Source organism: Dunckerocampus dactyliophorus, chromosome 7 (assembly GCF_027744805.1).
Source record: "Dunckerocampus dactyliophorus isolate RoL2022-P2 chromosome 7, RoL_Ddac_1.1, whole genome shotgun sequence".
NCBI lineage: Eukaryota > Metazoa > Chordata > Actinopteri > Syngnathiformes > Syngnathidae > Dunckerocampus > Dunckerocampus dactyliophorus.
Window position 1 is genome coordinate 12,440,715 of NC_072825.1, and position 144,179 is coordinate 12,584,893.

Consider the following 144,179-nt stretch of genomic DNA (forward strand, 5'->3'; position numbering starts at 1 on the left):
TTTACATACCCCTAGGGGTATGCATACCCCACTTTGGGAACCTAGGCCCTGCGCCATGGGGCTAAAGACAGTTGTGAGTGTCAGCAATTTGACAAAGAAGGTGAGAAACACTATTGAATACAAGCAAGGACTGCTGATGAAAGAAGACATCATGGAAGTTCCTCCCTCTTCATTCCTCACCGTCTTCGCCAACAAGAGCCTTCAGTAAAGGTAAAAACGATATTAAATGTTCATTTATCTATTTCATTCATCATTTATGTTTTTTTTAAATTTGTTTTCTGGCTGTAAAATTGTAATTCTCTATAAAAAAAATTTTTTTGCTGTAGAATGGATGAATTGGATTAACTAATGTTTCCTATGGGAAAAAAAATTGAAAATTTCGGTTTTTGTTGGACCTTTTGTTGGACATCCAACAGTTAATAACAAAAGCCGAGGTACCGCTGTATCTTGAAACTGTCACATTCCGTGCAGTGTTTTTTTTTAAAGTAAATAAAGGTCATCAAATCTCCCCAATGCAAAAGCTGAATTTAATTAGGTTAGTGCAGGTGGTCTGTCAGTTGTTTATTGCACACATCACTCACCCTTATGCAAAAACACGTAGTTTATATTACCCATAGTGACCTGGCAGCCTTGCTCTGTTAAGTACTGTAGAAGAGAGGATAGAATAGAGGCGCTCGTCACTCAGTCAGTCCAGCTACTTCATCATAAGGCCCAGTTTGGATCATTTGGTCGGTAATTGCTTCCCACAAGTGAGCCACTCCACATGAATGGAATTGCAGTAAAGCGTCAGCGGCCATGGTCAATGCCCCCCCGCTCCTTCCACACCCCAAGGTAATAGCCCCCCTCCTCAATTTTAGGCCTGCTTCCCTCTCACGGGCTGATTCTCCTGTTGAATGAGGGGATAAAAGTAGACAGAGAGCCACATAGAAAGGGGAGCGTGGGGGCGATGCAGGCAGTCCATAATTACCTGTAATGAGACTTTTGTCTTGGAGCATTGTGAGGGTGTTCTTGAAGTCATGCTGGAGGTGGTTTTCAGATGGAGGAAGAGCCACACGCACCTCAAGTCCTCTCGTTGGCCATCTCATCCATATGTGCAGTAATAAGTAATTACTGAAGTCTCATTGAAGTCCATGTGGACCATTCTGCCTCACTCTCTCAAGGCAGAGAGGCCATTCACCTATTACATGAAGTGACACTCCTCGAGATCCAACGTGTCATCTCAATCTTCCTCTTCAGTCTTGTCCCCCACAATCCGTCTATTTCCTCAGATTGAGAAAACAGCTGGCGCTCTTTGATGTGTGACTGGCCGAGCATTGGGTCACCTCCACTGCTGCGTCTGACGGTATCTACAGTGTTCTTGTTCTTCTCTCAACGCTGAAATCCAGTGTGGCGCGAGTGGAGCAGGTCATCCAGAAACTGGAATGTTGGCGGTTCGATCTTCACTCCCTCCACCAAGTCACTGTCGTTGTGTCCCTGGGCAAGACACTTCACCCACTTTGCCTCCAGTGTTGCCCACGCTGGTGTATGAATGTGAACGAGTGAGTACGTCTAAAAGCAATGAAATAACCCTATCATAACTGGAATATTAGCAATTGCGCACAACCATGTAAACACCAATAACCCTTTTGAAAAAACAGAATATGCTCATATTCCGTTTTTTAAAAACCCAAATATCACCCCTGGGTTACTCCTTTTCTAACCCGAAAGAATTGAATTGTTTTATGCATGTAAAACTACAATTGTCAAATTATAAAATCGTGTTTTGTGTTCACATTTTTGAGCATTAACAGCTGATACATCACAGATGGGTGATGTAACTTCCAGTTCCTGTTGCCATTTTGTTTAGCTAGCTAATAGGATGCTAACAAGGATGGATGTTTTGTGAAAGAAAAATAAAAAATTAAGAACACAGTTGGAATCACACAGTGTATTAATAACAGTCATTTTCAGTAGGGATTATTCTGCCTGTTGTGAGACAATTCAAATTTGTAATAAAAGTCTGATCCTTGTGTGTCTCACCAAACATTACAGCACCATTACTGACACCTAGTAACCAGTGTAGAATACTGCATCAGCGTCTTTGGATGCGTCTTTTGAATGCTTATATTTGTATTTCATTTAGTTGAAATTGCATAATTCAGGCAAAGAAATTGTAACATTATTTTAAATATGCATATGTTTTGACTAATAATAGGCCGTATTCAACCATAAAACAGAACGCTTTACAAATTTAAACTGCAATGTGGCAAGTCCCAGCTAACTTCTTTGGATTGGTTTTAGCCATTTTGCAGGGTGGGGTAAGTCACCGTTGATGCACTACACTGCCGATGGGGATCTCATACAGCTTCATGTCCAAAAATCAGAACTATCCCTTTTAAAAAATGTTGGAATCATACAGAAAATGCATCTACAATACAGTTTAAATGATATAAATTTATATTTATTTAATCTAATCTACAATCGTAGCCAAAAATATTGGCCAAAGATGCCAATGTTTTTAGCCATGACTGTATATTACTTTTTTATTTTTCATCATGACAGCGCCTCCGCCTCACCTGCGTCCCGTGACTACACATCACTGTCTGGGAACCTTTTTGATTTTATATCCTCTTCGTCACATCTTAGATCACATGTGTCAATGGGGGGGGGCGAAACACTGCAGGTTTTCTCTCCAACCAGTTACTGCAGCAGGTGATTTCATTGACTGGCTCCTCCCCTCAAATCGAAGGAGGTGTTGATCATTAAAATCACCTGCTTTAGTGACCGGCTGGAGAGAAAACCTGCAGTGTCTCGGCCCTCCATGGCTGGTAAATGGCTGGTAAATGGCTGGTAAATGGTCAGATGGTAAAAATTCCACTATAAAAACAAAAGTCCAACATATGTGACCCAGAAGATGTCATGTTCTTTTGAGTATGTGAGGTCGACTGACAATGTCCAGCGGAGGTGTGGTTTTATGCATACGCTTAACCGAGATCATCATTTGATACGCTGACACAAATTTGAGTGTGAAAACAAATGTGACTACACTAAAATGACCATCAAATGTCTTTTTAACATTTTTTGTCTGAACCAAAGTACCGGACTAGAAGTGTAAGCCTCATCAGTGTTAAATATTCTAGCATGGCTGTGCAAAGATGACATCAGTATGGAACAGAATCAAATGGAATTTTATTGTTGTTGCAGAAACAATGAAAAGCAGTTCCTCTGCTCTTTGTTCAGCAGCATTTTATGAAAACGTACATGCACACGAAACTCCACTACGGCAAACAAACAAAACAAAAACTTACCCTGAGCATAAAATATTTTCACATTTCACTTGGAATGTAAATATTAGAGAACGGGGCACATTATAAGGGAGGTTTTACTGTATTGTTTTTTCAATTGGTCTCATTTGTTTTCTTGTGTGGCCTTCTCTTGGAAAACACGGGAGAGCATTAGGTGGTTGAAATACTTTTCAGTTGAAAAAAATGAAGTGTTTTGATTTATTTATCCGCGTATTTGTTTTATTTTAGTTGCCCTTGAAAATTACAAATGGCGAAAGCACATGCTTAGACTCACACTTATAAGTGCACGCACACACACACACACACACACACACTCACTCGCACACAATAAACAGCTGTACGGGTTGGTCTTGTCACTAGTGCTCCTTGTTTTTCTTTTGATGGAGAGAAGTTGCATGGCACTGCGACGCTCAGTGTGTGCCATGTGGATCTGTTCTCAGTGTCCACTCGGCACTGGGACTAATTAGCATTCCTTTGTGCATGAATAAAAGACACCTATTCGGAGGACAGATTTTACCAGCTGCCATCCACGACTAGTCCTTATTAGAGCCCTGCTGTTCCTCTGAGAACGCCAGCACATGTTCAACACGTGCTGCTGCTCACACACAAACACACAGCCCACACTCATGCACACACTCAAGGACACGTGCGGCCCCACGGTCATAATCTATTCATACCCAAATGAAAACACACTAACACCATGCACAGAAAGAACTTTACAAGGAAACACTTGCACAGGCTCCAAACAGTGATTACCTGCTCCAATGCTAACAAGTATCAATACAAGGGCAAAAGCAACTGGGAAGTTCATGTGCGTTTGTTTAAGCAGGCTGGTAGGCATGTGCACACACTCAAGAGGAGCTAACATTGCTAACACATTGAATATATTTTCACAATGTTTGTAGTAGCTTCATTATGCAGCACATAATATTATCAGCAGTGTTTGCGTTTCATCGCAATTAATGATTGCTGCTCATTCAGGGATAAACAGAAGAACAAAACATGGAAATTAAAGGCCAATGGTGCCGGTGGTAATCGGAGCGCAGATCCCCAAACTGGATGATGAGCGGTTTCAACAGAGTACATGGTAGTCATCCCTCGCTCTCAATCTATTGCGTTTTTTCAAAAATGAATGAATTAATAAATGAGTGTTTTATCGAGCCGCACGGCGGTCTAGTGGTTAGCATGTTGGCCACACAGTCAGGAGATTGAGAAGATCTGGGTTCGACCCTACGTTTGGGCATCTCTGTGTGGAGTTTGCATGTTCTCCCCGTGCGTGCGTGGGTTTTCGCCGGGTAGTCCGGTTTCCTCCCACATTCCAAAAACATGCATGTTAGGTTAATTAAAGACTCTAAATTGTCCATAAATGTGTGAATGGTTGTTTGTCTATATGCAATTGGCTGGCAACCAGCCCAGGGTTTACCCTCCCTCTCACCCATAAGTCAGTGTCGTCGCATCACTGCAGAAACAAAACAAAATCAAAAACAGCAAAATTACAAAAATACAACAAAAGGCTCAATTAGAAAAAGCTGAAATGTTGAAACCAACAACTAATAACAACACAAAGCATATATTGTATGTATATATTATATATATATATATATATATACAAGACGCTGAAGCTGCAGTCTACTGTAGCCACTAGGTGTCACTTGATTTAATGTCCAGAGGACTCTAATAATGGTAAAAATCATATTTAGAACGTCATAAACAGGTTTCCCATGCTCTAACTGTGAAAATATTCTGTTTATTAATATTGAATCCGACAGTCTGGAGCCAATTAACGTTGATAAATGAGGGATGATTGTATAGTTTTTGGATGCCACTGATGTGAACAAGTTGCTTTTTCAATTAGCTATTTCATTTCAGCATGCTTATGATATGAAAAAGAGTATTGCATAGGGGTGTATAACAGGTGGTCCCCAAAATTTTGGACCCACGCACCGGCTCGTGTTCCACAAATCTCCGGCAAACCGTGTGTGTTTGTGTGTGTGTGTGTGTGTGTGTGTGAGGGTGTTCTTGCTTTATAGTGATCTAATTCATCTTATTTATTATTTATTGTGTAAAAGTAAGACAGGAACAACATCACACACAATGAATACAGACCCACCATCCACCAGTACAAGCCTGGGATTTATTTTTCAGAGAGAAGGTTATAACGTTGCTGTTTGGTGTGTGTGGCAACAAGCAGTGTGCTAGTATGAATCAACGTGAGGTTACGCACCGAACAAATGTGCACATTAGCACTCATTAACGTCAGCAAACCTTACCTTTTTGCATTCCCACATAGTATCAGCATTTGGGACCAAATATGAGGCAAAAGAAAAACAGGAAAAATACACAAATACATAAAGTACGTGTGCAGTGTGGGAGGAAGTTAGCACACGCACACGACTATGGTGCATTCAAGCACCGTTAAACAAAGTGGGTCAGGTTGACGCTGACAACAAACAACACAAACATGCAAATCTGCAGGACTGTTCATTCTTTTTTGAATAAAATAATGGCCCATATTTCCAAAATTCATAAGTATTTCCAAAAAATGTGATGTAGTTATTTCCAAATTATTTTTTTAAGTGTATTTTTTAAAATCATTGTGCCTGAAAGTTTCCTGGTTTGGCCCCGTCCACGGACCGGTACCGGTGGTTGGGAACCCCTGGTGTAAAAGATGGGATCATTTGCTGTTTGGAAGAAGAAAGAAAATGTTAATGTTGGGCATTAAGAAAAACAAGAACGTGGCCTTGACACGAATACCCAATTACAGCATGGTCAAATGATGCAGCACTGTCCACGAGGGCAGACAGATTAACACGCAACTCTCAATCTCAGACAGAATATATTTAAAACATTTCAGTCCTGTGTCCATGTGTCTGAAGTGGCTATTCAGGCCCATATAATGCGTTTCACTGCCAATAACGTCCCGCTATTGTTCATGTTCTCTTTTTCGTTCTTTTCACCAGTTCTTGCTTATCTATTTTGCATTAATTGCAACTCTCTTAATTGCTCATCTGTGAAATAGAGAGTTAGCATGGTGCACAACAAGTGGGCAGTAACAAAGGTACTTCAAAAATGTCGCACACAAGCTAGAGCTCTAGTCCATTTCAGGGAAGCAACAAAATACACTTTTTAGTGTTTAATTAAAAATGAGTTCACAATGAAAAGATATGCTAATTGTGTTTGTTATTAAACACTAAACATTCGGTTTAAACATGTTGCTCCCTAGAAACAGAACGCAGACTGGCATCACGAAGCATATATATAAACAATACATTTATTTTATTCACATGATGTTTACTTGGAGTCAGAATCTTTATTTTGTGTTCCACTATCAGTTTTACTGACACGAGCACCATGGTTACAAGGTACAGTATTTGACGCAGAGATTTTGCTTTTTTTACGTAAAGATTGAAAATTTTTCTTCCAAAAAAGTGACATGCAGGCCGTCCTTTCCTTACACATGTGGAACGTCTTAGCAGTTGATTCCAGTTTTTAAAGTAAAAAATATCAAAATACAAAATGCATTCTTTGATTTTTGATTTTGAAAGTTTAGAGTGTAACCGCTGTCGCAATAAGTACAAGAGAAATCTTGTTAAAAAAAATAAATACATGCAGCAGTGGCAAAGGCGCATATATAGAGGGTATTTGGTCGCAACTACTAGAGCTTGTGATAATTACTATAATGATGTCTCCAAGTCAAGGCATAGCCAGTGCCACGATTACACAGAAGCTAATTGGGGAAAAAAATCTGGGGACACATAAGGTTATCACAGCCGTCTCATTAATGCAAACTGAATAAGGAGAAAAGGCAGAAAGGCAGATATTGTATTACCCTTTTATTATAATACTTTATAGACTTCAGATCTTCTTATTATGCTTTTACAACTCTTAATGAACACCCATTGTCAGCTACCTAATAGCAACTTAATTATTTAATTGATTATAATGTTACTGCATCCCCTTATTCAAGTGCGTCTATAGAATTTGTGTGCCATAGTGGTTGTTTAAGAATACATCGACTATGAAATAGGCAATACCCTGGCTAAATATTGAGTTAAGCTATTTTTTTTTACTTGCTGAATTTGCTCTGGTTGGAGATGAGACAAAAGCCATTGTATTAGAAAAAATAATAAAAAAGAATAATTAAAAAATTATAAAAAAAAAAATACTGTACTGGTCATAGTTTTTATGTATGTAACACTTGATTAAATGATTAAATCCCCAGAAGAAACACAACATTTCACATGTTACATCTTGGGAATTCCAAGGATGCTTGTAACAACATAATTTTAATTTTAATTTTAATTTTAATTTTAATTTTAATTTTAATTTTAATTTTAATTTTAATTCAGAAAAACTATGATTAATTTGGGACAGAATGTTGAAAATGTATGAAAATAACGTCAATATTTTTTCTTAATCGATATCTCTTTAAGCAACTTATTATCGTTTGTCAGTTTATTGTGCCATTTCAGCTAAAAGATTAATCTAATAAAGATTTAAGTTATTTTTGAAAAATAATAATACTTTTCCCCATAAAACATTTCAACGCCTTGAAAACTATTGGCACAAGGAAAAGGAGAAAAGCAGAGAGAAGGTTTATTTGTGAAAAATGCAAAGCAGTTCCTTTGTGGATCATGCAAGTGGGCCATGAAGACAGGGTGGACATGAAATGAGTGTAGGCCACCTCTGATTTGCACAGATGTTTCCCCTCACATCCACAAGCGTGTGATCACAGTCACTGGTTTGTACTCGCCTGGCGCCCGCTTATGCAGCTTGCCTCACGGTCCCTCCGCATTACACACAGCACTATTTGACTGTGATGGGTCCTGAAAGCCAGAAGACATACGCAGCAGTAACAACATCAATGCGCTTCACCAGGTTTTCAAGTTAGGGACATGTCTTACTTTAATTACTACCTTTTTGTTATTTATTTTCTTTCAGAGAGACACATCCTCATAGTGCTTTGTGGAGTTTCGTGCTTTCCCCGAGTCCTCCCCCACTTGCCCCTTCTTGTCCTCCTTTCCAGTCTTTGGAGAAAAGATCGCAGTTTGGGAAAAAGGGACAGGATGAGGGTGGGGGATATGGTGGAGGCAGCAGTGATCTGCAAATCATTTATTTACATTTGGCATCTGCATAATGAGATGAGGAGCCAATGGCAGCCCCGGCTGGCTGGAGACAGGGTGGCATGCCTTCAGTTTTAATGGGCACATAGAAGAAAGTTCCAATCCTTCTTGACATTTCTCATAGCGAAATAAACGTGCTCCGGGTCAGAGTGTCTATTAGGAAGATAAGAGACGAACAAGTCAATTATACTTCAATGACTATATCGCCAGGGGACCTCATTAACATGATCAGGGAGGTCCATGCTGCAGTAGCCCTCTCCTGTGTCTAACTCCTGATTATGGAGGAATGACATAGCCTTTTCTTTTCATGATTTATGAAGAAAAAGATGACAAAAAGACAAAGACAAATATATTCAAAGATACACACATGCACACAGGAGCACATATCACCAGGGTGAAGTGTCTGGCCAACGAACTAGAAATTGTTGACACGTTCAAAAAAGTGAGAGGCGCACTCCATCAGGGGTTGTGGGGAGCTTCTATCTGCTGATAGGGTCACGGAAGTGGATGCTTTGGGAAAACATTTGTGGCAGGGGATGTTGCGAGCTGTCATGCACAGCCAGGGCGCATGGCCTTGGGTTGCAAGGGTGGCAGCGGTGCGTGTGTGTGTGCGTGGGGTGGGGGGGGGGGGGGGGTTAGCGAGCAGACGGGGGACAGGCAGAGGCATGGGTTAAAAAAAGCAGAGCCTGGGGTTTGGTGGGCCTAGTGGTGCATGTTTTTTTCCCCCCGTTTCCTCTTTGCGAACTCGTTTTCTCAGTAAGGATGCTGCAATCTGTTGACATTGATGGGATGAGTGGAGACAGGGCACAGGAGAACGGCTTGTCTTTTCTAGTGCTTGCATAGTGTGCATCATATCAAGCCGCTGCTTAGATAAGGCTCTAATTAATATGTCTTCATGCCTATCTGGATCAATGGGAATTGATCTTCAGTCATCTTATCAGTGACAAAACTGCAAGCTGCTCACAGAAGGGGAAAGATTCTTCCAACCATCCCTTAAATAGGGTAACACCGTGATTACTTCAGTCAGGAAATATGCATGCATCTAATACATTTTGAAAAACAATGTATAGATTATCAAACAAAAAAACTATGTAACGGTACTGTAATTTCTAGCTACAGTATCAGATAAAAAGGCTTTGACCTATGACAAATACAGAGGGGGAAATCATTATTTAAGCCCCTGCTGATTTAATAAATGTACCTCCTTACCACGACATGGCCAGTCCATAATTATTCAGCATTATTTGGCTGTATTGCTAGATTTATTTATTATATTATATCATTCATTACCAGAGGGAGACAGCACATCGATTATATACTAATTCTGAGCACACATGAAGCGCACAAATTAGTCCTGCACATGACTGATTGCTCATTTGAAAATGAAACAAATATAAGATAACTATGCAAGATTTCACCTTCTGGAGTAAGGATGATTCTGAGACAGGAAAAGAATCAGTGAAGTATTTCACAGGAGGAGCTTGTTCATGATCTCAAGGTGATACCACAGATCCTGCATTGCTCACAAGGTACGCCCGGTCAAGGAGGTTGAAGTTTGAAGGTTGAAGTTTGCCGATGAACACTTGAATGATTCAGAGCAGGCTTGGGAGAAGGTGACAATGGAACTGTTTGGCACCGACTCAACGCGACAAGAGAAATGCTGAATGTAACCCTAAAGAACAACATCCTCACTGTGAGATGTGAAGGTGGGAACAATCTGAGCTGTTTCTCACATGAAGACCTGAGAGGGATGAACAAGGCCATGTACTCTACGATCTTGGATGAGAATGGATTCCAGTCATCTCTCGCTTCATCGGGGCTTTAATATCGCTCCCTCGCTCTATCGCAGGTTCTTCAAAATGTCATTATTAAATGATGGCTGTTTTGTGGTTGACTATGGTCCATTATGGTGATTAAGGTGACTATGGGGTGTTTCATGTCTACGTGGCTCTAATAACGTTAAAAAACATATTTAGAAAGTCATAACAGGTTTTCCATGCTCTAACTATGAAAATATTTCATTTGTTAAGATTACCCTACTTTGCGGAAATTCACTTACCATGGTTGGGAATGGAACTAATTCGCGATAAACGAGGGACGACTGTACATGGAACAACAACGGCTTCAACAATGGCTTCTCCACCAGGTCACGTTTTGCTTGGGCATCAAATACTTATATTACAATTAAATGCAAAATAATTCACAACCTTTATTTAATTGTATTTTTTGTTGTTGATATACTTGCTCTTTCAGTTAAAACAAACCTACCAAAAATTAGGGACTGTTCATATATTTGCAGAGGACTAAAATGACAAAATCAGCAGATAATAAGAAAATAATTATCCCGCCGTTGTAGATCCTCAAATTGTTAGAGCGTATGAAGACATTTTGACCCCGCATGGCAACAGGAGACATTATAGGAAGTATTTGATTTGAATTCATGAGGTCTGATTGTATTATTACAATTGTATTCTTATTTATGCCTCATGTAAACATAGATATACTGTGTAGTGGAGGGAGGGAGAGCGTAACAGGCCTTTGTCTACAAGCACAGCACGCACACACAAAGACATCCCACTAGGAAGGGCTCAGGCCATGTACCTCAGCTTGCATACCTCCATTATTGCTCTCTGGAACATGAATAATTTGATTATTTGATGACAGCTTATTTCTTATATCTGTTTCGGCACCATATGTGTCTAATATGCTCTTCACCCTCTACATGAATGCCTTGCCTTGGGGTCTAAGAGAGGCCAGAGCCATTTTAAAACCTGGAGGGAACACTTCGTAGTGAAGTCGTAAAGGCATGCCACTCTGCAAAAGCGCAGCCGACTGAATTCAAGTGCATATTCAAGGAGAAATTCCAAGCCATGCCCTGCGCTTGTATTTCCTCTCCTGCTTGAGGCTAAAACCTATTTATTTTAACATCTTCACCGAAACAAAGAAGAAGCACACTTGTTATCATGATTGCTTCGTCTCCGAGTCCTTTTCCATAGGGAACTTACACACCCAAAGAATGCCTACCAGTTGAAATAATGTACAGTTCTCTCACTAATTTGCTGTAGTTGACCTGACTGGAAGACGGTGATGTCCGGTTGGTAGATCAGGCTAGAATGCCTGTAACAAAGTCGACAAATTAATGTAGCTCCTTTCTACATCTTACAATAAAACAATCTAGTCATTTTCTCTTTAGCCCCACTGAGAGAACAATGAGCAAATGTCCCGTCAGGGTATAAATGATAATATCTTATTGCTTTTGTTAAGACTGAGGCGCAACACAGCATGAAACACAACAACAAAACAACAGAAAGAATACTTAATTGAAAATAATTCATTATATATTATACAGAGTATATATGTTATCATATTTAAAAATAAATATATATAACAGTTTGCTATATTCCTTTTGCATTATATATTTTAGAGCTTTTATTGAGACAAGGTAAGACACAGCTATGTATATCAACAAAACAACAATAACACAGCAGACAAATATTGAATTAATATTTAACCCTTTGGAAAATACTCTGTGGTCTGACGAGACAGAAGTTGAACTTTTTGGAAAGTGTGTCCCATTACATCTGGTGGAAAAGTAACGCTGCATTTCAGAACAACAACATCATACCAACAGTAAAATATGGTGGTGGTAGTGTGATGCTCTGGGGCTGCTTTGCTGCTCCAGGACCTGGAAGACTTGCTGTGATAAATGGAACCATGAATTCTGCTGTCTATCAAAAAATCCTGAAGGAGAATGTCCGGCCATCTGTCCGTGACCTCAAGCGGAAACAAACTTGGGTTCTGCAGCAGGACAATGATCCAAAACACACCAGCAAGTCCACCCTCTGAATGGCTGAAGAAAAACAAAACGAAGACTTTGGAGTGGCCGAGTCAAAGTCCAGACCTGAATCCTATTGAGATGCTGTGGCATGACCTTAAAAAGACGGTTCATGCTGGAAAACCCTCCAATGTGGCTGAATTACAACAATTCTGCAAAGAATTCCTCCATAGCGCTATAAGAGACTCATTGCAAGTTATTGCAAATGCTTGATTGCAGTTGTTGCTTCTAATGGTGGCCCAACCAGTTATTAGGTTTCACTTTTTCACACAGGGCCATGTAGGTTTGGATTATTTTCCTCATTTAATAATAAAAAGTTTTATTTAAAAACTGCATTTTGTGTTCAGTTGTGTTGTCCTTAACTAATATTTACAATACATTTTGTGAGGATTTGTAATATTTAAGTGTGACAATCATGCGAAAAAATAAGAAATCTGGAATGGAGCAAACACTTTTTCACACCAGTGTATATTTGAGTGCTTTTATTGAGGCCGAGGTCCAACACAGCAATGAAAAACAATAAAACTGTGGAAAAAAATTTCGTTAAACATAACTGATTTAAAAAAACATGTCAGTCTTTGAAAAAATGCGTGCGCTATACTCCTTATACTCTATATATTTTAGTGCTTATATTGAGGCTAAGGTACAGCACAGCAATGAAAATCGACAAACCAGCAAGAAAACTGTGGAAAAATGTTTCATTAAAAAGAACCGATATTTAAATTGTTATTCTTTTGCAAAAATGTTTGCTATATTCCTCGTAAATTATATACTTTAATGCTTTTATGAACAACATGAATACATTAATGAACAACGACACTAAAACAATAACACAACAATAAAACAGTGAACAAAATTGTATTAAAAATGATTTTGCTGCATATACTGTCCGTTATCCTTTTTAAAAGTTTTGCTATGTTCCTTGACACAATGTTTGAGAACGTGTCAAGGACAATTGTCACCTATACACTTATCAACCAGCGTCCTGGATGTATTCTAATAATCAAATTCACCCAGCAGTTTCTACCGTATGTCTATTTCTACATTGTGTTCATACATGTGAACACGTCTGTATGTGTTATTTGTTTGTTCCCTGAGGCTTTAGGAGCCACTGCTTATGATTGCATGTGTGGGTCACAAAGGTCAGAGCATTGAGTCCTTGCTCCCACTCTAATGAGGGCTGTGCAGGATGCATCCATCATGCGTCCCACTCGTTCACAACTCACAAAAAAGAACCTGATTGCGTACCACTAGAAACGGCCAGGTTGTATGGCTATTAAGGGTCCTGTCAGAAGAATACATACCTCTGGCGAAACGAATGTTGACAGGTTTCATTGAATGTATACGTAAGTCCACAGGAGCCGCCAGGCAGCATTATGACCATGATCTCTTGGCTTATTGATGAATGTTTATGCTCTGTACACTGCCTGCTATCTGTTCACCTTCCTCTATACAGCATAACCTTCAAACTCGAATGCGTTGCAAGCCGTACATTCTGGAGGTCATCCAAAATGTCTAATTCCTGCGTGTGTTTTGCTTTTTGTTTGGCTATTCCGGAAATGGAATGTGAGTAATGGCATTAAAAATAACGGCATTACTAACGCACGGGACAGGGGCTGCAAATATTTTTTTTCAGATTTTTTTCTTTGATAATCACATAAGAAATGATGATCGGCTAAAGATAGAGCACAATTCCATGGAAAACAGCGACAGAGTTTCAGGAAGGTGGGTGCTGTCGTTACAAACCTCAGTAATCGGCTAAACCAAGAATGCTAACACACAAGTTTTACAATTATAGTTTTACATGCAGTAAACAATTCTACACATAAATGATGAATGAAAGGGATCAATTAACATCTAAGGTTACGTTTACCTTCACTGGAGATGTGATTCTTGATGTGACTGTTCCCAAAGACATTATTATTATTATTTCTTGAATTCAATAGTGTTTCTCACCTCAATAACCCGAAATGGAGCGAAAGAAAGTTTCGAGTGCTAGCATTTTGACAAAGGTGAAAAACACCATTGAATTGAATTGAATTGAATAATATAAACCAAAATAAGAACCTTAAAATCGATCCTGAAACACACAGGAAGCCAATGAAGTGATTTTAAAAACGGTAGCCGCCTTCTGGCCGCCTTCTGGTCTTGGTCAGGACACGTGCCGCTGAATTTTGCAGTAGTTGTAAGAATGAAATATTCTTTTTAGGAAGACCAGAAAGCAGGGCATTGCAGTAATCTATGCGACTAGTGAGTGCATTAGCATCTCCGTGTTGCTCCGAGAGAGAAAAGGGTGGGCTCTGGCTATATTTTAAAGATGATAGAAACCAATTTTTGCTACATGGAGCAAAGCTCGGGTGAGAATCGAAGATAACACCCAACTTTTTAATGATGGTGATGATGTTATTGTCAATGCCTGTAATTTAGATTCGTGTTTCCCTCTCAGGGCCTCAGGACCAATGATTAAAGTTTTGTTCCTGGTTAAGCCGTAAAACATCCTCTGCCAGGGCCTAAAATTGATCCATGGGGGACATTTCATGGGTCTTTGAGGCGCTTGTATCCATACTTACAAGGAACTTTCTATCTGCGAGATCGGATGTGAACCAGTAAGTCTATTTAAAAGAATTGGATGATCTACTGTATCGAAAGCTGCGCTTAGAGCCAGTAGCACCAATACAACTTTTGTGAATCACAACTACACCTGAGCTAATTCACGATCTTTGAAAGGGCTGTCTCCGTACTGCGGTTCACGCTAGATCACATGTGTCAAACTCGTGTCCTGGAGGGCCGAGACGCTGCAGGTTTTCTCTCCAACCAGTTTCTTCAGCAGGTGATTCAATTGATGAGCTCCTTCCCTCAAACTGAAGGTGTTGATCATTAAAATCACCTGCTTTAGTGGCCGGCTGGAAAGAAAACCTGCAGTGTCTTGGCCCTCCATGGCACGAGTTTGACACCCCTGCGCTAAATAGTGAAACTGTGCAACTGAAAACCATTAATTATGGAAAAAAATGACTTTGTGGTTGTTTTTTGTGATCATTGCGATTATTGCAGTTTTGACCGTGTTGTTGTATTTTTTCCTTTGTTCACAGAATATTTCATAATGAACCGTTAGCTTGATTTTTTTTCTCCATTTCCTCTCCGCAACCCTATAATTTCTTTAAAGTTTTTTTATTTCCTCATCGTAGCTTCTTTGTTTGTGTTGGAGCAACAGTGTCGAGGCAGGATGCAAGTTTAGCTTTTCAGCAATAAAATCACCGGGTGCAGGTAAAACAGTGGGAGGATATTCATTAAAAACCAATCACTTCAGAGGTTAGATAGCATTTCCTCACAGTTCGCACCGAGGAGCGGTGATATTAAAAAACACAAGCCGACAAGTCGACAACAGAGGAGACACTAGTGGACAGGACATCGATAATGACCAAATCCAGAGTGTATCCAATCCATAAAATTGTCATTTCCACATGACAGGTTGGACTTCTGACAGTTTTGGTTTTCCTTTGTTTTTACATTGTTTCCTGTTTGGTGCTCTTAATTTGGTTTCCTGCTGGTAAGGGCTGGCAGAAGCACCTGTTGGTAATTGTCTGCGGTTAGTTTAGTTTAGACTCTCCGCTAGTCGCCTCCTTATTGTTTGCTGTTGTGTGGATTTGCTGCATACCTTTCCTAACAGCTTGCTTACTGCTCACATTCTGGTGAGCATTTAGCTGAGCTCTATCACCGACCTTTGCATTTCTGCATTTTTTTGTAATTTGTGACTCACGTGTTTGTGTGGACTTCCCTCTTCCCTCTTTTGGCCTGAATTAAAAGACTTTATTGATTGCACCTGCACAATGTCCTTGAATCCTGGGGTGGCGCCACATGCTATAATAGCAGGACATGACAAAAATGTAGTAAATTTCAAAATCCCCTTGAAACAGGGTTTAAAGGATTAGCTGTGTGTAAATTAAAATGGCTGGTTAAAATGATCGTATTATAACCCATGTGAATGATTGATTAAAAAAACAAACCTCAGTTAAAAACAGTGAAGTTTGTGGTCTAACATCCAGCCGCTCGCAATCTTGAACGTGATCCTGAGTACTACAAGTTATCATTTGTGTTACTGAGGTAGCCGTTTTTTTATGTATGTTTACTTAGAGTTTTGTTCTTCCATTGTTAATTTACTGAACGCTGCTCTGTACTTTGTCACGCATCTGTCCCATTAAGGCGGTTGTGTTAAAAAGCATACCTTTCGTTCACTGCTTTTGCCATCTGACCCGTTGCCAGATGCTCTTGTTACACCCGTAGTATGCCACCTGCTTTTACTCTTCCCCAAATGTTTAGTATTGCTTCTTTCATTGCAGCTTCTGGAAGCTGTTCTTGCTTTTGTACACTTCTGAAATTTAAATATTTGTAAACTGTTTGCCTCTCGTGGAGTGTTTTCCAAAATTTATTGAGACAATTTTTTTTTTACGCCAGTCATGCCATGACTTATTGTGTTGTATGAATGGCAGTATGGCAAATGGTTAATTCATTCACTCATTTGTAAGTTATTTTTATGTTACATTACATTACATTACATTATATTATATTTAGGGATCTCCGTAGGGATGTCCGATATTGGCTATTTGCCGATATCCAATATTGCCGATATTGTCCAACTCTCAATTTCCAATACCGATATGTTTAATATCACATACAGGCATGGAAAAAATGATTAGACCACCCTTGTTTCTTCAGTTTATTGATCCATTTTAATGCCTGGTACATTTGTTTGGACAAATATAATGATGATAACAAAAGTAGCTGATAAGAGTTTAATTTAAGAGCTGATATCTAGCAACTTCCATGGTTTTCTTGATAATAAACAAAATCACTTAAGTTCTTACATGAATAACTATAGCATTGTACTGCCAAAAAAATGAACTTTTGTGAGCTATTTTTGTTGTCATTGTTATATTTGTCCAAACAAAGGTACCTTTAGTTGTGTCAGGCATTAAAATGAACAAGAAAGTGAAGAAACATATCTGCTGTGATACTAACGGATACAGCATCAGCAATAAGCTTGTCAACATGGCTGTGAACACATCGCACAACAGTGTAAAACATCAGAGAAATACTTGCGATTAGGCTTAGGCTGTGACATTTGTTTTACATTTAAATTTTTTTGATCATCAAAAAGTCCAGGGAAAAAAAATAAAGTATCATAATTTTCGTGTATGCCGCGCACTCTTAGTGCAGCAGCATGCTGTATTCGTTTCCCGGCCACACTACAAAGTGCATGTCCACAGTAATTCCTGGCCAAAATTAACCAACAGATTTTAATGAAATTTAATTGGTAGATCGATATTAAAGTGAATTTATATCCTACATACCATTTATCCTGAAGCTCCGATCCATGAGTTTGAAAGGCTTAAAGTCAGACTTAACATTCGAAGCCGTAGTATGAGTCGATGTGGTCCAACACTTCGTGTAAATCCGATACGAAGTTGAAGAGGACAAAGTAATCTACCCAACAAAGGTATATACGAATGAAAATACACCCGATATCATATAAAAAAAGCAACATTTTCATGGACGTCCCCACGGACGCACATACGGTGTCAGATTTTATCGTCGCTTACTTCCGGGAATTGTTACGTTCCTACTGGTGAGGATAGGCGGTTTGATGAGGTCGTCATTTGCGCGCCGGATAATACGGGAGCCCAAATATTATATTATATTATATTATATTATATTATATTGTATTGTATTGTATTGTATTGTATTGTATTGTATTGTATTGTATTGTATTGTATTTGTATTTGTACTTTATTTATCCCACAGCGGGGAAATTCACTTGTTACAGCAGCAAGCAAGATACGCAAGTAAAGAATACAGTGTAAAGAATACATATTGACTGCAACATGGTTCAGGTGGTGCAGGTGTTGTAGAGCCTGACAGCGGTCGGTATGAAGGACCTGCGGAACCTCTCCTTCTTACACCGTGGGTGTAACAGTCTGCTGCTGAAGGAGCTGCTAAGGGAACCCACAGTGTCATGTAGCGGGTGAGAGGTGTATTGTATTGTATTGTATTGTATTATATTATATTATATTATATTATATTATATTATATATTATATTATTTGTAATAATAAAATATGATAATATATAATATATATTTAGATATGTTAATTATTAACAGGTTACGTTCATCCTGTTACTGTGCATCTCTGGCATTGATAGATGAACAGTAAATGAATAATTTTTGGACCGATTAAGTGAACCTGAATAACTTCGGAATAACGCGGCATACCTGATGATCTCGCCTGATGAAATTTCAGTTATTTCCCTGACAACTGGGAAATTGTAGCCTTGGTAAATCTCTTTTCCTCTTTTCAGTATTTCTTTATCTGTCTTCAGACAAAGTGCCCCACTGCTTCAAGGTTTGTTCCAAAACACACATTTCCAGGGGAAGAAACAAAAATACAAGGGCACTTTCAAAAGCCTTTTGAACGCAGACAAAAAAAAAAATGCAATGAACCTGAGAGAACCTGTGCCTTGCAGTTGAGATCCACCAGGCGTAGCTTGTGGACGTGTCTTATTTGGTTTATTTTTCATATCTTTTTTCATTAAGGCTTGCTTGCTATGAGTCGATATGTTTCTTCATTACTTGGCTTGTGAGATCTCGACATGGCGGCACAACAAACGCATAAACAAACAAATAAATGAATGTGCAAACCACTGAAATCACCAGCAGCAATTTTAGACACAACATTTCATTTGAGTTGTTGAGTGATCGCGTGTGATTACACGATATTGCTTATTAGTGCGAGGAAGTGAGGCATATAACGTCACTCCCTTCAGTAACCTCGGAGCCATACGAAAGCTGTTATGTCTGGAACAGAGAACAGCACGAGTGCCACAATGCGTTCTCACGGCAGGTTGTTTTGCACTGCTGCTCAGGCGTCTACTTACAAACTGCTGAGGATTTTGACACTGAGGAACGTGTTGTTGAGGACAAAAAAACAAAACAAAAGCAAAACTCTTTTTTGATAGTTCATTTCTATACCGTGTGTGGTCTCTCCAGAATGACAAAATCGGAATCTTTCATTTATAGCATTTTGTTTATTGTGTATCATTTGTTATAAGTTATTTTAATTTCAAATAAATTGAAACGACCCTACTTTAAAGTGGAGTGTATTTCTCACAAGTACAGTCACTATTTAGCTTTTACTCTGTATATTTTTTCATCATATTTTCACAGCTGTTTTTTATCCTTACTTTATTATTCTACGTTTTACTTTGTGTTCTGTGCTGCTATCATTACTGTCCAGTACACTGCATATGGCGTCGCTGCTACTGGAAGCTTCATTTCCCTGAGGGAGCACACCCCAGGGATCAATCAAGTTCTGCCTAAGGTAATCAGTGTTTGCCATACCTTCATTTATTTGTGGCGACCCACCACAAACAGGTTTGGCTCTACATGTCCGCCCTTGCTGATAAACACGTTACAATGGGACTGTGTTTGTCAACACACCTGATACAAACCTTACACATGCCAGAGAATAAGAACATACAGTTGTCCCTCGCCACATGCAGCTTCACTCTTATCACGGTTTTTCGAAAATGTATTCATAAATGATACTGTTTTGTGGTTGAATTTGGCCTTTTAGGTTAAAAAAAAATGCATATTTAAGCATATTTATGTAGTTTTTGCCTAAATTAAGCATTTTCAAGTATAAAAATGGCTAAATGAACAACAATACAAATTTAAAGCATTCAAAAGACACACACAATGAAATGTAGTATTCTACACTGGTCACTAGGTGTCACTGGTAAATGTTCTCCATCGATTTTCTATACCGCTTCTCCTCATTAGGGTCGCGGGGGCATGCTGGAGCGACAGGCAGGGTACACCCTGGACTGGTCGCCAGCCAATCGCAGGGCACATATAGACAAACAACCATTCACACTCACTCACTCACCTATGGACAATTTAGAGTCGCCAATTAACCTAACATGCATGTTTTTGGAATGTGGGAGGAAACCGGAGCAACCGGAGAAAACCCATGTATGGGGAGAACATGCAAACTCCACACAGAAATGCTCAAGGGAGAATCGAAACCAAATCTTCCCGATCTCCAGACTGCTAATTTGTGGCCAACATGCTAACCACTAGACCACCGTGCGGCTGGTAAATGTTCTGTGAGACACAAAATCACCAGACTTCACAACCGGAACAAAATGCAGGCTTTTATTGCAGGTTTGAAATATCTCACAACAGGCACAATAATAACAATGATGATAATAATAATAATGATAATAATAACAATATTGATAATAACAATAATAACACAGGATACTGCTGTGGCCGTAATCCAGCTAAAACTCAATTCTGAACCCAACATCACTTCCTGTCCACATGTACGGAACACGTTTATTGCAACACACATGAGCACAAGTCTTATTTGGGTGAAAGGGGGTAACAAGGGGTATACCGAGGGTGGCGTCTCTTTGAGGGGCATGACGCCCAGACTACAGAAAGTTGAAGTGATAGCCATATAAAAATATACTGCAAACACACTGAATAAACAGGGGAAACAGTGTTGAGTTCTTTCTTTATGTCTGTTGTGCATAAAACGCGATCTGATGTCAATTTCAGCCCATTTGTGCATCACCATTTTGTTACATGTCATCACAAAATGTGCATGTCACAAAGACGTGTAAAGAAAGAATACAAAATGGCGTCGATAATACAAAATTCAGCTGCTGTGACAACACCTCATTATGCACCAAAGGCATTTTGCTGCATCCAAAACATGTACTTTGACAAAACTTAGCGTAGTCCGCACACAAGGTAGCTAAAAGTGAATCGAGGAAGACTACGTATATGCAAGTGAGCTGAGGTCTGCATTGACACGCAATGTGAACTTCAGAGTATTTGCATTGAATTTCACAGTATTTATTTCTCCGTTTTTCTGTCAACAATTCATATAATAACAAAAGTGACACTGATTCCAAATCACAAATATGGCGCGGTGTCCATGATACGTGTTACGATCCAATACACTTTGGGGAACTACTGTTTTACATCATGTTTCCGCGGAAAGTGAAGTGTGGTACTCTTGTGCTAACTAACCATGCTTTTAAGAAGACGGTGTTTAGTCTCGCACGGCGTTTGAAGCCACCATCATGTCACAACCTGGTCAGCCCAACAGCACCCAAAATATGAAGCTGTGAAAAAAAAAATCACAGAAAAAGGCCTCACCAAAGCCTCAGAGCGTACAATAGTGCACAATATCAGGTTTTTTTTATGCGTATGCAGAGACAAATTTAAAACTGTGAGGCACTTGTTAATCATACTGAAGCACATGTAAAAATGGCAAAATTGTTTGGCTTTGACTTAAAACTCATTTATTCACTCATACAAAGTGCAAATCAAGCATTTATTTAAAAAAGTTAATATAAAAATAAGGATTTTTTTTTATTTATGTTATAATTGAGATTAGTAAACAGTGCCCTGCTGCCATGAAACATTATTGTTTTATTTTGAAAAACTCACACCGTGATGTTGCAAGGAACGACTGTACATGTAGATGCTTAGCTACCACACCTAAATATTATTTGGCCAGAGGGCAAAAGCAAGCCACGGTGTCAAAAAGCTCATTTTGAGACGAGAGTCCCTTTAGAATTCTCACATTTCACTGTGCTGCCTAATTGACCATAATTGCCAAATGAACTGGTCAATAATTTATGTTTAATTATTCTTTTTTTTTTTTTCCTAATAGCATCCCATCACTTGCTTCCATATTGTCTGACATAGAGAGTGGGTCCGTTAGGGATGTCATGTTCAATAAAGTGTGCAAGGATTGGATCCAATTAATTTCATCATCTGAACTCTCCAAGAAAAAAGGAAGAAAAAAAAATCTAAGAAGGGCATTTCCTCTGGATGTAATTGAATCTGATTATATCAGCTTTAATTTGAGAAATGCTGCCCGCAGGCTGTACGTTTGTCTTGAAAGTAAATGTCCTAAATAACTGATCATGCTCTGATGCGCTTACCTGTGAATGTTTGGCATGTAATAAATCAAGTCCTTGCTAAATATACACGACCTTTAAACACTTTCAATACCCTGATGGTGAAATATGAGAGACTGCACCAGTTTGTCTCATGTAACGGATGAAATTAAAGCTTAGTTTTTACACGCCTGCAATGCAAGGATTTAGCGAATGCAGTCATGCTTTTATGTTAAGAAAAAATCCACAGTTCCAGGCTGTTTAAGGCTTGTTTTCAGAGAGCTCGTCACTTGTTTCTCTGGCAAGACTCGGCTTTGGTTTTGTTAGATCTTGTGCTGACTTGTGCTACCATTTTGTTGTTACCATTATTCTTGGTGGATGAAAACCCACTGATTTTTTGTATACACCAAAACACATTTAACAGTCAAAACAGGAATAAAAATGTAGAATTCTACATTTTCGTTAAGAGCATCCATCATTTTCACACTGTGCCATTTTTCTTCGAATAGATACTATTCCAAAAAGCACTGCAAGTTTGGCATCATTTTAAAGTGGACTTGTTCATGACAACCTGCTTCTGTGACACTGCAACAACAGCGTCATTGAAGTGGTCTTAGTAAACCGTGTTTGAATGATGTACATAGGGGAGGAGATTGTTTAGGCAGCTTATGTCATAAGGGACATCCCAAAACAATGCTCAGATATTAATTATGATGATCATGTAAAAAAGACTCACTGGTTTAAAGAACACACCCTCAACTTTCCCTGCCTGTGCCTCTCAGTCTCTCTGACGGTCTAATAGCTCTTCTCATGGTTGGGTGGCCTACAAAGATCTCTGCACTGTACTGTGGACCTTCGGCTCACATCACCCATTACTTGTCCAGACTCTTAAAATTGTAACCTTATGATCCTCCGGGCCAAACTCAATAGGACACCAGAGTCTCAACCCGCCCAACCAGTTCAGTGGATTAGAGCTACTCCGATCCGATTATATTCCTAGCCATCACAGAGGCTCTTCAAACCAACTAAATGCAAATTTGGTGCGGCACCTCAGGCCCAAGACCTGCCCGAATTTACCCGTAGCCTGGAGCCACATGCCCTGACTGACCAGCCTTGATGCCCTCCAACCACAAAAAGTACAACAGCAGAGTGGGAGAGCGAGACTGACCGACCCAGAAAGACCAGCATGGTCAGACACATGAGGGTCACATGATGATTGCCCCGCATTTCCTGCCAGTGGAGAGCCCAAGTAAAAGAACATGTGGAGGGCATCGCAGCACAGAGTAAGTGGTTTGTCTTTGCTAAAGTGGGGCGTGTCAACAGGAGCAGAGGACTTTTACAAGAACACTCCATCACAATAGACACATACTGTAGACCAGTGATTCCCAACCACCGTGCTGTGGCACAACAGCGTACTATGACACATCATCAGGTGTGCCAATTTCACTTAATTGGTCCGAAAATTACGATTTGAGTCATCTCCAAATACTCTCCTTCTATTTCAGATCAACATTTGTAATAAGAGTTGTAATTATTATATTAGATTACGCTCCAAAACCTTCACGATATGCCTCACACACTTCTCTAAGTATAAAATGTAGTGCGACTCACCACTAATGATGATGACAGATGAACATATGGAATTAGAGTCACGGTGTAGAACAGGGGTCACCAACGTGGTGCAAAGAAATGCATTCTGAAATACAAAATGTGAGTTGTGGACACCCGCATTTTGTTCATGTTCTGGTAAAACAAGCATATTCGCTTTGTTTGGGTTTAAAATAAGCTCTGAAAATAAATGTTACAAAAATGAGTCGCTCTTGGCCATTTTCATTTTGTAAAAGTAGCTCTCACAAAGGAAAAACGTTGGTGACCCCTGGTGTGGAAGCTCTATGCAAGTCTCACCTTTGCGTCTCACAGCGTCTTGCATGCGTTGAAAATGCGCCAAAACGCTTGCAGAAAAAACATTATCGGTGAAGCTAAAGACATAAATCTAAAAATGACCTGTATTATCACATATTTATAAATTGTCATTATTATGGGATGTGTTTTCTGTGTAAAAGAAAAAAAAAAACTGTTTTCGACCAAAAATCCACAAATTTGCAGGGCCATGAGTGCTGATGTATGAATTTGCGTCAGGTATTATAGTAACTAACCTCCACTTACTAACTAGGTAAGATCAGGTTGATTCATCAGTCTTCACATTTCACGTGACACAGTACAGGACGAAGGAATGACCTCACTAAGTTATGCATTTAGTAAGAAAAGAACTCAAAAAGTGTAAGGAAGCATCACCCTCTTCACCGCGCCATTGTCCGAATTAGAAAAAACATTTGATGAACAGAGATTCTATTTTTTGTTCTGTTGAACGATTTAATTTCGACATTACAAAAATGTGTTCCAGGAGTTAACAAGCAGGGCCAGCAAAGCCTCCTCTGCTGTCCGATCACTATCAGAAGCACTGAAACATTATTATTATATATTATTGATGGTTTGTATAACTGTGACGTGATAATGGTGGTATCAAGAGGTGGATTGAGTCCGTTAAATTCCCACTGAAGGCCCAGGTACCAAATGCACGGCCTGTCGCTGTTAACAAGCGCATAATGGTCTTAGACTTTTGTCAGAAATAAAGCCCTTGTTGATGAATTCCATGTAAAATCGAGTAAAGAAGATATCCTTCTTGGAAATGCAACATTGCAACAAATGCTTCATTTCAATCCTTTATAGGCGGAATGTCTTACTTGACAAGTTTGTAGGTTTAGTTGAAGGAAATGTCCTGATCTATCCAAACATACCTGCATTGTCATTTAAATTGAATCCTATATTCACAAATATATTGCAAAACTCGCTTCAAGAACGTAGCACAAGGGATTAGATCTGTAACATCAAAGACGAGTATAATGGGATATAGAAATTGACTGGAAACTAGTGAATTTGCGGTGGGCGCCCCATGGACTAAAACTTGCGTGTTGACACGTCTTTCATTTAATTGGATTACTGTTACTTAGCCCATACACATTGAAGCATGACAAACACGCCGCTTCTTCTTTTTAGATTTGCGCCATCCATCTCATTGTATTAATGCTCCTGGTGGGTGGAAGTGATGGATAGATGTAGACTGAGTGACCTATAGAAAAAAAAAAATGACCACAGTTGTCATTACAGGGCTCACGTAGAATGAGAATGTTGAAGACAACTAGTTTATCTGTGATTTCAGTGCCTCCAGGCATGTATGCTACACTGTATGCACGCCACATTGAAATCAGTCTGGATGAGGGTTGTATGCATTAGTGAGTTAACGCAGTTTCAAAACGTACTCATATACTGTAACAACTGAGTAATACGTCCCAAAATGTATTGTGAAGGATATCGATAAGTGTGGTTGTGTGACACCCACCATAGAAAAAGGAAGCAAAATTGTGTTTGAAGTCATACTTGACCTAGTTGCCACTTGCATTTGAACACGCTCACCTTTCACAGATGAAGGTTTTCTCTAAAAGTGCACTTCTCTCCTCGTTGTCTTTGTCATTTGGAGACAGTGTGTGATGTTAGACTGTGTTTTCAATTAGGTTGGGCGCTGTTTACAGGTATTGTGCAGGGGGTTGTTGGGCCAGCATGGGCTGGCCTCCAGGCCATTGTGCCGGCTCACAAAAGATAATGAGCTGTAAGCAGACAGCAAAGCCGAGGACACTTATACGCACACTGACGCAAAATCAGACACGGTATGATTTTCCTATGACAGGGTGTCACGACATCCATTGGTCTGCTTTTTCTGCCATACATCTATGCTCCTGCCTTTCCATGTTATTAACCCTTTTCTGTCATTCCCGATCCTGTGCACCCCCCACGTCCCGCAGCGGTGTCGGTCAAGTTATTGAAAATTAGGGATCGGTTTTGGTCTGTATATCGTTTCGTAAAAGGAAATTCTTTTAGTACTCAATGCATATAAAATATAATACCCAATCTTTTCCTGCAGTTACATCTCAGCTCTGCGGTGACTACAGGGGATCGCCACATGCTCGCAGACTTTTGGTTAAAAAAAATGAATTTTTACATTTTTACATACATATATTTTCTCCCAAAATAAGCCGCTATTTCTGCAAAAGACGTGTCTCATTCACCCAAAGTCGGTAATAATTTCTAAATACATTATAATGAAACCTAAAATGTATAGCATGTAGCAATAGCTATATATGCTATAGCAACAACGTGCAAGATGGTGGCACCCTGTGTGTGTTGCGCCAGCAGCAGTCGCTTCTACAGTCAACTTTTTAAAAGTCCAGCAGTGTGGATGATGTTGACACAGTTCGGAGAAACGCTTTCTCCGACAGCTATCGACCCAATCGACGTGCGGAGTGCCGAGCTGCTTCAGAGGGAGACGGAGGCCACCTCACAACAGATGGAAGCGCTGCTGTAGCGCTAGCCTGACGATCACGCTAAAGGCTAGACCACGACTCAGGTTCCATCTGTTCTTTCGGTCTTACATTATCATTCATTAGCGGTGAGTACCTAAACATGTTACCATTTAAAATACATTTAATAATTGTGTGAGGCACGTTTAGGGCTTAAACCTGGATTGTACTTTCATGCATTTAGCTTGCTAGCTTACTTTGTCTAAAATGAACACTGGCGATTGAGGAGAGACAGGGAGGGTACTGGAGAGGAAACTAATCTTATAACAGTTTATTGCAAATGTTGATCCTTAATTGGAGGAGAACGTCAACATCAAGCAAGCAGGAGGGTTTGAAGCGGGAGGAGCGAGCTGTGTGTAAAAAAAAAACTAAACAAATTTTTATGGGTACTGTATATCAATGACTTGTCTGTTGCAATTCGCGTGTGGTCTGGGATGGGAACAACATTGCATAATTTCATGAATATAATAATAAAATAGTGCTTTCTAAAAATGCACTGGCTAATGCACAACGCCTGGGCAATTACAAAGCACCCGACCCTTTGTTTAAATTGCCTCAGGAGGTGGAGGAGGCATCCAGTAATTGAAAAGTCATTGGTTTAGTTCCAACGCAGATCAAGAGACCAAGGTGAAGAAGTCCTTACAGCTCAACATTGCCGTTCTTGTGCATGTATTTTCGAAGTGACGAACACACAGTCATACTCGGCATCACCACACAATAATCACCAAGAATGAACTGGCAGCATTGCTTGACTGCAATCGGGTGGCCCCGCCCCCAGGAACCGACGAGAGCGCAGAACCGCGGCAGAAAGACTGGCACAGGTGTGGCAAAACAGGATGTTTAATCTTCTAAAGTCATTCTAGGCAAAACTGTCAGCCAAGCAGACAGAACTGAAGTGTTCAAAATGGGAGCAAAAACAGTCTTTGTGCGGAATCATGTAATAAACAGCTGGACAAACTGAGTTGACGCTTAAGGAGATAACATAGCAGGCAGATTTACATGCCACAACTTGGGCCACCTCGCCCATCATGTTCACATCAAAAGGACAATGTTTATTCATGGGGAAAAAACAGGGCAGCGGAGGCAAAAACACCATCAAACACCTTAATGTCCTCATTTATATAGCTAAATAAACACACACAGCATAGTAGCACATGCACTATGAGCACTCAAACAATACGAGGCTTTTTATTCATATTTAATACCCGTATAATCGTCTCATTGATTTTCATGATCACTTGGTGAATTGGTACAGCTGGAGGGAATCATGTATAAGACTTGGCGGTAGATGAGCGGCAGTGTTTGCTGAATCTGTGACACAATACATGTTTGTTGTTAAAACACATTCATATTGTACTGTAAATAAGTGCCATTTTTCCGAAAATTGGGGAAAATAAGGGGAAGTCTGGTCTTTCCATGAGAATTTTACCAGCACTTTCATGAAAGTTAAAATATGGAGAAAAATAAGGCAAACTATTGAAATGGGAGGGCAAAAAAATAACCAAAATATATTTTTTCATATCATCCGATCTCGATTATTATCACAATTTTTTATATTGTTTTTAACCTGCCAGTTTTAAAGTATCTGTACTAAAAACGAAAAGTAAATAACAAAGCAAATTAAATAAGATGAACATCGAAAAATATGAAACTATTTTATTACTCAATAGTAAAACAAATGTACAAAAATATGAAATAACACAGTGAACTAGTTTCCAGTCCTGAGTGTTTGTGCAGGGATGCAAGAGGGCGCTGTCTCACAAGCCAAGCCACTCAACATTTCCAGCAGGAAGATGCTTTGACAAGTAGTAATGTTATGTAACAGCACGTTTTGTTAGTACAATACTTCATACTGTGTGCCTGTAATTGTTTGTTAATGTGTAAAACTGGGTTTAAAATGTGAGAAAGGCATCTTCTAGGTTTTAGAGTTCGAAAATAGGCATTTGCAGGGCTTTTTATGTGTTTTTTCAGCACTCGCAGCGATCTTAACCCCGCTTGAGCAGCGAAAAAAAACCCACCAGAGATTTACTGTACTTTAACTTTTAGATTTATACATTGAGTATGTGACATTTACACATACTTTTGCTTTAGGGTTGACAATAAATAATTATCTAAAATAGCTTGTGCTGTTCAAATGTTTCAGTTCAGGGTCATTAAATGTTTTTGGACTGACTTGTTTTCATGGTGGAGCAGAAGTGAGGGATTTAGGTCAGATGCAAATGTCTTCCTTGTAATAATTTCAGCATGTGTTGATCCATCTGGAGTCCACAGCAGAAGAACAAGCACAAGCCTCGCTAGCATGTGCCGACATTCAAACGGCGGCGAAGACATTCTCAACAGCTAAGAGCTAAACATTTTCAAATTCCCTTCATGTGAATAACTTCTATGATTGGAGTGTTTCTGCTTTAAGTATACAGTGAAGCACAAAAGACTTCATATGATGAAATGTAGCCAAAGTGGCCTATTTATTTGAAGAGGGAGCTGCAGGGAATCATGTCCGTGCTCCATGTATTGCAGCAAATATTAATTAAGCACGACTTTGGGTCGTGGTCACACATGTCACGTCAGATTTCAGGGAAAGAACCCCAGACCGAGCGCAAGGCCTCATCTAATTATGGAAAAGTTGTTGAGGCGTTGGCGCTTCTGCTTGGTATCCGTGCGTGGTACCCGCCCAAGAAACAACAGGCTGTCGGAAACCTGCACTCATCACTGCCTCGGAGGCTGAAACCTGTGCTGTCCTTGCTAACTGCGAAACAGGGCCGTCTCTAGTAATTACCCTTACAATCATCTACTGTATGGGAGCTGCAGAATGGGAAAAACGTGCTGTGCAGAAATGCTTTGTGGTGATAGTGCTCATTCTGTCCACCGTGATGGCGACATCACGCACAAGTCCTGGTCGGTGGTGTTCCTGCTCAGACTGATCTTGGTACATAAACTCCCTTGTATGCCGGTATGCCTCTGCGGAGGCCAGAGGACGGTGCAAAGATTTTGTCTAATGATTCTAATGACAGCTATGTCGGCAACAGTGCTAACATTACAGTCCCGTTTTAACAGCAACAGCTACGTTGCTACGCCTCAAATGTACAGATCCCACCTCTGTGACAAACTGATGCACCAGGCTTTATTTTAAGATGTGTAGAGAAGCCTGCTTTTTTTGGACTGTTTTCTTCTATGGAGTTGTGGCCGTATACATGGGGCGGGCTCATCTAGCTAGGGACAAAGGCGCTATCATCATCTACGAACAAGATTTGTTTCCCCATGACATTTAGTTAATCAAGTAATTAAAAACAATGGGATAATAGGCGACCTTTTAGAAAATCCATCCAAGCACAGGATGAAAATGCAAACTCCACTCAGAGATTCGGACCTACCTTGCTGTGATGTATATAGAGTCGCCCCTCATTTCTCGCCGTTAATTGGTTCCAGACCCAACTGTGATAAGTGAATTTGAAGTAGGATTAAATATTAATAAATAACACCTGTATAGTCATCTTTACACTCATATTATTTTTTGTTTACACCACATTGCCATGCGCACGCTCCAGGATCACTGCAGGGACACAAGTGACGGCTGCCACTTTAAACATTAGCATGCTACTGAGCTAACTAGTTAGCCTCCAATTTATTTATTATAAACTTAAGAAAGGGTTTCAAACGGAGTGGGGAAGAAGGACAAAGTAAGAAGCCCAAAACTTACCACTTCCACACAGAGTGTGAGAATTGTTTTCACTCATGTTGACATGCCATGGCTGACATTACGTAAGGTAATGTCATGTCTCATCTGTGTATTGTGTCATTATGGACGTCTAGTGGCCAGAATACTAGCTGGAGCTGGAAGCCTGTGACAGTTCACCAGTTGGCGATAATGGGCCGGGGACATGGCAGCCCGGGTGTCCCTCCATACACGATGAGCACGCTGGAGATGAAGGTGGATGGACGGACCAGGCACATCTGCTTCCTGGGAGGGAAACAGAGGAGGTTGATAGCCAAAGGCGGACTTGAAAAACCTCTGTGCAACAGCGAACTGGATGCTCCTAACGTCCAGATGACACGTCACCTTAGACCAATGGCCCCACAGCAGGACCAATGACCTCGACGCGAGAAGAACGACATGGGTGAAGCTTCTGGTCTACTGAGGAGCGCTGGTAAATAATCTTTTAAGCAAGGTAAAAGCAGCCTCTGGGGTCCACACAAAATGTATTTTTGTGGATGTAAGCCTTGTAAAAGGTGCGGCCTTGCTGCTGAAGTTGCAAATGAAGCACCAATATAGAAATTGGCGAACCCCAAGAAGCTCTGCAAGTGCTTCTTTGTAGAAGGAGAAGGCTAATCGACCACTGCCTGAACCTTGGCAGGATCGGCTCTCAATTTGCCCTTTTCCACGATGAACCCCAGAAACGAGACTGAAGGAGAGTGGAATTCACACTTCTCTTCCTTAACTTAAAGCCGGTTCTCCAGCAGGAGGATGACACGGACATGACCGGTATGCTCCTGGAGGTTGCTATACAAAAAATGAGAATGTCGTCAAGGTACACGAAGCAGAAACAATTAATCATATCCGTTAACGTCGTTGATGGGATTTTTAAAAACAGTGGGTGCAAATAGCATTACCAAGTATTGGAACTGATCCAGTGGCGTATTAAAGACGGTCTTCCACTCATCACACTCCTTTATTACGAAACTACGAATATTAGGCATTCAAAGATGTTGACGTAGTTCTCTACACCCGTCACGAGGTGTCAGGAATGTTACTTTAATGTCCAGTGAGACACACAATCACCAGACTTGATCGCAGGAACAATTGAGACCGTAAACCATGCCAAGTTATTTATGTCTTATTTATGTCTTAAATGGCTTATTTATCCTTATTATGTCTACTATATTGTGTAATACGAGTGTAAAGGTGACTATATGGGTGTTAAAAAATGAGGCAGCAAAGTTATTCAATTGAATGAACTTTTTAGTTCCTCCCAAAAATGTTTTAGAACGAAAATGAAATGACTAAACACAAGTGGGTGCTACATTCTCAACAGTGTTAAGTTAATGAAGTACATGTGTATAATAGTTGTAACTGGATACGTCCACCCATTTCCTATGCCGCTCATAATTGGATACAATAGCCTGGATATGATGCAAGTTTGAATTTAAATGATTTTTGCATATTAGAGCGACCTCTGCTGGTCTTTATCATAATTTTCCTTATTCTCTGCACGAGTTCAGGCAATTGGACAGTCATCCGTATTTCCACATGTTAAAACATACAGTAGCTTTTGCTACATCACCACGTGCATCATACAACAGTGATCTATTGAATACACACAATATTCCTAGCAATATATGCACCATGCACGGACAATACAATAGTGATTATATGAAAAAACAACAAGGACCATACAATAGTTGGGGTTGGACAAGCTGGATGAGAGTTGGTGCTAAGGTCGATGTGGGCTTTATGTCAGACGACAGGGAGGATGGGCAGACAGACTCACACTGGCGGCATTCCCTCTGGGCCTTTGTTGATTGGCACTGATCACAAGGTCCTAGCAAGGTGCCATTTTTAATGTGAGAGTGTAAACAAGGTCAAAAGAATGTCAGGATGTGGCTCACAGTCAGCCAGCCTGTCTGTGACAAGAGAGGTGCCAGGAAGAGCTTCAAGGTGATGACAGAGAGATGTTCATGAATGGATCAACAGCAAGGCCATGTGCCAAAATGTGGTTTCCTATAGTAAAACCTTGCATGCGACAGGAAAACACGAGTAAAGAGCAACGCAATGGAATAATCATTCTTATCACTTTAACAAAGTAGGTTTTATGTTAGACCGATTTGCTTACCTTAATATCTTAAATGTACTCATATTACTTAGAAAAGTCAAAATAATATCACAACTGAAATAAGAAACCTGACTTGTTGTGATTGGAGATTATTTGCATTAAATAATTTAAGACTTTTTTATTAGTATCTGTTACAATAAGCTGAAATGCTTGTCGTGCTTTGCAATATCTTCGAAACAAGCCCAAATATCTTTTAAATATCTTATTTTGTTACTCCATCCATCCATGTTCTGTACCGTGTGTCCTCACTAGGGTTGCTGGTATGCTGGAGCCTATCCCAGCTGTTTTCGGACAGGAGGTGGGGTACATTCTGGACTGGTGGCCAACCAATTGCAATTTTGTTACTCTGTTAGACAACTTTGCTTGTTACTCTTGAAACAATGTATTGTTCTTATTTTGGGGGGATAAGATCATGTTTTTATGATATTAAGATATTTTAAAATTCTCAAAATTAAATTTTTCTTGTTTGGTTGATTTTTTTTGTCAACTCCAACCAATTTTGGTCTGGAGTATGCAGAGTACGGTATGCAGCGGGTTCCTCCAGTGGCCTAGAGGGTGCCAACATTCAAATTTGCCGCTAGCATTATATCCCACCTCTTCCTGCTTCGAGTACGTAAGGTAATGAAACACACGCATGCGCACTAGTTTTGTTTGTTGTCCGCTAATGATAGCAATTTGGCAAAGTTTAACTACTAACTTTATCTGTCATTGAATGTATAGCCTATCATAACCACACGATAACTCCAAATTGTCCGTCTCTTCTCTGAGACTGTTTGTGTATGAGCACACGCTACACACATGTACATGTGCACCAGGCAGCGGTGAATGACAGCCATGGACACCTGTGATTTTATTTGGGCCCAACAAAAAATTTAAACAATTTGAGTTCTGTAGTTTAATTGGTTGTTGTAAAAAATATTGACTTTTTTTTTTGGTACAATCTGTTCTTTTAAACCACTACTGGTAACTAATACGCTAGCCGCTGCTGGTGTTCTTATATTTTGAAAAAAATGGAATTTAAAGTGTGTTTCATGCAGTTCTTCTAAATTAACTAAATAAAGTGAACTTTAGGTGTATTTTTTTTGGAAAAGTATGCTGACTTGCAATTTACTGTTGACGGTTCTAGACAGTTAGTGCACAACTGGATGGTGTTGACATTGAGACATATTGATCCACATGTGAGAGCGGTGGCTGCCCGGGGCTGTTTTGCGCTATTTGAAGGGACGGAGAAACAAGGAAAGTGAGTAATGCAAATGTTTTGTCTCACCGAGTCGTGCCTGAGGCCTGACGCTCAACACTGAATGCTGACTGGTCCAGCTGGCTCTCGATTGATCCCATAGTGGAATGCATCAGTGGGCCAGCCAAGGCCTCTGGTGAGGACTGTCTGGTCAGGGATTGATTCATTGAAGTCAAATAATCTTTACTGTAATCCAGACCAGACTGGCACATTTTGATAAAGAAATTGGCACCATCTAACATATCTATAAGATAAGAATATGAACATAAGCTCCTCCATCTTCTCCCTGGGCACACACACTAAAAGGGTATGTTTGTGCATGTGCTGTGATTACTGTGAATGTGTCATCTTTCCACTAAAATAAAATCCACTACATCCAGTACGTAATGTACTGTATATATTTATTTGTTACATTTTATATGTATATATGTTAGAATGATAATATAGTCATTCATTCATTCATTTTCTGATGCCACTTAGCCTCACTACGATCGTTGGGAATTAATATATTAGGTATTTAAGTTTATACTTTATAAATGTACATTATAACAAAATTATAAATATATATTTTATGATTTTTTTTAAATTTCTTTCTTGCACTAAAGCCAAGATGAAACAACAGTATACACCAGTGAAAGCTGCAAGAAGCAATTTTAAAACTGCAATGGCATACGTCGACCTCTAGAGAGAAGCATACCTCCACGGCTCAACTCGTTCTCCACATGGCGCCATGAATTAAACAGGCATTCTTAACCTTCAAGGTGATTCAATGACACAAATTCGTGTCCAGGGTGCGCGTCCTGGGAGTTTGTTTTTTCCAGCATGCCCTAGCTATGCAATTCTGAAAAATCAATGTCCTCTCATTTTTAGTGTACATTTGAAAACGAGAACTGTCATGCTCAAAGAATCCACATCATATTGTATGTGCATAGTACAAAGAATTGAACAAAGACAACAGTCAACTCTATTTTTTTGTTTTATTTCAAGTGTTCTTGTGTCAGGAAGTGATATTGTAGTACAATTCCATGTAACCAGTGCGTGATTTTTTTTTGGCTGGTGGTTGCAGTGATCCAAAATGACAAAAGTCATTGGTGTGGAATTCAGTTATGAAGTCGTCTGTTATCTGTTTCACCTAACATTAAACTCCTTTACCTGAACTAAACTGCCTTGTAAAGCACTGGAGGGAATTTAATGCCCAAAACATCTTCGAATGCAGCATCAAGCATCAATAAAGCTAATTGTTTTCCTTCCAGCGTCACCATAATATTCACACTAATACAGTATCGTAAAAATCAATTCTACACAGGTCCTTTCCATAGATTTGGAAGACAGTAGTTAATTTGAACTGCTCTGAGGCCCTCTTTATCAAAGCTTGCATGATTGGAGCCTCATGCTGCCCTCTGGCCAGCAGTACGAGTCCGCACTAAAGTCATCATAGGCGGTGGTGTAAACGAGTGATCGCACGTGTGCTTCTTTGTCGGATGGCTCAGGGCGAAGTGTGGCTATGTTGTGCTCGTAGGCGTACTCCACTATCTGTAACAAACACATTTTATTGTGTGTGATTAAACTGGCAGAGAAAATCTACTGTACACCAGCAGAGCGCTCACCTTGACTGCCAGCATGAGTGAAACCTCCCTAATGGAGCTGAGAGGAGGATACAGTCTTCCCTCTGCCAAGTCCTTCTCTGTCACCAGGTGAGCAAGAGCCTGTGCGAAATGTCCACACATTTTAATGTTATGCTATTATGATATCGATATGTGATATCTTTTTAAAGCCTCTATTTTTTATTATTCCTGCCCTGAAAGAAAGCAGTGTTTCCCATACACTCATTTATTTGTGGCGGCCCGTCACAAATAAACACCTGTTCTCAACATATTATACTGTAAAGGCCCTGTCTGTGAATGGAGTGTGTCGTTACAACTCTGCACAGTATAATACACACAACTGGCCAGAAAACAAGAAGACGTAGCAGGAGGGATCGATGTTGCCAAATCAGCTAGTTTGTCGCTATTTTTAGTGGGTATTCAGGCCCTTCTAGATTGTATTTTTCTAAAAAGCAACAAAATGTAGCAACTTTTTCTGGTCTTATTGGACAGTTATGGAGACTCCAACATGAAAGCATGACAGCAGAGACAATCCACAAGATTGGGTGCAGAGACGAGGTGAGATTTTAACATTCATTTTTTGAAAAGTACACTGATAAAATATGGCTGTAAAAACAATACATTTTATTTATTTCACTTTATTTAACCGAGTCACAAAACAAATGCATGTGCGTTTTGAAATATTATATTGTCCCACAAATTGATGCTAAACAATTTTACTGTCAACATTTTTTGAAACCAAATAAACCACTGTTAATATATAATAATATATAATAATATTAATAATACTAAATAGGAATATATCATAATAAGACAATATTTCCTTTTATATGTCATCTTTCACTCTGAAGTTGCGGATATGCCAAATTTAAAGACAAATCTTTTGTGTTTTTATTATTTATTAGTTTTTTGTAGTTACATTACGCCTTTTTGCTCTATTTTTCCATTTTTGCTGGGTTTTTGTTTACTTCTGCAATGAGCCATGTTCCACAGATGGCCCTTGGTTAACGCTTTGGACACCCATCCGTGTTTGGCGAGCGTTGATTTTGCCAGGAAGAAGAATCTTTGCCAGGCGGTGGAGGAGTGTGTCCAATGTCTGCTTTCTTGGTTTGTGGTTGCAAGGGTGAGGCTGCATTGTGGAGGGGTTTATGCAGCTTTCAGAAACAAGTGTAATAATTGCATGGCCGTACTTACGTACAATTGGAGGTACGCACGGCGGATACTTCAAGCAAGAAACACTTCCTGACTTTCACTGTTACTGCTCACCCTACTCGCTAAATATAGTAACCATGTCGTTAAAATGTCAACATGAATCTCTCTACGTATGAGGTGTGTTATGAAGCTGGACCGGTGATTGCTGGAGCTTGTACAATTGGTGCTCAGCCAAATGTAAATGAGCGTAAATAGAACCGCTCGGTGATTAAAGGTGCTAACAAATCTTAAGTATCTCTGATCAATAAAATGACTACAGCTTCTGCTTAGACACTAAACACGGTGACAGCTGTTTAACGGCGGCGGCAAAACAGCCACACGTCACTCCCTGAAGCTGGGAACACTGAGGTAGGTTGGATTGCAAGATCTATACTTAATGAGCGGTTCCTTGCACACTGCCACGTCCATAATATACTGTATTATCATTCATAGGAGCAATGCCATAGTTCGCAATCTGATTGGCTTCTGGCGGCTCTGTTCTTGCAAGACACATTTTCTCCATACGAGAAACAATCTCGTTGTAATCTCGCAAGACACAAGATGTCATGAAACCCCTCATTTTTAAACGTCTTTGTTTTGCTTTTCATGTTGTTTGCTCACTTTTTGTCTCTGACAGCGTCCATAAAAATTACACGCACATGCGTTATGGCCAATTATGCAAATTCGACAATGATCTAACGCACTGTCACAAATATATTGCAGTCCTGTGGGAAACACTGGAAAGGATCTTTGATATTTGAAATGAACTATTTTCTTTAACAGGAAGTGCAATCGAGGCTGCTTTGGTGTTCTCAGCATGTGTGAATGTTCAGTATACTGTATGTACTTGTATGTGTTCTAATGCCAACGTTACCTCTGCGACAACCAGAAAAATATCTTCAGTGATGTGACAAATGGAGCAAGCGGTGACACCAAGGCCAATGCCAGGGAAGATGTAGGCGTTGTTTCCCTGACCAGGGTAGAATGTCCTCCCATCAGGCAAGGTCACAGGATCAAAGGGACTTCCGCTTGCAAAGATGCCCCTTCCCTACAGTGAAAGGCCTGTATGATTATCTATAAAAGATACATGTGTTTTTGTCACAATACCTCTGTGAATGTGTAACACTGCTCTGCGGTGCATTCGGCTTTACTGGTCGGGTTGCTTAGAGCAAAGATGATCGGGTGTTGATTGAAGGACGCCATGTCCCTGATGATCTGCTCAGAGAAGGCACCAGCGACAGCTGCCACTCCTGAAGCACAAACACCTCAGTGAGCAATATATTCACCTTTTTCTACATCATTCTGTCTAACACCTGAATGAAGGTGCCATCGCGTGCATTATTCTCATTCACTATTTCATGCAATTAACACCAAGTCACAACCTTTCACTATGAATGTTTCTCTTGTATCATCCGCCTAAAAGTGTGAACAAATAGCCAAAAGGCAACTTGACAAACCTGAGGAATCAAATGTTGCGTCTTACCAATGAGAGCTGTAGGTTTCAGTTTGCGAACCACATCTTCCAGGCTTTTCATCGGCGGGTGTTCATGAGCAAACCTCTCCTTTTCCTGCGTCAGGTGATCTCGACCCTTTGGAATGCGGAAAATGTTGAAGAAGACCAACACCGATGACACAGGGTACGGATGTTATAGATCAGTATCGGACAATTTCCGTGAAAAAGCATGGTATCGGCCTATGCCGATACTTGCTTTATAACGCCAATCAGCTCCACCCCTGTTGCAGCATCCAGCCTATAGAGACCGTCTCCCGTCCACTTTCCCTTCACAAAGCCAAAACAAGCATGGCTGCCGTGTGTGAATTAAAAAGGTTTACACCCTGCAAAACATGCCACAAAAAATGCCTCGCCGGGATGGCGCCTTAAAAAGCTTTGGGGGGCGGGCACTTGGTAGGGTGTGGTGAGTTATGGAGGCTCACAATGTGATCAATGTGATGTGTGGTGGGGCGGCGGCAGTCGGAGGTCTAAGGTGGATAGCCCGAACTGCCTGGGGTCCTGCTGGAGCGCCATCAAGCTGATCTCACATCCAAAGTCTCCTTAAAGAAGGCGTCCCATCCTCGAAGTTTCACCAATGATTTTGAAAAGTCAAATATGTTTTTGTGTAAATGAAGGTGATTTTAAGTTTCCCCTTTCATATTATTTAGCTCTTATCGTGACTTGAGACTTGACTGGAGACTTGAGACTTACTTGAGACTTGCAAAATGCTGCTTTTCTCCCACCTCTGATTTTTGACATCATTTTGCTCTGTGTAAGCTCAATTAAAGACTCTTTATCCGCACGTTGCCTCCGTCTCTGCACCCGGAGCTCAATCCTTAACAGAACCTGACGACATTCATACCTTTCTGACAGTGTCAACCAAAACTGAGCCTTATGGCAGCTCTTGTATCAGAGCTCATGTCAAATTGTGGATGTGTTCCTTTGAAATGGCCAGTGGGATGTGTGTGATGCGTGTATTTCAATAGACAAAGACACCTTGACGATGAGGCCTTTGGAATCAACCATCCAGATCTTCTTCAAACTGTCTTCCTTACTCAGTCCTTCTTTCTCCATGGCCATTGTGATCAGCTCAGCAATCCCCATCGCTGCCTGAGACAAACGTGACAGCAGGAAGGAAGGACTTTACCAAAGATTGTACAAAGATGCATACAGAGTATAGGTTAATTGCTTCTTGACTTAAAAAGAAATCAGTGACTTTCAAGATTCTGCGTGTGACTGTCTGCACTCAGCATTGTAACTGACACTTGTGGTAGTTGTTAGTACTAAATGCCACACCCACCTCCCCTGCACCTTGAAACACTATTGTGTGGTCACACATTTTACTCTTGGTGATGCGCAGGGCTGCCAGGAGTCCTGCAACCGCGACTGCAGCAGTGCCTGAGGGAAATTACAGGGCACCATCAGGAGTTAATAACAGACATGACCCTAAAATAGAAATAAAATAAATAAATATGTCTTATTAGTGGTATCTAGCATTAAGAATTATTAAAGAAGCACCAGAACTACCAATGCCGAATAGCAAATCTGTTCATTTTATCTTTAATCCTTTCTTTTCAGGTTTGCAAAATTATGCCTTTCTTTATTTTTCCTAAGCTGCTGCACCTCCCAGGGGTGGCCCACTTCAGACTTTGAAAAGCACTGGTCTACAGCATTCCAAAATACTCTCACCAGCCTTCAACATTCAGAACAGCTGCACAATCCAATGACATCAAATACAAGATCGGTCTAGAAACCTGCCTTTCCAAAGATATGCCGTGTTTTGATTGACACTTTATGCTTATTATCATTGTGGTTGTAGTTTGCAGTGGTGGAGAACTGCACTGCATCATGTCTTTCTAGTACAGTACATTTACGACTGCAACTACAACCAAAACACACAGCATATAAGCATGCTCTCATGTTATTCTCATTTTGTATTTTATGTGATTGTGCACGTGTACCTAATTAACTTGAAGTCACATTTCAGGAGACATAAAACATATTGAAAGATACACTAATGGATATTATATACTATAAATATTTACAGTTTGAATAAACCGATGAAGAGGCAAAAGAGTGTGTGTGTGTGTGTGTGTGTGTGTGTGTGTGTGTGTGCCCTAAACTACCTTGGATGTCATCGTTGAATGTGCAATACATGTTTCTGTACTTGCTCAGCAAGCGGAAAGCATTAATGTTTGCAAAGTCTTCAAATTGGATCAGGCAGTCCATTCCATACCTGTGAACAGAAGAGACACATCTAATCGTTGTGGATTCAAACGAACCTCCTCACGACTTCCGGTCTTCTCTCACTATGTGATTTGCACTCAAGTTTGAGCCTTAAACAAGGTTGCAATCAGGTATTTGGGGCCCCTGTCATGGGTCCTTAGAATCTTCATCAATTTTCTCCCCTTGGCCTTCAATCCAGGTGTTGGCATACTCCGTTTTAAAACAAATAGAATTCAGTCTTCTTTACATGCAAGGCCAATGTGTGATGTTTTATATTAGAAATAAAAACATAAAGCAACACCCATCCATCTATTTGATTTACTGTACTGCTTGTCCTCATTAGGGAGCCTATCCCAGCTGAGTTCCTGTGAGAGGTGAGCTGCACTCAACCAATCACAGGACACATACTGTATATACAAACGACCATTCACACTCATATTCACACCAGTGGACAATTTAAAGTCTATAATTAATTCCACATTTGTGGGAAATGGGAAGAAAACCCACACATATATGAGGAGAACATGCAAACTCACATGAAGTAACATGTTTTTGAAGAAGTCAAGATCAGTGTATTAATAAATTAAATGAATTACAACCACAAAATGTATGGGCAGGGTTTTAACTTCCAAGCTGACACCTGCTCCCCTGACTTTATGTCAGCGCCTCACAATGACTTTGTCAAATTTGCAAGAAAGGAACACAGAGGCCACCCGGTGTCCTCGTAAACCAGCAATGTTCAATTTAACAAGATGCTCCTAAGACAACCAATCATGCACTCAACACAGCAACACAGATGCCAGTGTCAATAAATGCTTGCAAAAACATTAAACAACAAAAATAAACGTAGTGTTACGAGCCATTAAAGTAGATTTTGCAGCGATATGTGGTGTAGGGGAATGCCAAGTTCTCATGACTCTCACCAGATGGACCTTCTGTTAAGGAATTTACAGAATGTTTGCAAAGGCTGCTCAGTCTTTGAGATAAAAGTGTGAGAGCAGTAGGGAAGGAACGAATGACCCGGTGGAGCTGTCATTCTGATGACCTTCTGTCTGAAAAGCCAATGTCACAGTTGCACAGTGGATATGACATAAACTGCCTTTCTTGTGTAAACTGTTCACATTCAATTGGAAGCTAAACTTCAGTAACAAGAAGTTTCTTTACTATAAATGATGCTTTTCTCAGTTTGCTTCTTTATTTGACAACCGCAGGCTTCATGTCACTTAATCACTGACAAAGATTGTTGGCACTTTCAGGTTTATACACGCTCAACAAAAATATAAACGCAACACTTTTGATTTTGGTCCCATTTTTCATGAGCTGAAAGTGTTTCTTTGTACAGTAATCTCTCATGTATTGCGGTTGATTGGTTCCAGACCCGCCCTGTGATAAGTGAATTTCCGTGAAGTAGGATTTCTTATTTATAAAACAAATATTTTCACAGTAAGAGCGTAGAAAAAATGTTTACAATGTTCTAAATAGGGTTTATAGCCCTCTAGACATGAACTAACACACCTATAGTCACCTGTACACTCGTATAACCCAATATATTAGACATAATACGATATAAATCAGTCTCATGCTCATGTGTGTTGATATAAATGTGTTTCTTAGGGGAGCAGAGCAAGTGGCGGAGGTGACGTCGGGGGTTCAGAGTTCAAGTTTCATCTTTCCGTGGATTACGGCCGTAGATCATAAATCATAATTTTTAATCTTACAAGTGCATCCTATCGAGATGCTGATTAGACAGCATGATTGTTGCGCAGGTGCGTCTTAGGTTGACCAAAATAAAAGGCCACTCCAAAATGTGCAGTTTAACTGTGTTGGGATTGCAAAGATAATGTGACAAATTCATTGGTCTCATCATCCTTATATTGCTGCTTTGGAATAATTTCCTTAGTTCAGCCCTATCAGCGCTGGTTCCTTTCTCTGGTGTGTCTGCACAGGTTGCCATGGTAATAAAATAGTGTGAGCAGCTGGCATTTGCCAGTTTGTTGTTACTATGCTTCAGGGCAATGATTTCTTCTGAGCTTCAAGTGCCCACTCAACATGTGACATGATCAGAAATAAAAATCAGAGCAATTCTGTTGCAAGTGTATGTGGAAGTGCCTTTTAGCTAGCTAAAGTTTGATTCTAAATGTGACATTTAAAAAGCAAGACCAGTTGGAGAAGCACATCTATCAGGTCTAATGATAACTTTAAACTGATATGCATATCAACACGGACTAACCTTAGAGTAACCCGAGTAGACATTATTACAGTTTACTGTATGTGCAGTTACAACTAGTTAATCACGTGACCCATCAGGTGCTATTTCTGAGATGAATACATGATGTAAGCAAGCAAGAGCTTACCTTTGCGCTTGTATTTGGCTTTTTAGACTTTAAATAATATGATATGCTATTAGGCCTTGTAAGTTACTCGCCATCAGTCCGGGGTGTCCACCTTTCACTCAAAGTCAGCTGAGACAGACATGTCCTGGGGAAAAAATGTATGAATAGGGACAGCGCCCCCCCGAAATGCAGTAGAAATCTGCTTAGCCTAATCGTTTTTGCTGATAGAAACCACACAAAAGGACAGAGTTGGTTGGAACCTGCATAAAAAACACTCAAGCTCATGTTTCAGTGAGTGAGAGACAGAGGAAATTGGGACAGGTCATGCAAACAGAGCCAGCTGCCCCCAAAGCCCTCACACACCTGCAGTGCTGTCTGTCAACTGAACAACAGGGAGGTGAAATTCTTCCTCATCACATTTATTCTCACAGATGAATATTCTCTTTTATGTAGTCTGTAGATAAAATTGGGAATACAGAAAGAGATAAGGAAGATTAGTTCAGATGTTTTAAATTGTGCAAAAAAAAAAATCCTGAAGAGCGTGCCATTGGTGTTTCTCTTCCTCTGCTACACCCCAAGAAATTGCTGCCTAATTCCGGGGCTGAGTGTCTGGCTGCCAACACGGCAGTAGTGTTGTGGAGAAAAATGTGTTTTCTATCAGGCAGGGAGCAGCACTGAAAGCACTGAGCGTCTGCATGAAGACAAAGGATAATGGGACAAAGAAGTCGCTGTAAACCTTTTATTGTGCTGGGGCTTTTAGGAAAATGAAGACAAGCAACCGGAGGGTGCTGACCTTTTGCCTTCGACTGGCAAGGTCACAGAGGTTCACAACCAAGGTATTGGTTAAAACCAAGGGCCATCTGCAAAAGACGATGATGCTACAGAATAACTCGTCTCATCATTTCGTTAAGACAAAAGATTATATATTTGTCTGAAATAAAAGTAATCTTTTTTAGGGATAAATTACAGGCTGGGAACATTCAGGCACTGTGAACAAAAATATGACAATGACAGACATGTGAAAGAGAAATCTAGACTGACATCCTCTAACCATAAACTACTAGTGAGGTTGTGGGATGCAGAGAGACAAGGATATCTTCCCAGTTTAGACACTTCTTTGGTGTTGGATATGAGCCACTGAAGATAGAGGGAGCGCTTTTGACTTGACAAAAACACACTTGGGACCGTGTTCCCGCATCTTCCCGCATCTTTTCAATGGCCTTTGGCAAACTGTCAACATTCCATCAATCATGCCAGATGTCTAGTTAAGCACTTGATTTGAAAAGTCATACGCAATAATTATTGAATGTACACAACCATATTCAAAGGCATTGCTGAAGCAGAGAAGCAAGGTGAAAGGAACAAAAGTCTACATCGATGAGCATCTGTCAATGCAACGTTGACGTCACAGAGAAAGCTTGTGACTTAAGGAAGCAGGGAAAAATTCAAGGCACTCGGAGCGCCAACTGTAAAACACACATCGAGTTAAACACGGAGAATCATGTATTGCTGTCAAGGGTATCAAGGAACCGGACAAATACTGAAGATTTTATTTCCTATTTATTTATTTTAACTTGTATTTGTTTTAATTCCTTTCTTTTGCATCCCTAGTATTAGCAGCATAATACATACAGCGCCTTTAAATGCTTCGTTCACGCTACACTCCCATTAAACTGAATAGGCTGTTCATCAGCTGATCAAAAGTTTAAGACCATAGCTAAAAAAAAACCAACTAAAATACAGCTAAAATTTTCAAAATAGGACTCAGTTATGAAGTTAGTGGAGACTGTTGGAGACAAGGAGGTCGTTGCTCCAGGTGGTGAAGATGGCTTCATGAGGGCATCAACTGTCTGCAATATATTTTGTCTGGCATATTTTCCCCATAAATATGTGTTGAACTCCAGTTTGTACAACTAACAAGGTGTTTGACTTTGGAGGTTCCTTTGTCCTCCAGTGCAATGAATTAAGTGTAGAAAAGCATGTGGGAGTATTAACTGATTTATAGATGACAGGTTGTTTCCCAAGCTGTAAATTATTTAGACAAGTTAGGTTCGGCCGCACGGTGGCCTAGTGGTTAGCATGTTGGCCGCACTGTCATGAGATCGGAAAGATCTGGGTTCAAATCTCCATTGGGCATCTCTGTGTGGAGTTTGCATGTTCTCCCCGTGCATGCGTGGTTTTCTGCGGTTTCCTCCCACATTCCAAAAACATGCATGTTAGGTTAATTGGAGACTCTAAATTGCCCATAGGTATGAATGTGAGTGTGAATGGTTGTTTGTCTATATGTGCCCTGTGATTGGCTGGCGACCAGTCCAGGGTGTACCCCACCGCTCGCCCGAAGTCAGCTGGGATAGGCTCCAGTATACCCGCGACCCTAATGAGGATAAGCGGCATAGAAAAAGGATGGATGGAAGTTAGGTTCAATCATTAGGATGACAAAGGTGTACGTTATTAAGCCAGAATTGGAATCTTTTTCCTTTAGGTGAGGAAGCAGAGGAAAGCATAAACGGTAAAAAGAAAAAAAGAATTGTTTAGTTGGGTGTACGTTTATGAAGGTCTGTAGTGGGTGAGGTCACAGACTAGGATGCGGTGTCCAAACACAGCTGTTGAACCAGTGTGCATATGAGTGTTTGTGCACACACAAGCACACACACAGGCTGCCTGTTGACTGGCATCCCCAAGAGGCTAGGTGACTGAGGCCTTAATCATACTCCAACCCCCCCTCATTTCTCTCAGAGGGCCAGTATCTCTACCGACGCAGTATTTGTCAAAGCCCGATGCGCCCGTCTGCATTCTGCATTCTTTCCCTTGTTTCTCTGTTGCTCCTGTCAGCCAGGCTCATGTGCCTGCGTATATGTTGACCACCCTCTCGGTAAAAAGAGTTTCCAAAAGTGGACTACTTCCACAAAGACGTTCAAAGAAGTTCTACCTGTACTAGTTCAGTGGTAAATCTATGAATGCTTATACTAGATTACCAATTCTGTATTTTAATGAATTGCAATCAGCAAAGAGGTATCCTAATGATCAATAATGACGATGTTGTTTACAGTAGATCCACACTATTTACGAAAGTTACGTCGAGGCCCCCCCCCCGCAAATGGCAAAAAAAACGTGAATAATGGCCACACAGTTGTATGTATAGCCTATTACGTATTTACATATTGACCACAATTAGTTTCAATATCAAATATCATAAAAACCTTTCACTAGGGCAGAGAGGCAGAAAGAAAGGTATTTAAAGTGAATGAATGCGATTCTTGTTCAAGCCTCTGAAAACGACCCTAATGTTGACATTATTACTGACAGTAAATTTAAATATTAAAAATAAAATTTGCCGCCACAGCGGCAGCAGTCCGCCTCCCACGCAGCCCGCCACGACAGCTTAAAAAAAAACGTCCTCAATCAGTGGGCACAACCAATGAACAATTTAGACTCTCCAAGTTTTGGAATGTGGTAGGAAGCTGGAGAAAAGTGCTGTATTTCGGTTTATTTATTTATTTATTTGAGTTATTTTTCATTTTCATCAGATTTGTATTATTTGTATTATAAATGAAGCTCTTACATTCACACAGTGAACTAATGCACCAGCCTGGAGTAATTGAGTTCATGCTTCCTGTGTTTGTCAGAAACGTGTATGTGTATATTAAAGCCCCGTGGAGCTACAGTATAATCATTCCTTCAATCCCTGAGCCTGTAATTATTCATTTTACACCAACCTGGCTATGTCTTGAGGAGTAGCACTGCTGTCCCCTGTATTTGAGAAGCCACCCAGTTATTAAGAGTTGTGGCTCTTTTAGCCAGTTCTATTCTGGGTTAGAAGAAGGATTAACTAAGCCAAAACACATCTCTGACCATGATGGTTCAATGGTACCGAAACAAACAAATACGTATCAGTACCCAAGCACATCACACAAAACTGTCATCGTGGGCAAGCAGCTGAACTTACTGAACCCCTTTTAAAGGCTGCGAATGAAATCTAGATCTATGGTAGTCTTACTCCTTTTCAATACAGTTCAGTCTTCATGACGAGTCATTACATGGAAATTTAAACAGCAAGATTTCACTCATTGAAGGTAAATCGATCACTCGTGAATTCATTTCCAGATTTGTCTGCATTGCCCACTGCATGTGTAGAGTATGCTCTAAATGGCTTATGAGAACTCCACGCACCAAATTTTCTTAAAATTACAGCACTTGACTGCCAAAAGGAAGTGGGCAAATAATAAACTGAGAGCCAAAAGGAACATACCTGTCTGACACAGCCTTCATAAATTCATCCAGCAGGTCGTCATAGGCTTGGCCTCGCACTCTCTTGTGTCTGAGTCCAATGTAAAGTGGATCCTGCAGCAGTGCCTGAAAAGCACACACACGTAGAGGAAAATAGTTATCGTTTAATATGATTACTAAATACCAGAACAATAATGTAAGTAATAGCCCACCCATCCCAAATGAGACACACATTTTGTTCTTTGACTGATTATTCTCATGGTGAGTGCTGGCGCTGCTGTTTAGTGCAATAAGAACAACCAGAAGCCCGGTAGAAGCCTTGCTAATTGGCCTGCCATAGTTCTTTCTATACATTATTCATGTCCACTCAAATTGCATATGACAGGGACAGGGACTCACCCCAAAGAGTCCTAGTTGAACTGACTATGCACACATCTTGGGAGTTTTGAAGTTAGAATCCAAAACGTTGGCCAGCTGTGTCCATGCCTCATTTGAGGAAGCATCCTTTACTTCCCATGCACTTTAGAATACATAATTACACAGTTGCTCTAAAATGAGCAAAGCTGGGAGAGAGAAGCAGCCACCTTTCCATTGCAAGGTCAAGAACCGTGGAGTCCCAGAGCTTATTTATATCAAGCCGACGAGTCATTTCCTGGCAGGCATTTATTGGACAGTCACAGGCAGGCGGTGGCCAAGGTAAACTGTAACCTAAACAAGCAGAACGTGATCGTTTAATCCCTGAGAGTGGAGTAATACCAGCGCCACTTTGGTGATCATTTTAAAACTGATGCAATCGCATGCAATGAGAAAAGTCTTCAGGAGGGCAACTCATGAATGACATATTTGCAACTCTATTGCCCCAAGGTTGTGTTATGAACAAAAACAAATAGCTTTGTTCGTCTTTGAGCATTTCACTTAGAAAATAGTTCACTAAACTAAGAGTAAAGAGGTGCTGTTGACCTTGTTGACATTCTTGAAAAGGTTAGACGCAAGCTCGTTCTATTCCAAATGATTAACTGAAAAGTGATGAATGATAACTGCCATGGAAAATATTTGTGTATTTATGCAATTAATTTAAATGCTGACAAAGCCACTAAACCCATTATTAAGAATTAAATGGTACTGATCGACGATGAGACGTGAAATACTCTTAACAGGGTGGCAGGCTTGCTTGAGAGTTTGCCAGCACAGCTCTTTCTCTTTCCCCCATACTCACTCAAGAACGAATACAATCCCATAATAGCAGCCAATTAAATCATCATCTAGAGCTACTACCAGCCTAAAAAACAGGCTCCCGTATGAAAGCAGCCTCCACAAGAGCTCTGCATGGCTTAAGGCAAATATAGCTTGTCTCCTACGTTTCAATTGGCCTGCCATCTCTTAAAAGAATTATATAAAAATGGAAAATCCAGCCACAACCATGCAGACAGTCTTGTAATCCCTTTATAAATTGTTTTATAAAAGCCGCATGTGCAGCAAATACGAATGCATATATTTGCAAGTTAAGCCCCATCCACGGGACAGCGAGCTCGATTTCCTCTCTGTAGCTTTTTAAAACTCTGACGTGCATTATTAAATTATGAGATGGTTAGAAAACACATACTGATCATCCGTAAAAGATTTGGTTAAACCAAAGAAACCAAAAAATCTGTCTTTTACAAGCAAAATAATAATAATCAGCGTGATTTACTTTTGTGTTTGAAGCTGTGGAAAATAACACCACCGTGCAGAGTATATAATCAATAAATACCTCTCTAATAGTCACAATTTTTGAAACGGCTCTTGAATCTTTTTGGATTGTGCAGGCGTACCTAATGAACAGTACCAAGTGCTGCGTTATAAATGATCAGAGATCTCTGTCATAAGATGTGCATTTCAGCTGTCAGCAGTCAAATAGTGACTAACAGTGTGTACTGATGAAGATCTTTTGCATATTTAATATCAACTGTACAGCTTAAATGTTAAAATCGGAAATATCCATCACTGTGAGGGACAAAGGTCTTCGGTATCTACAAACCCAGTTTAGTAAATTTCGGGATTTAGGGATTGTGTTTTTGGGTATGTGACAAATGAGGTCAGTAAATCATGGGCCACTTGTGGGCAGGTTTGGGTCACAAAGTCCATGTTTTTTTTTAGTCCCAGTCAGATTGTGTATACACTGTCTGTATGAAGGGTGTGTTTGCAATTGTACAGCTATTGTAAAGCATATGTGTAGTACACCAGAAATGTCTAAATATCATATTTGCATCCTTCTATAGCTTATGTGTATTTATTTTAAAACACATTTTTTAAGATTGAAGCCGATCTGCAGCAGCTGAGTCATCTGAAGTCTGTCATGGGAAAATAAACAAGATCTTCTGCCAGGCCCAACTCAGCTATGTCAGGCACAGAACTCTCTCAGGCCACCGCACCTTTGGTTGACATTTGCTGACTATTCTTGCTGTGTTTATGTGCTCGCCTGCCCACAATTTGGGTAATGGGCCGTAGGTAGCGTGCTCTGCAACCTGGCACGAGAGAGAGGTGTTATCAGTGGCAATGCAGACGTCTCCAATGGCTTTTGGTGGTTGATTTGTGAGACCAAAAATGTAAGTTAGATGAGTCCTTTTTAATGTAATCAATTTTATTTTGCAGACTATCACAGCAATTTTCATGTTTTTCACGATTACAATAAAACTATGCATTTGATTATTGTATCTCAGCATTAAGGCCATAAACCACAGCGTCACTACTGAATAGTGGTTGATTGTAAAATGTCATGTTTTTATTGCACACCAGAATATTTCATAGCAGAGGAGCATTTTCTTTTTTTTTTAATCGTTCATGGTTAGCAACCCAGATACAGTAACTTGAAGTGCTCTCAAGTTGATACTTTGAGACAAATATCCCTCATGCTTGTGTAAGCACTTTGAATGCACCAAATGAATGGCATACTCTGCCACAAATGATTATGTAGCGTTTGTGGTTGCAGTAAAAATGGTGAATTTAAAAATATTACGTGCTCAAGAAATTGTTAAGTATCATAGTTTCAGGATGGTGTGTGAATGGATTCTCTGTATGTGTTCTGTAATATTTTTTCCCCAAATGTTTCTTCCTTTCCCTTTCACTTCATGTGTCAATGTTCCTCTCTGCTTCCAGTGAATGTGTTTGGATACAGGGGCACATTCATTCCTATGAGAGTCAGTGGACATGAATGAAGCCAAAAGACTATAACAAAAACCATAAAACTTTTACATCTGAGCCGAGACTGCAAACCCATGAATTTGTAGTGAAATAACAACACGGTGTAATGAGAACCAATTACTGCATCTCCTGCTGTTTGTTGGACCATCCACCACAATTTTCACAGCCTTAAACACAGTTGTGTGGGAGAACGTTTGTATGAAGGAGTATTTTATGCCATTTTACAGAGCAAGTCAAATTTTATTGTTCCCTTAACAGATTACAGTAATCCCTCGTTTATCGTGGTTAATTAGTTCCGTGATAAGTGAACTTCAGCAAAATGATTCTCGATTTAGAAATGGAATACTTTCGTAGTTAGAGCATAGAACATCTGTTTACGATCTTCTAAATACGGTTTTTAACATTATTAGAGCCCTCTTGACATGAACTAACACATCTATAGTAACCTTTACACTAGTATTACCCAATATTCTCGATGATAACGCAACTGCACTGGGCAGGGCACAAACAACAGTCGGGACCCTTTCCCCAAACCAAAGGGGTATGGAAGTGACCCTTTCGTTCACCGGGGATGACACCAACATGGAGGCACCAATCCGGGGGGCTATTAATAAGCCAACACCAGCTCACTGCCTGGCCCCTGCAGCAACTCCAGATAGAACAAGGTCAGGCCCCTCTCAAGGAGTTTGGTTCCAGAACCCAAACTGTGGGTTGATGTGAGTCCTCCCATGTCTAGTCGGAATGTCTCAACTTCTCGCACATGCTTGAGCTAACTTCCCCAGGTGGCGAGGTGCAGTCCCTCCTCTTGTTTTTATTCATATGGTCTTCTGAATCACTCTTTGTCTGGCACGTCACCGAGGCCTTGTTTACCTTGGGAGACCCTACCGGGGGCACATAGCCCCGGGCGACATACCTCCTAGGATCACTCGGGCACTCAAACCCCTCCACTACCATAAGGTGGTCGTTCAGGGAGGAGAACTCAGATTTCAGTGTAAAAATTATTTGAGATGAGCAAATTGTGGCAATAAGCGAAAAGGGGCTGGTAACAAAAAAATGAAAGTAAAAATAAAGACTTTTGACATTATGTTTGACCATATGTTTATACGCAGTCTAAGATTGGTTATAAAATAATGACAACATGATGTAACAATCTTCACAGTTCTGGAGGCAGTGTTAACTCTCCAGCTCTCCAGTTCTTACCTCATTGTCCGTGCCCACGTCCAGTAGGACAGGCAAGCACTGTTGAGGAGGCACACCTCCACAGGCTGTGTACAGGGCCAGTTTGCCCACTGGAATTCCCATCCCATTGCAGCCAAGGTCTCCCAAGCCCAAGATCCTCTCACCATCAGTGACACACACAGCCTGTGGTCCAACACAATAGTACTTGAATTGATGCTTGAAGTAGCATATGCAGTTTTCCCCCCACAAAAAGAACAGATTTATTATTATCAGTTCTAGGACATTTGTAATTAGCAGAACAGCGTTTATGATGGGCAGCACTCACAGGTAGATGATTCTGGGTTCAAATCTCGGTCTTGCACTTCCTTATTGTGTAAATGATCACCGGCTGAAGTGTTTTGTGTTATAAGTCAGTGATTTAGTCCTTAAAACTGTAAAGACGATAATATTATGTATTTCATGGACTATCTATTGATATAGATAGAGGCTTATCAGCGGATGGCTACTTTGGCGAGACCGAGATTTGAGTTAAGAACCTCGTGGCTGTGAAGAAGACATGCTAACCACATTTCTACAGCCTTAATGCAGACCAAACATAATCAAATACTCAGCTGACACCGTTTGAGTGGGGATTTACCCTGATGTCCTTGTCTGGCCAATTCTGAAGCAGTGATGCAATGTGGCCATGATCATGGATAGTGATGAATAGCCCCCTAAAATTAGAGTGGTGAAGAGATTAAACTACTTTTAACATATTTCATAACATTTTCTTACAATCAAACATCTCCGTCTATCACAACTGTTCAAATAGGAAACATGTCACAAAAATTATGCTGGGATAAACAATAATGTAACGAATGGTCACAATTTACTTCAAAGAGAAACATTAGCTAAGCTCTGTTTAGAGGTTAAGCTTCTTTCGCTTTTGAACCTTTACTTCTTGGTCTGATAGAATTGAATGTTGAGCCTAGAGCCCAGGGCCACTCCAGGGAGGTTTCTGTGGATCCCTCAAGCTCCCCAAACAGTTTTTCATCTTCATAACTGGCACTTTTGCCGTACAATCCACCTTTTTTAGTTTCCTAATGGCTGGCATTAATGTCCTGTGCTGCGAGACAATCCCGGATAAAGAGACTGTGTGTGTGGGGTCTAGCCACACTGTGTTTTCTTCCCAGAAAACCCATCTGTTAATAATAATAAAAGTAGTATGGGATCTCATTTGGGTGGCAACAACTGCAAAAACAGTAGGGCATGTCAAATCCAAGAAGTTGCCAGTGTCCCATAAAAAATATTTGAGAAAGGGTACTGTTAGTAAACCAGTAAAAAAAGAAAATACAAAAATGTAAACATATATCTTATTAAAAGTAATAACTAGAATTAATATTGGTTGTAAATATTGTACTAACTCCTCATTTCTAGTGAGTACATTGTCTGTACTCACTCATTATCAAGTTATGTTTCTGTCAACTATTTTATCAGTTATTATCAATTTATTACGATCATTAAGTCTGTAGTTTCCTTACAGTAAGTATAAAGTTTGACTATCATTGCACTATATTATTATATTAAACACTATCCTAGGTAATTACAAAAGGCAAAAAGTACATTTGGAATACAGGAGGTGAACAAATGTATTGCAACTGGCGTGTAACGGATGAGGGGTAGGATTAAATAAGATTGTTCAAGATGCCTAGCAAGTGCCTTAGAAAAACAGATTGAGCCACTTCTTTTTTTGTTGTTGTTATTATATCAGGGGTGGGCAAACTTTTTGACTCGCAGGCCACATTGGCTTAAAAAATTTGGCGCAGGGGCCGTTTATATACAGGTGGCACCAAGCAGAACAACATACTTGCTCAAGGTGCAACAAAACGGAAACACAACACATCCACAGCAAGTTAACGCGTCACATAAATCAACAACAAAGCGCTAAACACAGCACACAACTTAAAACTGTTATTACCAAATGTCCGCAACGCATGCTGGGTAGTCCAGCTGCAACAACAATATGAGCTATGAACAATAAAACATTGGCTATCATGAGTATTTTAACTGCTCCTTGTTTACTTCTCTGACGACCTCCTCAACATATTTTGAAATATAGCAAAAATGGGGCAAACACGGCACAATGTTGGGAGAAAGAGTACCACAATCTAGCCAGCATGACTTGCGTCGGACAGGGTGTTTTTTCTGTCATGGGTATTGCGTGTATGTATTTGTTTGTACGCCCACATAGTTCAGTAGGTAGGTTACTTTGTGCATCCTGTGTGTTGACGTGTTGTGTTGTTTGGATGGAAAGGAATTTGGAAATACCCGGTGGGCCGGATTAAGACACTTGGCGGGCCCGATGTGGCCCCCGGGCTGCAGTTTGCCCACCCCTGCATTATATGATTGAACATGCTTAATTTAGGCCAAGAATACATACAATCTGTTTATATATGCACACAGTCATTTTTCACTAATAACAGGTGGTATTCAACCACAAAACAGTCATTTGTTAATTAATGGAAAAACTGCAATAGTATAAGGGCCCGATGTTAGAACCGCGTTGTAACGAGGGACGACTGTTACAGTTAAGTTCAATTAGGGTGACCTTACTTTGATGACCAAAATCCAGGCCACTCGTGGCCGTCAATGAGATAGTCAAATGATACTCCATGTTTACTCAAAGATGCCTTATAATTTCAATACATTTAAAATATGCCTTCTCTGTATGCATAGAAAATTGTTATGTTACAAAACACAAATTTCGAAAGACACAAATTGCTAAGTAAGAATGTTCAAAAACCAGCATGAAAATTATTGCAAAAACAGAACAACACAGGAACCTGAAACTACATGATTGTTAATTTTGGAATGTAACCAATATTTTCAGGAAAAATGTGCCCTCTCAAGTTGCAAGTACTTGGGGATTTGAACCGCTGTTGTGCATGACGTCCCCAGTTTTACAAAACTTCAACTCCGCGTGCATCAGGGGATTAACTCTGTCTGTTTAGTTTTTTCTTCGGCTTTTTTGCGGCAATAGGAACCAGGACATTTTCATCACTTTCTAAAAAAACAACCACGATGACCGGGGCATGTCCTGGAAAAACGGGACGATTCAGTCTCTGTATTATTTTGTTGGACAGCCTAAAGCTTTTATGACATCACACATTTTTATGAAAAGCTTACGCAATGTTAGAACATTCATTTCCACCCTGCGTTGCATTCGTCACGACCAAGATTTTGCATTGATGATGGGAGAGCGAGACCACCATGTACAATCTTCTCCAGCACCTGATGTATAATGAGGTTGAGTCTGGACTCAAAACTGTTCCATGTTTTTATCTGCTCTATAACAATTTCAGCAATGTATGCGTATCCTGAGTGTTTTGCAGACAGGAGGACGTAACTCACTGCCAGAGTATTGCGAGGCATTTGGTGAGCCAAAGCCGTGAGATGGAAAGTTTGACCACACAATATGACAGTTGCAAAACAACTGTATGAGGTGATCAAAGCAGACAAGCAGGAAGGCGGGAATGCCCTAATCTCTGTCAGACCGAATGTTAACAAAAACATTTCAGGTGCCGCATCCCTCATCCATTTCTCATTTTCTGCCCCTCTGCACTTGGATGTGCTGTTGAACTTATGACATTTGACCCTGACAAGTAGAGGATCAATGGGGGATGCTGTTTTAACAGCCTACAAACACACACATAACGTAATTCTTGGCAGAAATGACACGAGCAGCAAAGAGGTGAACGACAATACATGAGTCACAGGGTTTTATATCCGTCATCACTGTGTTAAATCGTGTTGAATAGTAGTGTGTCACTTGAAAACTTTTTGTCCTCCATCCATGAAGAGAGTGTGTGTGTGAGACAAAGAGGGAATGAAACATATGCTGTGGGATCACTGTTGTGAAATGAAGTCATTCTAGCCTGTCTACACTTCATAAAAGGATCTTAGAGAGTTAAGGGTGAAAGGAAAATCTTTTTCGGACCTGCTGCTATTAAATCACTTAAATGCCGCTCATCTTTAAAGACACATTCTGCTTTCAGAATAAGCTAAGACAATCTATTGCTTATCTTGAACACAGTCATGTCCAATAGCTGTAAGGTGGAAGTTTGATTTGTCTGCAGGTGCTCTACAGCTGATATTTTAGCATGATTGTTTGTTATATACAGTAAGTGCAAAAGTGACTTGAATTAATACATTTTGTTAAAAAAGAAATGTAAACCATTTCAGCCAGAAGTTTGTAAGATTGTACATAAGTTCAATAAGTATCATCATCATTACAGCATTTCTCATCAAAATTTTCAGACCAGTTGAAAAATTGCAAGAATTTACATTTTACACTGTTGGATCTTACAGAAGCTCTTAGTACAACTTCAAAATGCAAAAAGAAGAAATGGGAGTGAGACAAAAAAAAGTAAGCAATTTATTGGAAACAAGCATTAAAGTGAAATATGCTGTTCATCTGCTGATCAAAAGTTTAAGACCATAGCTCAAAAAAACTGAACTCCCCCCCCAATATACAAGTAGTGTTCTTAAAAGGACTCAGTAATGAGTTGCTACGCCATTCTTTTTAATCACCTCAAAAATTGGTTTGGGTATGCTTGATGCCAGTGTTTTCAGGACGCTAGTGGGAATGTTGCTCCAGGTGTCTTCAAAGTGGGCATCCAGTGTTTAGAATTGATGTCCATATTTGTAAACTTTCCTTGCCATCCATCACCAAAAGTTCTCAATTGAACTTAGATCAGGGGAAGACATAGGTTGGTCCAAAAGAGTGATTTTATTCCTCTGGAAGAAGTTTGTTGTCATTGTTGAAGAAGCATTGTCTTTGAAGAAGTTTCAAATGACTGTCTTATTATAATAATGGTCTCACTCCCATTTCTTCTTTTGAAACTCTACTTAGAATCTCCTTAAGATCCAACAGTGCAAAATGTAAATTCTTGAATTTTCAACTGGTCTTAAAACAATTTCCAGGAGTGTATATCACATTCATGATACGACACTGCAGCACTGCAGGTTTCCTGATGATGTGGATTATGTGAAGTCAATGCAAGGAATAAGAATAACTAATGGAAGGAATAATCACATGAATTCTCAAATGGGCACTCATGCCAGCACTTGTGCATGAGTACACAAGTACACCATGGACTTTGTAAATCATTCTGGTTATTTCTATGGTGCGAGACACATTCACATTGATTAGATACCGCATACGTGTGCAAGGAAGTTCATAGAGTGCTCACACTCGTCAAACAAACCAGCACTGACAACTTAGTGACTTTGTCGCTAAAATACATAAAAATCAATAGTAACAAATCATACAACTTTTTCTGGAGACAACAGAGTGGAAGCATGTTAAATAGTACATTTTGAAGTTAATGTCCTTAACGAGCAGCTAGGGCTGCCGCAATACCCACACCCCGGTGATCGAGCAACTTTTAAGAAAACCAATAGCTACTTTTTCTCCTGTGGAGATGGCGACACTAACACAAACTGGACTTTTGGCGTCACTCTGGGCCAGGCATGGTAGAAATTGTCCAGAACCTAAGCAAGATAGCGGCATAGAAAATGGGTGGATACGGTATTGTTTAATTGCTATCTTTGACAAATTGATGACATTTTTGTCAATGCACTGAATATTTGATTCAACTTGTTTTTTTCTATGTTTGATAGATAAAATGTGTGAGTCCGACTGCTGCTGGTGAAATAGCAGTGTGGAATAGCTGTTCATTTTTTAGATGAAAGGAGGGCCACATAGCACTGAGCTGCCATGTCTGGTTCCTCTCTTAAGAGCGTGGCGAGAACAGAAAAGCTAAAGAAAACAACCTGATGACTTGAAACAGCACTGCCGCTGACCTGCTACCCAACACAAAACCCACTGGTGCGACTGTGGAAAAGCTGGTTCACACTGTGACCCCCAACACACTGAGCCCTGTGAGGAAGACGGCCTCCATACTTTGACCCGTGTCCACACTAAACACAGCCAGTCACCATTCTTCAGCCTCAAGGCATGACCTTAATCTTCAGCGCTGGACACCCTCCATTAGTGAACCGCATAAGGTTGAACTGACACAACAATGACCAAGACTATCAATCATATTAGAAATTTAATGAAACATATTTTCTGCATTCAAAAGGGGTGTTACGAGACACCCAACTTATGAGACGAGATCGTGTCCACGAGATCGAGACGAGATACGATTTTAATAATAATTTTAAGAAAAGTACAATGGAAAGATAAGACTGGACAAACAAACATTTTCATTTAACCGAGTCACAAACCAATGCAGGTGTGTTTTGAAATGATGATTGTCTCACAAATTGGCACTAGACAATATTGTTGTCTACATTTTTTGAGACCAAATAAAGCAGTTATGATAATATATAATAAAGGCGGCCTAGTTAGTTAGTGTTAAGTTACCGTGTGATCATTTTAGCGTTCTTTGTAAGATGACACCATGAGTCAGACTGTTATATTGAGTAACGACCTCCCGCAATTTCCAGTGGGTTGACAAGCTTGTTGTGAGTTCACTTATAGCTCGTGATTGTCTCCTGGGAAAGAAAGAAAGAAAGAAAGAAAGAAAGAGCGAGCTACCGTTTCCTCACTGACTCGTGAGCGGCACAGTATTTAGATGATTAGTAGTATTTATGAAGTAAAGGAGATGTCACAAGATTAGAACAAAGCCATACATCAGCGCACCGCTGTATAAACCCCAGGGTTCAAAGTTTAAGAAAAAGTAGCGGCTTATACGCCAGACATTTTGGTATGTATATTGCAATGGTTATGTTTGTTGCAAAAAAAAACCCCAACAACAACACAGCAGGCACGTTTGAGGCTGATTTTCCGAACTTTAAAATGGAACTTTCGTCAAGAGGGATAGAATTATGAACTGATCCAAATACAACACAATTTTGGCCAAAAACCTTCAAGCATCTGTTCGAAAATAAAACACCAACGACCCAAAGCTTACTATATCCAAACAACGCATTCAACAGCACTTAACACCAAAAGGAAAATCACATTTCACCAGGGACTAGAGCTGAATCCAACTGAAAATGTGGGGGTCACCTGATGACTGTATACAAGAGGCGACCTCAGTCGAACAGATTAGGAGCACTTATGCAAAGAAGAGAAAGCAAATATTTTCAAATCAGGATGAGCCTGGCCAAAAAAAAGCTTGACAAAATATGAAGAAGCATCAAAGTATTAGTTTAATGTTGAAGCCACGTTATTCCCCAAATGTTTTCACACCAACTGTCTAGATCTTACTGAATAATTCATCTTTGAGTCATGTTTCAAGATAAACTGGCATTCTAGTAGAGCAATGTAGATCGTTTTTTTGTTTATATCCGCTGTAGTTCCTAACCCAAGTTTTTCTGGTCATTATGGTGGGAAAAGCAGACACAATGGTGTTCATGCAACCAATATAAGTCTACAATTTTTATTTTGACAGGTCTGTGCATTTAAGCATTAAGAAAATTCAGCAAATTGCATAGTTAACGCTGTTGCTTATACATGCAAATTGCACGGCTAATGAAAAAAATATATTTCTTGACAAATAAGTACTTGCAAAAAGTAAAAAAAAAATTAATAAACAATATATATTTTAATATTATTATATCACATTAAATATAATAAAATATTATTATATACAATATTATTCTATAATATTAAAAAATATTTATTGACAACTATTTGTAAATGGTAAAAAAAAAAGTAAAATTAAAATAAATAAATGAGGTATATCTGTAGTTCCAAGATTGGACAATCGCTCAATGCTTGGTCACTATGAATCCGTACGCTATATTTCACAAGTTGTGCATTAACTTGAAAGTACGTCAGGCATTCATTTTCACTCCATAGTCCAGAATAACTGAATCCAACAATGCACATAGTAAAATAAACTATACAGACTGGCCTATATTCAAGATTAATTAATTAATCATGGTAACTGCTGCAGACAAATGCAAGCTGGTGCTGGCAATGGACACAGAACATGTGTAAATTAAACATTAAACCTTAAACTAGTTTTGAAAGATTATACTTTAAGCAACATGCATGCCTGTGATGAAACAGAAAGAATTAAACACATTGCAATTGCATGCCCGCTTTCTCACAGGTTGTAGTAATTCTACAAATGTACTCAGGTATCACTGGCACACACTTAAAAGTCTAAAGGGAGGTCACATGTTCCCTAAACTATGGTTTCTAGCACAGTATGAAACGTATGGAAGAAAATAGTGGAGTAATTTATATACTAAGATACTCTATACTCCTTCTTCTTCTAAGAAACACATTTTAAATATTGCATGACGAAAGAACTCCCTTATGAGGATCCATGGCTTTTCAAAATACATTTAAGTGGGAGTACCCATCCAAAATTAACACACTAGAGTTGTCTGCCAAACCAGCTGCTGAGATGCTGGAATTAATATTATAGTTGGAAGGCTCAAATGGTCTTCACAGTAACAAAGGCATGTAGTTTCCAGTAACATCAGTTTTTTATTAATGTCATTTCACAGGTTAATGTCCACTTGGTTTAAATTTCAAATGACGGCATACAAAACAGTGGAAATGCTATGAGAGCCCATTTTCATTGTGCCACAATTTGTTACCAATAACTGTATTTACACTGTTTTTTCAGCCAGCGGTCTGCTTCCTGGGATGTTTATACTTTTACAGTTATTACATTTGCAGTACACAAAAGGCGCATTTTGGAATAAACTGCTAGAATATGTAGCATTTGTAAAACAAAAAAGGTTTTATAAAAGGTTTTATACAGAAGTAACAAGATATTAAACAAATAAAATTGTCTTAGCTTAAAAGCGTTTATTATTTGCAAAATGCCCAAAATTCCCTAGCTGTCTTCAGGCAAGAAGCCCAAAATTAAATACCCCAAATCATTACATTTACATAGACACACTATAATAAATAAATGGGCAATTGGGCAATAAATAATAAATCAAAGAGAAGTAAACTAAATAAACTAACCGGAGCTTAGCGTTACTGTGATGCATTAATGAACACAAGGGATTTATATAATTAATTATCTTAAAACCTCTGCTCAGGGTTCAGGTCTAGACACATACTTGGCCACATCAACTTCCTCAGCAAGGCACTTGTCATTGTGGAGGTATGCTTGGGTTCACTATCATGTTGGAAAACATGTGGCCAACTTTCCGAAGAGAGGGCACAACTCCCCACTTCAGAATGTCACAGAATTCATGGAATTCCCTCAATTCCCTCATTGAGACGCAGCTCTCCAGTGACTCAGCAGCTACTGCAGCTACCACCACTATGTTTGACTGTAGGCAAGACACAATCATCTTGGTGCTCACTGGTGTTGCCTTCTTTTTAGACAATAATGGCTGTGTGTTGAGTCATTTTCAGTCGATAATAAATCATTACAGCTATAGAGCTGTACACTGACTACTCTAAATCGTTAGTAATTTCAAGAGTACAGCAATCTTTCGTCACGTTGCGCTTCAAATTTCAATTTATCACTGTTATCACTGTAAAAATATAGTAATAAATCATCGTGTTTTGTGGTTTAATACGGCCTATTATTACTCAAAAATATTCATATTTAAGTATATTGTACATATTTTTGGCCTAAATTAAGCATTTTCAAACATAATGGCTAAATGAACTAAAATACAAATGTTAGGCAATCAGAAGACGCATTCCAAGACGTTGTGAATGATATTTAGTATTCTACAGTGGTCACCAGTAGTAATGTTACATTGATGAGACAATAGCCACCGCAGTAAGTACTGTCCGAAACAGGAAGTTAAGGAACTCTCCCAGTGCTACTGTCTTTTTTTCTTGTCTTATTTTCTTTTATTATGTCTACTATATTGGGCGATATGAGTGTGAAGGTGACTATGGGGGGTTATTTTATGTCTAGAGGGCTCTGATAATGCTAAAAACTATATTTTGAAGTTTGCAAACAGGTTTTCTACACTCTAACTACAAAAATATTTGATGAATAAATAGGAATCACACTTCACAGAAATTTTCTTTGTCTGGAACCAATTAACTACGATACACAAGGGTTTACTGTGTTGCCTCACTTGCCTCAGTTAAGGTCAGTGTTCATGACTCCACCATAAGAAAGACACTGGGAAAAACGGCTTGCATGGCAGAGTTCCAAGATGAAAACCAGTGTTAAACAAAAAGAACGTTAAGGCTTGTCTCAATTTAGCCAGAAAACATCTTGATGATTCCCAAGGCCTTTGGGAAAATACTCTGTGGTCTAAACAGACAAAAGTTGAACTTTTTGGAAGGTGTGGGTCACATTACATCTGACGTAAAAGCAATGCCGCATTTCAGAAAAAGAACATCATACCAACAATAAAATATGGTGGTGGTAGTGTGATGGTCTGGGGCTGTTTTGCTGCTTCAGGACATGAGGAAGACTTGCTGTGATAAATGGAACCATGAATTCTGCTGTCCACCAAAAAATCCTGAAGCACAATGTCCAGCCATCTGTTTGTGACGTCAAGCTGAAAAGAACTTGGGTTCTGCAGCAGGACAATGATCTAAAACACACCAGCAAGTCCACCTCTGAATGGCTGAAGACAAAGACTTTGGAGTGGCCTAGTGAAAGTCCTGACCGGAATCCTATTAAGATACTGTGGTATGACCTTAAAAAGGCACTTCATGCTGGAAAACCCTCCAATGTGATTGAATTACAACAATTATGCAAAGAATTCCTCCACAGTGCTGTAAGAGACTCATTGCAAGTTATTGCAAACACTTGATTGCAGTTGTTGCTGCTAAGGGTGGCCCAACCAGTTATTAGTTTAGGGGGCAATCCGTTTTTCACACAGGACCATGTAGGTTTGGATTTTTTTTCTCCCTTGATAATAAAAAGTTTCATTTAAAAATTGCATTTTGTGTTCAGTTGTAATGTCATTGACTCATATTTAAATTAGTTTGATGATCTGAAACATTTAGTGTTACAAACATGCAAAAAAAAAAAAAGAAGAAGAAATCATGAAGGAGGCAAACACTTTTTTACACCACTGCATTTTGTTTATGAATTACAAATGCATTACACTTTTAGACTTTGGGTTACTGTGGCACATATGAGCACATGAGTCCATGAACACATTCAGATTCTATTTTTAGATGTGGTATCTGGCAAGTTGCATATGACCAACACCATAATACTTTAGTAATGAAACAATTTAGTTAAACTGTTCAGTTTCCTCTCATTAGTGGTATTTAACACTTTAATGGTTTTCCATGGAAAGTGCCTGGAAAGTATCTGTCCAATATTCTAAACAAAATGTTATGTAAAACGGGATGTATCCATGTAGTAAGTCAGGAAGTAGTTTTGCCCTAACCCATCATTTCCTGCATACAAAAAATGGATCAGGGAAGCCAGACAAGAAGTACGCACAATCGTGCAAATTACATTTCTAGCTTAGAGTTCCAAGGCCTTATGAATAGCATGACAGAAAATGACAGAAAATCCTCACTGACACGCAAAGCAGTATATCACCCAGTACCCAAGCGAACAACAAAATAGGCTAATGAAGAGCAGAACTCGGTGAGAAAAGGGGGCCTGGCAGCGCCAATCAATAACCACATTTGTGCCACAGCCTGAAATGACGTAAACTCAGAGCAGTTTAAATGAAATGACTAGTTTCAATGGAAAAAATGATTGTAACAAAGCTCCAGCAAAAGGAAAAGCAGCATAAAAAAAGAAAAGAGGATATAGCAACGATAAAACAACAGTTATCCAAACAGTTGGGGAACTATTTCATATCACCTGAACAAACACAATTATGTGGTTCCTAATTCAGTATCACTTCCTCGTGATTGTATGCTGAATTTGAACTCGGAGAAGCAACTGTACAGAGGAACTAGAGTTCCACACAAACCCATCATCACTTTGACATGAGGACTCCTCTTTCCGGACTGTCTTCTTTTCTTTCACACCCTCCTCCCACTGGTCAACCCTTCAAAGACAATGCACTCTTCTTCTTCTGCCTCCCACCCAGCCTGGTGTGCTCACACTTTGAGGTTTTTCCATCACAGCACTCAACACACTGCCTGAATCAGCCTCTTTTTACACAAGTGAGAACCAGTTAAAGCCCCATGCTCTCGGAAAACCAAACCCCACCCCCACCTCATTCCACCGCATCCCACCGAAGTTCCACACGGCAGCATATCTTCCCTTGTAAAGGAGAGGGGAAATCCGAGCATGCTGAGGCAAAACATGCAAAGGCCAGGAATCTTTGACACCCTCTATCCTGATGATGAGGAAAACAGAGTGTGAGGTTCTGCAGTTTCAAAGACAGACATCTACTGTAGCTGTCTGTGTGACATACAAAACTCTGGGTGTCCAGACCAGGGGTGTGGATGTCCAGTTTATCATCTCGGCCAGCCTTACATAACTCAACAGGCAAGAAACAGCAGGAAAGACATCGTTCCAGCACAGGAAGGCCCTGCTAAAAAAATCAAAAGCCACAAGCCTGATGAACCCAGCTGGTTATTAGATGAGTTTCAGCCCCATGCAACCAGGTTTCCTTTTCATTTGTGGTTTCAAGCCCATAAAACACATCTATGGCCTGCCAATGACTTTTCGAGCGGGATTCAAATGATACCCAAATGAAAGGCATCTGTACTCAAGAGTAGTTGTATTTTTTTATTTGTAGATGTTGTATTATGTTCGCAGCCATGCTGAACCTCAGAATTAACACTAGAATGAGGAGCAGGATGCGGGCATGAAAAGCTAGTGCCACATGCAATAGGAAGGACTACAACTTCAGCATTACCCATTGTTCTCAATGATATTCACAGAACACTGCATCAAATTTCATGGGGTACTCAAAGACAGATGGGGAAATGCTTGAAGACTATTCGATTCATCGTGACTTATGGCAAAAGTGAAAACTCATCCACAATATGTTATAATGCAAAAGGTTAAAAACACCATCATAATCAACATATTAGGTGAAATATAGATTATATATATATATATATATATATATATATATATCATATGGCCAATATACACAGGTTGCAATTACCAGAATGTATTTTCAGAGAAATTGTAAAAACTGTGATTGAGAAATAGTATAATATTCTAAATATTAAGAGGGTATCTCATTTTTGGGCACCACCTCTCTCACCATATTACGAAAACCTGCAAGCAGTTAGCGTGTGTCAATTCCTGGCCAATGTCCAACACCCAGTCACTGGAGATTTCCAGTGCTGGTCCCACGCCTGGATAATTGTGAGGGTTGTGTCAGGACAAATGCCATACAAATCATGTGAGTTAGCAGCATGAGTTGCCATGTCAAACTCAAACGAGAAGCGTAATTTAGACATTGACCAACCCACTCCACCCATACATTCTTTAATTTCATGCAGTATTTTTTTTATTTTACAATGACTGATATTAAAATATTATTTTTCATGAAATTAAAATCAGTTAGCAATGTAATACTGGAGCCAACATCAATGAGTGCGAAGGGGGGGAAAAGTCAATGTCTCATAAAGAGTTGACATTTTGTTCAGTGGTCTGGTTGATTGCTGTTAAACTGCTTGGCACTACTGCAATAAAACAATCATCACACAGTTAGCTCATCTATAACTAAAGAACAGAGTGTGAATTGTTCCAATTATCTATTGTGTTCAGTAACAATACTATAGAATAACTACATTCACAAAATTGCTTGTCCATTTTAACATAAAACAACAGCAATGTACCATTAATAACAAGTCAATTTCTATTGAAATAACAGACATTTTGTACCAAAGTACAAATAATATGAAGTGTTTGTACTACAGGAACATGTTAGTGTGTTTTTTTCTTAAATACTAAGAAAAACATGACAAAGTAAATCAATTTTAACATTATACAGAACAAATCCTCTACAGATCGCCTGTAAGAGCAAATGGATATCTTCATGTAGTCTCCACTCAAGTTCTTACACATTGGTAGCAAATGATGCTGAGAGCTGAGGGAGCTATCAGAGCACACTAGTCTTTATTTCAAGTTGTTCTGATTATTTCCCTTACGCAAGGTACAAAAGCGTTCCATGGGTATTGACTTTTTGTTCTTTTTTTTCAATACAAGGTGGCAGTTATCGTGAATAACTTGCGAGGACACATTATAGTTGTTATCCTGTTGTTGTCCTTGGCCCATCTCTTCCAATTGTGCCAGAACTGTGTGTACCACTCTCTGTGGAGTTTGCATGATTTCACCATGGTTGCATCCAGGTTTTCTGATTTTCTTCCACTGCCAAAAAGCAGGCATGTTAGATTAATCAGAGACCAAAAATTCTTTCTCTCATTGGTTTGGTTTTATACGCTCTTGTGATCAGTATGGGAGGCACCGGTATCTCACATGTACAGGGCGCCCATCACATATCCTTACATGAGGAAGAAATAAGCACTGAGCACAAATAAATATTGCCACCCCCAGGCAATTGCCCATGTAGCCCATAGCAACAACCACCACTGAGCATGAGATTGCAAAAAACACGCGCGATTTGAGACTGGCTCAGGTCAGAAGAATGCAACGACTCTTCTGAGACTCTACAAAACCTCACTCAAACTTTGCCTTCTCCAACATAAGCTTTGGCACCCAAGAATAGTGATTTATTTGAACTTTGACAGCTGTAACAAAGACACAATACACCTTCATTTCATTTCAGTTTGCTGTGGATTTATGGGGGCATTGCAGCAGTAACTGGGGGTAAAAATAACATTCTTGGAATCATGCTGCTATCCCAAGAACAAATGGAAGTGGCCAACATTTGACATCACAGGGCTCTTATCCCATGTGACATAGCTACATGTTATACATCAATTTTTCTTACAGCTGTTTTAATGATCGACCCCCGATGCTCAAGGCAGTGAAATGAAGTCAACATTCAAACTAATTTTGCATTTTATTGTAAGATTTTTGGCAGCTTTGGTATTTCCAGTGAACTGCACATGTTTGAGTCTTTTGCATGACTATTCAATTCACTCTGCACGGGGGAAATCACATTGAAGGGATTAGGGTTAGGGTTAGGGTTAGGGTTAGGGTTAGGGTTAGGGTTAGGGTTAGGGTTGGGTTAGGGTTAGGGTTGATGCAACTACAGTCAAACTTGTCTATAGCGGCCACGAGAGGGAGAGTGCAAAAGTGGCCGCTATAGACAGGTGGCCTCTATAGACAGGTTGGTGTCCAGTTTGAATGTTGACCAGTAGAGGAAAAAAAAAGGAAAAAAGGGGGGGGGGGAATTAATGTTGACCAGTAGAGGGCACTGTGGGACTGCGGATAAAAGTTGTACAGCACTACTGGGCTTGTTATTATCCACGACCCACAGAACAAAGCTGTGCTAGTAATGTCTTACGCTTGTTTTTCATATTTTACTTTTTATACGGCAGCGTGTCATTACAGCTTTAGTTCAGTATTGACCAGTGCACATTGTCTCACACCAGGAAATAAAACGGTCTCACTTGTTACAGGCATTGCCTGGACAGCTATGTAGTGGGGCTTGTTCAACCTTTGCCTTGTGGGCAAGCAGGAAGGAGAGAAGAGATTGGAGGTGTGTGTGTTCTGAGCTGCTCTCTGGTGGCTGCATTCAATAAATAAAGTTGGCAGAAGCAACAGGAGAAGTTTCCTTCTTTGCTGGAGTCAGGTCACCTTTACTACGGTTCGGAGCTGAATAACACTGACAAGTTAAGCGAACGGCAAAGAAGACGGCTTTTTTGTGTCGAATACAGAAGATGAGGACTTTGATGGATTTGTGGATGAGGATTGATCAAAAATAACGTGAGTACATTCTAAAATACTTCAATTAAGTACAACCGAACTCAGTTTTGCTCCCGCTGCCTTTTTAACATGCAGTATTGTATTGTAGCGTTGCTGGGAGCACGTCCTGTTCCCAGCCTACTTTGCGGTAATGTTTTGGTGCAAATGCTCTTAAAGTTACATGTTTGACCAGGAAATAGCAAGCTCAAAAGAAGACGGATTTTTTATGTAGAACAACTGACAGTTTGTGTGGATCTTGTGAATGATTGTGACTGAGCTAGGACTCAGTAATTAAAGTCTACACACGACGGCTTCATTGATTGAAAAACGAAACTTTTTCGTGCATGAAGCTTCTACTTGAGTTGGTAATTTGGCGGCTATATGCGGTCAGATATCGACCAAGGGAGACAAAATGGGTGGCCGCTGGCCGCGTTGGACAGGTGACTGCTATACACAGGGTCTATAACATGTAAATTTGCTGCGGGGGATTTTTCAGTGGCCGCTATAGGCAGGTGGCCGTTCTATAAAGGTGGCCAGTAAGACAGGTTTGACTGTATTTCAACTTGTTTGATAAAAGTTGGCCAAATTTTCTACTTCTCCATCACCTTAGAGGCTTTTTCAGAGCTACAGTACAAGCAAAGCAGAGTGTGAGTTAGATGAGTATCAGATCAACTTTATAACACAATCTGTAAATCAATAGCTTCTAGTGTAGAATGGGGAAATACAACTATTAGGTAACAGATGATCTGTATCGGCCACAGAAGGCAGTGTGGGAAAAAGAGCAGAACAAAACTCCCCTCAGCTGAATAACTTGTTTTCAGCTGTGTTATGTCAGAGAAACAAAGGTATTTACAAAATCCCACATTATGCACAAACATAATACATATTCTTTTGGTCTTCTGTCCACAACCTGACCAGACAGGTTATTGTCAATAAAACTTTTGGAAAACTGTATCCAGGGTGAAGACTTTCCACGTCTGTCCTCAGCATTTCTGTGTGGACGAGGTAAACTGAGCTTTTTGGCTTCAAATGTATGCCATCATCTAATGTGTTTAAACTTTATGTAACAGTGTCTAATGACGTTGGCTCCTAATGGACTGAACCCCACGCTAGCATCCAAAACCAATACTTCTGTGTTTGCTTTTTGTAGCCCAAATGGAACAAACTAGAGTTCCTCCTAACATCCAAAGCCAAATCCAAAAGACTTGCTCTGCTGGCATTACCATGATAAATCATGGAACATTAAAGCAAATCTGCACATCCCAGAATTTAAAGGGCAAAAACAATTACAATAACTTAAATACCGTACATCTTAAATATCTGTAACATAACTTTACATAACAGTATCAGTGGCACTGATTTACAGCAGTGGTTCCCAAATTTTTTCACAGCTGCGTACCCCTTCAGACATTTGCCTTGAAGCCATGTACCCCCTACTGCTGCACACTTAAAAAGCATAAACCATTTTTAATCGTCATTAACTTGAAATATTGAAAATGATTAATTGGTTAATTCATTTTATAGTAAGTAGTTAATTCTGGTTCAAAAATGCGTATTTTGCATGGTCAAAGATTGATGAAAGTTTTACATGAGCACTGATAAATAGGTAAGTATTCGTCTTGGGATCCTTTCGTTACTATGGGTTGAACTAGAGCTTCATTTTTGTCCATTTGCTTTCGCTATGATTTAAGTCTGCATATTAATTTGACACCAAATTGAAAGGGAAAGTTTAACAAACATGATAAAGCAGCATCCAAAGTACAAAAACACAACCAGTGATAAAGCCTCATTTTTGAGGGAATCCCCACTCTCTCATCCTGAAACGCACATACATTGACATGTTTTCATCATCGAACTTACAGACTAATTCATTTAACTCACACGGAGCAATGAAGAACTTCATGCTGTCTCCTTTCTTTCTGCTCTGACTGTGCGCTCTGTGCGGTGAGGCGTTCAGGTGCACTCGGAATTGTGTTAGGCGTTGTTGTTTATTTTTATTCTCATATCCCCGATGACAATTGCCGTACCCCACTTTGGGAACCTAGGATTTACAGTATTTTGGGCTTAAGGAAGTGATGTACAGTCCTAAAAGTCCAAGATGGAATCAATCAGTAATTGTAACTGTTTCCTAAAATTACACATAATGAGAAATCAGTGGCCAAGATTTACAATCTTGGGAGGGCAAGGGTCATTTCTACTTGCATCCGGTGTTAAGTAAACCCGCTAATGCCTCACAGTGGAGGCCCACACACAGTGTTACAGTGTTTGGAGTGGAGTGAGATCACAGCTCGAAAGCTTATAATCGGACATGTCGGAACAATTCATCAGCCCCCACTTCAAGGACAACAGCTTCATCTGACGCCTGTCATTATGGAATTCTCTAGGCCTATATCCTAAGGCTCAAATGATTCTGTATTATTATTTGGTATAAATAATATTTAATAGTAGGCTTACGTAGTGTCGTCATCTTGCAGCACTAAGCAATTGGAAATGTTGCAGACCCCGTACAAAGTTTGGCTTTACATTCTGTGCTCTTAAAAGAGCAGAATATTACAGACAGTATTTAAATAGAAGACATGAAAATCAGGACAAAAGTGGAAAGACTGGAAAAACAGGATACCTTGACCATTTGGAAGAAACAGCCCTAATTGTGGTCTTGAAGGGGAGCCTTGCTGTGGGGCAGATGCTAAAACACAAACAATATACTCTATGCCACGTGCACAAAACATTTGTTTCCTCAAGTTTGTGGCAACTGCACTACAAACAGTGGAAATCTAAGCAAGGTTAAGTATCTGAAATAAAGGTCAAAAAAGATATTTACAAAAATATCTGTCTGTCAGGCCAACTTGCCTCTTAGGTAATATTTATACTAAACTCTGAGCTATTATAAATTAAAAAAAATAGATAAAACAAAATATATACATATATACATATATACTGTATATATATATATATCTATCATTTTCCAAAAGAGCTGTTAAATAGTTTTTAGCTTGTTGGTTTATTATACAATACTGCAAGTTTCTTAACTTTGCAAATATCCCTTGGCATTCTTCAATTTTAGTATCACTTGAGTTTGTAATGTTTTTTATTTATTTATATTTTTGTCTACTTTTCCCGTTTTTAACAAACATCACAAACATTACATTTGTAACACGTTAAATTCCTGTTTTTATGCACAACGCACTTTTTAAAGAAAAAAAAACCAAGCTAAACAAGACATTCAAATGCTCTAGATTTTCTGTGCTATTGTTTTTCATGCTTTAGTAAGCTCACACGTTTCTCACCATTCACACCGCTGGAGGGAAACAGCCTCTAATTCTGTGGTTTAATATTTTATGTACGACTGACTACTCATTGATTCAGTGAACGACCATAATCTATTTTAATTGAAAAACATGGCTTAACAGTTGTTGTTTAATTACAATGAGATTCTTTTCAAGGATATTGGATCAATTAAAGGATATTGACGCAAAATTGAAGCTTAGTATACTAAATACTGAGACAACTCTAATAAGTTTTTATGCATACAGTTAGACGATAACCATTTTTTACAGATGTGCTGGCAGATTTTTTTTTTTTTTTACTTATTGTAATTTGCACTTTTTGTATTTTTAAAGCTGACTTTTTACAGTGGAGGTAAAAATGTTGGTCTTTGCACATATGATCCTGTCTGGATGTTGTCTGGGTCTTTCCTTCGTAACCCTACCAGACAGTCACAGAAGTGCTGAGTTCTTCAACTTGGGCCCGCTGCCAGGAATCCACTAATGACTGACCAATAATCATCCATCTCCATCCACAAGATGAAGTGGATCATGTCAGTAGCCCAGAGAGCTCCCTGAAGAGCCTGACTGACTTATCAGTGTATTTGGGCATTCCATGGAAGTACACCACACGCAGCACATTGACATTGGAACTCAGTGAAAAAAAGATGAGTAATATTAACATGAAGTAATATTGTGAATTACTGTATGTATTTTTTCTGACAAAAAAACAAACATTTAATACAAGCCAGTAGAGTCAGCTGTCGGACAATACACACAACATGCTTTTATAGTTAAAAAAAACAAGCATGACCAAGAAAGATTAATGCTCACCACTAAACACCATTAAACACCACTAAACATACTCTTGAGCCAACAAACCTATAAAAGTAAGCATGTCCTCTAATCTTCTTATATGTGAATGTGTGCCTTTCTCCAGCACCCCTTCTTCCCTCTGCCCCGTCTAAAGATCAGTGAATTCGCCATGTTTTCACACTTAATGGCGCTTGACCTTTGATCTTCTGTACAGAGTCGATGTTGGAGTGTTTAGACTCCATTGGGCAGATTAACTGGTAAATTCAGGCGGGACAAGGAAAGACTGCAGTTTTCGAACAGAACGCCTTTATACCTGATGTGTGTGATTCCATTGCTTCACGTTGTCAGCAGTGTCTGGACCAGAATGGATGCCAGTTTGAAAACAGGTGGTGACAAAACAATAAAGTGATGTTTGTAAATTTCTTTTTTAATTTTTTTAATTTATAATAAAACATCTAGTTTACAATTATTTAAAGTGTGCATAATGTTTTTTGGGACACCCTGTATATAAACAGCATACACAGTATATATATATATATATATATATATATATATATATATATATATATACATACACACACACACACACTATATATACTGTATACTGACGTCCCTTCTGTTCCAGACACTGCTGACAAGATGAAGCAAAGCAATGGAATCGTACACATCACGAAACAATTCCATTGGTATTTGCGTGCATTTATGTTCAATGACTGCTCTCAATTCAGCAACTGTGGCAGATCTCATAGCGTATACTTTGTCTTTTAGGTATCCCCATGAAAAAAAGGTTTGTGGTGTGAGGTCTGGTGAACGCGGAGGCTATTCAATGAAAGCCCTCCCTCCAATCCATTAGTTTGTCAAGATGTCATTAAGGAAGCATCTAACGTTGCGATGGTAGTGTGGGGATGCCCCGTCTTGCTGAAAATAAAGCTCCTCATCTTCCAAGTCTTCTCTAATACTTGGCAGGACAGACTTTTGCAGCAAGTGTATACATTTTTTTAGGACACCCTGTATATAGTTCCAGTGATCAGAGACCTAATCTGAGCTGTGATGGTGGTCCAGCTACAAGACACGCATGCATACACACCCACAGTGGAACTGTTGTCTTGGTCATGTGAACGCAAATATTTCAGATGATTTTAATGCACAGCATAAGAAATATAACTAACAAAATTTGGATTGAGCATTGCATGAAAATGTCAAGTATATCACATTGTGTAATTGGTCACTTACAGTAAGTGAAGAAATTACAATGATGAAGACAGTGTAGAGAGGTATCCTCTAAAAACACTCTATGCAGACTATACAATACTAAAAATTAGCCTCTCCAGGTAAGTACAAAGATAACGATCTAGAAAAATGCACAGACACGCACACAGACAGCAGAGACAATGTCAAAGTGATCCCTGCTCACACAGAGATGCATTCCATGCGTGTGTCCCTTACATGGGCAACCACTGCTTGGTGTCCTGGTCTTATCAAAATGTGTATTTGAATTTAGTTATGAGAGTAATGTGTCTCTGCTGGTCACAATAAATGTATAATTTGCTGTAAGATAGTTATCTTAAGCAGCATGCACATTATAACAGCCCTTTATTTTGGGATTCATAAATAACATACTTGCATATTCACACATACTAAAAGCATGTCCAGTGTTCAGTCACGATGATATCGCAATACAGGCAGCGCTCATATAGTATGTCTCTTTTCCAAACACAACCTCAGGATATGACGCTGAGCACGTACACTCAACTTCCTTGGTCAACCATGGCAAGGCTTGCTCTGAGTGCAACCAGTCCTGTTAAAGCACTGTATTTTTTTCACATCCTTAGATAGAGTTCTCTGCCATGATGTGTCATATTGAACTTCCACTGACCAGTGAGTGATCACACAACATTTAACACACCTGCTTGCCATTCACACCTTAGACCTTGTAACACTAACGAGATGCCGGGAAGGAAAAATTGAAAACTGAGCCCAATTTGGATATTTTCACTTTGGAGTGTACTCACTTTTGTTGCCAGCAGTGGCATGTGTTGTGTGCATTTGCATGTGTATTTGCAAAAATGTGAGGGGTACACTCACTTTTATCAGGTACTGTCAGTTACAATACAGGGTCGTCACTCGCCTCACTTTATCGCAGTTTTTCAAAGATTAATGAATACATTTCATCAGTGTTTCATGGTTGACTGTGGCCTATTATTAGTCAAAACATATTGAAAGACAAGTCATATGTAGTATTCTGGTCACTAGGAGTCAGTAAGGTTACACTGAAGTGACATAACCTTACATTACCTTAACCCTGCATGGAGTTAGCCGTGGCATGTCCAACATGACTGAGTGAAAAAAATTTTCTCCTCCCATTCTTTGTGGAAGTGGTAGGTTTTTGGCTTCTTTCTTTGCCTTTCTTCCCTACTCTGTTTCAAACCCTTTGAAAATATTACATTGATTAATATTCAACACTACCTTGCAGAAATTCTCTTTTGGCGGTTGGGTCTGGAACTTTTCCAAGTACGAGAATAACAATTATAATAATAATTATATCAGTTTGTGTATGAACCGGGAAATTGTGAACTACTGTGCAGAAATGTGAAAACTGGACAAACGTGTTAAACAAATCATTAAAGTCAGTAGCAGAAAGACCTGTGCACTAACCCTGCTGATCCTTCCTCTGCACTAGTGTGGTTAAAAAAGAAAGAAAGAAAGAAAGAAAGAAAGAAAGAAAAAAAGAAAGAAAGAAAGAAAACAGACTGCAGTGCGCTTGATGCCAGTACAGGCTGATATTCATCATGGTGTCAGAAGATACCAAAATGCCAGAAAATGTAAGTGTGTCATAGATATTGTACAAAGTCATGTCCCCAACGTATTCTGCTAACTGACCCCTGATGCAGATTGTAGGGGTCCAATTCCCTACCCCCAAACTCCGGCATCATGTTCATTTCAAATGCAGTTGGAGCCTGACGGAGATGGTATAGAATGACTCCGTAGCTCACTTAAGAGTGAGAAATGAAACATGCAAGGAATATTTTGCACATTGTTCTGCAGGAATGGGGGAATCTAGACCTTTTGGCCAGCAAGTTATATGAAGAAGAACTCTGGTTTATAAGTATTTTAAAGGCATCCAAAGTAAACATGTATAATAAAATACTGGGAAACACTTGGGGATTCATACTCTATGGTGGTGTTGGCGCCGCTGAGAGTGACTAAATGATAGAGGGAAATACTTTATGAACCTCTGCAATTCTTCATAAAATTTTAAACTGGGTCCAAGACGGTTTCCTGACCTCATTTCAACTGCAGTACCTCATCTTTTTGTGTGTGTGTTTTAAAAGAGCTGACAACAATACAGTATGCACTGCTGCCAACGACAATAACTAATCATGCTAGTTAGCTAGTGGATTAGTAGGTATGTGTTTAGGACAGTAGATCACAATGGTCATTTGACCGTCAGTATCTAAGAACACAAGCACACACTTAAAACCACCTGAATAAAGTTAAATCCAGTGGCGGGGCCAAGCAAAACAGTGTAGCCCCAAACACAACATTTAGAATGAAAGCTTCACCAGTTCAATACCTAGTGCAACTGGTGAAGGAACGTTGCTCTTACTGTATATAGTCAGAATTGATGAACCGAGCTGACACAAGGCAGTGACTGAGAGGGCTCGAATGAACGTTAAATCCATTCAAGGTGGACCCTGAAGTGATTGTGCACAGTGCATAGTGGTTTGCCTTAGGCTGAGCTGTCCAACCAAATGTCAGCTAAAATGGCTTACCGCAACCTCCAAATCTGGATCATCTGGCAACTAAATGTAGCCTTAGTAGATGTGCTTGTATGCTGCCATGTTGGCTTCTACACCGACTAATTAAAAGGGACATAGAGGAAAAAGCCCAAAATCTGATTACATTTTCTTTTATGTCTATTTGTTACTCATTTTTTTGGAGCAAATATATGACAGGATGACAGCACAAGGAAATCTAACACCAACTGAATGATAGGGAACACATTGGGCCACATTCATGAATTGTCCTTACAAGTTAGTTTGTAAGTTCCATTTACACACCCTTTAAAGATGAAAATAGCGCTGTAAGCTTTCTTAAGAACACTCCACAGAATTGTTGCACCCATTTAAGTGTGTCATGCATCATTACATCTTCATCATCCTGTTCCATTTGATCCACCAATATGTTCCTAAGTTTTTCTTCTGTGCTGTTAAGAACATTTCTCAAGAAAAGTCAAAGTAGGATTCCCGAAAGTTTCTAAACCTCCTGAAATATCAGTATCTATGTTTTTAAGTCTACTTTCATGGCTTTGAGGTGTGACGCCTAATACCAAAATCGTTACTTTTAGAAATGTATTGGCATGCGTGTGTTTATCTGAATTAAACATGCAAGATGACAAGAGAAAGAAACCCTACGCTAATACAAGGTGTGGTAAAAGTTAAGTGATATATCTTTCCTGTTTCAAATTCTGTGATTGTGATTTTATATATATATATATATATATATATATATGTGTGTGTGTGTGTGTGTGCGTGTGTGTGTGTGGAAACATATAAACACTGTATATATCCCATTGTACAGAACCAGCAGGAGCAATAATTGTCTCTACCATCCATTCATGTATTACTTTAGCCAAAGACAGTCAAGACCACCATTGTTACTTCTATCCAATTTGAAGATTGGACCCCCGAGGGCTTCGCACCCAGTCAGCCTGCTGTTAACTGAACTTGGGACAGAGGCCACAAGCCTCCCTTTGCCCCTGAAGGATTTCTGGTTTGCTTTTTTTTACCCGATTTTGAAATTCAAGCGTGGCAAATATTTGTGTACGTGTGTAAGTGTCACCTTGGTCTTCTAAAAATCAGGCTGTATTGCTGGCAAGCGAGGCCCACGGTGGGGGTGTAAATGATGGGCATGAATCTTTCAATGTCTGAAGTCAGCACACGATAGAAGAGCTTCTCACTGTGGTCCTGGAGGCCCATCAAAAACACATATCTGAGAATGACAGGGATGAACACAGTGGAAAATGTCACATGTTAATCTTCACCCTTATGAGGATTCATACCTGCTGTACTGAGAGGCCCTATTCAAGTTTTATTGAAGCCAGATGTTAAATTTGGTGATGTAACAGGTAAGATCAGTGAAGCAGCAAAAAAACACTTGGGAGCGAATATACACTGCCTGGCCAAAAAAAGGTCACCCCCTGAAATTAACTGAGCAAATGGGGGTCGGGTTGCTGCAGTTGGTCAGGTGTAGGTTCAGCAATGTAATGTGGCCAAAGAATGAGGTCAGCTGACGAACTGAATATATTGAATGACCAGGTTACTCCATCAATTTTTCTTCCCTGATGGCACATGCATGATGACAATGCCAGGATTCATCGGGCTCAAATTGCGAAAGAGTGGTGCAAGGAGCATGAGACATCACTGTTACACCACAGAGTCCAGACCTAAACTCCATTGTGAGCAAGTCATCAATACAAGATCTTGCCGAAGAATTAATACAACTCTGAACGGAAATAAACAGCAAATACGTGCCATAATCAAAGCTAAAGGCGGTCCAACAAAATATTAGACTGTGTGACCTTTTTTTCTGGCCAGGCAGTGTATGACAGAAAACAGAAAAAGAGGACAAACTGCAGTGAGTGAAAGAGCAAAAAAAGGGAAAACGATTCAGATCTGCTGTACAATAACTACTTGTATCTTAGATAGACCGCACAAGCCCTTTATTGTTCTTGTGGTAGTCTGGCAGAGAACTTAAAGTTTGCATATGACACAAATTAAGCAGAACATGCCAAAATGGGTTATTTCTAATCAGTACAGTTTCCATAAGTTCTCCAGCACAAGGTGGTTCTTGTTGAGCGGATAAAAGGTTTCTATGCCCTCTCTGCTATGCATTAAGCTGCACAATGAAAGCTGATTTTGATAAATGTTTTCATTTTGTTTTTAGTCTCCGCCACATAAGTACGGACTTGAGCTTAAGAACCGGTCCTCAGTCCTGCTGCGGACAAAAAGAAATTGGAACAACAGTAGATTTGTAGAAATGTTATTATGTTTCCTCACTACTGTTAAGGTGTTAAATTTAAATGAATTAATGTCTGTCTGTACTTTAAGTACAGACGTATGTATGTGTGTGTATGTTTGAGAGAGACACTATGTTGGCCACCTTGAGCGCCAGTGCAGCTTTGTGGCAAATATTGATGGAAGATGACGTCAAGATTGCATGAATTTCAATTTCAGATGGTTCACACAAAGGTCCTATTATTGAATACCATTCTGTACTGGATTTAAGACCACATGATGTGGAAAACACTGAATCCATTTGTTTGAAATTGCTCATACTGCCAAGAAAAGTAATGCAAGAGCAAAAAAAAAAAAAAAAAAAAAATCAGACCGGGTTCTACACTTTGAACTGTGACATAATAAAACAGGATGACAAACGTTCTGTTGTAGCGTTAACATTTTTAAGCGGTATCCTCCCTCGCTTAGGGCTGGACATTTCACAGACAGCCAAGAACTCTATCATAATTTTTTTTAGCACCAATGATCTTGCAACTCTGGTCTGCACATTTATTTTTAGTTTCTGAATGTTTTCTAAAGACACCACTGGGAAATAGACGGGCCCTTACCGCATTATTTCAGTTGGCAGTGCCTTGAAATATTTATTACTCTCTCTTGATGACACAGTCACAATGGATAGCTTAGTCCCCTGCCAACATCTTAGATAATAAGACATGAACTTGCAGTGCTGTTGCCATAACAAACTAGATAGGGAAACTGGTGGCTGGATCAGTAGCAAGTTGAAACAGAGAAGGACTGCTGCAATGACAACTAAATAATGTCCATTAATCCACAGGAGCAAAGCCCAAGTATAGAATTCATTCAAGAGCCAGAGAGTGATTGTTAGCAACATGAATAGTGCATGGTTATCAAAAGTATGAGCCTTTTTAGATGTTGTTTCTTTGGTGCTAAAGTAAGTGCTTAGTAAGAATGTATTTAAATCCAGTCTCAGAAGAAAATCACCAATGCTTGACATTGGAAATGATGGTGGAATTGTTGACTAAGGATTGGGGGCTGGAAAATAAAGCAAATGACTATCAGATTACTTAGAAGGCACTTAGAGAGCAGAGAATATTTAATTCTACCCCTTCTCCATATCTCAGCAATTACTGACAGTCTGTATACTTCCTGTGAAGATTGTATGATACATAAACGGATATTATAGTATATACTGTATTGTACCAATGGGCCGCACGGTGGCCGAGTTGTTAGCATGTGGGCCACACAAATCTGGAAGATCTGCGTTCGAAACTCCGTTGGGCATCTCTGTGTGGAGTTTGCATGTTCTTCCCGTGCGTGCGTGGGTTTTCTCCGGGTACTCCGGTTTCCTCTCACATTCCAAAAACATGCATGTTAGGTTAATTGGCAACTCTAAATTGTCCATAGGTATGAATGTGAGTGTGAATGGTTGTTTGTCTATATGTGCCCTGCGATTGACTGGCGACCAGTCCAGGGTGTACCCCATCGCATGGGCCAAAAGGGCCCAATAGGACTCCTTCAGCTTGATGGCATCCCTCACCGCTGATGTATTGTTCCTTTATGTAATATGTAACAATAATAAAAATAATAGATTTTATTTGTAATGTATTTTTCATTCGACAGAAATCTCAAAAACAAGGTATTTAAAAAAAACCTATAAAAAACTTGCATTTAGAAAGATATATTTGAAAAGTTAAAAGAAGATTAAAAGCAACATCGGTAAGTAGCGTTTTTAAATGACTTTAGGTGAGCTTTAAAAGAGTCCAGGCTCTGCATTTTTGTCAGCTCTTTTCTAGGCCATTCCAGAGCCGTGGTCCAGTTGCACAGAAGGCTTGGTCCCCCATAGTGGGGGGAACCTGAAGGAGCATGCTGCCTGATGATCTGAGGTTGCTCGTGGATTGTCGGGGAGTACGTAGTTCTTATAAGTCTGCTGGTGCCTGGCCTGTGAGGCATTTATGGGTGAGGAGAAGGATTTTGTAATCAATCCAGAATGAGACAAGGAGCTAATGCAGTGATTTTAGGGTGGGGGTAATGTGTTGATATTTTCATTAGGATGCTGTTGGTACTGTTTTGGATGTATTATAATGTTTGAGTATTCCTAGCCAGGGATCCCAGTGAAGAGGCTGTTACAATAGTTCAGTATTAAGGTGATAAAGGCATAGACAAGTTTCTTTGCATCTGGGAGGATTAGACGGGGATGGCATTTGTAGATGTTTCGTCTTGCACAGAAAAGACAGCTGTCAAACTGAATCCCAAGGTTGGTGACTGTGGAGGAGACAGTGATGACCTGGCCTTGAAGATAAACTGGGATATGGGAGAGGAGCAGATCTGGCGGGGGTTCCAACAAGGAGCGCCTTACTTTTGCTGCTGTTTAGCTCAAGGAAGTTGCTATTCATCCATGTCTTTATCTCAGTGCTGCAGAGGGGCTTGGGGCAATTTTTATATTGAGATGTGTGTCATCGGCATAGCAGTGGAAGGACAATCCATGCTTACTGATGACGTGCCAGGGGGGTAGCATGTAGGTGATGAAGAGCATGGGGCCGAGGACTGACCGTTGCGGAATGCCACATGTGGCAAGGATCAGCCTGGACTTACATCACCAGACAGGTAGCACTGGAACCACTGCAATGCAGTCCCCGACAGTTCGATGATGTTGTGGAGGCAGTCCAGTAGAATGTTATAAGCAACAATATAAGCAGTTGTAGCTAATATTGGAAATGTGTCTGGGTCTATATCACTCCCCGAAGCCACGATAAATGTGGTGAAAGATTTCCATTTCCAAATCCTGTTCAACAATCCTTCATTGAAGTTGTGTTGTTCTTGAATGCAGAGTTCCGGCAAACTGCGTCATTCATTGTGTTGTGTCTTTCATTTACCTTACAGTTCAGTTAATATGATCTTTAATATTGGGTAAACATGATACAGTGTGGAGCTCTGGCAGAAGGCTGAGGAAAGGAATGCTTTCGGCCTGATATGGGAACAAAACAACTAAAGCTAAAGAATGTACATTGTGCTCCGGAATGAAGCATGCAAGCTAGAACTTAAGGTTGCAGAGTTTAAAAAAATACTCACGAGGGAGGAAAAGGGAGGATACAGAGAATTTGGGGTGTAGGAGTTGAGAGACACGATACTGAAGTCTGTTCAGTTAAATATTTGATGTTAAATATGAAAACATCCAGATGCAGATTTCTCTCAAAGGGAGAACAATCCTCTGGGAAATCTGTCAAAATTCCAGATACAAGATAAGAAAACTATATATGTGTGGCTACCCGCTGGGGACTATTCTGTTTTGAAATCTCACCTATCTAGGTCATGTTCCTTCATTTCATAGTTTTTAAGTACTCTCAGCAGCTGGACGTCTTGGGTAATGAAGCAAGGAGGAAGCAGGCCGTGGATCCCCAACTGCAGACGCTCCTCAAGGGAGAATGCCATGCCCTTTCAACACAAAAAACAAAGCCCATTATTCACCAACATCTTGACATGATGTATCCTAACATGATGTACACTGTACAGGGATCGTGGTGAATGTTCAAACAGCTAAAATTAGAGATGCTCCAATCAGGGTTTTATGCTGCCAATTCCGATACCGATCATCCATGTGTGAAATACATATCACATGGCTTAAGTGTAGATTTTTGAATTTCTTTATGTAGTATTGCATGGCCAGGGGAGCCGTTAGACTATTGCCGGGGTCCCTGGCAAATAGGTAATCATTAAAAAATAAACCTTTGGGTGGATTGCCTTTTTTTTCCCCCTTTATTTGTGGGAATCGATTTTTGTACTATTTGACACAAACCTTAATGCATGTTTTGGAGTTGTGCAGTACGAATACACGGGAAATAAACTGTTCAATAATTTCTTTTTTAGTTCGAGATAACAAAATTAAAAAAATATATTTATGCTTAACTTAAAACTGAATAAATTCAGTGTCCAGGTTGCAGGGGTCTCCAACTTTCATCACTATTAGAGCTGTCAACCATTTGTGTTTTATTTGTGACTGACAACATTTAAATTGTACACTACTTTATTTACCAAGCAGAACCACGCCCACTTGGAGCTTTACAAACAACAGAATTGACTTAATCTTATTCAATATTGCACAAGAAAGATTATACAAGTAAACTTGGGGCCATGCTATCTACCTCTGAGGTGAGTTTGATGCATTTTTCTTTTTGTTCTTTTTTTGTTTTCTTTTTGGGATTTGACAGAAAAGGGAGTAGTTAACATATGTTTGGCCGCACTGGTGTGATGTTGTTTTTTTTTTGTACATACTGTATGTTTCATCTTTAATTATGTGATGGATGGAGCCAAGATTTTGTAGAGACACACATATGCCATAATATATATTTCACCAGTTTGGGTTTATGCTAATTGCTTCCCTTGAAAACCTATATGGTTCACTAACACATGTTACACTTCGTGGGGTGCCATAACTTTATAGCTGAGGTTGACAGTGGCATACAGTAGATGTTTCTAAATGATTTACAGAAACTGGTTCACCAGCTTCAGCTTTGACAAGCATGTTGTAAATCAGTGGACTAACTATCACCCCTTCCTGACAAGCGGCGACCCAAATTGATCATCACTACACACAAAGTGAAATATTTAAAGAATGTATTTCTTAATCATTTTGATGATTAGTTTACAACTAATTAAAAAAACAAAAAATTCAGTATCTCATTTGAAAAATGAAAAAGTGAAAGTTCAATTTTGTAAATTACTGGTTCATGCCAAAATCAAAAAAAGAAATCAAAAACGTCTGAGCCTTTACTTGCTCTCTTAGCTTTAACTGAACTCCCAAAATCAAATCCATCCATTTTCTATGCCGCTTATCCTCATAGGGCCGCGGGGGTATGCTCGAGCATATCCCAGCCTACTTCGGGCGAGAGGCGGGGTACACCCTGGACAGCCCATTATTTTTTTTTAAATGTGGGAGGAAACCGGAGATGCCTAACGGAGATTCGAACTCACTCTTCCCATTCTCCTGACTGTGTGGCCAACATCCTAACCACTAGGCAACCGTGCGGCCCAAATCAAAGAAATTTTGAATTTAATATTAAATATTCTAATTTATTTAGATGCGTGGGTAAGAACAGCTCACAAAAGAACGATTCGAAACTGCAAATCGGTTCTCATGCTTCACTTACAACAGTTGTTCGGAAGACTCATTTCATTTGCGAAGTCACATCTCTACCTGTGACCCACTGAAAACGGGTCTGCGACTCACTTTTGGGTGGCGACCCACCAGTTGATAACCACTGCAGTAAATCATCAATTGATCTGGAAAACCAGTTGGATGCTTTTGCTGTTTCGTATGTTTATCACGCATGACCATGATAACATTAAATTAATGACAATGTTACCACTGAGAAAAAACAGCATTATAAATCTGTGTCAGAGTAGGCCTTTGCTAGCTACTAATGAACACATCCTCAAAAATACACAAACTGTGCTCTGCTAACACTAAAAAGTAGGGGTGTAACGATTCATCTACCAAATCAATGTAACGATTTATATTCCTATGATCCAGCTACATCAATCTGTGTTCGGCAAGTTGCCATTTCGGACGACATATATCGTAACATTGTTTAAAAGGCAATAATCGATTGCATCGATATTAGGAAATAAAGCACTGGATGTAAAAACGGCAGGCTTTATATGGACGTGGGGTTTTTTTTAGCACTTTTAATGATAAAGACATTAAATGTTACTTGATTTAGTCTGCCTGTCTGTGACGTCATTGCCACGCACCAGTAGACAACAAAACGTAGCATGGCGGATGGCAGAGGAAAAGCCAGCGAGCAAGAAATAATTAAGCCACCAATACAGTCTGTGGAAACACTTTGGCTTTTGCAAAGGAGATGTTCTAAATAAGTTGCTTGCTGTTTGTAGGATAGGTGAAAGCCAGGTAAAATACCATGGCTATACGAGAAATCTCTCCAACCACCTACTAAGGTGCCATGGGACTTCAGACAACATTGACTGTTCAGGAACCTCTCGTTCCTGCTACAGCAGGGAACGTCAGCTCTTACTGCACTTACTGTACTTTTATTGAAAATGTATTGAATATTGAAAATGAGAGCCGAAAAGGTTAACCTCCTGTTAATTCAACCTGGAGTGTTGGTTACACTTCATTCAAATAACATGTCAATGCATTTGCCATTAATTGTTGTTTTCTTGTTCGCACCAGTGAAAAAGTTGTAGACGTCAACATCCTTTCTATGGCTTAATTAATAAAATCTCTGTCATAATTAATTTCTACCTGATTCCCTTACAAAAAAACAATGGGAACCTAGGAAACTTCACCTGCACGGTCCAGTATCCAGGTATTTATTTCACAGTCAGACTGGTTGAATTTTCAGCTAAAAAGCTACTGAATAAATTTAAAGATTTGTTTCAGATCACATCGTTGTAAATGAACCAATATCGTCCTTGAATCGTATCAGCAACCACAAATCATGATACGAATCACATCGTTATTAAAACAAATCGTTACACCCCTACTAAGAACCTTCCTCATTTGCATTTAGAGTTTACCCCGGTTAAGCAGAATGACTGATGAGAGTATGACGTCAATGAAAACAGCAGACAGGAGACATTGGTGAGTGTGAGATGGCCTTATTTCAAATGTAATGCCTTGAAATATATGTCCTTGAAGCACATGATATTAGTATACGGTAACATTCCCTTAAGACACGTTATGTTAAACATCTAAATCTCTCCACCCAAAGATGATTGACCACCCAGTAAAACCTTGGCATGTCAGATCCTGTTGCAAATTAGTAACACTGAAGAGCAGGCACACTGTAAACAACACTGTTTTTGGACCAAATACAGACATCATAATTACAGTATTTCTAAGCCACCGGCACTTTATGTGGATCAGGTTGTTCTGGAGGTATTTACATTTGACCATCAGTGTTTACGATAGACTCACTCCTTAATCTCATTAGACTTTAATTATGGTTGATTGCATTGACTGAACTGTTGCTTTTCAAGGCAAACCAGCTCTTGGTAGTAATTAACTAAAAATAAATGAATGGAAATAAGCTAGAAATGTGGACATCTGGAAGAAATAATATTGCTTGTTTATGGTGTTAGCTGGTGGTGTCTGTCACTGTGTAGTTAATTAACAAAATAACTTTCCCCTATGGCTGGAGCAAGGGCGTTGACTATTTCAGATACAATTATGGGTCCCCAATCACAAAATTTACTGAGGCTCTAGTCTATACAGTCCACTCTTGTTTTTCACAGACCTCAAACAGACAGATGTAGCATTTCAGCGTTCCTCAATTATCATAAAAGGATTTGTGTTTTTCACACAGCCAGATGTTCACATCAGATTTCATGCCTTTGGAACAGCAGCTGGCTCAAGATGCACAACTTCGCTGTTGCTTACTGCTGTTGAGCATATGTTGAGCATGTTTTGGTTGTTTGTCTGTTTACAGCGTATCCATATGTCAATAAATCTACATAAGCAATACCAACAACATGATGGCTGATGGCTTTTAAGCTGATGTCGGGGTACACGCTGGACTGGTTGCCAGCCAATCACAGGGCATATATACCCTGTAGATCCTCACCAACATCTGATTGGTTTAGCCTTACCCTATGCATCTCCTCTCAGCAAATATTGGTTTGTACTTTCATCCTAATCCCGTTATTGCATTTTCTCAACTACAGTATTACTGTTGTACAATAGTGAGGACGGAGACTATAATCTCAGTCATGGTTCTCTTCTATCTTAAGTAGATATTAGCAGTGGAAACTAAGAAACAGGCAAGTATATTACTTGGTTTGTTGTATGATTTACACAGTCAGAGTCAAAGGCTCACAAAATGCACACACATACAGTATAAACAGTGAACTAAAACTTCTTTGAAAAGTGTTTGTCTCGTGTTTGACTCCTACGCCATTCACCTATTCTTCGCAAACTGGGATGGGCAGCATAAACCCTAGAAAGTTTCCACGTGTCCCAGACCACATCACAAGTGGCCGCACCATGTGACACACGTGATGCCCGCAGCACCATGTTTAAGAAACCATACCACTCCGAGACCTGTAATCTAGTCCCTGGGTCATGCCACCCCTCAACTTCAGCCTGCTGCCATGCCCACGCCTAACTTACATTCACTTGAGAGGAAACCGCAAATTAGCTTGCCAGATGGCGAAACAAGAAAGATCAAAGTTTTAAGTCCTCTGAAAGTGATAAAATTCCTTCTGGGCATCTCGCTGGTTTCAGATGGTTGGTTGGCTGCAACTTTTCAGAGTAACAGTTTAGAAACATAAACATTATGCTACTTCAGCTTTTTCTTTCCCATCTGTCACAACCGCATAGAGCCCAAACAGCAGGACACTCCCTTCCTTACAACACCAGTCTGGAAAGACTTACTGTGAATTCCTCCTTGCCACTGTTTGTTTAACTTTGACCAAAGGAGTCGGTTCCTTATCACAATATTCAAACTATGAAGTTTTTCTCACACGTTATTGTAATGTGATATATTCTCTCATATTTTACAGTATGTGTCTGAAAATGACTTAATTCATATGATGTCATTTCCTCCACGAAACACGTCATTACAGCCATGAACATAGTACTTATCATCTACAAGTGGAAAAACTGTCTTTCAGGTCATAAAGTCCGTGGACTGGTTTGGCACTGCTAAACTGACTATGTGAGGAGTCTATTGATTGATGCTGCCATCACTGTGTTGTAGATCAATTTTCTACTAGGTATATTGATCGGCATCACGATACTTTCCGATATTGCCGTGATTATCATCGAGCCAATATCAGCACAAATCATACATACTTTTATTACTGATTTTGTAGTGTGGTATTTTAGAAAAGGCTTGATCAAGTGATATAACAGAGCAATCGAGTTAGTACGAGAAACCCACTTAATTCTATGACTGAATGGGGGGGGTTCCCACAGCTGCTGCTGAGCATACATTTTTACATAGAATGTCTTTGTCGTTTGTTTTTATACACAATCAGTGTGAATTTGTGTGAATAAAAAAATGTTAATTATGTGTGTTTAACAGAAGACTTGTATTAATAAAATCACCCACTAAGAAAACATACTTTAAGAGACTTATTGTACTGATATGTGTGTAAATGTTTGATTATTTATAATAGGGCTTCAAAGTTTCATTATTCTGCTGCATTTTCGTGATGACAGTGATTCTGATGAGGACACCAAAGACACTTTATAGTGATATTCACCCACCTATACTTACTACGCGTGAGTAAAATCATTAGTTTCAGTGGCACAATCCAAAGTAGCTGAGGTGAGTCCTAGCTTTGAGCACTAGGAAGACCGTCAACATCGACTGACTTATTGGCTCATAATGGCCACTAAAAAGCCGTCCAAAGTGTGGGAGTATTTTTGAAAAGGTTAAAAATGACCCCTGCGATTGGCTGGCGACCAGTCCAAGATGTACCCCGTCTGTCACCCGAAGTCAGCTGGGATAGGCTCCAACATACCCCCCTGTTGTTTTTGTAAGTATTCACAAAGACATGCAAAGTCCAGAATTCCAGAGATAAAGCAACACATGTGGATGATAATAATCTGAGAACATTTCTGCACACTACAAAGAATCCAGTAACTACTTCATCATATAACCTAGTAACAAAACGTCTATCAATCAGGTTTGGGTTAGCCTTAACTATCAGAAGATGTGAGCCTTTTATTAGGTCCAGTGTGTATAATGTTGAGTGCTGTTATATAAAATGATCTAATTCACCTATAAGTCACTGCTCTCTCTCTCTCTTTCAAACAGAAAATACATTGAAACTCAGTGGGAGACTGAGATTTCTGTTGCCATTTTCGGGGAAACATTTAAAATTATATAATTCTGAAAACTGCATCCAAAATAAAGTTTGTTGAACAGTTCTAAGTCATTTTATGTAACCCTTTCCCTTGTGTGTTCTTCGATTGAAATGTCCTCTGCACCAAAAGAAACAAACCCCACTGAGACTGGCATTATCCTACCACGATAGGGGGAGCTCCTCATGAAGGCTCTTGCAACCACAGTCACCGGTCAGTCACAGAGCCCAAAGTCCACAGGCCAGTCAACAGGGAGAGGGCTAAAATGTTTGGCACTGAGATACGGCCTGGCAGAGATCACCGCAAAGCACTTCTCTGTTCATTGTGGAAGAGGGATTGCTTTCGTTTCATAAAAGGCAGAGCCAGAGAACCACATGGGGATGGCCTTCTTGTATGACCTGCTTTGCTGAAAGTGATGTATAGCGATAGCCATCTTAACCCTACTTTCCTCTTCACTTAGCTGCGGCCTATTCTTGATGCTGAAACTGTGCCATACGCATTTCAGTCAAACTTAAAAAGAAAAACAGGCTTTTAGGTTTAATCACAGTTTTATAGACAAGAAAGTGATGCTGGTAAGCATGCAGGTCACAAGATAACTTGGGACCTGGCTCATTTGCCGTATGGAAAGTCTGCCTTTGAAAGTTGTCAGTGAGAGAGGTCACAGTGAAAGACTTAGTCATAAAAATTAATCGAAGACTCTAAATACATAGGTATAAGTATGTGAATTTGACTGTACGTCTCAGCAATATGCTGCTACCATGCGCTGTCTGCCTCTCACACTAAGCCAGCTGGGATAGGCTCTAGCTTTCCCATGACACTTAACAGGTTAATTTGTATGAAAAATGGATGGATGGAGCACTCATATCGTATCTCTCCTGTATCTGGCATTTCATTTTTTCAAGAAGAAAAATAGATGGTATGTTACGTGCAGTCAGGTAGAGATCCCAATATGCAGAGCCAGACACAATCCAGGTCAAAAAATAATATCTTTAATTTCGTAGAGCAAGAACCAAGTAACAAAGGAATAGCAAAAACTTCTGAGTCCAAACTGAGGTAGAACGGTGCAACTAAGGTAGTAAAACAAAGAGGCACCGTGGAAAAAGGCAACAAATCACTGATGAGCAGACGGCGTCACAGGAGGCAAGGAGCACGTGGAACAGACTAAGAAATATCACAGCAATCTTAAGGCCAAAAGCACAGGCACAAACAAACTGGTGTTTCACGGGCAGCATGCAAACCAGTAGTAACAATCCCACATCCTCCTCCTCCTGCAGCCATGTGGCTTAAGAGCCCTTGATGACCAAGTGGCTACAGGTGTGCCTCGTGGCGCCGCCCACTCAGGGAGTGAAGGGATCTACCAAGAAACACACAGGTCAAAAGGTGACAACACCAAAATGAAACAAACCTAACATGGTATGTGCTACTGTGAGCATGTGGTGCTGCTGTGTGTATTGATTGACATGTACATGTACATGTACACCACAGAGTGACATTGCAACCAATCACCGGTGCTGTGTCTAATGACGGAAGATCGTGGATCATGAATCACCTTCCTCACCTTTGTTTACGTTCTTGACGCCTCTTGCGAGCACTTTGAAATCCAATATCCAAAAGCTCTTAGGCGTGTAAGATGTTAAGCCAGACCCGATATGAGCAATACACTAACTACAAAACTGCACATCCGGAAGAGACGTTGGCCTTCCTATGTGTACGTGTAGGTCTTCTATTAAACGTATGTGATTTTCCAATCTTTATTAACACAAACGAATTAGTATCAAAATAGGCTATTTATAACAAAAACAAAGACATTCTATGTAAAAATGTATGCTCAGCAGCAGCCGGGGGCACCCCCATCTTGATCACGTGACATTTTCATACGATTCAACTGTGGGATTGATAGTCAAATCCTGAGAATCAAATCATCGAATAGTCGACTATTCTAAGACACCCCAGGGCTTTGACTTTGTGGATTATTTTGAGTGTTTATGTTATGCAAGGTGGTATTATTAAGAACTAGCAAGGAGCAATCACATTTCAGTAACTGCATTACACATCTACCATTGCGTGTGTGGGAAAAGTGTAAGTGCCCACCTCTTCCAGTGTGCAAGGATGGATCAGAGCACTACACCAGCAGAACAAACCAAACTTTTGGTGTCAAGTAGGCCATAGCACAAAGCACGAGAAAAGATAACAAAATCTTGGACAATTGTAAAATATTGGACAAATATGGGAAAAGATGCCTGGTCATGGCAATTTGAATATGCTTCAGGGCATACTCACAACAGGCCATTTGTGCCATTTGAGCGCAATTCCCCCTCCCTGTCTTGGTCCCTGCTGGCCTATGCTCACACTGAGCATTCAAAGCACGGCCTGTTTACTTGTCCCATTACTGTTATTGTGCTGTTTTACTGTGATTTTGCAGGGTGTCAACTGCTACGTTATTTTTATTACAGTCCAGGATAATTATGGGCTTTTTGCATGGATGCAAACTGTGGATGTGCACTCTGCAAGTCATTTAAAATCTAAAAATGTGTCTGTGCTAACTAACACAAGAGGAAGGTTAATGCTATCATTTTAAATCAACTTTTAGAAACTGATCAAGCTTGATTTCTCGGGCTAAAACCAATTTTACATAGGTTGATATTTCATGTCTTGTCATAGAAGGGTCATCATCATCTGGATGTGATTATCCAAACCATGTGTCTGCTTGTGCGAAAGGCCAACACTGCATCCTAAAATTGTCTCAGAGATGGATTTAAAGTCCATCTGTTTTGAGGCAAAGGAAAGAGTTGTGACTCATGTCTGACTTTGTCATGTCATCTGTGTTTTGAAGGCACATTCATTCAGTTTTTGTCAAGATCACAAGAAGGAAAAGATTGGGTGATTTTGGGACACAAATAATCACAATAAAATAGTAAGAGTATTGCAATACCTGTTCAACATTACCAACATTAGCTACTAAGGTTGCACCAATAAATGTATCTGCATTGAACCGTTCGATACAGTGGTCTGGATTCGGTACGCATTATGAATCCTACGATACTGTAACCTACGTCACAAACATCAGCCGGTAGCTGTCGCATGACATTAGTCAAAGTCCCTTACTGATTGCGCTGTTGCTCCTCCTCGGCAAAGATGAAAACCCTGCAGGTGGAATCAATCAGCGGCTTCTGTTGTGGCTGGCGGCAGATGGCGATCTCAAGCGGCAAGCAAAACTGTTTTTTTTTCATCTTTATTACCCAAATTACAGATAAGAAAAACTCAGCAATAAGATGCAGATGTATATGTACAATAAAAGTCCTCATTGCATCTGTAGCAGCTAAATCCATGCAAAACCTTAAAACTTAAACAAAGTCAATTGGTTGACGGGGATTTGTGCACCCTGAATTCCATTACGGAAATGTGTTTTTCTACACTTTTTGTTGCAACTATTTTCTCACTGAAAAATCGTCTTAATGCTTACATTTTTTATGTGTTGCTTTGACTTCAGCTGTATTGTCATTTCAATTATTGTTGTTGTTTATTTGTAATCTTTAATAGAAAACTGTATGTGTACCTGAGCTGTGGAAATAATGAATGCTATATTGTTTAATTGAAATACTATTGAATCTATGAACAGAACTAATGATGTGTAATTACTAGGGATGAGCCAGATACTCATTTTAGACGAGTATCCTTTACGGATAGTGCATTTTTGCTGAGCACGAGCATGAAATTAGTACAGCTAATCATTATACCGTAAGCTCCATCCATTTCTGGTTAAACCATGCACACTTCCGGTTTGTTCCCAGCCCACTGAGAGTACAGATATGGATACACATAATTTAGATGGGTGAACAGATACAGATAGTGTTGTACTTGCTCATCCCTAGTAATTACCTTTATTGCCATTGAATTGATTGTGAATTATTGTTGTTATTATTTTTACCAAGTGCTATTTTTGTTTTGTATGGTTCTGACTTGCACCGCAGAAAATGAGGCAGCTCTGACTGCACCAGATATATTAATTTACTTTAAAATCTGTACTTTTCAGTTGAAGCAAATGTTGGTAATTTAAATAGAATACAAGTTTAAAATGGCATGAAAATTTCTCTTTTGTATCAAAAAAATGTCAACCTGCGACAGTCATTTATCAAACCGAATTGTGTTTTTTTCTGGATGCACCGTTATCAGTTACATGTGTACTATATGGCAAAACCACATTTTTTTTAGACGATTTTTTGGGATGATTCCTACTTTAGAAGAGACACTTCCTCAGAAGCTGCCAGTACAAATGTTGATTTTGAACAAAGCTGAAAAGAAAGGCCACTGTTAAATCGACAGTGAGAACACACTGGCTCAGTCTATAAATCTGGATTCGCTTCAGCTGGTCATATCAAGGCTACTTGGACCAGCGACCTTGCAGCAGCTGACCAAATAGGGAGCAGGGAGTGTTAAGGTTTTCTCATAAAAACTACATCAATATCAGCCTCTCTACTACTGCCATATCTACTGCCCAAGACCTCAGCACACGTGAAATCAACAAAAAGGCAGTGTCACTACGTAAACATATGCTTTTCTCTGAGGCCAATATATCTGCCCCAGGAATGATATGTAAGCAAATTTAGACACTGAAGCTCATGTGGGAGGATTATAAATACTGGGAGTCAGGAGAACTGGAATATCTTCTGCTATCAAAGGGAGCTCCTGATGAATTCATGGCCAATAGTGCCCCGCATTGGGAGGAGGATCCGGCCAACAGCTGCAGGAACAAATGACTCATAATCAGCCTTCCTGTCTTGATCCCCACATCACTATTCACGAACACGCATATGATCATGCATGCAGACAGTAAATACGCACAGTTTGCACATTTAGGTCAACTTAAAGACATACAGTGTCATGCTGTGAACACCTTCATATACAACCATGACAAGTGAAAAGAGATAAAATATGTGTCAATTCTTTCAAAACAACTTCCTCAGAGCATCCCTATTGTTGAGCAAAGTACTGTGGTCTCCTCTTGTTTTATCAGCACAGGCATGTGTGTCTAGACGCTATGAAAACAATCAGTGGGGGTAAGAGAATGGATGGCCGAGAGGTCTGACATACTCATCCCACAGTTATCACAGTTGGGATTAGATGGCAGGGTAAATACTGTCAAAAACTAAAAGAGTGGGAAAAAACCGGGGGCATGTGGTTATGGTTATTTAAATCAAGGTCAAAGGCATACTCATGAAGCTGCAGGCATCTGGCTGGTGTGAGGAGCATCTCGCTGGCTGGACCAGGCCAGTATTCGCAGTTCTTTTACACACTGGTCTGGTGGTTACTGTATATAATAGCAAAGCCACAGAGCCATTACCCACCACAGAGAGAGGAAGAAGAGCAAAGCAATGCAGTATCAAACAAAAACAGCTTCCTTCTCAACTATGTGTATGCCAGTTGGAAAAACGGCTTCACTTTTTTAAAAGTAGCTTTAAAAGTAGCCTCCAACTACGTACATCATATTGGTGCCCAGTCAGATAAAGCCAGTTGCATCCAAGATTTAGGATAAGCAGTATTGAAAATACATAGATGACTCACAAAAGACAGAATGAGTTCCCACAAAAACAGCAGCCTCCCACCTCTGAAATTTGTAGTTCGACCACAATAGCGTTGGTAAGCTATGTTTAGCACTCTTACTGGTTTTATTTTGTATTGTTGATAGTTATTTTTGATATATATTTTGTATTTTTTTCACACTTCCATTGGTTTCTTAGGACTCTCAGCAAGTATCGAGCAGCTTTATGTGAACAGAAGTAAGAAAGACAGAGTGAGAGGGATAACTGAAATTGCAAACAGTGACACGGATGGACTTTAGTTTAACGTAACGGGTTTTCCAATGTAGAAACCAGAGTAGTCTCAGAAAAATGCTGGTTTTTAGATATTAAACAGATCTGCTTTGAGCTTTTATGCTTTCTCCCATGTTAAAATCCTTGTTTAATTTAAATCAGCCTGGTAATTTTCATGCAATCATGCTGACAGGAAAGCAGACAGCGAGAGAGACATACAGCCCAACAGGCGCTGGTGAGAACATAACCTTTTTAGCTGGAGAAGCAGCGAGGAGCAAAATGAAAGGATTGATTCATGCCAGAATGTGCGTTCATGTGCGTGTGTTCTCTCTTCCTATCTTACCAAAGTTTGTTTGATGTGCCAAACATGCAACCATCATGCGTCTGAACTCCGGTGGATTGGTTCCAACACAAATAGTTAACTCTCCGGTCTCCTCAGAAATATCCTTAACCACAATTTCTTCCCCTGCCCTTCCATCCATCACCTCACTCTTTTCTAAAAACAAGTTAGACACACAGAAAAAGAGTTTATCAAAGAGCATGGCTGCTAGAGATGGTCGCGGATTGACCGGGTCGTTCAAAACTCGCAAGTCTTTTACTACCCTGGGACTCACGGGTTCTGTCTGTTAACTCGTTCAATTACTCCTGCTGCCGCTAGCTAAATTAAAAGGAAACCAGGTATCATGGCATTATTTGTGCAACTCTAACTGCATTTGTATACATGTATTAACACCATGGAAAAAGGCAACAGATCTCTTCCTTACCTCAAATCAACTCTCCTTTCCACTTCCTGTTCCTGTTCGCTCGCTAACACCTTGCACCTGAAGAAGGCAGGTCCTCGCAAACAGCAAGCACTCGAAGAACGCAGGTACTCGCAAACACAACTCCGGACATCTACAACTTATGGAAAGTCAGCTCCACCCGCCAATACAGAGCATCTACAGCTAGGCACAGCCAGGTGCCTTCAGCTCGGCTGCGCTGAAGAGACATTTTGTACATAGTTGTATTATTCAAAGTTTACAGTTTAACCTTTCGAGAAATATTTCACTGTTAAGTTTATTTTGCTATAAATGTTGAAATTGAGCAGTTCAATCTTTAGAGAAAAGTAATGTTTTGCTATTAACAATTCTTGGCGTTTCTATCTGTTTTCACATCGGCAGGCAGAGAGAAAGACAACAACAATACTTCATCAACAACTCAATCGCTACGACAACCACATAACCCGGAATGTTTTAACTATATTGTGGGTCACCACAGACAGATGGATCTTTAATTTTTTTCACAACGGTATAGAGTAAATAACTCTATCTCCAATGTGGGCAGCGGTAACTTGTGTGACTGTCGTAATTCAATTCAATCTGAGAGTTTCCGCGAACGCGCTCCGTGACGAGTGACAAAAGTGAATCATGAACCTGACGTGGGCTCATGGATTCAGAGAGTGAAGTAGGACTTTTTGCACATGTGCGAGGTTCTCGGGTGACGTAGACACCACATTGAGCGCTGACTCATACGTCGACATCACTGCCATATTGGATGTGGCAAGAGAGAATGGGGAACATGCCGAATTCATGTTGTGCATGGAATTGTACCAACTGGTTTACAGTCCAAACAAGATGTCACAGGATTACCCTTCACAGGTAAAAATATTTTTGATAGTATTTGGCCATTTTAACCGAATTTTATGAACATAATTTGTTGACTTTGTGGCATAATTCTGTGGATTTCTGTGGCGAATCCGGCCTCCAAAAACTTTGCAGAAAGGCGCTTTATTAGGTTTGGTCCATTTTCTTGCATTTGTTTGAAGAGGCAGATCTACCACATCCAAATGTATCGCTCCAACCATCTCAGTGAGGTGTTTGCTTAATGGGAGTCTATGTGTGAGTTTTGTTTTTTTGGGGGGGGTGCGCATGCGCACTGACACCCGACCTAAGTGAATTCAGTACTCGATTCACTCTAGTGAGTGACTCAAAAAAATTTTTGGCAGTAAAACAGGGGTGTCAATCTTGTGCCATGGAGGGCGGGCTAAGTCACTGCAGGTTTCTTTCCAGCCGGTCAGTAAAGCAGGTGATTTTAATGATCAACACCTCCTTCAATTTGAGAGAAGGAGCTCATCAATTAAAATTACCTGCTGGACAAACTGGTTGGAGGGAAAACCTGCAGTGTTTCAGCCTTCCATTCCACATGAGCAGCAAAAGGAATCCAGTTTACCATCACAAATGTCTGCCATCAATCATCAACCTACTGATAGCATATCTCACTATCATATGATGAGTGGTTTCAGGATCTGTGTCAGTGTCAATTATCCAAAATATATAGTACATCCATTTGGAGTCCCTTGACCAAAGCTATCAGGTCAGGTTTCATGGCTTCAAATTTCACATTGAGTGTATTTCTTTGGCCTTAGCATTTATTCAGTCTGTTGTAATAGGTATGTAATTGTTCTGTTAACTTCAGTAGATATTGATTCATAGTCATTGGGTTAGCTGTCAAAAATATTTTTTATGTGTCGAGCACTGGTCAGTTTTACCTGGACCATTTCTATGTTTTGATTTGATTTAGAACTGAGTAACTGAGTTCCCAACATGAGACAAACAGAGATTTCAAATGTCAACATCAGTCTCCTTGCGTTTGTCGTGCCCCTGAGGCTCCTTTAATTCGTCAAAGATCGTGATCTGCATGAAGAAGATGCATGAAGGTTTCAGGATTTCAGGACATTATTTGATTTATGATTCCACAGTAAAGCACCAGTATGCGGAGGTGTGGACTCAAGTCACGCAACTTGGACTCGAGTCAGACTCATATCACAATTTTGACCTCAACTTGACAATATCATCAAATACTTGCAACTGGACTTGGACTTTGACATCAATGACTTGGGACTTGAATTGGATGTTAGTCTGATGACTTGAAGATAAATTTAAATTTTCATCTAAGGTTTTGAGTAAAATGTGTCGCCATTCAAAGTATTCAACTAACGCAATCGTAGCAAAACAACATATCTTGCCTTTGAATCTAAACCGTTTAATGCACTCACTAAATCCCGAATGCTATGTCAGCACTCTTTATCTGTGACTACGTCTTGTCACAATGGTCTTATTTAATTAGGAAAAAATTAAAATGAATAAATAGATTGTTACATTGTTAAAATTGCATTTTATTTGGGAGACACTAAACAGTGCTTATGACTTGTAAGGACTCAAAAATTTCAAGCTGATGACTTTGGACTTTCAACCTGCTGTGTCTTGACACTTGACTTGGACTTGCACATCATTACTTGAGACTAAACTCGAGACTTGGAATTAAAGAGGCTTGAGACTTGCAAAACACCGACTTGCTCCCACCTCTGCCAGTATGTGAATCACTGGCCTGTTCTTTAAATCTGTTAGCTGACTGTTGAGCTAAGAATTTACCTTCGTTGTCTAATCTCCATTTGTTATCTGTCCATCTTCCATAAAATACAGAACAGGAACATGTTGGGTACAGATGCCAGATGAGACATCATCAATCATCAGTTGGGCTGAATGGAAACAATGCCTCTAGCAACACATGCTTTAGAGCCACAAAGGCAGTGCACACTCAAGAAAGGAACACATCACTCTCAGTCAAGATGGTATGGTTTCAGAACAAATTGACTCAATTAATATTAGTATGCACATGGAAATATACATTTAATTCCTTTGTAGTGCAATGTATCTTTTACAAAAATAAACCCAAAAACCCTAGTAGACAACCATGTGTCATCCCTGCAGAGCAAAGAAAGCAATCTGATATTCTCCATCAACACTAAACAAACATCATCGAGTCTTCATCAATCTGACAGTTATTTGCAGGCTGTCCATACTCTGGACCCCGACCTTGGGGAAAATATGTCTGGATAAAATGATAGCTCAGGCAAGCCAAGTCCAAAAAATATAAATTTTCTATTCATTTTGTGCAGCTTATCCTGTTCAGGGTCACGGGTGAGACGAATTTGTGTGAAAGGTGCGATACTCCCTGAACTGGTTGCCAGGGAATCTCAATGCACATAGACAAACAACCATTAACACTCACATTCATACCTCTAGTCAATTTAGAGTCTGCAACCTAACATGTATGTTTTTGTGAGAGTAGGAGTAGGGGAGAGAAAACAAATGCAAGCACAGGAAGAAGAAGCCAACTACACACGGAGAAGTCTTACTAATGGTAGTTGTTATGTTATTAAAAAACAGCACCTAGAAATTTTCTGTAAGTGTGTAATGAATGGAGGTTGGAGATGGTGCATTTTCAACCATATCTGTGATTGAAGAGCAGTCCTAAAGGATCCTATAAACTGGCAACATGGAGCTCTAATATTGCCTAAAATTGTCTTGAAATTGTCATCTTGAGCAAATATCCCTGCAGTGGGCTATTTAAATCAGAAACCGTCAACGTGTGACTGTAAAGACAAGTTTGTTGGTCAAATAGCCTTGAAAGACAAGCCGCTGTTGACTTAGGGAGGGCAGTTTTGAGACGGTGGCGGCAAGGGCCATGTAACACTCCTGAAATGCAGCTGATCCTTCTGAGGTGGCCTTTTTATCCTTCACAGTCCAGGTCCCTGAGGAGCTTGAGTGTTCCTGGGAAAGTGTCCAAGTCTTAAAAGAAATCAGCAACTCTGTGAACCTTTCAGTCCAAACATTGACTTTTACATGAGGCCAGTAGCACTTAAGGATGCCATGCACTTCAGGGGATATCTGATCTGATAGATTTGTCTATGGAACTCCATTGTACAAGTCTAATAAATTATTTCATTGAAAAACATGAATAATTTACTTGAACTGCTGAAACTAACTTTATAGTTTTGGAGTGAAAAAGGAGGAAATGATCACAGTCTGTATTCATTGTTATGCTTTTATTTTGGTTATTTCCTGTCCTGCCTTGATGGTTCCCCTTTCTTTGTGGTTTAAAGGTAGCTTGGCATGAGGCTGGGAGTGGAGCAGCAAGGGAGGCCGGAGCTATCAGTGTCATTTAAAAACCCAGAATCCACACCAGAAAAACTTCAGATTGTTTCCCTCAGCTCTATGTCTTGTCCTACCTTTGATGCTGATTTCCTACTTATGCTTTTGATAGCATTCATTTTTCACTTTTTTTTTTCATTTTTTACCACTCCTTTTTCTGGTTCTTAGTATTCTCTCCGTGATTTTTGTTATTCCCTTATTTTAGTTGTGTCTCTGAATTTTGTGTTATATCTCTGAATTTGGGTCCAATTAAGAATGTCCCGTAGTCGATGGTGGCTGGCCAAACGTATATTCTGCAATGCAGACCATGATACAACAAACTTATGTTGTGTTTGTGAACATTTTGGCAAGTACGAGCATGAAATGAGTACAGCTCGTCATTATCCATAATCGTCATGAAGGAAAATCTTTATTGGGTAACTACTTATGTATTCACCACCTATTTTTCGTTAATTTCCGCCATATAGGATTCAATGTTAACAAATGGAATATTTTTGTAGTTAGAGCACTGAAAACTTGTTAATGCTTTTATAAATATGTTAACATTATTAGAGCCCTGTACACATAAAATAACACTCCAATAGTCACCTTTAAACTCATATTATTCATTGTTTACACCACATTGCGCAGCTCTTATGCTGCAGGGACTGGAGAAGGCCGCTAGCTAGCAAGCTAACAAGCTAGTGAGCTAACCAGGTAGCCTTGAATTTATTTCTTCTGAACTTAAGAAGCCCAAAACTTACCACTTCCACAAGGAATAGGAGGAGAACTTTTTGTTTTACTCTCATGTTGGACATGCCATGGATGACTTCATGAATTCATGCAGTGTTAAGGTAAGGTAATGCAAGGTAATGTCTCATCAATGTTTTGTGTCATAATGGCCGCCTAGTGACGACAATATCACTTGTACTACATATCACTTGTAGTTCAGTATGTTCAATTACTTTCTGAAAAACCACAATATAACGAGCGAGCAATAATTGAACCGCAATATTGCGAAGGGCAACTGTACTATAAAACATATCAATCAACACAGCATCAGCCATACTGATACCATCTGTTGTGGGGAAACCATGTGTACAAGATGTATGTTGCAGAATGAAACCAAATACTGCCCAACATTCTTGCCGCTGTATCTCTGTTAAAACAGGCTAGGACCTCCACCACTCTAATATGCCAAACAAAGGAAGCATTGACGAGGAAAGGAGGACTGAATTATTTGGGATGCTTGAGAAGAGCTTCATAAGGAGGTGATGAGGCCCAGAGTGTCTCCCTTTCTGTGTTTGGACAAGGCTAATGGCTTCTCTGTTGTTATCACATGAATGAGGACTACCTTACAAAAACACACAAAGCTGAGTTGAGGAGCTGGTGCCATCTGGATGGAGCTGCAACTAAATAGCATCACAGCTCTTTGTCTGTGGACATACTGTAGGTGACTTGATAATCTGATCATATTACTCATCTCCATAAATCAGCCTGTTATTGAAACTAGTATACAAACATGTCAGCATTGTTTTTTGTGTTATTTTGTTTTCAAATGTGTCTGACTTAAGATAATATTAGAATGTCGGTTATTGAAAGATAACGGGGATGTACTTTCTTTCTGTCTGGTGGATACACTCCACTCCATCAGAGGAATGTCAGACCACCAAAGACCAATGCTGACAACCTTAAACACCTGGCCACACCAGAGAAAACCCACACACACATAGAAACGTATACACAGTGCCCAGCACGCCATCTAGGGAGTAAAAGGTTTGAAAAGATCAGGAAGTCCAAAGTCTGTATCTTTTTTGCTATTCGGTTTATCCAAGGCTTGTCAACAGACACTCGCATCTCACTGTGTCTTCCACTGTTACACAAATTGTACAACATTTACTCCTTGTACAATGTGAACAGGAAGTGGAACTCGTATGTTGGCTTACATCATGGTCATTATCTTTATGGACAGATTTTGTAGATGCATGCAAGGTAGGGAGGGTGTCCAGTTTGTTGACCTGGGGATCTCACCTTCGCAATTTGCGGATGACGTGACCTTCTGTGTAGCTCCGAATACGAAGCCATCTTTCTCAGTAGGTAAAAGTTGGGTTATTTCGACGAGATTGGGAGGGAGTTCAGCTTCAAGAGGAGGAGCTGAAGTATCTCAGAGTTGTGCTAATGAGTGAGGGAAGGATTGAGCATACCTTTTCATACCTCTTAATTAACCCCTTCATTCATGCTTTGTTCCTACTTTCACCAATGGTAATGAGCTGCATGTAATGACTAAAAAGACAAAGTGTCTGGTGCTATTGACTAAAATAAGTTTCCTACTCGGGCTGTCAAGGCTCACTCTGAGAGACAGGGTTATAAAGCCTAGGACAAACTGAGGAAACAGGTCGCTCTGAGTTTTGTCCCCTAGTTTGTTTTGTAACAATCTTCTGATTGCAAGACAACACATATTTACCATCACTTTGCCACCCTCACATCATAAGTATAAGTCCAAACCAATGTAAATATTGCCACAGTTGTGGGCTGAAAACTCACCCAAAAACTTTTGGCCTTGATTAAAGGCTTGAAAGCTGCTTCATCAGTTTCTCTACAATATGAAATCACCAGCTACTCTTAAATTAAATCATATTTCCATTGCAGATACATAACATATTTACTGGATGTTGTCTGTTGATTTATTTATTTATGCTGCTCATAGGGTAAAGGAAAATTCAGTTCTGGTGAAAGGAGCTCAGAGTGATGAATGTGGTAGCCAAACCAGAGTAACAAACATGAGAGGTCTAATGACTTCCAGTTGCTGCAGTGGCTTATCAGGACCTGCGCCATTTAGCATACCAGCACATCTTTAATGCCCAATCAGATACTCTGGTTTTCATTGCTTGCCAATTCAAGTCTTTTATCTCAAAAGGCTACCTTATTTATGGAGCCTGTAGTTTCCAATGGGCACCCAGACATTGCATGGGAACTGGCTAACCTAACTGGCTACATTTTATTTACTATTCCGGAATGTAGTTGAATCTTGGGGGTAATTCCTTTATACAGTGATGTCTGCTTACCGTAATTCCCTGTGTATAAGCCACTACTTATGCAGTCTTACGCAGCGATGGTGTTTTGATGTGACAAATCTTAAAGGGTTCCTGACATGATTCAACCACGTTGCTTAAGTACAGTATATCATATATTGTTTGTAATTATGTTCTACATTGTTCAATTTGTTGAAAGTAAACGCTAAATTCGCAAGAATTACATTTGTAGATCATGGCACCAGCCATGACAAACTACTTGTCGCAACTCAACCTCATTTCCGGATGCGACGTCATCAGGGTAACATCGCTCAGCTACACAAACACGGCGGCGTAAGAGAAATAGGATGTTTACAGTAATAATAGCGAAGACGTGAGTGATGTGTCAGTAGTTTGAGGAGGAAGAAACATTTGAAGATGAAATAGAGAACTTGCAGAACACGGACTTAAGACATGAAGAGTGGTCGCCTTTAAAACACAGAATGGTAAGTTACTCTGGGGTTGCTTATCCTTCATATCCTTTTTGTCTGTTTTAATGTACGTACATATGGCATCGCTGCCGCGCACCCATCTTTTTTTCTCTTTACACTTAGTGGGTGTGACTTATATACTGGAAATTACGGTAATTTTCCAGTGGTATGACAGTTTGTTTGTCAGTATGTTTTTTCCAACCTCCCTTCCAAACAAGTTGCTATACTGTATACAGGTGGTCCTCAGGTAACGTAGGAGTTCTGTTCTTAGACTTCGGATCTTTTACCTAAATTATACCTCGATTAACTCCTAAGTCACTCACACTGTACACAGAACACAAAGGATGTAAAAAGGTGCTTTAAGTACCTTGAATGTACAAAAGCACTATACAAGTAAAAGTCAATTTACATTTTCAAAATGCAGAAATGAAACAGGAAATAATTAAATGAAACAGTAAAAACAAAAGAAAATCCAAAGCAGTAGCAACTTTCCATCTCAATAATAAAACCAGTACACTGCTTAATATTGTCACTTTCAGAGGATCAGCGATCTGGCAGTTATGTGTACTGTTAAAGAGGTTTGTAATTTTAGAGTGTCTGTGAACGTGCCCTGACTGTGTGTGGCTGCGTGCAGAGGACAGCTGAGTTTGCTGATGATGTTTTGGCATGGTTCGGCCGTCAGTAGCTGTTCGTCATCCTAGCAACGTCCAAGAAGACATTACAATACGATCATTATCCTTAATAATGGTTGCGAGAGTCAAGCAATTAAGATACTGTAAGTGCGGCCAATATTGAACACAGACACAACAGTGTACTCTTCTGTAGCTAGTTCTTGAGTGAGTCTTGTGTTTACAAACCAAAATTAGGAACCACGAAACGACGTAACCGTGAAACGACGTAACCGTGAAACGGCGCAACCGTGAAACGGCGCAACCGTGAAACGGCGCAACCGTGAAACGACGTAACCACCTGTATCAACCTTTTTTATAATGGGTACTTATTCTTCCAAAAATATTTTGGTTTAAAGTCATCAAATTTTTAAAACATCCCAATCCAATCCTTTCCCTGTGATGGGCCAAAACGCAAAAACACATGTCTTTAAACGGGATGTGCAATGTGTAAGCATCTACCTCATGTTAGGTAGATGAAGTTCTAATCCTATATTTGTCCAGGTCTGATACAGACTGTGCAGCCATCTAAGGTTATCTTACAAAATCAATGTTTTCTTTACGTCTGTAAAATGGTATCATATTGATATGTAGTTTGGTGCGATTATGTATCATCTAATTATACTGTATGTCCTGATGTCCAGAAGGGATCATGGATGGGATCATTTTTTCCGAGAGCTTAACTATTTACACATTGATTTCATGCATCCATCCACCTGTTTTCTATGCCGCTTATCCTAATTAGGGTCACGGGGTTATGCTGGCGCCTATCCCAACTGACTTTGGGCGAGGGCCGGGGTACACCCTGGACTGGTCGCCAGCCAATCGCAGGGCACATATAGACAAACAATCATAATTTAGAGTCGCAAATTAACCTAACATGCATGTTTTTGGAATGTGGGAGGAAACCGGAGTAGACGGAAAAAACCCATGGACGCACGGGGAGAACATGCAAACTCCACACAGAGATGCCCAACAGAGATTCGAACCCCGATCTTCCCTGTGTGGCCTGTGTGACTGTGTGCTCACCACTCAGCCACCGTGCGGCCTACGTTGATTTCATTCCTATCAAATATATATTTTATGATAGCCTTGTTGTGGATTTACTGTATGCTGATCTTCATAATTCTGTTCAAGTCTGCTGCAAGGACTTACAAGCAGCTGTCTCAATTCTCTGCATCCTGTAATGCAGACGGCCCAGGTTACGGCTGTTTACAGTACAGTAAATGGGCAACTCTGTTGGTCGGTGATAGTGTATGAGGTGAAACAGCATCCCTGATTGGGTTCTAAGAGTGTTTTTATAGAGGTTGTTGTTGTCTTTCAAAGCAGCAGCACCAGCAGGCGGAACCACCATCAGAGACGTACAGAGGGCCAGGATTCACACAGATGCCTCATTAATGTGTGATCAAGCAGAGACAGAGGACGTCTGTGGAGCATGGCCAGCACTCTCGTCAACGCCACAGAGAACCCTTTCTACACCTTGCACCCCACTTCATCTCTTTATTGCACACCAAACACACCTATAATATCCGGTTCCACTGCTGGAGAGGGAGGAGGCAGAGTTAACCAAAGAGCAATGTGAAGCTGTGGGTACATACATTAGCGGGTATGCATGTATAGTGTGTGCGCAGAGATTAAAAGGAAATCAAGGCTTGTCAATGTGAGGACAAGCTGCTTTCAGCGCTGTTTGCCTCAGCATCAATTTGCAGGTTGTGCTGTGACTGGCTCCTGTTAGAGGTGAAGTGGACCCTGACCTGAGGGAGGTAAACACACCTCATCCCCAGGGTTCACTGAAATCAGATGGAGGGCAACAATATGCCACTGCCTAAGCCACAGAAGCCTCCTGTGCCGGACCACTAACATGCTTTAGTAGTCATTTCCGACCTTCTTCTCCAATTTCCTCAGCCCTGTTCATACATAGCTCTGACAGTGGAGGTTTCACTAGGGTTGCAAAAGAACCATTTTTTCACCCATTACTCAAAACCTTGAGCTGGTGTCACTGGAGATGAGAAGGTTTTGATTGGACAGAGCCACCAAGATTAGCAAATAAGAACATCATAAAATCACGGCATAGGCAAAGTTTTGCCTAAATAAATTTGAAAAGAAACAAACTCAAAACAGTCTGAATCCCACAAAACTGGCAAAATATCCAGCATAAAAAATGTCAGGCCAATTGCTCTGGCTAGGATATCCAAAGTATTGGAACGAATACTTTTGGATAGGCTTCAAGAATACATAAGAACCACTCACAATCAATTTGGTTGGAAAAATAAACCCAGCACAGACTTGGAGGAAATAGTAAGTATAGAAGACAGAACACTACGAGATTTATGTGTTTTCTGGACGCATACAAAGCCTTTGACCGAGTATGTGGCCAATTGTTTATCAAACTACAAGAATGAATACGTGATAAGGATTTTACACTTTTGATATACACATCAAACTATGCAAACTAGATGGGGTAAGAGCATATCTTCATCCTTCCTAGTGACTAATGGGGCCTGACAAGGTGGAATACTGTCACTTTGTATATGGATGATCTTTCCAAAAAACTGAAAGCGTGTTAGACTGGATGGTGGGGGAGAGTCTCGTGAATCATTTGTTCAATGCTGATGACTTTGTCGTGTCTCCTTACAGTGCTGGCTTACAGCAACTGCTCAGCATCAGCTCAAGTTATACTGTAGTATGCAGTATGATATTAAATTTAACCCAAAAAGACTGTAGTTATGATTGTTAAAAAAAAGAGGAGAATAAGCTACATTTTCCTTCTTTTTTATGGCCGACAAAGTGCTAAATGTGGTGAACAAAGTCAAATATTTGGGTCATATTATTCAGAATGATTTATGTGATGATGATGATGTGCAGCGCCAGTGCTGTAAACTGTATGCACAAGCCAATATGCATGCACATAAATTTCACATGTGTACAGATGATGTTAAGATAGCCCTTTTTAGAGCCTACTGTACTCCACTCTATACAGCTCATTTGTGGTGTAGTTACAGTACAACCAAAATTAAAAAGCTTCAGGTGGCATTTAATGACGCATTCGGAATTTTGCTTAAGCTCCCAAGGTGGACTAGTGCCAGCCATATGTTTGTAACTAGCAATGTTCCCACCTTTCATGCTGTGTTAAGGAATTTTATGTATAAAATTACAGTATGTGGTGATTAGTTGATTTAAAAAAAATCATAATAGCCTTGATTGAGCCTTTACAAAGTGACACAAGGTGTTGCTCTTGTTTTTGGAAACATTGGAACAAATGCCTGTACTTATTCTAAATACTATGGACAGCAATGATTATATGTGTGTTTTGTGTTGTGTTTTTGTAGTGTACTTGTATATACAGTGATATGGACCTGTGTGTCTGCAATAAAGTTTCTACAATGTTATATATTAGTTTGTAGTTCTAGTATTGTTCAATTTCTGAAAGGGAATGGTAAATTTGCAAAAATTACATTTATAGTTCATGGCGCCACTCATGACAAACTAGCTCTCACAGTTCAGCCTCATTCCGGAAGTGACATCATCGGGGTGACACCTCTCTAAAGCACAGTAAACAAACGCTTCTCGAGGAAGATCATCGACTTGGTTCAGTATAGTATTTTTCATCAAAGTAGTAGTCATGCCAAAACTGTGTTGCTGCTGGATGTTTACAGTATGCGAGTAAATCAGTAAGTTTGTTTTTTTTCCAAAAGAGGAAGGTATCAGACAAAAATGGATGAAGCAAGTGCAGAGAACGAGAGACAGATGTGGAATCCACCTCGATTTCTGTTCTGTGCAGTGATCATTTCACTGATGACTGCTATGAAGGACGTACGGTATAAAATCGTTTTGAAAAAGGATGCTATTCTGCCAGTACAGAGGGAAAAAACTACAAGAACGACGTCAAAGTTGGTAAATCATGTCAGGGACCCTTTACAAGCATCCTCATAAAATGAAGAAGAAATCACTGGTTCTATGCAACTAAGCCACTAAAGCAGACTTTGTTTAATTTTAACACAAATTCCCGGCCAAAGACCCACCTCATCACAGGCTTCTATAAAAGAGACAAAATAGCATGTAACATCTAAAGTAGTAAACTAACAGTCTTCTGCATGAATTAGGTCAGGCTATCAAGCCCTGTTGAAGAGCCTTCTTGCATAGTGGGCCTATTCATAGCCCCAGGGTGTAAAGTGAGATGTAAACAAACAGTTTACTGGACCAGCAGCTATGAGACTCCAGTTTGACCCCTACTACCAACATTTATCCTTAAAGTCTGAAGAGGGAAGCTGTTCCAAATCAAATCACTTAGGCAAATAAAGATTTTAAAAAAACACTTCATAGGTTTTTATCCACCTGTTTTATTGCATTTTTTTTTATTTCACGCAATAATAAACACCTACATGTGGCAATGCTACACTCTTGAAGTGGAATGTATAACTGTTGCAGGTGTCAGTACGTAGGTAAAGGCTAAATGTAAAAAGCTATTGGGCGATGTCTGCTGTATACACTCGAATCAACTTGGAGCAATGAGCAACAGGAAAGAATTAATGAATTACGCATTATAGAACAACCAATGACAAGTGACAATCCTAAGGATTTGACATTTCAAAATTACTACTAATACTTTTCCTGTTTCAGTAAATATATGTGTATCATTACAGCTACAACAATGAGTGATTATCCAATTAATCGACAACTATTTTGGGATTCGATTAATCGTTTCTGATTTAAAAGTGTAAATATCCATGATTTCAGCCTCTCAAATGTGAATATTTTTCAAATGTCCTTAGTCACCCATGAAAGCAGGCCGATTATCTTTGTGTTTTCGGCAAAGCAAGATATTCACACACATCAGCTTTGGCTTTGGGAAACAGCGATCAGCATTTTTGCATCTTTTGTGATATTTTGCAAACCAAACCACTAACTGTTTGTGTTTGGTTCCTTTTGATTTGGTCCGTCTAGGGCCTAACTGATTAGTTGCAGCCCTACAGTAGTGTCATGTAAATAAATTAGGGAGGCACAATATTTTTTTTTCAAACCAATACCGATAACGTCCTGCTTCTCTAGCCGATACCAATAACCGATAACTTTTTATAGCATTTTTTTTTTTTTTTTTTAGATTTAACTGCAGTTTGTGTACACCTGCAGGTTAGAACAACTCAAACAAAGGTGGATTTGACAAACTGTACCTGTAGATTTGTCCTAACCAAATATCATGACATCACGACTATTAACATAACATTTTTTAAAAATAGCGGGGGCTCAGAAGTACAAACCTCCAAGGGGTTTACTAGCTGACAAAAGCCGGTGTCTTCAACAAGACAGAGATTGTCGAAGCTCAATGTTTTTTTTCCTCATCGCGGGATGTTTGCAGAGCATTTGGTGAAATGTCTTCCTCTGACACAGTGCGAAGTCCATACTTTTCCAGACTTGGAAATGTATTAAATCAAATTCCATATTTTTCTGTACTTTCCATACTTGCGTAGGAACCCTGGACAAGACTGGCAGGTGATGATGGAGTTGATGTAAACCTTTAGCTGCGTGACTGTCAATGGAAGACAATACCACTGACTAGGGGCGTCTCAAGATCTCACGAGATTAAAACGTGACAAGTCTCGAGGGCACAAGGCCTGGGACGCTAATAATTAAATTAAGTAATCACACAATAAATGAAAAATAATTCGATCATTTTGCTGGCCTCAATACATTCCCATGCCTGTGTGTCTGTTTTCCAGACAAGAACAGACAAGAAGAGAGTTCACTCTGTGCATTGGATTCAGCACCATAGAACAAACACATGAACAAAGTAAGCCCTTTTGTCAGTCATACAGTCTCTTTGTCTCAATGTGTGGAGGCAGGGCCAGCGGCATAAACACAGAGTGCAGAAGAGTGTAACGCAGTAGAAATTATATTAGAAGATTAGAATATAGTGTCATATAATTTTTCATTGTACTTTTCATCTTAAAAGTAAAGATAAGATCTCATCTCGGCTCGTTCTCGTAGACCCAGTCTCGTGTATCGTCTTGTCTGGGGAACTGAGTGTCTGGTGACACCCCAACCATTGACTGACATACAGTTTGGGACCTTGACGATAAGGCGACACTTGACACTTAATAGTTACACAACTGTCAATATTATGCATTAAAACATAAAGTTTGCATTATGTGTATCTAGGATGTAAAATACTACCAAATCTAAAAGCTTTGCAACCTTGGCAGCGTTGTGAGCATGCGTGGACCACATTTGGCATAAATGCAAGAACATGACCTCCTTGATTAGCTCCAAAATGAAACCCAGCCATCTTATTGCTCACTGTGACATTGGGACTGAGCACTCCTGTGTGAAAAATGCAATTCTAATTTGTTCTTATTAGCTGTAACATGTGCGGACATGCCTCACCTCACTCGCAACACTGACCTCCCTTAAGTTCCGTTAAAGAAGCGTGCAGGGTTCATTTGCAACATTTGGTGGTTTCAGGATTGCAGTCATTAGCTCTCCTAACAAACAGAGCTCTGTGCAGATAAACAGCTAAGGACCGCTCACACTCTGGTCTGTTTGAGGGCCGCTGTTTCCACTTATCAGTTCAATATTGGCAGCGCTTTCAACTGACTGCAACTTTTGTCAGACCACAGCTGCTATCCACCCCGCAGGCCGCATTTTATCATCAGGGTTGTTATTTGTCTCTCACTCGGACTTCAGTAAAATGCATAGTTTCACGATACTTTGCGGAGGTCTTGCTCTTTTGTTTTTGACACTATTTTTTGTCTTCCTTTTTAACAGCAAAGTTTGTAAATGAGCATTAGGCAACACTGTTTCAGAAAAAAAAATGTTACTCTCCAGGGATTCTGTTTTACTGGTCAGTCAGCACCATGGAGAGAGATACAGTCACCCTAAACCGGACTGGTGACCTCTGGGGCCTCATCACACAAATCCCGAGAATTCACTAGAAAGGCTTCAGAGGGTTGCTTTTGTTCAATGCGTGTTTGCAGCAAAAACAAAAAAACAAAAAAAATATATACAGCAGGTTAACTGATGAACCCTAGTCTCAATTTTCTCAACAATGGTCCCAGTAATCACACTTTTTGACTCAGCATTTTCTTTTTTGCCTGACTCAGCAACCTCCGGCGCTTGTTCTTCATTTTGCTTATGAGAAGAAGTCACAACTAACTGCAAGCCCAGGACATTTCTACAGACTGTGAGAACCAAGCTGACATCACATGACTCTTCAGCAGTATGTGTGCATGTGTTTATTGTGAATATAAACAAGCATCTTCAGCTGTGAGTAAATATTATGTCTACCACAGTAACAGTGGCGTGAGTGTGCGTGTGCCTTTTGAGCCAGAGCCCTTCCAATCTAAATATAACTGTGTCTAAAGCTGATACCTAAACCTCCCTACTAATGCTGCGTTCAAGTACACTGGTGTTCAAAAGATTACTTAAATGAAAACACTGTACTGAAAGCTTGACGATTGTAAATACACAGTCGTCATTAATAAAGATAAAATGTATCGTATGCATTATATATAGCTCTATATATTAAATCACTCAGGTGCGATTTAAGCTAGCTACTGTTAAACATCTTCAGAAGTTCAACCACTCTCATCTAGGAAAAGTTGAGGATCAGTGACTGATATATTATCTCTTGAACAAATAATACATCACAGTGATTAAAATCTCCATTATGTGTATGTTCAGTTTATGTTTACAACGTCTTCTTTGAAGTACCTGCAACTGTCCCACAGCACTTGAACGCATTAGCAAAACGAAACACGGTGAAACTCTAGTGTTGCTCCACTTACTTTGTTAAGGTGGGGGTTTCGGGTAATGTCATAGCCCCTCTTCTTTGTGCAGACGAAGGCCTTTCCGGCGTCCCCAGACTTGTGCATTTCCGTGTCCACAGACTCCCGTCTCGCCAGACCGTGTGCCATGTTGGTGTGCCTTTAAATAGGACAACCGCTGTGACCGCAACAAGTGGATGCATGCGCATGTCCAAGCGGAGATGTGACCACACGTCACCCACAGCCGCCTCATCACTGCACTTTCTTATCAACAAGCCTGTTCATTGGCACCTGTTTATTTCAAGCCTTTATGAGCAATGCTGGTCTGTGTTGGCAAGCTGTCATCATAGCTACAGACACGCGATATTAAATATCGCTCAATAGTAATAATTGAACATTCCATGATTCCATAGATGTGTGTGATAAATATTGTCTGCATCTAAAACGGTATTACACTGAGATTTTTCAGAAATGTTTGTTCACTTATGTATGTTGTAATTATTCTATTTGTTGCATTGTTCAGCGCTGTGAGGTATTGGACATTTACATGGATAGCAGTATTAATGTTGTCATTTTAATAATAAGTGCAGTGGCTGACAGGGGCAGACCATCAGCAACGTCCAAAGGCTCTAAACACACACACACACACACACACACACACACAAAACAAACAAATGCAATGGGAAAATGCTGCAAATTAGAAATGCTGCAATCATGTAAGTGGCACAAGATTTAAAAAAAAAAAAACAACAACAACTGGAACAAAATGGACGTTTGCATGCTGCCATATCTGAGCCAGACAGGTAAACCCAGAAGAAGAAAGATGGCTGACTTTTGCTGAGGTGGAATAAAAAGACAATTTTTTTTAATGTCTTTGTTAAACACTTGGCTGGAGTATTTTTACGGTATTATAGAGCAACTGATTTACGTAGCTCATGTTAGCATTGTGTGGGTCTGACTCCTTTTGACTCTTAGCCTGGCAAACTTTTGTTTGATGAACTTGCATCATTTCTCTCATGCACTTGTTTTTGGGGTTTGTGTGTGTTTTGGGCATTTGCGGCAATTTGCTTTTGCTTTTTTTTTTATCTTGCAGCATTTTTGTGATAGCCGCATTTTCCTGCTGCATTTGTTTTATGGTGTTTGTGTGTTTTCCAGTTTGATTCATTTCTGTGTTTGGAGCATTTGGATGTTGCTGCGCGTTTGCCCGTATCCGCCACTGTACCTAAACATTCCAGAAGTTATTCCACGTTTGTTTGATTTTGCATTTATTTATGCTCAAGTGACATTTCTTACGTGCACAAGATGCTTTGCATGGGATAGTGTGTGTGTGTCTGTGTGTGTAACAGGAGTAACACAAGGATATTTGAAGCCAAGGTCAGCCTTACCACGGTTACAGCTGTTATGCAACATTAGCTGACCTTGCTGCGTCCTGATGTGTGGGACAAGTGTAAATAAAGTCACTGCTTCAAATGCACACCAAACCACCATGTTCACTATGTTTACATATTTCTATTTTTTTGTGGCTGGTTTACACCTCAAATAAATCAATAGAGTAAGGTTAATGACACATATATATGATTTTTATCTTGGTGTACGGTGGATGGAACATACAGTCATTGTCAGGTGTATACAGGAAGTGTACATCAACTACGCTCATAGCATTATTTGAAGACGAGTGTCAATACCATACATAATTTGAAGTGGAAAAAAGTGTATTGATGCTCCTTCACCTAGTCGCAATGTCAACACTCCTTCAAACAATCATACCACTTTGCGTCTTTACTTCAAGTTATTGACCTTTACTGGTGGTGAGGCAGATGGATTAAGCATGCAAATGACAAGTACACAAAGGATACTTGAGTTTAACCTTCAGTTCAGTTGCAGCAGAAATAGACTCTTCAGGAATCAGTACAAACTATCAGTTAAGATTCAAGCAAATGGCGATGGCAGCGATGTGGTTCCTGTCAAACCTTTTCCGACAGTGGAATAGATTCTAATGAGCACTACCGTGGTACAGAGACATACAGACAATTAAAAATAGATTTTTTTTGTATTGGATTAGGTTAGATTGTATGGGTGTACCACACGACCTGTGAGTGTCCTATATAGGTATCCATTCAAAGTCGTCCCAAATACAGCCTGACCCAACTTGACCTCAAGTTTCATTTGTTCGTTGCTTCTGCTTTTCGTGCTCTCTTGATAGCATGCAGTTATTTTGAAGGTTTAGGCAGGGCGCCAGTTGGGCATGGAAGAGCTCGTGTAATCTCTATGTTGCTATCAAGGAAGGGAATGGGTGATTACAGAGCTGCCTGGTGTGTGTCAGTAGACTGTATGTACAATCTGTGTTTTATAGACTGTAGTGAAGAAGCATTATGCCCGATACTCCAGTCCCTACATGTCATCTAACTGATGTTTGTTTATTTCCCCTGCTATCTTAATAGTATGAACACATGATGTCTTCCTGAGCTTAAGGACAAGACTACAAGACAACAGGTGTTTGATGCTCCAAATATATATTTAAGGCTTAGATAAAGGAGCTACGGGCTATATTTATCCAACTGAAAAGGAAATGAACACAGGATGTCAGCCAGCCAAGTCATCATATGATCATTTCTACCCCCCATGCTTCCTGCTGGGATCCAACAGTATGCTTAGCATTCTTGCAATGTCATGCACAAATAAAAAAATGAAGTCAGCCAACAGTCAAGGCCACGCTCTACAGCAGTGTCACAGATCAATGTCATGTCATGACGATGTTATGTAACTTTATTATTTTATGTCATATTATAAAAGCTACACAATGCACGTATCTAAAGTATTTTTCACGACCGCGTTGTAACAGAAGTCTCTGTTCTCCCTGTCTGGTCCTTGTCTTCTGTACACGTACGTGTATACACAGAACAAAAGGGGTGTCGGACAAAGCCAAATCCAAATTAGTCAAAGTCCCATCAGGCACCAATATATGGCGTGGTATCAACTACTTCTAGCTACTTTGACTGCATACTGATAGAAACACAGAGTAAACTTCCTGCACTCTAGCGACCCTATTCATTAAAAGTATAGTTCGGATTTTATTACATGAAGTCATATGACATCCCCATCGACAGTGTAGTGCATCAGCAGTGACTTACCCCCCACTTCGTCTCATGAGCCGGGTTCTGGTCGGATTTCGGTGATGAGAAACGTAGTTCCGGTGAGTTGGTGGGGCCATTTAAGTAAAGAGTTTGGCTTCTGAAAACAATATGCGTTCAAAAGAGTGATACATTTTCATCACAGAAATGCCTCCTCGAAAAAATCAGACCCCACAATCGCTCGGCGTTACTTTCTCTACCGTCGCATCACTGCTCATCCATTGTTGTGTATGTGTTCCACAGTGTTTACATGCATGGATGCAAATCTGGCGTCGTAGCGGTCTTCAACTGCTGTAGAACACACACAACAATGGACGCGCCGTGCTACGACGGTAGAGAAAGTAACGCCGAGCGATTGTGAGGTTTACTTTTTTCAAGGAGGCATTTTTGTGATTTAAATGTATGACTCTTTTGAACGCATATTGCTTTGAGAAGCCAAACTCTTTACTTAAATGGCCCCACCAACTGACGGGAACCATGTTCCTCATCAACAAAATCCGACCAGAACTCGGCTTACGGGACAAAGTCGGGGGTCAGTCATTGTTGATGCACTACACTGCCGATGGCGATGTCATACAACTTAATGTCAAAGAATATGAACTATCCCTTTAACATGCCACTGCATCTTAATTACAACAAGATTATGTTTGCACACGCCGAAACTTCAACATTATCCTTTTGATGGCTGATGAAGTGACTTAACAGCTGGGTTAAAAATCTTTATACTTTACAGAAAGTCAACAGGTGCTGTGCTTTTTAAAATAGCTTCTTTTTTGTAATCATGTGTGGGGTTTCAACAATCTGCCTGATTACATTTGGGTTTAATATTCATTTTTAATCTTTATGACCTTTAGATAAAGCGGAGGAGCAATGACTGTAGACAGAAACCAGAAAATATATTTGTTCAGACTAACAATAAGTAATGTACAAATTAAAGGATTGTAAAATAATGTTTTAGTGTGATATTGAGAAAACGTTATAAGGTACATTTCTTGCTTCAGGTTGACATGATATAAATTTACCTCTCCTTTGAAGCTCCTGTCACATAAGTAACCAGAAATATACATTAATGCAAACATTTTAACAACATGTACATCCGAAATCTATGATGTGATTGTGGTTTCCATAGCGAGCCCACGGATTAATACACAAACCATCCCAAAGTTGAGGGCCCCAGAATTAACTGGCAAATCTGAAAGTGAACAAGACCCAGCTTTCATGTGTCAGTGTTTCATGTGTTTCTGAATCATTTGTTAGTGTTTGGACCTTAAACAGAGCATACTCAAAAAAGGTGTTGGGCCTGCTAAGCAGCAACAGTACCAGCAGAGGAAATGGTGGGTGGATGCTATGGAGGGAACACTGCACTTCCAAGTTTGCTGTTACATTGCTTTTTTCTCTTTCCTCTCGGTCCATATACGACCTTCCCCCAACCACCCAAATCAATGAGCTCTTTCACTGATGTCTCATCATAATGTCCCACTGTTTGAGCTTACGGATATTTAGGAAGGTGGAAAAAGGAAGAACTTTAAGCTGCAGCTTTCCTGTCTTGCATTATTAGAGAAAACTGAGTTGACATGTGTAGTGTGAGAAGGAGCTTGATCAGAATGAGCCAGGCTCATTAAAGGAAAACCTGAACATGTCCTAAGGACAACGTCAGAAGCTTAATCCTTTGTGTCAAGGCTACACTGTGTAGACTGCGATAGTGTTTCATTGGGAACGATTCTAGTATTCATTAAACTTTTAGTCCCAACCTTTACTTCACTGTGAATTCAAGCACCTAATACATCTTGGAAGTAACACACAAAAAGTACATGAGAACAGTTTGATTTTCCAATGGGTGCAGCACACAAGTTGGGAATTGTACATTAGTGAGTCTTGCTTGCACTCAGCATGCACACGGTTTATATTTCTCAACAAGAGCTATTCATGTGAGCTAAAACATTTCCTGAGACCGAACATACACGGGGATCATGAGACATACAGTATCTTCAATAGCAAAAACCAACCTTGGCCGTGTGGAGTTTTCTTGAGTGTGATTGCCCTAGTTCCATCAATCAGTAGGGAGAGGCTGGGATATGCGGCCTGGAACCGACCAAAACCACAACCAAAACTCCTGGTTTCATTTTTGAGGGGCTGTCATTTCATCCATCTGTATGTGTAGTTTGAGGTTCTTTAGCGATTACCATGGTAACAGTCTTGACATGCAGATAAGTACATGTAAATAAATTCTCCAATACTCTGTGGGCCACATCAATTGACCATCTAGGAAATGCTGGTGCAAAAAGATGGTAGTTATGATGGTAGAATGAAATCTCAGTGCAGTGGGCAGGTCAGGTTTTGCCTGACAAAACATGTGCAATATGAGACGAGCAAAAATGTGTCATCACGCTGTTTTCTCCAGGAAAGAGGGGATTAGTGCGTGACATTATTCACACAGTATGTTTGTGTAACCTCTTTGCCCCCTACGTGTATATCTTCAGTCTGCAAATTTTCTCTGTTTTTCTGGCTTCACACTTCTGTTGTACACAGCCTTTACAAACATGACAGATCTTACTGACATTATGCTTGTACGGGACGTGAAATAATTGAAATTCATTTGAAATGTTAATGGGATTAAATGAAATGAGTGACTGTGAATGGAAAATGGAGTTATCAAGTGAAGTCAAAAGAACTTTGAACTAATACAAACATATGTGAAGAGGGAAAAAAATCACATTTTTTCACGTTGCTTCAACTGCACTGTTTCTGGTCCATTAGGTGGGGGAAACCTTACACACGTTCACTGGGGGTCCCGGCAGGAGCCAACAATAGTATAATTTCAGTGTATTTTACAGGTAGCGAAATCTCATTTCATGTTGCATCAGCTGCATTTTTCTGGTCTGGGAGGGGGGGAAAACCTCCCACACCTTTCCCGCACCTTCCACCTCTGTCATGTCTCAAGTTTTGGCAGGATAACGTGAAATGAAAACACCTCCTATTTTCAAATGCTCACTGTAAACAGGAGATCTGTCAGAGATAAATGTCACATTTTGTCTGTCTAAACAGTTCTCAGGTCTCACTGCAGACCTGCTGCAGATCTGAGCATCTGAGGATGACAGGAAGAGGCATGCATTGTTAGATAAATATGCCTACATTTTGTCAAATGAGGCTCTCCAATGGTGCACCTTGCACATTAATGCAAAAGTAAGAACTGGTCACATATTCTCTCGTACCTTTAACGGTCCGTACATTCATTTTTTATACCGCTTGTCCTCATTTGAGTCACGCGTGAGCTGGAGCCTATCCCAGCTGACTGTGGACGAGAGATGGTGTACAGTGTACACCCTGGACTGGTTGCCCGTCAATCACAAGACACTGCACCTATAGACAATTTAGAGTCTCAAGTTAGCCAATCGTGCATGCTTTTAGAATGTGAGAGAAAGCGTGAGGACCTTTGAAAACACCCACATAATCCTGGCGAGAACTTACACATACAAACTCCACACAGAGATGTTCCGATAGAGATTCATTTTCATGTCTTGTGTGTACAAGTGATTGTGTCATTGTCATCATGGGGGGAAAGGTAAAGTAGATACAACAGTGGTCCCCAACCCCCGGGCCGTGGGCCGGTACCGGGCCGTGGGTCATTTGGTACAGTGCCGCACAGAAAGAAAAAAAAAATTCCATTATTTCATTTTTTTTTAAGTTTTATTTTGAAAAGTGGCCAGATTCTCTCTGCTACATCCGTCTCACTTGACGCATGTCCATTGTGCGTGTGCTAACTTTCTCTCGCCGCACAGATAGACGACTACTGTATTTTTACCATTTTTCTTTCACCTCATATTTGGTGTCAAATGCTGATACTATGTGGGAATGCATAAAGGTAAGTTTTGATGACTTATTGAGTGCTAATGTGCACATTTGTCTCAAGTTAATTCATGCTAGCGCACTGCCTTTTACCACACACGTCAAACAGCGATGTAATAATCTCTCTGGAAAAACTTGGCTGGAACTTGAACTGGTGGATGCTGGGTCGGCATTCATTTTGTGCTTTTAAGTTGATGTTATTCATGTCTTAGTTTTACACAATACATCATAAATAAGATAAATTAGATCGCTATAATGTACGACCCCCCCAGCCCCTGGTTCGCGGGAGATTTGTGGGAACACAAGGCGGTCCGTGGGTCAAAAAAGGTTGGGGACCACTGGTGTACAATATGGAGGTAGACCAGCCTTTTTGGGAATTTTCTTCCAAGATGCCAGCATACCTCTCGAGACCCCAAAGAGTTAACTGTGCATACATTTTTAAGAATGATACTTAAAAAAATGAAGGTTTGACAATTTCAGTGGAAGAAATTCTTTTGAAATCGTTTTGAAATGTGAACAAATCAGAGGTCGATCAGCATCCCTTAAACGGATTGCGTCCAACTTCAAGAGTTTCCACTGTCTTTATGATGTTTGATGAACTCCTTCCTTTTCCAAGCCACAGTTCTCAGCAAATGTTTTGATAATGGTTTGATGGGGGACCGGTCACGCATTGCAATTGAAACAGAGCTGCAGTATACGATACACAAGAGCTACTGTACTGGGGTCATCTCACCCTTCATGTGCTTTGAGGGTTTCAAACCCAAACTACAGGCTCATCAGTCATGACGAGAACCCCCCCATATGCAGATACTATCAGGAGCCATGTAAAAAGTAAACAGGTATTCTGCGGAGTCGTTAGGCGGAGCTTTATTCTCAGTGCAGAAGGGGATCTGTATGGGATATTTCAGGCGTGTGATTGGGAATGGTAGTTTTATGTTTTTACTGCAACAGAAACAAAATATCACCAGTCAGTGTAAACACAAGAACACACAAACCCAGACTCATGCGAGGGCACATGCTGATCTGTTTTGATGTCCAAGATACCAATCTGCATTCTTAGTATCTTTTAATAAGACACCATATTATTAGCTTTTTTTGTTTGATGCAAATATGTCTGACTAAGTTTAGTTTCAAAGATCAATATTCTCTTCTTAGGTTTGGCTTTGACAAGGAACATACTGATAAATGATTGACAGTACAATTTAATCACTCTAACAGCATGAAAGGTAGGTCTGACTGATTGCTTTTCTTCTTTACACGGCCCAGTATCTCCCAAAAGTGATTAGGTGCACCCAGGGACAGAGCTACAGCTTGGCTATTGGGGCTCATTCCCTGGATGTTTTCTGAAAAGCCCTGAATTTGAATCAGCGGTCAGCTTCTACCTTTATTTTTCTTATCACTACACATATTTTGGTAACACTCAAGTGAACTGTGGAGCACTTCATGAAATGTTGGCTTGATTAAGATTGTGAACATGGCAAAAGGAACAACCACCTGCTTCACATCATAATGTTAGCAATGTAATTGTAACCCAATGTGCAGTCTCACTGGTGCGATGGTCTATAGACGCTTATCATTAAAGTGAAAGCTAATACGTACTATGTTCTGTTTCCTTTAAAGGGTGAGCCAAATACAACATACACGCATCCCATAAGGCCGTGCTTCTATGGAGTCAAGCTGCGCTGTACGAGATTCTGAAACAATTCCATAGACCAGGGGTGGGATGTCCAAACTATTTCCACTGAGGGCCGCATACTGAAAAAGATGCGGGGCCTCTTGTACATTTTTTTTTAAACAAACCCAAACAAAATATTTAATATGATGTATATATATATATTTACGCATATAGAGATATTTATTCATTTTATCAGTGACAAAGTCTATTATTATTATTATGAACGGTTTCTCCTCATATCCCTTTTTGGCTGAGTTTTTTTTACGTTTACAAATTTTTCAATGTTCTACTTGTACATTTTTTCTCATACTAATATAACTTATTGTCATCATATTTTGACTTTATTATCATAACATCACAGCATTTACCCAACCTAATTTTCCTAAAATTTCAACTTAATTCTTTGTTTGGTACAACTTTTTTCCTGTAATATTTCAACTTCATGCTCTTTTTTTCTGTTAATATAATGACTTTACTCCCTTAAAATATTTTGTCTTTATTCTTGTAAAATGACTGCTTTTTTTTTCCATTTTGGGCCGCACGGTGTTCTAGTGGTTAGCATGTTGGCCAACACAGTAACAGTCGAAAAAGATCGGGAAGACCTGGGTTCGATTCTCCCTTGGGCATTTCTGTATGGAGTTTGCGTGTTCGCGCCGTGCGTGTGTGGGTTTTCTCCGGGTACTCTGGTTTCCTCCCACATTCCAAAAACATGCATGTTAGCTTAATTGGCGACTCTAAATTGTCCATAGGTTTGAATGTGAGAGTGAATGGTTGTTTGTCTATATGTGCCCTGCGATTGGCTGGGGACCAGTCCAGGGTGTACCCTGCCTCTCGCCCGAATTCAGCTGGGATAGGCTCCAGCATGCCCCCGCGACCCTAAAGAGGAGAAGCGGTATAGAAAATGGATGGATTATTGTTTAATCGTACTTTTAGAATGTGCTGAGGGACAATAAAAAAAAGCAGTCGCTGGCCGTAAATGGCCCCCGGGCCGCACTTTGGACACGCCATAGACCAATGGATTCCAGATCACTCCCAAGAAATATTTACTCATAAATGATATCAAGTATAATAGTGAAAAGATCAAATCAACACTATTTATCATTTCTTATGATTAATCACAGAAAACCATGTGTTTAGTTCGATAACTGATGTGTGTGGGTTTTCCTGTATGTGACATGTGTGTTGTAAAGTACAGATTCCTATCATATCATATCAATGGCGGTCTGTTTAGCAGTGCAAAGCAGTGCTGAGCGGAGCTAAAAGACCTTTCAGTTGTCAAAATAAAGCCGGTGGAAGCGTACCATGGCCCACTGCAGCACTCTTTGAGTGGGTTTATTAGAGTGGTCTGTGCAGAGCAGTGGGTAGCCTTTAATGTCCACTGCTGTATACAGGGGGCTTAAGTATGCCGGCCTTCTCTCTTAAAAGTTGGGTTTGGGACATTTGATGAGCTTCACTACATGCTTTTTCTTACGCTAAGATAGCTGATGGTACTTCTGAAACGTAGCTTCCTCCAGTAAGTATGTTCGAACCGCACCAGAGCGCAAAAGAAGCACTTCCCATGAGGGTGTGACACCCGGCACAAAAGCCCCTCTATTCGCAGTGCACAAGCCCGGCCACCCGCCCCCAACCGAAAATATCACTCACTGCTTTTCTTTCTAGAAACCACAGGTTGCAAGCAGAGACTTGACTCTCGTGTTGCACCGCTCCTTTGTGACCTTTGACCTTGACTTTAACTGAAAACGGCCTATAACATTGTGTTATTTTTTGCTGCATTGGTGACATGTCCTACATGAGCATGGGGAGCGGGTTCTGAAATACAGTGCATCTTTCTCTATAATTGTCCTGTTTCTTAAAAAGTGGATTGAATATGGTGATAGAAACGTGAAAGAATATGACCTATAATGGCCATCAACATCATTAGAAGGTGCAAAATGCTAATTTCCGACGGTTTAAGGTTAGGACGTACAACACTATTTGTATGATGGTATTACAAGATCCATGAATAACAGTCAGGGCCAGCAAAGCCTACTCTGCTGGCCTAACTACTGGCACTGACCTAGATTTTCATTTTTTTAGTATTATATTTAGTATATATATTTAGTAACACAGTATATGTTCCATGAAATTATATTAATTTAAAAGTCTATTGTCTTCATTTTGTGGCATGTCTCTTGGCTGCACTGCTTCCAGCATGTGGCTGTGTATGTTACATTTTTATGTCCAATCAGTTTTCAGCCTGTCTGTGTTGCCATGTTAATGTAATCTGCCCAGGCCCTTCAGAGTCAACGGTGCTGGCATTTCAATTCTATTTGCAAAGGGGCTGTTTTTTTTATTCAGATTTCAGATTTGCCTCACAGGGCCAGCTAGCTAGCCCACAACAACGGTCAGCATTTTTCCATCCTCTGATTAGTTGCTCAAAGCAGAGCAAAGCCAAGTAGTTTTTTGCACACAATCACACTCACTGTGACTGGCGAACGTTCTTAAAAATTTATTTTAAAGCCAGGAACATCCAGACCAGTGCTAACGGGTGGCACAACTGCCTTACGGCCTCTGAGGAGCACACTGTAAGTTTTGACGTTTTGCTCATGTTATTAGATAAATATTAATTCTAAACTGCTCCAGATGATGCTGTAGTGCAGAGGTTTGGAGTTGTTTGACACTTGTTACAATTGTCCACCTGTGATAGGTTCTTAATGCTCGAAGCTATTGCTCAGGTTTATTGACGACAATGTATTGGAAGATAAAGAGTTAACTAGGTTTCGTGCTTTAGTAATATGTTTGTGTGCCACCCAAATATGCAAAATGCCTCTCTGGCTGTAATGCCACGCCTTGTTATATTGCGGTTTAGTATATCATTGATGGTTGAGATGTGATAGCGGTGGTATTAAGAGGTGCATTAAGTCAGTTAAGTACAAAATGTACCGCCCGCCACTGATAATATCATATCACAAATACTTCAAATCCAAATACTTGTTATTCCTCTATTGTCCACTGGATGCAAAATCTTAAACTAAAACTCCTTAAACCCATTCTTAGAATCTAAGTCTTACGACATTCACCGAGTGTCATTATGTGGCTTCAGTGATTCTACAAGGTTGGCAGTGCGTTATAAAAAGTTTTCTTCCAGATGCCCAGTGATGTCATAAACATAGACAATGTTTCTCCACAACGTGCGGCTGTTTAATCTCAGACGCTCAGCATGAAGATGGCTAAATATAGACTAAATCTAGCAGATTTCGTTTAGATACCAGACGTTCATTTTCTTGAATTGTGCTGTTAGTATAACAAAGCAAGCCTAATATAAGAACGTGTGACCATACCCAGCGAGAGCACACGGAATATGCATGTGTAGTTTATGTGAGTCATCGCCCTCACTGATGATTATCTGCATGAGTTTTAACAAGCTACGTCAGGTGTGCACGGCCACCCAAGCCTTCCTTACCTCTTACTTCCTTTGCATTACACACGCACACACGCAAACTCCTATTATTAACGACAAAACCAAATACTGCAAGTGAGTCCATAAAGGTTTCAAATCCAAACAACTCAATGTGGGTCTAATTCTGTCTTGTGCCAGATGTGTGCAATCATACTCTCTAACTTCTAACACATTCACCTCCCTCATTACATGCATGGTTGCCTTTTTTGGCTCACTGAAGCTGAAGGAAGTTAGCGTTGCATAATTAAACCTAATCAAAGCCGTGACGTATAACGAGGACTTATAGATGATCACTGATCGGCAGTGTGGTGTGTCCAATGCGTTCCTTCTGATGAACATGGAGACAGAAAGAGAGAGCGTTGAGTCATACATCTGTGCATCATCTGGTGACATCCCACTCCGTCATTTCAGCGGAACTAATACAGTTTTTCCCGATTTCTTAAACACACTTCTTGAAATCTCCAAAAACCTCTGACTTTTCTATCAAGGCCCCATTTGCCACTTTTGTTTGGACTACATTTCCCATGATCCTCCACTGCAGCCTCTACTTTGGCTGGAAATTTCTGCCCGTCCCTCTTATCAATAAATGTTCCTGACTGATGTCGTCCTTCAATTCCATTGAGATCTCACTGGACTTCATATCGGTAAGTCTCATCATTTAGCTGCAAAGTGCCACCTACGTTCCAGACATCAGCTCCAAACCTGTATTTTTGTGAAGTGAAATGGGCCGCAACGTGCCAGTTAATTCATTGTGAGTCAATTGCACAAGTACATTTCAGCCACAGAAAATGGAAATCATAAACAAGGACAAGGCCGATGATTCTCTTGTGATTCTCTCGGTCACATTCTCTTCTCCTCAGCCGCAGTGTTCACTGTGTCATAGCGTGATGCGGTTGACTTAGGGCAGGGGTCTCAAACTTGCAGACCGCGTGACCATATTTTGTGGTCCCTACTTGCCATCCTACATCCCTTCATCCTACTTGAGTTCAGAGGCACTTGTAAGGGCAAGCACAACACTGAACTCTCAGTGAGGTGAGCTAGTCGTAATGAACAGGGCTGTCACTGGACAGAACACTAACTACAGTCACAAAGCCAACACAAAAATGACAGCACAATATATAACTGGTAAGTACACATAGAGCAATTACTGCTACAACGATGGGGAATAGTAAACAACAACAGAGACTTGAACTATTGTTTACATGCAATACAATAACTAACCACGACTACACTGACTACTAACTCTTCATTCTAGCGAGTACATGGTCTGTACTCAGTCATTATCAACCAACGATTCTGTCAACCATCTTATCAGTTATTATCATTAAGTCTGTAGCTTTTTTTCAGGAAGTATAAACCTTAGCTATGATTGCACTACATTGTCATGTAGCCTTACAAAGTACACCTGGAAGAACAAGAGGTGAATAAGTGTATTGCAACTGATGTGAAACTGATGAGGGGTAGGATTAAATAAGCTTTGCTTCTTCCTGCTCCTTTTTGGACATGCAAAATTGTGAATTGTACTATGTGATGTGCTACAGTTCGATTAATATGCATGTTCAGGATGAATTAAACCATTCAATCAAACAGGTAACTTTACCAACTTCTTACAAAACAAGTACTGGGGAGCCGAAAACACTCCCAGTACTGGGCTCCCAGCATGCCTTGCCCAGACTCTACCTCCATCAGCCCCAAGATAAATTGATTCTGAGACCCCTGCCTTTGGGCGTACTCACACTAGGCCAATGCTACTGCGCTCGGTGCTTGGGCCTCCTTGGTGGGCCAGGCCACGATTCCATACACCATGTAAGCACACAATGTAGGCGAGTCATGGACAGACTGCAATGCAATCGCTTCTTCCAAGTCCTTAATGATAACCAACACATTTCGTAATAGAAATAAAATACAAAGATCGTTCCTGTTGCAAGTTAATGCTAGCCACCGTGCTACAAAGAAATAATCAAGACAACTCCAAATCTGAATGTGTTTCTGTGGTATTTTGGTCACCCTTCGTTAAGGAAAAGGGGTTCAAATGCTGTGGCTGTAAGAATTTGGGTTCATAGCACCCCCACACAATTGTATAGGACCAGTGGAACAAATTTTAGTACACAGTTGTCGCACAGAATGAGACTCGATTTTGCTCCTACTGTCTGCTGTGTGCACAATCAATCACGCGTCCCGTGTGGCTGCTGTTGAACACTCTACTGACTTCACCCCAAATCACTTCACCCCTTTAAGCTTGGAGAACTTGCTCGGGCCCCACCCCCATGTGAGCACAAGGCTTTGTCACCAGAGAGAGAGAGGGGGGGGGGAAGGTTCTTTTCAGATTGCGTGTGCCTCCCCCCCATCCCTGCCTCCCTCTCAGCATCAAGTGCTTTCAACTTTCTCTCCAGCCACTTAGAAGGAGCAATGAGGAGAGAGGAGCTGTCGCCCTGCTGATGCCTGGACGTCTGGGATGCAGTAACAAGCGTTTGTTTTCCAACGGGACATTATATGTTTATTTCTAGGGGGAAAAAAACAGCACATTGAGGATTTGGCATACCCATCAATCGAATGCAAGCAGGTAAGACGGGTCGTTCAGTTTGCATTGCTATTTTCGTCTCATGCTGGGTTTGCTTGTTGTGATTTGCACTTGTTCGTATTTAATTTTAGTCACTTTATTTTTTAATTTTTTTTATTTCTTTTTAAGTAACTTTTACTGGCATGCAGGGATTAAATCACTGCAGTCATACAAGGAGCACCACCAATTTACAGTAAATGCATACAATTTTATACTGTTATTCCAGTAATATATATATATATATATACACATATTACTGGACATCCTAATCATTATAATGGATGAATGTGATTGTATTGTTTGGTTTACAATTATGATGTTCTTACACAAACAGTTCACAGTGGACTAGATGTGTTTTACAGCGTTACATTCATGATTAAATATTTTTAATCAGTGTGCTTTGTGACGATTTTCCCTTAAAAAGGTCCAAGGTGGAAACTCTGTTCTTGAAAAAAAGAAGTCATTTTAGGAAAAGAAAATGGGTCAAATTGGGTGAAGTCCTCGAGCCATAAATGTGGTGTTGAACTACAAGATAAACGCTTGTTGAAGAAGCTCTGGGACTATTGCGCCCTCTGTTGGTCTTAGTGTAAGCAGTGGCCTGCTTGCGATTGCTGAAGAGGGCACCGTGCTGCTCAGCTGACTTGTGTGGAAAAATAATTGAATTCAGTGAGATCTCCGTGTGACTAAGAGCCATGGTGGCAGTGCATCAGTCACTTTCCACCCTGCTGAGTTATTGCAGATTTTCTAATGTCTTTGTGATGTCTGAATCTGGCCGGCTGAGGGAGTGTGAGGTTGAACAGACACCAGGGGCATTTTAGTCTCAATTATTAAGCTCCCAATGGCTTCTTTTATTATTTTACCCTTTGTTTTTTGGCAGGTTAGCTTGGCCCCCTCTTTAAAGGACTGTGTGCTTAACTTAAGCCAGGTTTTCAAGTTGGAGTCCCATTGGTGGATTTCTGCAGAACCCAACTTGGAAAGAAATGTGTTGATGTTTTGAGAGAGAGAGAGTTCATACCATTTCATCAATGAAAGATGAAGCAGTGATGTTGAGTAGCAGTTCATCCTCTCTGTGGAATCTCGGCTGAGCCGCGGCTCATTTTCATACTGCACGTCCATGTCATTGAAAAGGAATGTGTCTCTGGAAGCTGCCCAGCCCCCCTACCCCACTCCACACCACAACGCACACCACCGGACGTTCATCCTCCAGCTGGAAAGCCTAGATATCAGACTGTCTGCAGCAGCATCCAAATGATTTTCTCCTCATGGGTGTTTGGAAGTGGCCCGTGTGACTTCATGACCGCAGTTGAGCTGACGAAATGAAACTTTCCGACTCTGCAATTAACCCCCGCTGAATGAGTTCAGTGTATTCAAATATATCCAAAACAGACTTCTCTTCATGGAGTTATCAGGAATATAGTTGTTTCAAGGCCATACCGAGAAGCATGAAGCAGTACACACATCATTTATTGACATTTGAGCGCAGTGCAGCTGAGGAAACCAGACTAAAGGAGAAGGTTAACCATTGTGGCAAACCTCCAAGCCACTGTCTTGAGCTCATTTTGACGACCAGGGTTCATCCTCACCTCAATGTTAGCCACAGCTGTGACTCAAAGAACATATAAATCTCTTAACCATACAGCTGATGCAACAACTTAGCACGGGGCCAATATGTCCATAGGCTATAAATGATGGTACCAATCTTTTTGTGCAGACTTTGCAGAAACATTGTGGTGAAATGGTAAAGCGGGACGCTTATCTGTAATTGTTGTGCAAGAAACTAGTGTACTCGACTGTAAACTGTGTATAGCTTAGGTACATACTGCCTCACTCTGGACAAAACCGGAACTGTTTTAGGGCCCTCACCTTGTAGTGGGAGCGCTTTCCACACGTTGAAATGAATTGAAACAAAGAGGTGTATTTCATTACACTTGAATCATAGATGTACAGTCATTGTTTGAGTAATTGTCCTCAATGTACTACGTTGCTGTACTTGATTGTCCACTTGGACGAGGTGGTGGCTGCACTTACTGGCTGGTGTACTGTAGATGGTTATCAATTCAGCAGAAAAGAGGATAAACGTTGGTTTATAGAATTACAGTGATCACTAATACAATATAAATACAGCTATTTGACCACACATTCAAAAAGGTCATTGTTGCATTGCATTACATTACATTACATGGTACAATTCATGTGTGAAATGTTGGTGTATCTGCAAAACTATCTGCAAAACAAAATATGAGCAAAAATATTAGCTTTGAGAGTAAGTAATAAGGGCAGCATTGTTCAAAGATGTCATCCAGTATTCCTGCTTGTTCTGTAAGTTTACCAACTTACAAGTACATTAACAGTGCAGATTTTTTTTGGCCTAGCCAGTCTCTGGACCTTAATTCTATCAAAAATCTGCTGAGGCAGGTGAAACTTTGAGTTGCCAAGCGACAATCTTGAAACATTCAGTATTTATAAGAGCATCTGTAAAGAGGAGTGGGCCAAAATCCCCTCTGAGATGTGTGGAAACGCTGCTTGTTGCTCTTATTTCACTCAAACAAATGCAGATTCATTTTAAGAATTTATTTAATGTTTTTCTGGATTTTTTTTGTTGATAAAAAAAATGTCCCCCCCAATGTAAATGAATTAATTGTACTGTCCCTCAAAGTATATTCAAAGATGCAACATTGAAAGTACAATACATTCCAATTTATTTGGATTTCCAATGAATTCATGGATAATGGATATTTAATTCATTTGTTACAGAGTCCAACTCCACTGTTCTTAAACTTTTATCATCTGCACTGTCAATTTGCTTAGTAACAGTTAATGGTCATGTATGTGTACATAGAAACAAACAATAGTACATTAGTGTACTGCTTACAGTCTCGTCCAGTCCTGCCCAGTTGTTGTTTGAGTCCTGGATTCTTCTTCGAAAACATTTATTTTGAAATGTCATGTTGGCCTCTCAGTTGTTTGACTGATGTTTGAATCATATTTAATAACTATGTGCCAGGCTAACGATGGTTCTCTTCAAGACAACAAGGAGGAATTGCAATTGCAGTTGCATCCCCTTCATCACAATTGCACAGTACATAGTTTTAATATCTAATCCTTTCAACACATTAACCTTCCTCTCCATGGTTTCTATTTCAGAGCCAGGCCCAAGTTAACAATGGGCCCCGTACATCTGTGTGTCCTGCTCCCAGTGGCGGTGTTGGCTGTGGTGGCTGTCGCTGCTGAGCTGCCTGCAACAATCGATGATGAGTACACTTGGCCACAGTGGAATTTGCCTCTGGTAAGGAAAAGGCGCACTCTGCCTCTGAGCAGCCCTGACTTCTCCGCACATGCTCAATCGAAGGTGAGCGGAACTTGCGGGATTGAGTGTCAGCGTCGCCTCCCCTTACCTTCCGTGGATGACCTGGAGCAGTTCCTATCCTACGAGACGGTTTATGAGAATGGTACACGCACTTATACCTCGGTGTCTGTGCAAGGTCTCAATGAGGTGACAGCTTGGTCCAGAAACAGCTCCTCCAGTTCCCGTTATAAACGAGAGGTGTACGGCACAGACAGCCGCTTCACTATCTCTGATAAGCAGTTCTCCACTAAGTATCCATTCTCGACTTCTGTCAAGATCTCCACTGGATGTTCTGGAGTTCTGGTGTCACCCAAACATGTGCTGACTGCCGCCCACTGCATTCATGATGGAAAGGATTATTTGGATGGTGTTCAGAAGCTTCGTGTTGGCATTCTTAAGGAGAAATCTAGAAGAGGGAAAGGAGGCAAAGGAAAAGGTGGGCGAGGGAAAGGTAAACGGAGAAAGGGAGATGATGTTAAAGAAGTAACGGGAGCGGAAGAGAAAGGGAGCCGTAAAGGAAAAGCAAAGGGTAGAAAGAGCAGGAGTCGCCGAAGTGTTGAATTGGAGAAACCTTCATTTCGGTGGACCAGAGTCAAGAAAACCCAAGTACCAAAGGGTTGGTTCAAAGGTGTCTCTGATGGACTGACTGCAGATTACAACTATGCGGTTCTGGAGCTGAAGAGAGCCCCCAAAGTCAAACACATGGACCTGGGTGTCATCCCCTCAGTCAAGAAGCTCCCCGCTGGAAGAATCCACTTCTCCGGCTTTGATGACGACCGGCCGGGAAATCTGGTGTACCGATTCTGCTCTGTCTCTGAGGAGTCCAATGATTTGTTGTACCAGTATTGCGACGCCAAACCGGGCTCCAGTGGCTCTGGGGTCTACATCCGCCTGAAAGAACCAGGCAAAAAGAAGTGGAAGAGGAAGATCATTGGGGTATTTTCCGGCCACCAGTGGGTGGATGTTAATGGGAATGGTCTGCAGCAGGATTACAATGTTGCAGTGAGGATAACGCCTCTCAAGTATGCCCAAATTTGCTACTGGGTTCACGGGGACTCGAGTGAGTGCCAGATGGCCTAAGGCAACACAGAAACCCTCTTAACCACCATCCTTATGACACCCCGCAGACCCAGCTCTTACCATCACCTCTGCCCCTTCCTGTGCCTCCTGCTACAATCATCTACAAACACGCAATCCACAGCCGTACACACTCAGTGTTGACAACAACAGGAACTGCGTAACACACAAAGAGAACTGTGGCTTTTCTAATTTATTTGCTAAAAACTGAGAAAAAAATATGTATTTGAATTGTTTACAGATCATTACGATCTGCAGTTTTGCTTTCTATCTTTGTCAATGTTTCATTTTCTTGAATATATTTCTGAAAAGCGTTGGTAAGAAAAGCTTGCCTTTTACTCTAACTAGTCTTTGTACAAAGACTTGCCAATCCCTCCGTCTTTGTCAAGATGCAGATCGGCTTTGATAAAAGACAAAGGACCAAAATTAATGTAAAGTTAAATCCACAAACTGAAGTATTTAGAAACAATTCATATTTTAACATGCTATGTTCTGTATTGTGTACGTCTAAATTTAGTTTTTTAAATGTCTAGCCTTTTTAAAAATCTTTTTTTCTGCCGTAGTTCAGATGGTTCTAATGGACCCTGTATTGAAATTGTCTTGCCAGCATTTCTTTGTCCTTGCAAAGCAGTCTTTTTATTGTTGTGCACATAATTCTATTGGTGCTTATACAGATGACATGGTGCTAATTTATGGAACTGGGGATACTGTTTAGAATATATTTTGACAGCCTACTACTGTAACTATACAACTGATGTGAGGCTACATGTCTGGTATGTTAAGGTGGGACTGAACTTTTCAATAATTTACTTGATAATTTAATTGATGTATCTTGTTCCTTGGGTTTGATTGGACCACAACGCAACAACATTGTTATATAACACAAATTGTAATATGGATGTTATGTTTAAATGATTTTTTTTAATGTTTCAAATGTTCCAAAAAGTGATTTTGTAAAATCCAAATAAATACCAAATGCTATTATTGACTAAGATTGCACTCCAAACAATTCAACCAGTCATGTGTTTGTGTTTGTATTAATGACTATTATTACAAATAAGGATTTATGTAATTATAGGTGTTGACAATTATCTGACATTCTCGGTAGCCAGCATGGGAGATAAAGCCCCTGGGCAAAGGTTTGTGGTTATTGTCTCCATCCTTACATGAAATAGTCACAATATTAGTTTACTGTTTAATGCCGATGTGATATAATATAAATAACCAGGGCCTTACCTGCTGGAGGGACTACAAAATCTCCTTATTGCCTGAGACAGTTTGAGAGGGAATGTGAATGAATACTATTGTACGAAAGTAATTATATACTACAGTAATCCCTCATTTATCATGGTTAATTGGTTCCAAACAGAATCGTGATAAGTGAACTTCCGCGAAGTAGGATTCATAATTTATAAATGGAATATTTTCATAGTTAGTGCACAGAAAACCTGTTCACAAACTTTTAACCTTACAAATTATTAGAGCCCTCTGGACATGAAATAACAACCCTATGGTCACTTTTACACTCACATTACCCAATAAATACACACTCAACAAAAATATAAACACAACACTTTTGTTTTTGCTCCCATTTTTCAAGGGCTGAACACAAACATCTACAACTTTTTCTATGTACACAAACGTCCTATCTCTGTCAAATATTGTTCAAAAATCTGTCTGAATCCGAGTTAGTGAGCATTCATAATTCATCCACCTCACGGGTGTGGCAAGTCAAGATGCTGTTTAGGCACAGTTGTGCAATCATCACAAGTGGCCACAATAAAATGCCACTCCAAATACCATCTACGCCGATCCAGGACATTTCATTTAGGACATTTCAAGTGCGTCATTCTTCATGGTTAAAACTGCCCTGCTTACAAACCACGTATATATACCACCTCAAGTTTTGTTAATATAAAAGAAATGAGGAAAAAAATGCTGTTTAGTCCGTCATTGAATTTATTGCATCTCAAAAGGGCTGACATGCACGAGGGAAGGACATCATACACAAAATAAATTACAACAAAAATAAATTGTAGTAATAACTCAATCATGATATATTTCTTGTATCTCATTTGTACAAGTCCAGGCTTTAGACAGTCCACTCAAATGCCAACATTACACAGTCCAAATTCATGTGAACACATACAAACACACTAATTCCAATTTGATCCAGCAAGGATGGCTGTGGAGATGCTTTGTCACACACACACACACACACACAGACACACGCACTATTGTGATCAAGGACTCTAAATGGATGTCGAATCAGCTGACATGGCGCAGAAAGTCCGTCATGATGGTGAGCATGAGAGGTGGGCGGGGCTAGGCGCACAACAGTGTACAATGTATTCACTAGCTCTGAGTTGAGTGTAAAATAAAGTTGTGCGCTGTGCGTACACTTTGATGAAATAAATGAATGTTGTATACTTAAAACAATGAATAGGTATATATGTATATGTATAAAAATCCATTATACTGAAGAAATATGATAGATATCAATAAAAACCTGAGCAGCAGTATGAAAGAAACTTTCTCCTTCTTTATTTGACTTATTTCCTTCCTTACAGTGTTACCAACGCTTAACAATCAACATACAAAGTAATAATACTTATACTATATGGATAATTACCTGCAAGTATTTACACGATGCAACATATATTATTTCAGTAATGGCATTGTTAATACATTTGATAGACTATAGCCTAAATCATCATCATCACTGACTTGTCACGAATTCAAATAATCACCCGGAGAAACAAATTAGCTTTAAGCTCTACTGTGTTGGAGTCCCACACAATATACACTTTGCGAGTCTTGTCCGCTGTCCTGTTTATTTACAACTAGTGTTGTAAATCTACAATGTTTTTATCACACATACCTGTCTTTGTCTTTGGGAACCCTGGAACATGACAAATGTGGTCTTTTGGACCCTCTATTGGTGCGATTAAAGGAGTAACAGTGTACCGAGTACATGTTCACAAAGCAATGTCTGGATTCTGCTCACCATCATGGCGGCCAAACCAGCACAGGGCATACTACGGAAGTGGATGCCGACTTGACAGTCCCATCCATGTCTGAGTCCTTGGTAGTGATGAGGCCGTACACAATGGGACTGCACATTCTTAGTGAGGAAGGACATACAGTATATTTAACATATAGTTTATAACTCAGAGACCTGGTCGGGAGGCTGTAAAAAAAAACAGCAAATCATTTATTTAGTTGGAAAGTCGAATTGTTTCAAACCAGTCGACGTTAAAAAAAAAAAATCTCTCCCAAAGTTATTATTTTATACTCACGTTGAACTTATTAATTGATAAGATTTGTCGTCCAGTAGTAGGACAACATGAAAAAAATAGGACAAATGACATAACATAGAAAAATAAGCCACAAACAACATGAGTTTCTTCTCAAATGTGACTCAGAAGCTCACACACTTTTTTTCCTTACAATGTACAATATTTGTTTCCAAATGATGACGGCAGGATACACGCGTGACTTCTTACAACTTCATGTCATATTCACATTGCTATGCCTCTTCAACACACGTACAGTACAGAATAGAGACGTAATCCTCAAATTCACCAGAGAAGTCTATGTACATCAAATAGAACCTTTCTGTAAACAACACACAACATAGTTCTCCCAAAAACTACAGGGACGTTGTTAAATACTCTCATCCAATTGGAGTAGGGCAAAGGAAGTGCTCAACCCCCTTTAAAAGGAGGATGGGAACAGTATTGGGTGGATCTTAGGACACCAAAATACAACCAGCATTCAACACAAGAAATAAATAAACAAACACATACGCCTTCACTTTCACTCACGTAGATTTTCAGGACTTTTTTTCTGCTTTTTGTGTGATATTTAGTTGGAGACAAAAGATTAAAACATCTACATGAGCACGCACTTGTAATTCTTTTCTCATATATATTCATTTTCTGTTTATAATTCGCTATGGTTCACTTTCACAGTTTGTGCTACAACATCACACAGGACGGCGAAACAGGAGGAGGATGGGTCAGAGGCTCTTATAATGCTGAGTAGCTGACAAAAGAGAGAGAACGGAGAGCCATTGGCATCCTCGAATCTTGACAGATGCCAGGTAAACGATGAGAGCATCCAGCTCTGGAGAAGAAAACATCTGCAGTGCAAGATATTTATTGAAATATCGTTTCATTCGAAGTAATATTGAAGTGCATTGTATTTTAATAAGTAGCACTTCTAACGCTGCCGTCACGGCATTTACTTTAACTGTATCAGCACTATCAGCTGTACCTCTTGCATGTTACTGTTGAGGTCAGAAGTTTACATACACTCACAATAGGCATGAATGTCATATCAGAGTGGATTGGTTCAAATAAATCATTGAGGGTCGAAAGCTAACATAAAATTCATGCCCATACTGCTTGCCCATAATGATTTATTGGAACCATTCGTTTGCCAGAGTGGACTGGTGCAAATAAATCATTAAGCGCCCAAAATTAATATGAAATTCACATGCATTATGAGGTTATTAACACTTCCGACCGCAACTGTGGATGTTTGCAATGCTTGTACTAAATTGACCTGTAATATATAATAAATATTAAGACATTATTTTATAATGCTACCAAATATGGTTAGCATTCATTGGTTTGACTTGTTTAGCCTAACAAATGCACGTTTACAGCTGTCTAGTTTATGACAGTGGCTCAACTGCAGGGGGAGCCTGAGCGATGAAAATCCCCATGATTCCTTACTTCTACTTTTATGGCTACATTGTGAAGGCTGCAACATACCGGCTCCCATATGGGTTATAAGAAGTCCTTGAGATCAAGGTCTGCCAGAGGATCCTTGGGCTTTTTGGGACTCTGGCTTTCAGGTCCAGGAGAAATCTGTAAAAATGCAGAAATGAGCACACAGTGTACACATAAATTGACCAGTTATGTAATGAACTCATATGCATTATGTGTATCTGCAGTGTACCATATTAAAGATATGGTAGCTCTACAGCCAACAGCCTATGTACGACGTGCCTATGGGAACATGGAAGTGAATAAGTACAGCGTGACCACGGACAAGGTCATCTTATTTTTAAGCTTGTATGGCAAAAAGGAATATTCAAATGTTAATTAAAAAAATAATGATACCACTGTTATTAATATTATATATACATTGTTTAATGACATATAAATGGAAAAAATTGTTAGAAAAAAAAATAATACGTTCATTTGCAGCCTGTAACTGTGTGTAACTGTCAGGGTGCCACTGTGCCTACCGGCGCTCCTGGTGCAGCAGCTACTCCAGGCGCAGCTCCGACCACGCCAGCAAAAGGAGGTCTCATCATAGGCTGACCCATCATAGGCTGTGCCATCATGGGCTGCATCATGGCCGCTCCTGTAGCAGGCTGAAGACAGTACACATGCTTTGTAATTGCTGACTGTCAACAAAGTTACTCTGAAACTCCCAGATTTACATAAAAGATTGTGGAGCAAAGGTGGATTGACCTAACATTTTATTCCTGACTTTCTCAGACCTTGGATGGAGTCCTCTTTTATTTATTGTAATGGATGTGTTGTGTCTGTGGACAATATGTGGAGGTCACTATGAATGTAAAGACTCACCATGCCAAAGCCAGGCTGTGCACTCATAGGTGGTACCATTGCCCCACTTGGTGGCGCTGCTCCAGGGGCTCCAGGAGCCACACCAGCCTGGACGCAGGTTCACAAAAGGTTACTGAATATTCTTTTGTATAAGTGTAGTCTATGCTGGAGAATCTGTGCTGCTCACCATGGGGGCTCCAGGTGTAGTCCAGCTTGTGGGGGCAACTTGGGGGGTCCAGTTGGCTCCTCCGGTCAGCTTCTTCTCACTCTGTGGATCCCTATAGGAGATTGAATGGTGACAATCCACAAGTAATCCTCCCCCCCCAAGGCCCCAATAGCACACAAGGCAACCCACCACGGATGAATGTTCAATTATTGTAATAATGCAAAGGCATACTTACTTTCTCTTCACACCCAGGTCTAAATAGAGGAAAACAAAGACAAACCAAATAACTAAAAGCACTCGCTTGAACACAAAGTGTTGACCTCCATGCACCATGCATGTACCTCCAACCAGGTTGGCCAGTGAAGAATCCAGGTCCCCGCCAATGGTTTTGGTCGGGGGAGGCGTTGCAGGCGGAGCAACTGTAATGTTCTCCATTGTGACGGGAGTTCCCATGCTCCCGGCTGCACTTCCTGTTGTGCTTCCCCCGGTGCTCTGCGGCGTCACAGCAGGCATCAGCAAGTCGCCTAATCCATCAAACACTTGAGGAGAGGGTGGGAAAGGCAGGACATGAGAGAACCAACACAGATTACAAGGCTGTTAATCCCACACAGGCAGTGGGCAGATGTGAGAGCAGACGGTAGGGTGAAAGAACCAATCCAGCTGTGAGAGCAGTAAAAATATGCAGGCGCAATGAGTGGGACCATATTTGAACATTCAAAGGGGTAGCAACAAGCCCAACATGTGAACTCCAAGCATTTTTATGTTGGAATATAGTACTGATGTTTTCATTCCAACAATGCAAAATGTAGTGTTTCCCTTCGGTCAGTGTACTAAGAATTGTTCCGTCTATCGTACACACGTTTTATAATTAGTATATCATCTTTATTGAACTGAAGTTTATTACTAAATTAATTGCATTTATAATTCCAGGGACACAGGTATATTGTCTCATGCAGGAGACAAACAGGGATTAGGAATACATTTTAAACATGCAGATTATCCTTAAACGAGAGACACACTTGTCAAAAGTGCACATGCTGCAATGCACTGTGGAGTTGAAACTCACCAATTACACATTAGAAGAAGCAAGCAAGAGGAAGCCAGCAGAGAGGAAGAGGTGTAGATTAAAGTGGTGCGGGAGGATGAATGAAGCAATAGTAAGAGGAGGTGTGAAAAAGAAGAAGAAAGCACAGAGGAAAGCACAGCATTTGTGTATAGAGTGAAACAAGATAGAGAGGCACAAATCAGAGAAATCACTAAGAGAGAAAGCAGTAGTGAGAAATCAAGCAGTCGGCAAAAGTGTTCAAGGCATGTCAGAATGTATCATTCATGCACAAGTCAAACTCTCAGCAGGAATTATAACAGCCTTCAATAACAGGGCTGAGGCCAAGTGGAACATTTCAATGCACTTTGCACATCTAATAGCAAATAATCAAAATTACATTTCATGCTTTTTATTAATGCATGGCATATTTGTTCTTAGTTTGCATGTTCTCCCCGTGCGTGCGTGGGTTTTCTTTTCTCCGGGTACTCCGGTTTCCTCCCACATTCCAAACATATGCATGTTAGGTTAACTGGACACTCTAAATTGCCCATAGGTATGAATGTGAGTGTGAACAGTTGTTTGTCTATATGTCCCCTGCAATTAGCTGGCGACCAGTCCAGGGTGCACCGCGCCTCTCGTCCAAAGTCAGCTGGGATAGGCTCCAGCATACTCGCACGACCCTTGTGAGGACAAGCTGCATAGAAAATGGATGGATGGATATTTGTACTTACTTGAAGCATCAAAGCCACCAGAGGGCGCCGGGGTGGCACTTGCAGGTTCAGGTGTGGCTGCTGCTGCAGACACCATTGGTACAGCTGGCACTGCAGCAGGGACGGGCGGTGTCGGAGAGGGAAGGGTTCCCAGAACTTCAAAGCCCGACTCAAGAAGATCATTCTGCACTGGGGCCAGGGTGGGGGCCGCAGTGGGAGCCAGCGTGGGGGACATTAGGTCTGATGGATAAAACATGCATGACTGTGACTATCAGCAGCAATTTCACAGGAAATATTAGGAGCAAATATGTGAATGTATTGTATTCTACACTTTACAATATCAAGTCAGAGTCTTACAGTGTTTTGCGTGTTTTGCAGATTTACTGTATAGCAGTGGTCCCCAACCTTTTTTGACCCACGGACCGGCTTGAGTTCCCACAAATCTCCCGCGGACCGGAGGGGGCGGGGGTTGTTCATACATGATAGCGATCTAATTTATCTTATTTATGATGTATTGTGTAAAACTAAGACATTAATAACATCAAATTAAAAGCACAAAATGAATGCCGACCCAACATCCACTAGTTCAAGTTCCAGCCAAGTTTTTCCAGAGAGATTATTACATCCCTGTTTGACGTGTGTGGTAAAAGAAAGTGCGCTAGCATGAATTAACTTGAGACAAATGTGCTCATTAGCACTCAATAAGTCATCAAAACTTACCTTTATGCATTCCCACATAGTATCAGCATTTGACACCAAATATGAGGTGAAAGAAAAATGGTAAAAATACAGTAGTAGTCTATCTGTGGGGCATGAGATAAAGTTAGCACACGCACAATGGACATGCGTCAAGTGAGACGGATGTAACAGAGAGAATCCGGCCACTTTTCAAAATAAAACATAAAAAATTGAAATAATGGAAATTATTTTTTATTTCTGTGTGGCCCGGTACGAAATGACCCACCGGAAGTTGGGGACCACTGCTGTATAGTACAACCCTAAAAAGTAGTACCTCCCAACAGGTCACCTCCAGGTGCTCCAGGAGCAGAGCTCTGAGTCTCCTCGACAGCCCCACTGAAGGAGTCTGCAGGAACATCCAGTTATTCAAAATTCAGCAAAGGGTGCAGGAAAGAGGGAAAGGGCAACAGTTCATTGAATCATCAGGGGAATAACAATATAATTGTAGGCTGAGATCCCAAGTACCTTTTTAAATACACTAGATTTGAATATGGTCCAAATAAAGCTGCTAGCCGTATTCTGTTCACAAACAGGTGCACAGGAGCAGTATGAAACATTATACCTAGCAGATCAATGACTGGAGCTGACTCTGCTTTGGGTGGAGAGGAAGCCTCTGGAGCAGGAGCAGGAGCAGCAACAGAAGCTGCAGGTGTAGGAGTAGGTGCAGGATCTGAAGATGAAAATGTGTTTTGTCCATATTAAAAGTCTGTGAGTGCAACCCGATTATGGCTGGGCTACAATTCTAGCAAACGAAGCAAAGCAAGAAAGCAGGTCTTCATGCACCTTCTTTGGAAAAGGGCTGGTCGTGACGAGTGCAGGCTCACTGCACCCTTCATGAGAAAAGGAAGTCAGAGGTGATGCAGTAAAAGTAGAGCAGCTTAACTCACCGGTCACGATGTCTCCTGCCGGAGCAGGCTCGGGCAAAGGTGAGGGCCCGCGCGAAACAGCAGGGAGGTCTAATTTACCAACGCAAGCAAGAGGCAGAGTACGAGAAAGAAGAAAATGGTGGAGGCAAAGAAAAGTATTAGCATAGCAGGTACAAACAGCGCAGGTAAGAAAGCAGCCACAGGGACAACACGATGCATTACAAGTGGGGTTTCATGCAATGCTCTCATATCACTATGGGGGACAAACCAAGACATGTAAAAGGAAGGACTTTTTGACAGTAGAGTGGATGTTTGGAAACCAGAAGAAATGAAAAGGTTTCACACACAGAAAAATGGATATCTGCTTGTACCTGCACCAAAAAGGTCTACGCTAGGAGTGGTAGCAGCTTTGGATTCTGTGGTGGGACTTTGCTCAGGCATAGATTCAAGCACATCTAGGACACACAATCATAATATGTTCATACAGATTTCAAGTCCAGTGCAAACACAGTGATGCTTTAAGAGAGATGAGCGAAAGCAGAGAGAGCAGCTATTTTGATAACTAAAGAGTCGATTGGGTGCAGTGCAAAAATCAATTTGGTTATAATTGAAGGGAAATATTGCCATCTTCATAATTATACTTGCGAACGACAGAAAAAACCTTAGGTCTACACCACACAATCTCTAAAACAGTGGTTTTCAATTATTATCTGACATGCCCCCGGACAGAAATGTTTTCGCGGCCCCTCGATATTTGAAATTCTGTTAAGAAACTGATACTATCTATTTATTTATCTGTACTGTACAGCAGTGGTCCCCAACCTCGTACATTATAGCGATCTAATTTATCATATTTATTATGTATTGTGTAAAACTAAAACATGAGATAACATCGAATTGAAAGCACAAAATGAATGCCGACCCACCATCCACCAGTTCAAGTTCCAGCCAAGTTTTTCTAGAGAGATTATTACATCGCTGTTTGGCGTGTGTGGTAGGGAAAAAGGCAGTGCGCTAGCATGAATTAACTTGAGACAAATGTGCACATTAGCACTCAATAAGTCATCAAAACTTACCTTTATGCATTCCCACATAGTATCAGCATTTGACACCAAATATGAGGTGAAAGAAAAATGGTAAAAATACAGTAGTAGTCTATCTGTGCGGCATGAGATAAAGTTAGCACACGCACAATGGACATGCGTCAAGTGAGACGTACGTAACTGAGAGAATCCGGCCACTTTTCAAAATAAAACACACACAAAAAATGAAATAATGCAATTTTTTTTCTTTCTGTGCGGCCCGGTACCAAATGACCCACGGCCCGGTGGTTGGAGACCAATGCTGTACAGAGTGAACTCAAAACTGCAACCAGTGAAACACAAAAAAACAGAGAGCAGCGAAACATACAAGCGTATTCAATAGTCAAATTGCATCCCGAGTATGACAAATTCATATGTTGGCGGGTCTGCACTAATATTGACAGTTCGTCCCACTATTTGAGAAGCACTGCTGTAAAATAACTCAACACTGTGCTTGCGGGGAGACACAGTAAACCTTTTGACCATTGCACAGATGTGCTATGTTGGTATATACCATGTCATGGTGCCACTAGTGGCAAGGACACTGGAAAAATGCAAAACTAGCTAGTAATGAGCCAGAATGAACGGGACAGAGGGACGTGCTCTGCAAAATCCTTCCTTGCTAATTGTAACTCTCCATTAGTTATCTTTAGTGCTTCCTGACTGGACAGTTACACTGTCATTATTATTTCCTCTGGATAAATCTGACAACCAGCATCTCTCATTCAACCTTAGAGGTTCCACTGTATTTAAATGTACTAAAGACAGCACGGACAGTGCAACAGTCGCATTTAGAAAATGAGCAATATTTCCCTTGAATTAAAGTGCGTAAGCTACAAAGCATATATTCACTGTCAGTATTTGAAATTGGTCACAAGTAAGGGAATAAAACAAATCCCTTCACACTGGCATGTCTTTGTTATCGTTAGGTTAGTGATTAGAGCAAATTGAGCCGCCTGTGCTGATAACAAAGTAGAAATGACCAATAAAAATGCAGAAGCGTGAAGCATGATTATGAATTTAAGATTTGTAGTGCCTCAGCTTTGCAGAGGTGGCCAAGATGCTTAAGTAAGTGCTTAATGGTCTAAGAAAATGTTGGAAATGTTGGAAAGAGGAGTAAGACATGCAGGGACAGTAAAATTCTCATATCATTCTGTCATGTTAGAGTACGAGCAATACGATCATCAAATAATCGTCATGATGCAGAGAGATGGGGGAGAGCATAATGAGAGCGAAAAGGACATTACCACCAAATAAATCTAGAGTCGGTGCAGCTGCAGACTCTGTGGTGGTGGTGTCCGTGGTGGTAGTGGTGGTGGTGGTGGTGGAGGTGATAGAAGGGGTTGGGGCAGCGGCGGGGGCAGCGATGGTCGGCGCCTCACTAGAGGTGGGAGGGGTGATGGCGGTGGCCCCAGTGTCAGCGGGCCTCATAGCAAACAGGTCCAGCTCTGGAGCAATGTCTGCACTCCCCTCAGTCGTAGCAAAGGGGTCTTCAGTGGAAGCAGCAGGGGGTGGAGTTGAAGGGTCAGGAGGGTTATGATAAGAGGGGAAGATATGGAGGATTAAAACAACACATACGGATATACGTGTATGTGATGCAAGAAGCTTGTGATTATTGGAATGAGTGTTAGAAGCACTGAAAGTAAATCACCGCAGCACACATCACCGATGAACTGTTCTTTAAATAAGAATGAACACATTAATGGATTCTTTTTTTAAGACTGGTCCTACAATGGACCCGTTCCATTCCAGGATATACTGTAATGTCCGGTGTATGGCGTCTTATATACCAAAAATGACGGTAATATGTTTAAATGGATATTTTTTGTTGTACCAGATGTATACACAGAACACGCACTGTGCATAGGGCCCCACGATCCATGGAGGGCCCCATTCTGTACAAGAGAGCAGAATCTCTGCAAATGTACGCATATCGCTGCCGTGAGGCATAGAGCACCAAGTCAGCCCAAGTCAGCCCAAGGCAACGAAGCCAAAGCGTGGCCCGAGGGCCATTTGTGGCCCACGCCTGTTTTTTTATCGGCAGCAGATTCCAAAAATACAACAAAACAAGAAAACAAAATAAATAAATAATTTAAAAAAAACAACCTAACAACAGCAAAAATGAAAAAATCAACAGTAATTTTACAAGAATAAATTAAGACAATTAGAATATATTGAGACAAAAAAGTTGTAATCTAACAAGGAAAGGTTGTAATTTTACGGCAATGATGAGGAAAAATAACGTCATTTTAGTAGTATTAAACTGAAATATAAAAAAAGATGTTTAATATTATTAAAAATAAACAAAACAACAAATTAAGTTGTAATTTTTGGACAATCAGGATGTGGAAAAAGTTACGACAAAGTAAAAATATAATGGCAATAAAGTCATAACTACAAGAAGACAATTTACAAGAAGAAAGTTGAAATAGTCAAGAGGATAAAAACAACTGTAGAAATAAAAAAAATTTACAAAATAATAATATTCTTTATTTTTACGAGAATAAACTTGTAAAATTATCAGCAAAAATGATGTTTTAGTAGCATAGAGTTGAAATATTAAATTTGTTTTAAAAATCATAATTAAACTAACAAGAAACAAACAAAACAAAATGAAGTTAGTGCGGAAGTTAGTAAATTATATTGGGGGAAAAATTGTAAATACTATGGGAATAAAGTTATAATATTACAAGATGAGAGTTGAAATATTTGGCAAAAAAGAGGAAAGACTGAAGTTCACACTAATAATACGCTTTTTTACCCGTGTATATCACAAAGCTGATATGCAGTTTTTTTCTTGAAATATACTGTATATAACTTCTTAGCATATCTACATGTATTGGTTTACGAAATATCAAAGTGGCCCTTGCATTCTTTCATTTTTAAGTATGTGGCCCTCGCTGGAAAAAGTTTGGACACCCATCTGCTGCCTTTTAAGGCGAAGGGTGTTGGTTCCACCCCAGCCCTGGACAGTCCAAATAAAATTCTGCTTAGGTCCCCAATTTGGCCAGCGGTAGCCCTCTGTTGTACCCACTACATATATATTTTCATGTTTAATTAGAATAAAATATATTTGTATATTTACTGCCAATGTACCATGACAAGATTCTTGTCAGGAGTAATACTGAAAAGACCAATAACATTCTATTGTCCAGGTGTCCTTGAGCAAGGCACCAAACCCCTCCAGAGTCAGCTTTTCAATCTGTATACCCCCATAAAGTTCATCCCATGTTAATTCTGTCTGTGGTCGATATTCTACAAGCGCTCTAAAATACACAGTAAACATTTTACTTTTTTAAAAACAGGTAATAACGCGTCCCACTGTCTCCCATGGAGGCAGACGTTGTCTCATTCAAACACCCACTCATATCAGCACACACATACTTGCACAAGATACTGTTTTGTCACCCACCGGATTCACCAAAAGCATCAGTAGCAGGACCCGCGGCCACAGCTGCAGGACCATCTCCTGGGGAAGGTGCAAATGCATCTATGGTATCGCACACAAAAACAGCCAAAACGCAACACAAACACACCAAAAATGGACAAACAGATGGAATGGACAAAACAAAACATAAATGAGAGGTCAGCATCAGGGAAAAGCAGAGAATACAAGAAATATGCAGCCCTGCAGTCATTTCTTCGACTGCATCATCGGAATATAAAATATTTGAGGGCTGCATAATGCTGCATTCAGTGGGATGAGGAGTGTTGTCACAAGTTGCTTGTACTCTGTGACAAGAGGGAGAATGTTGAGTTTGGAATGGACAAGGTTAGTTCTTGCTTTGACAAAGATACTAATGGATCGACTTAAGCACTTTGAATGTTTTCAACCATTTTATGTGGTTTCACAGACCCCCAACTTACCAAACTTTTCATACAGTGCCCTCCAGAACAGTAGAATTTTTCACTTTTTCCACTCCTGCCCTCTGGTAGTCATTGCTGATGTCACTAACAGTTATTCTAGGGTCTTTCTTTACAGCTCTCACATTGTTCCTGACATCAACTTGAGATGTTTTCCTTGATCTACCAGTTCGACGTCTGTTACTTTGTAAACTAGTGGCTTATTTCTTCTTCAAGACATTCCAAACGGTTGTACCGGCTATGACCAACATTTGCGCAATGGTTCTGATTGACTTTCCATCTTCACAGCTCATTGGTTTGTATATGGTTTTCATCTCTAAATGCAGTCTACACAGGCTAAGCCTTTCCTACCCAATCTGAAAAGGAGCGTAGACATTCAATTATATTGATTGGGCAAGAAAACACATCGTTAATCACATGTTCTACAACTGATTCCAAATTATGGAATCACCAGTCTTGGAGGATGTTCATTCAGTTGTTTAATTTTGTAGAAAAAAAGCAGATCACAGACATGACACAAAACTAAAGTCATTTCAAATGGCAACTTTCTGGCTTTAAGAAACACTAAAATGAATTAAGAAAAAAAAAAAGGTAGTCAGTAACCGTTACCTTTTTAGAACAAGCAGAGGAAAAAATTATGGAATCACTCAATTCTGAGGAAAAAATATGGAATCATAAAAAACAAACAAACAAACTTCAACACACCACTAGTACTTTGTTGCACCACCTCTGGCTTTAATAACAGCTTGCGGCCTCTGAGGCATGGACTTAATGGATGACAAACAGCACTCTTCATCAGTCTAGCTCCAACTTTCTCTGATTGCTGTTGCGACATCAGCTTTGCAGGTTGGAGCTTTTCTTGAACCACCACAGATTTCAATTGGATTGAGATCCGGACTATTTGCAGGCCATGAACTTGACCTTATGTGTCTTTTTTTGCGCTATGGCAAGATGCATTATCATCTTGATGAAAATGATTTCATCATCCCCAAGCATCTTTTTAATTGATGGGGTAAGAAAAGTGTCCAAAATGTCAACATCGTGCATTTATTGAAGATGTAATGACAGCCATCTCCCAAGTGCCTTTACCTGACATGCAGGCCCATATCATCAATGACTGTGGAAATGTCCATGTTTTCCTTAATAAATCTCATTGGAACAGCACCAAACAAAAGTTCTAGCATCATCACCTTGCCCAATACAGATTTGCTTAGTCATAACGGAATTTGGCTTTCATCCAGGCATCCACAGTCCACAATTGCTTTTCGTTAGCCCATTGTAACCTTGTACTTTTGTTTAGATGTTAATGATGGCTTTGGTTTAGCTTTTCTGTATGTAAATCCCATTTCCTTTAGGTGTTTTCTTACAGTTCAATCACAGACCTTGACCCCTTGTTTCGCATTTGTTTTGCGGTGCATTTTCTGTTTTCAAGACATATTGCCTTAAGTTTTCTGTCTTGATGCTTTGACGTCTTCCTTGGGCTACCAGTATGCTTGCCTTGATTCATGTCAGTCCTCTCAGTGCCACAGTTCGCCAAGGT

At 40.1% G+C, this 144,179-nt stretch overlaps 3 protein-coding genes across 18 annotated transcripts in view; 1 reads left to right on the forward strand and 2 right to left on the reverse strand.

Moving 5' to 3' along the window:
- Positions 1 to 34,665: 34,665 nt before the first annotated feature.
- me1 (malic enzyme 1, NADP(+)-dependent, cytosolic) lies at positions 34,666 to 109,686 on the reverse strand. 2 transcript variants are annotated; one of them, XM_054782766.1, is made up of 14 exons: positions 109,531 to 109,686; positions 80,290 to 80,423; positions 75,796 to 75,945; positions 51,763 to 51,838; positions 51,147 to 51,308; positions 46,789 to 46,892; positions 40,107 to 40,216; positions 39,281 to 39,378; positions 38,977 to 39,090; positions 37,972 to 38,077; positions 37,596 to 37,738; positions 37,363 to 37,536; positions 35,301 to 35,399; positions 34,666 to 35,226 (listed from the first exon to the last, which is right to left on the reverse strand). In XM_054782766.1, the coding sequence occupies exons 1-14, from the start codon at positions 109,657 to 109,659 to the stop codon at positions 35,059 to 35,061; spliced, it is 1,767 nt and encodes a 588-aa protein (XP_054638741.1). In that variant the 5' UTR covers positions 109,660 to 109,686; the 3' UTR covers positions 34,666 to 35,058. The 2 variants fall into 2 exon arrangements, with proteins under 2 accessions (XP_054638741.1, XP_054638742.1); XM_054782767.1 differs by lacking the exons at positions 75,796 to 75,945; positions 80,290 to 80,423.
- Positions 109,687 to 124,010: 14,324 nt separating this feature from the next.
- prss35 (serine protease 35) lies at positions 124,011 to 129,564 on the forward strand. Its single transcript, XM_054781398.1, has 2 exons — positions 124,011 to 124,163; positions 127,305 to 129,564. Exon 2 carries the CDS (start codon positions 127,324 to 127,326, stop codon positions 128,584 to 128,586), a length of 1,263 nt encoding a protein of 420 aa, XP_054637373.1. The 5' UTR covers positions 124,011 to 124,163; positions 127,305 to 127,323; the 3' UTR covers positions 128,587 to 129,564.
- A 960-nt stretch (positions 129,565 to 130,524) lies between these two features.
- Positions 130,525 to 144,179, reverse strand: part of snap91a (synaptosome associated protein 91a) — a 41,713-nt gene continuing 28,058 nt past the window's right edge. For 5 of the 15 annotated variants that reach the window (XM_054781392.1, XM_054781384.1, XM_054781393.1 and 2 more), the window contains 14 exons: positions 142,188 to 142,265; positions 140,023 to 140,265; positions 138,065 to 138,148; positions 137,715 to 137,783; positions 137,390 to 137,497; positions 137,102 to 137,173; positions 136,111 to 136,329; positions 134,676 to 134,873; positions 134,570 to 134,588; positions 134,356 to 134,446; positions 134,190 to 134,276; positions 133,844 to 133,972; positions 133,365 to 133,460; positions 130,525 to 132,727 (listed from right to left, as the gene is read on the reverse strand). In XM_054781392.1, coding sequence (XP_054637367.1) covers positions 133,380 to 133,460; positions 133,844 to 133,972; positions 134,190 to 134,276; positions 134,356 to 134,446; positions 134,570 to 134,588; positions 134,676 to 134,873; positions 136,111 to 136,329; positions 137,102 to 137,173; positions 137,390 to 137,497; positions 137,715 to 137,783; positions 138,065 to 138,148; positions 140,023 to 140,265; positions 142,188 to 142,265 — 1,478 coding nt within the window. In that variant the 3' untranslated portion in view covers positions 130,525 to 132,727; positions 133,365 to 133,379. Of the gene's footprint in view, positions 132,728 to 133,364; positions 133,461 to 133,843; positions 133,973 to 134,189; positions 134,277 to 134,355; positions 134,447 to 134,569; positions 134,589 to 134,675; positions 134,874 to 136,110; positions 136,330 to 137,101; positions 137,174 to 137,389; positions 137,498 to 137,610; positions 137,784 to 138,064; positions 138,149 to 140,022; positions 140,266 to 142,187; positions 142,266 to 144,179 lie in introns of those variants that run through there. The other 10 variants (XM_054781390.1, XM_054781387.1, XM_054781385.1 and 7 more) reach the window with 9 other exon arrangements.

What these genes read in the sequence shown, in the direction of transcription:
- me1 (XM_054782766.1), bottom strand. Translation starts at nt 109,659, where the DNA reads ATGGCACACGGTCTGGCGAGACGGGAGTCTGTGGACACGGAAATGCAC. An exon ending in CCAAAGGCCTCATCGTCAAG is followed by an intron (nt 38,078 to 38,976) that starts GTGTCTTTGTCT and finishes CGCATTCCAAAG; the next exon opens with GGTCGAGATCACCTGACGCA. An exon ending in CACTCATGCTGGCAGTCAAG is followed by an intron (nt 35,227 to 35,300) that starts GTGAGCGCTCTG and finishes TGTTTGTTACAG; the next exon opens with ATAGTGGAGTACGCCTACGA.
- prss35 (XM_054781398.1), top strand. Translation starts at nt 127,324, where the DNA reads ATGGGCCCCGTACATCTGTGTGTCCTGCTCCCAGTGGCGGTGTTGGCT.